The following is a 116,672-nucleotide window of genomic DNA, read 5'->3' on the forward strand; positions in this document are numbered from 1 at the left end:
GTATTTCTATAAGTGGAAGTTAGTAACCCTACACGCACATTATCCAGGAAATAGGCCATCAGCGAGTCGTTGTGTGTGTGGACAGGAGAGGCTGCTCCGAAATCTGATGGGGACAGGAAGAGCTGGAGGGTCTGCTGCAGTGACGGAAAGCAACCCTGTGTCCCCTCATGGCTCCTGGCAGCACACTGTAGCAGGGCTTTAATGTTGAAGCTAGGAGGATGTTGGTATTACCTCATTCCTTCACCTAATGACTCACTGATGGACACGAGAAGTAGCAAACAGCCATCGATGGGGGAGGGGCAGAACCTAAAAGGCTACGGCGAGTGTCATCTCTTGCTCCAGCCATGTGCACTTGGATTATTTTTTTGTCCAAAACTGGGAGGACAGCTGAGATGGCAGGACCTTTACTCTTCACTGGCAGATTTGCCCCTGGAGACACACAAACCAGTTTGGCAGATTATCTAGAAAAATGCTTTAGATGTTATTGTTTTTTGTAACTACGTGGCTCCGAGGTCAAGAATGAGCTTCATCGTGGCTGTCTGATCTTTATTGTTGTTTTCATGTCTTTCTATCTTTCTTTTAACACGTTTGTTTTTGACAAGTTGATCATTGGCCCTGATTCACATCTGTACTGAGAGATCCAAGTGCACAGCCTCAACTCTTAGTCTTTACACCTGGTGTTAAAAATGTGGCTCCTGTGACCACTTGTGTTCAGATCTCACTTCCTCGCTCTATATGCAAAGATCAAATTGTGTTGTTTTCAGCCACAATGTGTGAGTGTGCGTCTGTGTCTTTGTGTCTGAGAGAGAGAAAGAAAACGAGCAGGCGGAGTCAGGAGGGACTGAATGAATGAATGAGCAAAGTTCTGAAGAAATATTGGACCAATTTAAGAAAACTATCAATGATCATATCTATATTGATGTTGTTGCTCCAAACACATCAAAGTATGGAAACTGAGAAGTGCAAAAAATACATTTGATTCAATGTGAAACTGCAAGTTGGCAGAGACGTCTCCTAAGTAACGTGGCAACACAGACCACCTCAGAATGTGGTTTGAGAGATACAATCTTTAAATGCCTCTGGGTGCATTCAGACCTGAACTGAGAGCTGACCACATTCGATCGATTCACAGAGCTGTATTCATTCACAGCTTCTCAAACCTCCATGTCCTTCAAATACCCCACACAGCTGTGAGGAGTTGTTTCACTTCACAGCTTCAGTGCTCCTTCGCGTGGCCTTAGGAAGGAGTCTAACACAAAATTATATCTCATTACTTTTAGCTTTCATCTAGCTTGGTTTGTTAGAATAACACAAAAATACTGGACCGATTACCACAACATTTAGAAGAAGGATGTGGATAGATCAGGGAAGAACTCATAAAATGTTGGTGTGGATTCAGATCAGGAGGCAGAAATGAGAATTTCTTTTTACTTTCTTTAACATAGGGCATTTTGTGTCATTGATTTCCCAGAGAATAATTAATGGATCTTGACTGATATTTGTGAGCAATGTGGTGCGGATCCAAATAAAAAGTCAAATGGATGGATAGATGGATGGATGGATATGTAGGATGAAGCAATGTTGGTGTCACTAAAAGCCAGGATATCTCAGCTTCTGCTGCTCCAGTTTGGATCATTCTTTAAAAAAAGCTGTTCCTAAACTTTATGTAAGAACAAACCAAATCACTGTATTACACGCCGTTGATGGATGATGAGCATAATAAACAAAGACATGAATTGATGTGGCAGGATGTGTCACTGTCAGTGTTTACAGCACCTTTGTGACATTTCCTCTGCACATAAGCACATTAGCTACAGCAATATGAGCTTCTTGAAGTGCCAGGTGTGTGTGTGTGTGTGTGTGTGTGTGTGTGTGTGTGTGTGTGTGTGTGTGTGTGTGTGTGTGTGTGTGTGTGTGTGTGTGTGTGTGTGTGTGTAAAATGCTCTAATTTAAAATATTTTTCTGTGTACAGACCACAGCTCATATATAAGACCACGGTGTTTTGCCTGATATATTCTGTCCAGTTTATTTTGATAGCATCCGTAGCGGCACATCTCTGATCACTGGCTTGGTGTTATTATATTGACTAAAGAGACCCACTATGATGCCCACCATGAGTCTGACCTGTGGCCCAATTGTGGGTCTTGAGCAGTGGTTTGAGTTGAAAATATGTAGTGGTTGAAATATAATGTTCCAAAATTTATTTTAAGAGCATCTTTAGTGGAAATAAGAGTCCAGTACCATAGTGTCTGTATTGAGGTACAATTCATAACACACACACACACACGCAAGAATGCCCACACACACGTACGAGGGCAAGCAGACAAGTATCTGTGCAACACACACACAATACAACAGGACCGTCTACCACTGCGCACACTAGCAAACAGACTGGTGGGGAAAATGTGCAATAACACATACATGACCAGGACAAACATGAGTGAATGTACACAGTTTATTTAGACCCAAACACACACGTTTCCTCTGTGTGACGGCTGTCAGTACGTGGTGCTGTGGGACTATTTAGCTGAGGGAACGGCTCACTGAGGGAGTCGTCAAAACAGGAAGTGTTTTATGTAGCTGAAACATTCCATTTTTAACTCTGGCACAGGCCAGCGAAAATAAATAACACACTCAGCACCCGACATGAGAGGTGACAGGCCAGAGTGAATGTATTTACAGAACCTATACGCGTGTTCCTGCAATGTGTGCATGTGTGTGTCTGCTTGTGGCTATGTGTGCATTAGCATAAGGCAGCAGACGGTTTACATTCATCCGTGCTTGCATGCACTTTAAGCTTGCAGGTGTGTGTGTGTGTGTGTGTACTCATTTTGTAACCTCTTTAGGAACTTTTTCAGTATAAACAATGACCTTGTCAAGACCAGTGGACCATATGGGGACCAAAGCCTGGCTCTAATGAGGCAGGACATAATTTCTGAGGTGCTGGTTAAGATTCAGTTTACAGGTAAGATGCAGATTTCAGTGATGTTAAGGTTAGAGTTAGACATGAATAGGTTTGTGTTCAGATGTCCAAAATGAAGTGAGTGCGAAGTCCTAAGAAATATAGCTGCGCAAACCTGTGTGTGTGTGTGTGTGTGTGTGTGTGTGTACCAGCCTTCCCTTCGGGCGCTGCAGAGGCCCCTGAGTCTCGTGAAGTCATTTCCTCTCTGATGGGGGACGTTCAGTCTGTGGCTGCACATTACAGTCCTCCATAGACCAGAACTCACTGTGAGACCTGGGTCATTTTAGACTCATATAGACCAGTTGATCCCAAAGTCACGTTTGTTTCAATCTGTGTCTTCGCCCCTGTAACGATGCATATGATGCGGTTACATCAACAATAAACTGAATGACAATCCTCTCTCGCTCTAACAAGAACTGTTAACTATACTATAAGTAAGATATCCTGCCTTAAGAAAGAGAAACCATTAAATCTGTCCAGCCATTGTTCTGACCAGAACACTCGGTATCTGAGGTGACGAGACTCTTCTAGAAACACATTAATCTTCTGACCAGGTCAGAGGGCAGAGACCTCGTCCTGACCTACAGAGAAGGAACTCCAAGAATGCACTCTGCTCTGTTGTGGGGACTAGAAGGTAAAAGCCAGTTACAGATGATCACATCAGCTAAACAAATAGTTACCTTACCAAGGACGTTATGTTTTCACCCCTGTCCGTTTGTTTGTTTGTTGGTTTGTATGTTTGTTCGGAAGCAAGATTATGCAAAAACGACTGGACGTATTTCCACTAATCTTAGTGAAAGGAAGTGATATGAGTCTGGAAGGAATCCATTACATTTTGGTGTGGATACAGAATTTCTTTCCCCACCTTCTTTAATAGACATGACATGACTTAATTACTACGCTGCCTCATACTTATTTCTTGCATCATAAAAAACTACATATGGACATTTTTGTGGAGGTCTATAAAACACTAAGTGAGATGATCTCATTTGATTCAGGCATCAAGTTTTGTCTTTGATTAAAAGTCACAAATGAGTTGTAAGACGTGTGGGTGTTAAAAAACATTTTTTTCTTAATATTATAGCACTCAAGCCATCCAAACATCATGAAATGGGAAAAGGTCTTAATCCCATGTGCACAGCAGAACTTCTTCACCGCAGACACTTTGACATGTCATAGTCAGACAAACACAGGTGTCACATTAACATGAACAATGAGTCCCAGTCTGTCATGACAGTGCTGGTTTATGAACAATATCAGGACCCTCGAAATGAAGCCACCAGTAGGGTTGGGAACCAAAATCTGGAGCCAATCAGGCACCTGTTCCTACACGGGTGCTACCTACCAGATCGAATCATTTTAACCTTGGTAGTAACACACTCACTACACAGCGTCAGCAGCATCAAACATTAGGCTACAGTTAGCTATAGCAGCTAGCTCAAACTCGAGTTGACACAACAAAACACCTGAAGACAACGGACCAAAGTGTGGCTGTATTTTACGAGAACATTTTAAAACACCAGAACGAGCAGCAAATATTTGAAAATGATTACATCTAAACGGAGGAACACAAAAAAAACGTATTGAAACACCTGGCGATGCACTGGCGACATATGAAATCAAAGCGCTGCTCAGTGTTTCCTTGTGTGACGAGCACATCAGCTGACAGTGTGGGTGTCCCTGGCCCCAGCGGAGGGGACGAGTTTGGACACTAGCCCTACTAGTCCATTCATGTGGAAGATGTGATGTCATTGATGGAAGTCCTTGGTATGATCTCATACCTGCATGTAGGTTGACTGCAGGTTAAAATCGCAGCAGCATAAAAAATATATTCATCAAGTTGAAATGTACAAAAACAATCACAAACCTAAATTAGAACAGAGACACAAGAAATGACTCCCGACTTTTAACGTCAGACTGAGAACCTACTGGAAATCACCTCAAGGGGAGGGAGAGTTTATTTTACCAAATAAATACATCACAACTTCTATCTCTTCATTTTAATGTAAAATGTAAAATGATCACGCAGAGAGAACGTCTCTGTTGACCCGGGAATCAGGTCCAGACATTTTTGGGAGTTGCTCTTTCACACATGATGTCAGGAAGCGGAGACTGTCAGAGTGACAGAGGTTCCACCGGCTTCATGAACAGCACTTCAAGACTTTAAATGTGCTCTGTTAGTTTTGTGTCTTTATCCTGGGTGTTTTGATTCTGTGGGTTCTGTGGGTTTCTGGTTCCAATCACCGCCACAGCCTTCACACAACCACTTTGTATAACAAACACAATCCAAGCTATGTTTTGAATATGAATTTCTGCAGCAAACACTGTGCAGCCTCCCCTCTAAGGAGTTGCACACCAGCACGAGTGAAATGCACTATAAAATAGTCGTGTACATGTGTTTACATGTGTTTATGTACGTGCACATGATTCTTATTAGTCAGTGACAGCAGCCTGCTGAGTCCCAGACACACCCAGATGACCGGCTGGTTGGTCAGTGCTGACGTGGACATAAAGCTGCTCACTGACAACTTACTGCACAGAAGTATAAGCTGGAGCAGTGATGATAGATTGCTGGGGTTTGAACATTTAAAGTGAACATAACATTACTCACACTTCTCTCTTAGCTCTGCATCATAATAATATCCAGTGTACCGCAGACATCCCCTTTTTGTTTCCAGCTAAACTTCTCTTCACAGTAACTTATCCGCCCACGCAATTATGAGCAGAAACTCCAGGATGAGTAAATGTCCCCAAGTCCTCCACAGACATTACAACGCTAGTATATAGAGTACTCACACTACTCCGCATCTTCAGCTCCCTTCACTGGTTACCAGCGGCTGCCCGTATCCGCTTCAAGACACTACTTGCGGACCGTGCTGTGAACGGATCGGGTCCAGTCTACATCCAAGACATGGTCAAACCTTACACCCCAGCCTGTCCACTCTGCATCGGCCAATCGGCTTGCTGCTCCATCACGAGTCTACACATCTTCCGCCGGAGACTAAAAACACATCTCTTCCGACTACACCTTGGATAAAATAAAATACAAAATTTAGTTGCAGTTATATGGCACTTACATGTAGCACTTTGTAATTTGGCTATTTTGAAGCAAATTGTACTGACTTGATTCTTGTTGTTCTGGGTTTGTACCTTCATGGTTGAATGCACCTATTGTAAGTCGCTTTGGATAAAAGCATCAGCTAAATGAAATGTAATATAATGTAATACACCTCCACCTTTAATATAAAACCATATTAAATGAGTGAAAGGCTGCAGTTTCTCCTAACAGCCCCCAGTAAAAACTCTGGAGAATGTCAGAATGAGCCCACATGGAAACATAGCAGGAGATCATCCGGAGGATTCACCGGGAGCGAGTGAGTGTGTTGATGACGTTTCTAACACACGACACAAATAAAATGAAGTACATTAAGAATACAAATATCTCAGGATGACAAAGCGTTTTTGGTGATAAGAGCTGACGCCTGATTCAATATGGTGTAAACAAAACCTCTCTGCAGCGAACTTTATTCATTGCATCCTCTGCCTGCAGCATCACTCCTAATCTGAAGAATTTCTTTGTTGTTGTGAATGTGTCAGAACCTATCAACCCAGGAATATAGAATCATGTTTCCTGGTAAACAAATATATACATTGCTCAAAACAATGACGGGAACACTTAATGGTCACAGTATAACAACAACTGACTTAAACTTAAAGTGGCAGTGTGTAGAATTTAGTGACATAAGATGGTGAAGTGTCATGTTGCAGCCCTTTGAGTTTCATAAAAAACAGTCTGGGCTACTACAAGAAACATCGCGGCCTCCATGGAGCAGCAGCAGCAGGACAGGTATCTGCTCCTTTGTGCCATTGACTGGCCCTCACGTTCCCCTGACCTAAATCCAATTGAGGGCATCACTGGACAGTGATCCAGGTCTGGGAGGAGATCCCCCAGGACACCATCCAGCAACTCCTCAGGAGCAGGCCCAGAGGCTGTCGGGAGTGCATACAGGCAGGCGGAGGCCATACACACTACTGACTCACATTATGAGTTGCCATGAGGAAAGTCACACAAGTTGGATCAGCCAGTGATTTACATGTTTTACTTTGATTTTCTGTGTGGTTTTGAATCCAACTTTCGATGGGTTGATGATTTTGGTTTCCGTTGACCGTTGTTACGTCTTTTTGCTCTCAACAAATTATACAATGTACATCAGTCATGATTTTCAACTTGAAGAAGTGATTTAAGTGTTCTCTCAATTCTTTGGAGCAGTGGGTATGTGTGTGTGTGTGTGTGTGTGTGTGTGTGTGTGTGTGTGTGTGTGTGTGTGTGTGTGTGTGTGTAAAAGATGAGGATGTAATTTGAGGATTTTCATGTTGAAAAATGTTCAGTGTTTAGCTGCAGGATTTAACAGACACTAAAACTCTCCAGCAATAAAATTATTCTATTTGGTGTGTTGACAGCTTCCTGACCAGAAGGCGAGTGTCCCTCCTTTTCGCCTGGTTGGAAACCTCACATCACGGTCTTTAAATAAATAATGAATTATCAAATGTAAAATGTTTTGCAGGGAGGAACCTGCACCATGGAGGCCACATCAGCAGAGTAAGATATCATAAAGGCTTCTGCAGTAAAAATCTGGGGGAACTCAGCGATTTATTCGCCCATCTTCTCCCTTGATGCAATCGGAGCAGGTCGCCCACCCCGCACATGAATGATTTCCATGACTGCAGCAGCAGCAGCAGTAGTAGTAGTAGATTACCAAAGCAGACAGCGTGTTAAACACAGGTCAAACTGAGAAGTCAGAGCGGAGGAGGTTTTTTCCGATCCCAGAATTCCTCTCAACCCACACACACGTCCGACAATGACAGCCATCGAGTTCAGCTGGAGGAAAAAATAAAAGGCAGAGAGAGAAAGTTCAGGAGGGTTATTGAGAGGGATGACAGAGATTGATTCTCCGCTCCAAGTCGATTTGCATACAGATGCAGAAGAAAAGAGGAGAAGAGACGTTTGTTTCACCCGTTGAAGTAATCATGTGTAAAGTTATTATGTGTAAAGTAATTATGTGGGGTTTTTGGAGCTAATTGTTCTTGCAAATTATAGTGATATTAAAAATGGTGAACAACTGTTGTGGTGATTTTCTATTGTGTCTGAAACACAACCCAAATAGTTGTTTTCACATGCTCTGCAGACTGGAAGGAGAGGACTAAAGCACAGACACACACAGACAAATAAACAAAGGGAAAATGAGTGATGATCTCTCTTTGCGAGAGCGGGACCCTCGGGAGGCGCTCACCAATCCTTAATTCCATATCCCGAAAAAGACCTTCCTATTTTTACCCTGAGCCGAGATGATCCCCAGAGGGAAAGCACCCGCTCCGGGCTGTTTGGTTTTCCCGCAGATATGTCGTCCCTCAAGAAAACCCAAAATAAACATGCGGAAAACCACAAGGATAAATTTGGCTGCTTGTGCGGAAAAGCTTGGAGTCGCCGTGATTGTGCTCTCACATAGTTCTTAAAAAACAGAAGAGAGCTGCGAGAGAGGCATCGAGTCGGAAACGAGGGGAACAAACAGAGGAATGGGGGAAAGTTGGGAACAGATGGAATTGGGGGACATGAAAAGGAAAACTGGGGCTGATGGGGGAATGTGAGAAGGTTTAAAACATGTAAACAAACGGTCGAACACTGGAAAGTACATTTAGGACTGCAATATAAAATGATTGGGTCAATGGGAGGGCAGTCAATGATAAATACTTCGATTTTTCTAAGGTTGAAAGTCATCCTGAACATCACATTAAAAGATGCTTTAAATGTCTATAATGTTAAAAATATGTAAAAACAAATAAGCTTAAAGAGTTTAAAATGTGCCAGGAGAAGAAAAGTTTTTGAAAGAGTTCAATTACCTATATGTCTAGAAAACAGGAAAAAAAATCATATTATAGTAAAAATAGGCCGCCCTGCTGTATATTTCTGGATTCCTGTTTATACGATCTGATCTGCTGTTTATCATATCTGCCCTGGCCACAGATAAACCACGGGACTGAACTTGTGATTCAAACTGAAGATGCGAGTACAGCGACAGAACATTTCTGGAAACTTCGACGGTGTGAGAGGTCGAGGATGGAACTGCTCCACAGAGGGAAAGAGAAATATCGAGTTCTGCATTTGGTTTAAAAAAAAAAAAGAAACTAAACAAAAAGAGGTTTACTGTATGGTATGAATCGCTCCATCTGTCAGCTCCACCCAAAACTTGAACTTCTCTCCCGTGACAACAGAGCGTAGTGCAGCTCCATGCCAGACGAGTCAGGCTGCACTCAAAGGAATGAAGCGAGGCAGCAGGGTAAAAAAAAAAGTGAGGATGAATTGGCTCTGTGGTTTACAAAGCCTCTCAAAATTCTGCAGCCCTTAAATATGGTCTGTAAATAAGCCAAAGTCAATAAGATGTTGACTCTAACGAGGACGATTTCTTGTGTGTGGTGAGATTTGATACCCGTCTGCAGACATACTGTTAAAATCAATGGGGTGAAAAGAACTAAATTACTAGTCGTCATTTTCAGGCAAAGAATATCTCTTATCTCTAATATTGAACTGAAGTGAACTTCTGGGAAACTGCTAAAGACCCCTCTGGTTCTCTGAGCTCATGTTTGGGACACGGAGACGGGGACAAAGCGGGAAGATGACGATCCTCTCAGCTGGAGAGACACGAGCTCATTTAACAAATTGGTTGGTTATCTGATGATCAACAGTGGAGACCAGGGAGGATCAGATAAACACTCAAGCTGCTTACTTTGGTCAGCGCTGTGAAAACTGCCCTCGCTCTTCTCTCTCTACTCCCGTTTCTGTATTTATGACTGGACCGACACATCATTACACCATCTGGCATCCTCAGCTCACTCACACCCACTGTGATTCACAGGACCCCAGGTACGGGAGCATCATGTGATAAGAATTAGGGAGGAAAAGATTAAGGTAAGTTTAAAAAATCCATTAAAATCAATATGAAGCTTCTCAAATATAACCCTAATGAAACATATTTAACCTCACGTAACTATATGGCTCAATGTTTATAGGTCAGTTATTTACTTTTTGTGCTTAAAAATAAATGGTAGCCTGAATAAAAACAAGACTAAGTGTAAACTCATATTAAGAACTTAGTTTCATTATACTCCAGGAAATAAAACTGCTGGATCATTAAAAAAAAAGAATAATAGATAAATACCGTTGCTATTTTTAGAGGTGACTTAAGAGAAAAAGACAAAGGCTGCGTATTTGGGAAACAGAGATAGCTGGACGACCAGAACTGCACAACACTGTTCCAGCCAATCAGCAACAGGGGATGTGGGAGCAAGACAGAGGTGAATATGAAAGCTCAGTGAATCTTAACAGTTTCCTCCATCTTTGAGCAATTTTTAATGAACCATGGGAAATGGAAACATCACCTGTTACATCTCAAATGAGATAATATGATCATTCCTCTGCTTTCTACTATCGAGGAATGGGAGGACGACCTCACATAACGTACGTCGCCACTTGTGTTTCAGAGCAACTGTTGTTGGCAACTAAAAAATGGCAACACGGCTATCTCACATGACGTTATACCCACAATCATATCGCTGAAAAATGAAGCACCACAGACGACAGCTCACAAAAAGAAGATAAGGAAATAATGAAACGGCGAAGACCTGCCTGAACATCGATGTGGTGCTTCAACAGTGTAGAGATTACCAGGAGTTGCCTCTCGACTGCGGTGACCCCACACGTATGTAACGCCATCCGTGTGGGAAGCACCCAGTCACTGACACAAGTGGTACAGGGTAACATACATAGTATGTGTAGGTTGTGTAACTACAGAGGTTGTAGTTTGTCTACAGTTAATGCTAATGTTTGTGGTGGCTAGTTCCACTTTGTTGAGATGAGTGGTTCACCTTGGCGATGCATGAAGGTGAGGGAGGAGCCTGTGGGGGAGCAGTGAAGAGAGGGGTGTGTTTGTTTTCAAACATCAACAGTCGTTCCCCAGAATCATTAACTCCATCTTTAACTGTATTTATAGTTCAAAGTCGAATAAGACTTTGCTCCAGGGATAGTTTTTCTTGTAGGTTTGGGGTCTCACAGTCACCGAAGATGAAAACATTTAAACAATCACTTTGCATTTTTACACTCATACCCATGTTGAAAGGTTTTGTGTTTTAGTTTCACAACACACATTATCTCAAGGCACTTTCCATAGTAAGATCGAGACCATACAATATCATAGAGCAATCCAACTGTTCCCACAACGAGCAAACACTGGGGACTGTGGTTAGATGCCTGAAATAAGGTTGGTGGTAAAAACAAGCTCAAGATATTTTATCCTACAAAATAAAATACCTCAGTAAATACGCCTACGCCACACATGATTGTTTAAGCATATGTGTTTATAAAAATGGTGGTTGCTAAAAAAGTGGCAAAAGTAGACTATGTGGTTGTTAAGGACATTAAGAGATTAACACAATAAAAACCTGATCTGCTCTCTGGTCCACGTTAACAGCCTCACGCTCGTGCTCTTACAAACTATCACTATAGACTTTTGCAGAACAGGTAATTGCCCCAAATTAGATTACAAGTTAGAAGCATAATGAGCGTGACATTGAAATGTTGATTTGTTTAGAGCCTAACTTTAGCTTCTTACCTCTGGGGATTTTAACGAGTTAAAGTGTCATAAAGCTTGTTGCAGAATTTATTTTGTAAAATAATCCAAAAGCCAATTTAATTTAAATCCAATTGACTTTTTGTCAAGGGAACAGTTGACTTCTGCAGTGGTCTACAGAAATACACCATTCCTGCAGCGCTCCGTGGAAACACATCAGTTCTGTGAAAGAGGTTAGTCACAGTCCTCCAAAACCACCTGGGAACTGAGGAGAGAACCTGTGCAACGAAATGTTCATCACCTTTGAAGTTTTGAGTTAAATTTTGTTAGGAAAATTGTCATTCATTTGGAGTCATGCTTCTTGGGACCTGGCTTAGTTCAACAGCTACCTCCTAACTCCACAAACATCTGTCTGTCTACTGTATAAGTAGAGTGCACATCTGGTATGTGTATTCTTAATGACCCAGAGCAGTGCAGCGTAGAATTTGGTACCATTTGGACATGTAATACATTCAATATTAATACAAATTGAATAAGCAGGGGACCTGCGCTCTGTAGCCGTCAGTCAAATGACGCGGGGCTTAGCGGTCAGTGTGCGGATCGAGTTGAACATCTTACTTCTACGTCCTCGGATAATCTGCAGCAGTGGTCTGCAACTGGTTCAAACCACAGGTCAAAAATCACAGATCATGTTGATAATTTGTTTTTTCTTTATTTATCCATATCGGACTGACAAACATTCACAGGTGCCGTCATGGCAGCAACATTCATAGAATCACTTTCTCTTTTGCAATTAGTCTACAAAGTAAAAGCACAACATACATTTTAATGCTGCAATGCTTTATATATATCGAGCTGAATTATACAAATATATATACAAATTATACAACATATACAAGCTACACAGGTGAACAGAAATAAAGCAAATTAATTTTCTTTTAATGAAAATATTGATTATAAAATCTTCCCTGCAGATAAACCAGGGAGGATGAACACAAAGTTTGGTAACTTCACTCTGCACCATAGAAGGTTTATGAAAAGCTCTACACTCAAACAATAAAAGTAGAACTGTTTGAGGAGGACTCACTAACGACAAGGAATAATTCTGAAGTAGCTCAGGAGCATTAACACAGGACAAGAGAACAGAACATTACAAACAGAAACTGCAGCAGTTCAATTAGAGCATGTGAGTCTCCTGCCATGTCTTTCCCTGTGAGTGACTTTACCTGCTGTTCATCATTCTCATTCCAGTGTCTCCACCTGCTGCTGCGTGTGTGTCACACAGCATTCTTTTTTGTTTCTGACTTCTGAGTTGCTCCACATTCTTGTGCTGCCCTGGTTATTTTAACTTTTTACCCCTGCCAGAGTTTGGTTCTGACTTTGTTTGTTTGGCCTATTCCTTAAGTGTCAGATTTATTTAAACCAACTGCCGAGCCTTTTTTCTTTCATTGTTATTTGAGGGGGAGGGCTCGGGGGTGAGAAAGAGACGGAGAGAGAAGGACGACGAGGAGGAGCAGAGGGGGAGTGTCTGGGGTTTGGTCGTGGTCCCTTGTGGTAATATTTAATAACAAACATTAAAAATACCACAGAAATCCTTCACCACATTCCCACGCTCTGACTGGCCAGAACACACATGCTCACATGAGCATGCAACCACACACACATACTGAACATACATCCACTGTTTACATATCCATGGGATCTCACGTGCAAACACACACTCACACACACACACAAGCATTTAATCACACATGCAAATACTCGTAATCACGCACTCATACAAACATACATATGAGCCTCACAAATGTGTGTGTGCATGTTATTGGAGAATTCACATTCAACATAAAACAGTCTCTGTGGTGTGTGTGTGTGTGTGTGTTACATTTTTACATTTCATTTAGCTGACGCTTTTATCCAAAGCGACTTCCAATAAGTGCATCAACCAGGAGGGTACAAACCCAGAACAACAAGACTCAAGCAAAGAACATTAGCTTCAAACAAGCCAAACTACAAAGTGCTACATGTAAGTGAAACGAACTTTGTTTGTTTTAATAGACCAGAGTTGACGATGGTTATTAGACCATCATCTCCTTAACCTGGGGCGGAAGATATGTAGACTTTCTGCCTGTGTGTTTTATTAAAAGTAAAAGCTGCACAATAGAAGTGCTCAGCAAAACTGTTAAACTACATCCAAAACAAACCATCCAACACAAAATATATGTACACACACAAACACAAACACATGCACGCACACACACACAAACTTTTCCTATTCAAAGAAGTTCAAAAAGTAGTGTGTTGAATTCTTTTTCTGGGACATCCCTCCGACACCACTACTGTGTGTGTGTGTGTGTGTGTGTGTAAGAAAGAGAGAGAGATAGGGAGAGAGGGGAGTGGGGATACGGTTTATCCTCTCCTTGTGGTTTTCACAATCCTTACCCAATAGATGATTATCACCTATTAAACTACTATTATTACTGTTATTATTACTACCCCTACTTCAGTGTGTTTGTGTGTGTGTGTGTGTTCGTCATGTCGCCAGTGGCTTTCTGACCTCGTCTCGAGGTTTGGTCATCCCTGCCAGAGATTCCTTTCCATCCCTCCCTCCCCTCCCGTGTTTCACATGTGCGTCAGCAGTGTTACCGCAACCTCTCTTGTCCTCTCACTCTCTCTCTGTAATCCCATGATCCTCCTTGTTCTATGCGCCCCACCCTTCCCTCCCTCTCTCTTTTTCTCTCCCTTGATGATCCCCCTATCCTTTATTCCATCCATCTTGTTCTCTTTCTCTTCCTCTCCTCCTGTTAGTGTGCAATCCCTTATTCTCCTCTTCAGTTCCAAATAAAGTCAGCTGGGTCTAAAATGATGTCCACCCTCAGACTTTCAGTTTCAGATTTGGAACATGCAGCTGTGGCTTCTATTCGGAGTCGGTTCAGAAGTGGAGGGATTCTCTAAAAGAATGTAAAAACAAGGAACAAATATAGAACATGAATATGCATGAAAACATATTTATAAACTATATGTGTGAATAGAAGGAAAATTGTAAGAGTTATGCAAAGAGACAAAGGCAACAAGCTACAATTCACAATAAATGCAATTGTACAAATATTGGGAAAATACGGTAGTAACATTATTTGTGTAATACGGTTAAATCACCACACGCATTTGCAAATCTGCCACGACAGAAGTGTCATAAAAATCACAAATCACTGTGCGGCCCATCAGGGTTGTAACTGATAACTTGTCTGTGTTTACAGCACTTGAAGCAAAACACTAAAAACTTTCAGCCGCTCGTATCTATGTCAGCATGTCAAGATTTTTCTACATATTCACAGATCTATTGTCGTATGTCCACACATGTACAAATCTTCATAACACGTTTACAGATTTTTAACACGTTTACAAATCTGATTACGCACACATTTACAGATCCCTGTACACATCGCAAAAATCGTAGCCCTATATAAAAAAAACACGTGTCTAATAATGGTAAATCATTACAGATCCATGAGAGGGTCCTCCAGTTCCAGCACATGCTGCACAGTCTGGGGCTGTTTGCTTTCAGTTTATTAGACATTTATCTGATGGTGAAATCTATCTATAATCTATATCTATAATATATTCAAGAATTGAAAACATTGAATGCCGTGAATCCCACCATTATCCTTTATTTCAATAAACTGTTAAACTGCATCCTCGAGTCTGTCCTGCATTCTGGGTCCGAACCTCCATTGAACGTAACAGAAAGTTCTTCACTTTTTCACCTCTTAAGGATTTTCTTTTATAATTTTTGATCAGAGCAAAGTTTGAATGCCATAATAAAAATGTTGCTGACTGTCACTAGAGCATTATAATAATTATGCAGTTTCAAAGTGACATTTTCAGGGGAAATCAACGTTGAACAGTTAACATTTTATTTCACTTCCCCTGTTCCTCACAGAGCTAAAGTGAGCTCCTCTCACATCTTGTTGTTGGGACCTGGTTAGACGTGTGTGTGTGTGTGTGTGTGTGTGTGTGTGTGTGTGTGGGGGGGGGGGGGGGGGGGGGGGGGTTCTGTGTGTGAGGAGCAGGGTGTATATTACTCTATGTTACATCTACAGTGTGAAGATGGCAGGCCATTTGAGCATGTGGCTGATTAACTGTGAGAAACAGGAGAAATAAATATAAATGCTGCGCTGAAGAACCAACTCCTTCTCCATTTGTCTGCCGCAGCAGTTGTGGATGTCGGACTCTTGGCCGGAGGAACCAGAGTCTGTTCTACTGAAACATTTCTCCTGACGGGGAAGTGCTGAAGTGAAAATGAAACAGTAAGAAATACTGGAAGTGACTCCCCTCTCAGGAGAGAACCCAAACATGGGGCCAATATTGTCTTTTTATCTTATTTATTCCTTTGCTTTTAAGTGTACTGTAACATACAAAAATAAAGCGGGTCTGTTTTTCAGTTTATTAGCTTGTCTTGATTTTAAACAAAAAACACATCTATGATTCAGTTTATATTAATGCTACATTAGAAGCCGGCTAAAAAGTAACATGGTGCGAATTCAACTGATGATAATCTATATCTTTCACATTTTAAACCACATCCACAAAGTATTGTCTGTGTATCCCAACTCTTTTATTTACTATAATAATGAATATTAAATATATTTTGATGAAGTTATATAAGTATATCGTATTCCTCTGTGCCACAGAGCTCAGATACATTGACCAAAACAAACCAATGAGCTACACTGTGTCACTCAGCCACATCATCTTTAAGTTTTATCACTTCCCAAATGTGTAACAATCCGCAACAGAAAACAGTCCCCAATAAATGCACTATTTACTCATGCTGGCGAGATGCTGGTCGTCATGGTTGTATAGAAAATTACTGAGCCTACATTTGAGACTTTTTAACATTCATGTCTTGATTTGGATTGAATGTGGGGCAGAGTGGGACAGACAGGGTTGGGAGGTTTAAAAGTAATGAAGACTAACACGCTGTTGGCTGTGCTCTCTATGAGGACTTGTTGAATAGGAAAAGTAAAGATGAACTCCAGCCTCATCCTTCATATAATATGTATAATCATATAATAACTGAAGGAATATTTTGTATTTAACGAGGTCAGGATGAGATTCTCAGAAACAAAAAACATGTTTTTGGCCTAAAACTGTCAAATAAAGATCCTAGATAAGATATCAGTGACTTTATTCTGTTGGTACCTGCATCCAAAAAGCAGCCGGTGTCCCTCCCTCGTCCAGGAGCAGGCGAAAGCTGAACCTGGGATTGATTCAAGAACCTCACGATCCTAACTTTTTAAATCTCCAGTTGTGATCAGCATTTGTCGTGTTGCGACATACTGAGCATGTCACCATGAGCAGGATGTGACTGCACAGGGCTGTTGGGGATATTTATCACGTTTTATTCATGTAGGTGTGTCTGTGTGTCAGAGCTGTTTCCCAACATGGCTGCTCCGAATTATCCAGCGATGTGACTGTAGAAACACTTGAGACGCCTGGTGCTCGCTGCTCATCTCCAGCTGGAACTACCTTCATATGAGCCGTGAAAGCCACTGATAAAATAGTCAATCAACACAGTGCAGCACGAGCCACTAGTGTCTGGTTGGCGGTCGGAGGCAAACTTAATGTGGGAGAAGCAGTTTTTATGAAAACCACAATGATTGCAACATAGTGGAAGTTCTATTTCAAGCCTGAGAGCTCAGTCGCCCGACCACAAGGAGATGTGTCATTAGCACAAAGGACGGTACAAAAACCTGTTGTAGGGTTTGTCATGTGACTGATTTAGTCAGTAATCACTAAATTATCCACTTTCCCAAACTCCCATTAGCCAATCAAAACTGCTCTGCTCTATCTCTCTTTCTCCCTCCCTCCACCCCCTGCCCTCGCTCCCCATTCTTCCTTGTTTGTCACTCTTTCCAGGAAGTCCTCGGACCTGCATGCAAGGCGTCTCCTGCGGGGGTCACATGGAGGAGATTGTCCTAATGACGTTTGGATGACTCCCATCACAGACAGGCCCGGCTCTCTGTCACCCCCCCTGCCTCCCTCCCAGACCTGGGTCATGTCAGGGTCTGCAGATAACTCTCTGTGCGTTTGTTTCGTTCTGCGCAGAGTCGGCGGTTGGGTGGGGTTAGTCATCACACAGACAAATTGGAAAATCTTCGGAGGAGGATTGATCTGCAATCAAAGAGAGGTTTAAAGTGATAATGACTCGCTTGTTGAAACGCTCCATCTCTCTTTGCACTGCACATGGTGTCAAACGAACTGTTCTCTCACCTTTCATCATGTCACATTGACACAGTGAGAGGAGACAAATGTCACAGCCTTCACTAACAAAGAACCAGTTTGTCTGTTGTTTCAAACAATAACTTGTATTGTCCCGGGTCGGTGCCATTTTAAATAAAGAAATTAAATCTGAAATTGTGTGAAAGAAGAATTTTTATTTATTTAATGTTAATTCAATCAAACGATCTCACTGAGATTTTCTGTCTCTTTTTCAAGAAGAAACCTCAGAACGGGAGACATTCACAATCAGCAACAAAAAGATCAAACACAACAAAGAGTTAATAAACAAAAGCGAAACAATAAGGACTTTACTAAAACAAGAATCATGAAAATATGATACTTCACCAGTTCAGCCGACATTAGTGCAAGTGTAGGGGATATTTATGGGATGTCGTTACTGGATCATGTTCGGTAGTGACGAGTTTGAAGTGAGAGAAGATCAGTAGAACTTTATTAATGAATAACATGACACGACTGTGAGGACCGACACAGATACAGAGGACAATGATGAGGGTGGAAATTGTTATTTGTGATAAAACATAACACCCTGTGATACAGAGTTTAACTGCTGAAGTGTTGATGAGGCAATATGACAATTCAAAATGTCTCTGTACTCAAAGGACAAACATGAAGGTGGACAGCACAATGATTTTACAGTTTGCAGAAGACAAACATCCTTTAAATCTGCTCAATTCAAATAACAGAACTTAAGTAGATCATCACAGAAACATTGATGCCAAGAGAACAGTAAGTTTAAAGAGAGCAAGATAGTTGTATTTGACTTGAACGAAATTGCTCATTAACGTCTTAATAATACTTTAAACCTGAAGTTATGGGATGTTTATGTGAAAAACAAAGTAATCATAGTTCAAACTATTTAAACGAAACAAAAGCAGTGGAAGACTTCCCAGTTAGGGTCTGTAATAACAACACAACGAGCCATTCAATGTTTACTAACGTGATGCTTGACAAAACGTTCAGTGCAGTTGTATCATTTAGTTACAGGCAGTTCAACCAATTATATTTAATTTGATATATTTCAGACGCCTGACGGGGTTAAACATGTTCAGATTTTTCACAAGAAAATTTGCTAAAATTTAAAAAAAAGATTAATAATAATAAAATGTACTTTGTGTAGCATTAGCTGTAAATTTGTTATGTTTTCTCATCCCCTTAATCAGCTTTTGACCTCTCAGGATCCATGGGTGGTCCCGATCCATACGTTAGACACCACTGCTGCAATATGCTCATACAGTATTTGATGTAAAGCTTGAAATGTATTTCAGTAGCTGCTGGTCAACTGCTGGTGAGATTCAACAGCGAAGAGGTTCCTTTACATTTCATCATGTTCTGCTAAACACTGTGTTAATGAACAATTCTGTTCTGAAGTATGACTGAAGCATTTCCAGAAATCTAACATTTCATCAGCTTCTACTTTTTAATGAAATTTAATCTGGACTAAACAATTCAAAATTGTGACTGAAGCCATGAAATAAGCAGTTAAACAGAAAAATATGGGTCGAGCTTTTCCGTATGTACATTCATATTCAAACACAGAGACCCTCTAAAAGTCTATCAGCGGTTCATGGCTACCTCATGTATCATAGTGCCCTCTAGTGGCCACAGGCATGCATGTGCAGCATGTTTAACCACTTCAAACTGCACATCTGAGTGTGAATGACTACTATCAGCTGTATGGTAAGAAGCATGAGCCTCTGGGATGAAAACACACAGGTCTTCTACACACCTAGTTAGAAGCGTTTGTTGAATCTGTGTTAAATTCTGAGTGTGAGGGTTAAAACATATAAAGTATTGAAAGTCATGTACCAGTTGATCTATGAAACTGAAGGTTCAGGCAGAGGAGGCTCATGTGTCTCAGGTATTGGCTTTAGTGCAGGTCTTTGGCTCACTCAAAGGAAATCCATTCATATTATTTTCAATTTTCTCATCAAAATGACAACAATTAATACAATTAAAAAACAAGATTGAAAGAAAATATAAACAATAAAAAAAATTATACTAAATAAAATTTAATAAAAATTAATAATGAATGAAAATTTGTAAAATAATTAAATGAGTAATGAAAGTAAATTAGTATAATAAAAATGATTAATAAATGAAAATAAATAAAATAAGGGGGGGAAATAGGAAGCCAGTGTCCTGAAGCTAATACAGGAGACATGTGATCTCTTCTCCGTGTTCATGTCATGTGAGTGTGAGTCTCATGTTGACACATAAACTTTTACTAACGGGTAAATCCCTGCACATGTTGCACTTAACCACTAATTGATAAAAGTATATATTTCTATAGCCTCTATGTTATTTAGCCTCCTTCACAGTGACCAGGAAGTCATTACAATAGTCCTTGTTAATGTTCACATAAAACACTCCAAACACAAACAGTAAATCATAAAACCTCCTTTAATTACAAAGACCTCCATGTTTCCACCTTCACATACATCAGTAACATGTCCGTCCCTCTCACACCCATGTATCCTCTCTCTCTCTCTCTCTCTCTCTGGCTCTGCTGTGTGTCGTCTACAGGTCGGTCGGCCAGTTGTTGTAGACGGACTCACACATGAACTGTTGGAGCAGGAGGTTCACTCTCTCCACGTCTCCTCCGCTGTGGACAAAAACAAATATGTGAGAGCTATTTCCTGCAAGGACATATTAAAATGGGGTTGGACTAGGGGCTATGGAAATTAATAGCAGAGTGATCTTTACTTTGATTTATGTATTTTTTGCTCCTTTACTACAAAACTGTCCTTTGATGCATTATATTTTCAGGAGAATACTGACTATAAATAATGATAAATATAATAACATGATAAGTTAACTATTTAATGTCTGCAGGTAGAAACTCCACCAATGCTCACAATGCTGCTTGTGAATTGTAGCTGCTGAAATCAGCCCAGATATTTGATCAACATCTGTGTCAACATCTCCTCTATTGATTATCTGCAGCTCGACAAAATGAAAATGTACTTTAGAGAGATAAGTAAGTCAAACCAAAACGCTGAGAGTGAGATGAGGACATAGGGCCGGCTGGTCATCAATCAGTCAATATTGATAACTGTAGTGATAAATATAAAGTTATTTAAAAGACAAATTTTTGCTCCTGAGTGAAGTTTCTGGTTTTAAACTCTCTTCTTCGCTAAACAGCAAAACATTTTACAAATGTTAGGTCAATCATTAAAACCAATTATGTGTTCAACCTGCTCACTGTGCTTGTACAATACATCAGCAATACATCGATATATATATTGAATTTTTGTTACATTGTTATTGATGGTAATTATATTCTGATAATTAAAGTTATGGTTTTATCGCCCAGCCCTTAAGGGAGCCATGTTTGTGTCTCTGGTGTCTGGAGTGTCACACCTCTTCTTCACGCGGCGCAGGAAGGAGCAGATGGAGGTGTGTTTGGCTTTAGATCGCAGAAACTCTGCGTATCTGTTGGAGAACTCAATGTCTCCCAGCTGCCTCCTGCGGTCCAGACCTGCAGACAGCAGGTGCCTGAAACACAGTCAAGTCGACAATCAGATCAATGGCAATTAGAATTTTTGAATTTTAAAGTATATATCTTAAATTTTTCCCTCATTACGAGTTGGATTTGTGGTTTATTGTCTTTCTTAAAGGATATTTGACCAACTTTGCATGGCTGTCTTAAAACAACTGTCAGGTTTTTTTTACAGATTCACATTGTTTGTTCAGATTCTTCAAAGTGAAAAATAAAGTGAGAGAAAAGGAGAAAAGTCAAAAAGGTAAAGAGCTGATTCGCTTAAATTAAACACAAAAAAACTAAAGCAAGCCGCTGTTTTAATCTGCATGCAATGTGTGTCGGTGGAGCGAGGAAGCCATGAAGAAACATGTTACAATGTCTGTTACAATGTTTCACTCAAAACATTGGAAACTTCATAGCTTCCTGTGTAGAGCTGCAGCAACATGATTCAGTGTGTTTGTAGTTCCGAAAGAAAAGTTGAGTTTTCCCCGAGTTGTTAATAAAGTTAATCATGCAAGTCTATTTGACATTTAATATAAATTTGGACAACAGAGTAATATGATTGATTGTTTTGTGTCTTGTTTGTGTCCAACTGATGAATTCTCCTTTAATATTTGCTACTTTCTCGCTCTGTTTTTGGTCTCCACCATCTCCTCAGGGGAACATGTTGCTGTTTAGCAGCTTAATGCAGCACTATATTCACCCGCTGGCCTCTTAACTGTGTCCGACTGCTGTTTGCTGCTGAGCAGTACACATTATTTTAATAAAAATATTGACTATAGCAGCGTTAAGGGACATGTTAAACTCAGACTGTAGCAATTGTGCCTAATACCTCTGCAGGACGATTTATTCCTTTACAAAGAAAGTGTGAAAGTTTATTTATTGATTTCTTTGTGTGTGTGTGTGTGTGTGTGTGTGTGTGTGTGTGTGTGTGTGTGTGTGTGTGTGTGTGTGTGTGTGTGTGTGTAAATTTACGTGAGTCTAGCCTCGAGCAGTGTGTCGGCAGAATTCATCCCTGTCAGAGACCACGGTGTGTTCAGGTGTCTGATCTCGGTCAGGAAACTCTCCACTTCGTCTTCATTCCTGACGTCACACAACAAGAAGATGAACAGCAGGTTTTTTTGTTTAGCACATTAAATTTACCAAAGCAATTCAAAGTGATTTACATTAAGTTGCATCAAAAACTTGTTGCTATTTGATCAAATGTGTGAGCAGAGTGTGTTATGGTATATTGAAGAATCATGAGGGGATTTCTTTGGCTGAAGTTTGCAGTTCTTCCAGATATATATTTGTACTAGATTTTGGACTTCTCAGCAGTGTGTGTGAGATTGAAGAGATGTTTTACCTGACAGGAAGTGACGTGGTGAGATGGAGCAGGGCCGACAGCAGGAACACCTGAGTCAGACTGACGGAAGACATCATGAAGGTGGTGCAGATCCGAGGATTTCCTGAAGAGACAAGTACATTTTTGAAAGGAATTTTGATCTCTCCGTGTTTAATTAAGTCCTCTTAAATTCACTAAAGATAAATCACAAAGCAACAGCATGAATATGGTATTTTAGAAAACAGTGTTCTTCCAACTTTGTGTTGAAAGGTGATCTTAAATAAATGCTCCAGAAAAATTATATAAAAAGAAATAAAGACTGTCTCCCCCATGCCTGTATAACCACTCTCCACTGAACAAGCTGTCTGCCTGTCTTAGATCAATAAAACACCAAATCAAAATGTTCTCGGCTTAAACAAAGGTTCAAATGAAAAACCAGACTCCAGACTCACCTGGACAGATGTTGCTAAGAGATCAAACTGCAGACTGAGTGTTAGGTACCACGTCGTCTCCTTTTCTACTCCCTCAGGTATCGACCCTCCGACAGACCTTGTGATTTTATTGCTTTGAGTATTTACAGTGTCAACATGCCCAGTTTGGAATCAGACTTTCCAGCCGCTCCGTCGGTTTGCTCACTTCCTGAAATCTTAATAAAGTTACTGCGTGTGATGTCCCTAATGAGCTCTAATCACCTGTGAGGACGTCGGGCTGTTTGTGCTCCAGGAATCATCCTCACATCAGTGCAGAGTATCGATCTGATAATCACATTTATATTGTTTTGTGACTCTGATTCTGTTTGCTCCATCATTGATCTCACACATTTATTACAAGCTTCTGTCTTGGGTTCATGAACAGGGTGGTGGTCCTTGACACCTGCACCAGATTTGTGTGGAGCCATCAGGAAACTAGTTTTTCTTTTAAATTAAATCAAATCAACACATGAAACAAACAGAAATGTCATATTTTCATCATGGTTTTCACATGTTTTGGGGATTTGACTGGAGCTCTCTAAATGTTCTTCTTCTAGAATGGTTTAAAGGAACAGACAACTCCAACCACTGTGTATCTAAATGACCAAACTCTAAAGCCTTTTCACAGAGGAAGTTTGAGCATTTAATTTCATATTCTTTGGCAGATCTTTCGGAAATTCAGATACAATTTGCTAATTTTTTCCTGGTTTGATATTTAGCTGTTTTGGATCAAATGTTTGAAAGAACTATAGAATTAAATGAACTAAAAATCTCCTTCGCATATTTATTTTTGCATTTTCTGTGAATGAGACCATGAAGATTCAAGGTCAATTAAAGGGAAACACATTTCATAAGAAGGGCTTGGGTTGTAAATCATCAGGAACCCGACACACCCGGGACAAACCCGTCACCCTGACCACTGAAACGTAATCAGTTATTCATTCAGTCCTAAATCAGTCAAAACTTGAGGAAATTCCCTGAAGGTGGACTTTAGATATCATGTTCAAGTGGAGAAAAACATGTTTTGTGAGGCCACAGTGACCGTGAACTTTGTCATCCAAAAATCGAATCAGTTTTTTAAAATTCTACTGAATGTTTGTGCTACATGTAATGAAATTTGCTTTGTGTGTTTCTGAAATATCACAATCACAATGAACATGAGGTCACTGTGAACTTGACCTTTGCCCTACGACCAGACGAATCTTATCAGTTCAATTTTGAGTACGAGTTAACATTTGCATCAAATTTGAAGAGAATCCCTGGAGACGTTCCTGAGATATTGTGTTCACAAAGCACAGAATGTGTTTGAGATAATTAGTCTGAAGGGAACTTGTTACCAAAGAAATAGTCCCCATGCTTTGTAGCATACCCAGTGGGTTAACATGGATACATTGTTTTACATCCGCTCTGTTGACACGTGTACAACTGAGACTGAAAACTAGCTTTCATCATTAGGGTGAACCAGGCTTTTAACCTTATACTTTGCAACCCAGGCGTGTCCTTCAGTCACAAAACCAGAGCTGTAGACGAAGCACAAACAAAGCAGGGAGGCCGGGGGCGTTTTGCATCATTATGTACAGCTGTTTTATTTGTGATTTCCCCAAAACATCATCAGTATTTTACTACATACAATGCATGTAATCAAAGTACAATGGATCAACTTCAAAGAGAAGAGCAAAAAAGAAAAAAAGAGCAACACAAAAAACAGGCGGTGATTTTTAACCACAAAGAGAGACATTGGTTAAGGTACTGTATGTATAACACTATTTATTATGGTATGGGGCTATTGATGATGCCATCAACAGCGATGCCATGGCAACTGTATATGTTTAAAAGACGAGTTTCTGCTAGAAGCACTGAGGTCTGGTGGGTTTTACTGCAATGTGGTGTGCATGGGTGAGGGTAAAGGTATCTTATCTTGGGACTCTACTGAGATAAACTCTGATTTGAAGCATTTCTGATTTTGTTCTCCTAATGATGAGTAGGCCGTGCTGTGGGAGGCCAGAGGTCTGCTGCTGGATGTTCTATAATTAATCAAAATCTTTCATTTTAAACTGTTGCATCAGCACGAATCAAAACGAGTATATTTTTAGAAACCAGATAGGGTTTATATGTTTCTGGGGAAAAAAAGGGAAAACAATCAAGGGGAATAAATAAAAGAACAACCAGCAGAGAAACACACAGACAACACCTCCCACGAGCACGCTACTGCTGACTCCTACAACTGATACAACAATTTAAGAAATTAACAAATGTGTGGATATGAAGAGAGGAAAAACAGCTACTAAAACTCAATGAAACTGTCACCAGTAATACGAGGGCGGATCGTCCTGTATTCTGCTTTAAAACCCCTGATATTGTCCCAAAATAAGGCTGTGGGTTCTAGGCACACCAAGGTACAACTGAGCTGAGCAATATGTGCATTTATGTTTTTTTTTTTTTTCTTTTTTAAAGACATGAAACTTTCTGTATGAACTGAACTAATTAATGTTCAATTCATTTCTAACCACCTGGCTAGTCCAGGTCTTACTATAGAGATCAGAGTTAAAAAAAAGATGACAACAGATAATTTTTTTTGACATCACACGCTTTGCAGAGCATTTAGAGACAAATACACAAGTGCATCATTGGCAATAACTGCTGGTGAGGGAGAAAGAAGTGCACACAAGTGTGCGCCGTGTGTGGGTTGATCAGCGAGTGTGTGCTGTGTTCACTGTCCGACCTTTTCAGTCAGTCAGCAGAAGTGTATGTTCATGTGTGAGTGCAGCTGTTTAAGTGCATGCGTGTATGAGCAAGCGCATATTTAAAGAGGTAGCAGAGAAATGCAACCAGAGCGACAGATGATGACGTATCCTCGACAGTATCTGCTCATCTGCTCTGGCAGAAGAGAAACTTTCTATCCCCCTGCTCTCGCTGGGTTCAACCAATCAGCAGGAGCCAAAGACCTTAAAGTGCCCACATTGTATCATTTACAGATTCAGGTTCATCATTTGTATTTGGGGTCTCCTAGATTATCTTTACATGCTGTAATATTCTAAATACAGTCACTTGTTTCAGACCCTACGCTGCTGCAGCCCTGTCTGAAACAACTCTTTTGTGATCGGTCAACTGCTTAATGTTCCGTCTCTTACACAGATGCTTCCTAATCAGCTCTGTTGCTACAGTAACGATCGGGTGATACACCTGAACCACCACTGCAAACAAGTTTTACATGTTACTTGGTGACGTAGTTGCAAAGTAACTACCAAGGGGTTTTCTTTAACTTTATACAATACAAAAAAAAAAAGACATAATATGGGCACTTTAACTACGGCCACTATCACTCAAAAATCTGTCAAACCATCTAAGATTCAATTTTCAGTCTGTTTTCATTCAGTCATTTTTCAGGATACAGCTAATTTCATTATCAACATTAAACAACAAATAATCTTTCTTCTATATTGGCAGATTGGGTGTCACATCATATTATTTCATCTTTTTCCCCAAAGTGCCATATCTTTCCAATGACTACCTTGATTCCCCAAAAACATTTATCATTACATTATGAAATATTTCTACGCACTGAATGAACTCTGTGATATTTGCATATCTGTCCGTCAACAGCAGCTGATCGTGTTAAATGAACCTTAGAGGAGCCGTGACGTCGTCATGCTGTGAGCTGAGAGGTGATATCATCATTATACAAAGAGTGATCGCTGAAGGCTCCGCGTGTCATTCACAGCATATGTGTTGAAGGCCTGGTGATGTGGAAGCTGAGTGAGAGGTTAGAAGAAGGCAGAGTGCTGAGAAACGGGGGGAGAGTGGGTGGGTGACACTTATCTGGCTGCTGAGCAGAACAAAACTACATTACACACTATTTGTATCTAGAACATCTAAAACAGGATCCCAATGTTACAAAGCCTTTCAGACCTTTAAAGGAAAACAGCTACAGAGAAACGCACAGGAAGCCTGTGAGACAAGACCGACTGAAGGACATCGGGTTCAGTACTTTTTACATTTCAGATGTTAGGACAGAGCAGCTACCGAAGTTTAACTACCACTCCCTTTATTTAGTTTGAATCAGTACGTATCGATGCCTCCGTTTTTCATCAAGCCGAGCGTTTCGAACACTCCTGATGGAGGGTGTTGAACTGTGTGACATCGATTTAGCTCTTAACAGAAAAAACCCAGAGAAACAAATGGCGGCTCTGCGGAGTCCCATCAGACCAACAACAAATGAGTCCTCTGCCAATCAGGTGGCATTTTACTGCGACATAACATGTTAGTATAGTAGCCTCAAAGTATTTTTGAAGGCTCTGCTTTGCTGAGGCAGGACCACCTGCCTCCCGTTTCCTTCAAATTCTTTCAGTGCATCGTTGGTCTGGACACACGTCTCGTGACATCCACTGAGGTTTCATGCTGCGTTCACATAACAGCTTTCATCTCTGTCCCAGCGGGATCTGAATTAGGCAAAGACTTTCTCAACCCATCGTCTCTTTTAATTGTAATTTAATCTAAATTTGGGGTTAAATCACTCTGCAGTAGACACAGGTTTTAATCGGCTCTAATTTGACAAGACAGCGAGGCGAGAGAGCTTCTCCGTTTTCGGTGCGTTTGTGATGACGATTAAGACGCACCAGGGGAAAGATAAGAAAGAAAGATGGACTTCTATGTTGGCAATGACAAATGAGTCACTCGCCCTTTTGAGCAGGTTTACTTGTGTCTAAATAAGTTGCTTGGACCTGCTTGTTTTGGTGTAAAAGAGGTATCATTAATCTATATTTTATCTGTAACTGAGCTAACCGTGTCCTGGATGTAATTAAATATTTAACCTTAGCTGCTCTTCTCTCTGACTTGTTCACGTCATTGTCTCACTACAAACTCAAGTTTATAAGTCAAATGTAAAGACTATTACAATAGTATTAGTAATAATAGTATTACAGTATTGGAGTATACTGATATCTAGTTAACTTCTCTATTTAAGGTCGCATCATCTTGTTTTAATTGAGGCTGAATTCCTTGAGCTAGAAAATATCACATCTGTGTCACAAAATCTGGGCCCTGTTAGCTGCTATGTGAACACAGTCATGCAGAGACTCTAAAATGTATTTATGCCAGTCCAGTTGGATGGTGATGCCCAAGAGGCCTCCGATGTACTGACTTTAAGATTTTTAGGCTTGTAGTGAGATCTGAGGTAAAAATGATCCAGCATTTGAAAAGAGAAAAGATATAAAAAGGAATAAACTGTACATATACACAAAAAATCCTCTCTAAATTAGTGTTAAAATTCAAACGGATGCCTCATAATGAAAAAAAAAAAAGTCATGCTTCGACAAAAAAAACAAAACATATGCTTGTATGTATGTGCAGGAGGGAGAGGTAGTATGTTTGGTTATACGCAGAGCCGAAGCTTAGCGGCACGTCGCCTGTTTGTAGAGACGACAAAGACTGAAAGTACAGAATGAGGCAGAGACGAGGATCACGCGAGTAAAGCAGAAAAACTGGAGAGTGATCGTTAACATTTAGAAACATTGGGATCCAACTTATAAACTGACTGGTCTACTGGCAATAGGATTCTGCTGGACAATCTTCTACTTCATAAAACAACTGGCAACTGGTTTACTGTTTGTGTGTTTGAGAGAGAGACGTCATAACACTGCAAAGGCTGAGGAGAGAGTTGTAGTGTGTCTGTGTGTGTGTGTGTGTGTGTGAGTTTATGTTTGGTTCCCTTAAAAGCTATGGTAAAAAGTCATTCTGTAAATTACTGAGGTATCTGTTCAATGTTTCCAGCTGAGTGAGGTTTCAGTTAGTAAGGCTACTGAGGTGGAGCTGCTGACCTGGGTTGAGGGGAGGACGGGTGAGAGGGGGGAGAGACGTCCACATTGCTCAGGTCCATTTTAACATCTCCTAACATCGTCTACTGTCCTCGTGTTACCGTTTAGTGTCAAAACGCAAGAGCCAGACATGTCATGCAGACGCAGCGTTCTCCATGAACAAGCTAAAAATGACAGAAATTTAAGAAATGACCCACAGAGGAGAATCAGCGACGTGTTCACAAGCAGCATAGCAAAGTTAGATCGGTGAGGTTTCACTCTCGGAACCCTTGCAACAGAGCAGACTCTCCCCGCCATCACCCCATCCTGCATTCCTTTTTGAAACAGATGATGTAGGTGTTGATGTTATATGTAAAAAGTCCACTTTTTTTGTCATTCAACAACTATTTTGTAAAAATTTCAAGAGCTGCAATGCGAGAGAAACACACAAAGTAGTGAGAAAAGTAATGTCACACTTTGGGTTTTAGGAGGCGACATCTCATCAGTCACTGCGCCCTCTGCCTGTACACCGGGTCACTACGTCTGCCTGTGGCGAAAAAAATACTTGTATCTCTTATGATCTTCTATGCAAATTTTATACACAGTTCTTCTGGATGTCCATTTTTTCTGGGAGGGACAGAAGAAGCCATTTCTGTGTCGTCATGCGTGTCTTCAAAAACGTTGAATTCCCAAAGCAGCGGTCTCGCCAAACTCCCATCAGCCCTTGGTGCGCCACGGTTTCCCAGAAAAAGCAGAGCCTGAATGGCTGTCAAGTTAAAGCTATGAAGAGTAATCCTGCTGTAATTGGCTATTGCAGAAGAAGAGGCGGTTAGATGGTTGGGTGATGAATGAAGAGGCACGCCCATGCTGTTGCGATAGTGTCCATTGGCTAAATCCTGTGTCAGTCAGTTGAGGCAGTGTTAGTTCATGATCACTTGATTGTGTTTGACACCGTGCTTCTGGAAAAGCAGATGTAGCTTTTTTTTTTCATTTTAAATACAGAGCTGGGGACCGCTTTTCCATTAACAGAGACTCAGCTCTGCCGTGTTCCTTCCCCTCAGGTGACGGATCCAGGTGAAACATGGCCGCACTGACAAGTTATTCCAGTAGGAAAAAAGAAAGAACGGTTGCCAGTGTCCCGTCCCTGTCTGTACATGAAGTTAAAGCCACGTCGTTAGTTTGAAAATGGCTATTATGTTTTCACTCAGTTGAAATCATGGGAACAAGGGGAGCTTGTTCATTTGCACTTGGAAAAGTCTCCAGGAGTCCACTTTGCTCATTCCTGCTTCATTTAAATGACGTCCCAGTGCAGCGAGCCAAGCACAAGCTAGAAAGCAAACTCTGAAACACATTGATCGACAATCTTGAACAGAACAAAACAGAGGAAGAAAAAAAAAAAGAAGAGAGATTTTCACCAAAATAAAAACATTATGGATATACTGTATAATTGTCAAAAGCTTATCGATTGACTTTAGAAGAGAGAGAGAGAATAGAACGTACATCCATAAGCTTGGAACGGACAGAGAGGGCACACATCCTGTGGCGACGGACTGAGTTGTCAGGTTCCGGAGCGTTAAGATTGAACACACTAATGTTGTGTGTGTTTGTGGAGCATGCATGAGACTCAGCCAGTTGGAATGGACAACACAACCACCACTGGGAATGTTCGGTCACATGGGGCCTTTGCAGGTAGAAATCTTTAGGTTTCTGAGTCCGAGCATGGCACTAATGTTAATGTTATGCATCAAACCAAAGAGTTGGACTAAAATCTGCATCTTTTTGGATATGACATTGATCTTATTTGAATGTGTGACTTTGTTGTGAAAGGGTCAAACCTAATTCTGACAGTTTTCTTCAGTGCTCCTTGAAACAACTTAGCCACGTCACCAGGATTGCCACCTCTGCACGTCCTAGTTAAATACAACCTAAGAGTCCTTCTCCTAATTGCATATAGTGCTGTATCTCCAGAGCATCTTTCCATCAAACAATTGAATTCTCTTAGTATTTTGCCTACATTAATCTCTAACTATGTACAGACTTAGCAAGTGGTATTTACAAGGTTTATCCACAAGGGGGCGATCCAGGCCTGCATGAGGGGAGAGCATGCACCGTGTCAACAGAAAAGGTGATATGATATGTAGTGATGTTGAAAAGTAACATCCTAAAACCCTTGCTTATGCGGCTGGTGTTGAAATGATAGGTTGTGACAAAACGGTACGAGGCTTGGTTTTTATAGTGAATACAAAAAGCATCTTTCTCATGTCTTTACATTTCTGTCCTGCTATTATGGCCATCTGAAGGATTTCATTCAAAAACACTTGACTATACATTATTCTCCTACTGTATATTGCTACCATCTGTAGAATATTGAATTAGCCCTGAAGAAAGAAAAAAACCAAACTACACTTGAGGTTCATATTAATCAAGCAATGTTTTAACACCGATGACTATTATTTAAATGTAGCCATTTAATGGGTATGTACTTTTTAAGATCTCTAATGCATTGAACGATAATGCAAACCATTTCATAAGAGGAGTTTATATTTTTAATGAACATAAGCTAGGGAATGAAAATCTTAGGGTAATCGTTTTAAAAAGTTTGACTTTTAGCTTACTTATGCTGTTTTTTAGTATGATTAGAAATCACAGTGAATCCTAGAGCTTCAAAAACAATCTCCGTCTCATGATTGTAAGCTTACGCCACACACACGCCTAAACACCACATACACAATATCATCAGACAAACTTTTCCCTGAGGCAACAGCCGATAGTTGTAACTATCTAGCTCTAACTGTCGTAGCAGCAATCTAACCAGCCGGACAAAGATTTATTTATTTTCTTATTTTTTGGGATAATCACTATCCACGAAACATGACGTTGTGTCGGTCGACAAACTTCACAGGTCCAATAACGAGTAAAATCCAACAGAAAAGTGCTTCCCTGCACTGAACCCCCAGTCAGAGCCTGTACGCACACCCCCTTGTGGTCCATCAATATTCTCATACACTGTACACGCATCACAAAAATAGAAGGACTCCTCACACACTTCTCAGTGCTTTCTTGTGTGTGTGTACGTCTGTCTTTCCATAGAGAAGACACACACACAACTGAGGAGGGGCCTTCAAATCCTCTACATTATACAACAGTCAGAACAATTAGCTTCATGAAAGCAAACTCGTTTTGCTCTCATAAATATATCTATATATATATATTTATATAGATATATATATAAGCTTATACGTATCATTTATATTTATATAGCATTATACATACATTCTTTTTGTGATAATTTCCCTTTAGTCTGGTGAGCAGGAAATTTCAACTGTAGCATCTCCATCCTCCATCTCTCCCATCTCCTTCACTCAATCCTCCAAATCTCACCCAAACCCTCCGACTTAAGACTTCCTTCCACCATCTGAGATGTCTCCTACACACAGACACGGGGCTGAGCAGGAGAACACACCTGCTGGACTCTCATCCTCACCAAGTACTTTTCAAACAGCGAACCAAGTATTTCCATTACGCCAAGGGATGCACTGATATTGACCAACTGGATCGGGATCTGATGACAATAGGGCCAATATATGGGAGCAATATATTCTGTTCAATTCGTCGTGCGTCAGCAGCACGCCAGTAGAACAGTCGATTTTGCTAACTAACATAGCATGGAGGGAGGCAAAATCAAAGGGTCAGTTTGGAGGTATTTTATGCTTCCTACACTAACAGGTTCTTCAGCTGATAATTAGATTGGTCACTTATTAATTTAACACTGATATTTGATTGATACTCGTTATCAGCCGATAACCAAGGCCCGGGTATCAATATCTGTACCAGGAGTGGCAAAGTCAGATCGGTGCATCCCTAATTACATTATTATAAGATCCCCCATCGCTCATCATGTTGATGTTCAATATATTTGGATGTATTTGCTGTAGACAAACTCTAGATCAATGATGGCTTGGAACTAAGTAACACAAGTGTAGTCACACTGCTAGAAATTTATCTGGCCCTCACAAGTGCCAGCATGGGTAATTGATGGAGCTGTTGATGTGAACCTGAAGTGATGTTAAAAAGATGATGGTTAAATAAAAGGATGTGACAGTCACATCCATCAAGCTGTCTCCACTGTAAAAACATGGCAGAGATCTAGAAGTGATAGGTGGAGAAAGGTGGTGATGAGAGAAGGCAAATCTGGAGTTTGTGGATGTGGAGAGGATCTGGATGTCGAATCTGTTCCAGACATCACAACAGCTGCATGACGTGATGAAATGTGAGGCTGTACTGTGTTTTCAAAGCCTGTCAAAGTGCTGCAGAGATCCACAGCCTCATCAGGTGTCATAAATCCAAAAATCCAGAGGTCCAGGCATTTGAGTATCGCTCCTAGAGGTCAGGAGGAAGAGGAGGAGAATGGGCCAATGATGAAGAGGTGAATGTTACCATCTGTCTGATTATCCGTCTTTCTCCCACATGTCCAGAGATGTATCAATGCCAGGTTTTCTTGGGGGAAACGGTGGAAAGGGTTGGTTAATCATCCTGTGTGTTATGAGGGAGTACAGGTGTACGTGCTGGGCTCCTTCTCTGCTATGACACCTCGCTGCCGAACACCTCCAGCACCAGCGGGGTCAGCTGCATGCTGTGCTCAGGCTGAAAGGAGAGCGAGCGGTACTGCTTGGAGTGCTCCTCGTTCAGGCTGCGCAGGTCGGCCAGTTTCTGGATCATCTTGGCGTAGAGGAGGCGTCCGCCCGGGTGGTTGATGCGGATGTAGGCCTGCAACGCCTCCGACAGACGGTCTTGGAGCTGCTCGACGCGGGCATGGTCTTGGACACCTGGACGATCTGCAATGGGAGAATGGAGAGGGTGGCAAATAGGAGAACGTACATCAGGAGAGAAGGTCAAAGAGAAAGAGGAGGTTGAGGTGGGGGGGTTGATGGATGGAAAGAGAAAGAAAGTGTCACACAAAAGTTAAGCTATTGCTGCAAACAAAATGTTAAAAGTTAATGAATAGTGATCATGGTCTATCGTAATGGTCACTGTTAAACTGAATGTAGCTGTAGCTGCTCCCTTAACTACACTTTAATAATGAAAACAGATCCAACCCAAATGTTAAACAATAAACAGTATTTAGTTTGTAGAGTTTCAGCACAAACTATAACATATTACAACCACTTTCTTTCTGTTGTGCTCCTTTATAAAATGTTCTATTCTGCCATTACTCTTTGAACATAAATACTGCTTTTACTGGGTTTTACTATTCCTGTATTTACAGGCTTTCACTTGGTCATTACTTACATAGTGTTTATTGCAGGATAAATAAGATAACACCTGAACTCACATGTTAGTGGCACTCTGCATGTACTAACACATCGTCTTAAGCAAAAACTGGCACAATTTGATGCTGATTGAGATACACAATTCTTGAGTTCACATCTGTTCACACAATGATGTAACAGATGTGTTTCTCTAAAAGGGGTAAATATATGGAATAATTATGATGAAATAAAAGTGTGTCGCTCACTTTTAATGTTTACATTTTTTTTAAAACAAGATGATTAACAAATACACAACAGAGTTGTCATCATGATTATGTTTTAGGTCCCATTTGGGTTGCTAGTTGGATTATTCTGGGTATGAAGGGTAGGCATGATAAGCTAATGCTTCAGCTCCACACTGAAGGAACTACTTCAACAAGTCAGAAACCAGACTGAGAGACGACAAAGAGAAGGTTGAGAACACAAGAGCACTAGAATGCCCCTGAACAGAAGCTGAAACACAGTTGCAGCTGTGGTTGGAAGGTGTAGGAAGAACAATAATTGTAGAAAGCAAACGTCCTTGAATTCAATGTTCAATCAACCTTACATAGAAAGGCCGACAGTTGAGTGCTACAGACTTGCATTAAGGATTTATCTGTGGTTTTCTGACTAATCAGACAGAGTGAAGGACGTTACATGAAGCCAACCTCTACAGACACTCTCCAAGGAGAAATCCATCACTCACAAAGCAGCACAAAGCTGCAAGAACGAATTTCACCGAAGAGAATTAAAAGAAGTCCAATGAATGTTGGCAGCACATTCTTAAGTTGGAAGAAACCAAAATAAATGTGTTTGGATCAGATGGGATCCGTTCTGTTTAGTGTGGAGCTGGTGCTGTGCTACATTATTGAAATATTTAAATATCAGTGTTATTAATTATGGAATTATTAAAACTTGGTAATTAAAAGAGCAATGCAGGCCAGAAAAATAATGCAATGATAATGCCACTGTAAAATGAGAGGACCCGACGAGTATAAAACATTTATTTTGTGGGCATATGTGTGGTGTAGTTATTGTTAATGATGCTGCAAAGGAACTTGTGTGGCCGAAAGCATCAATATGCAGCTTCTAACCCCTGTGTGCTCAACCGAGGGGAGCCGCTAATTTAACATAAATCAAATTAGTGAGCAGCAATGAGCTGGTTTCAGGCCAAATCTATTTCATCATGCATTTCATTCACTGAGCACGCAAAGTTCCATTATTTGTCTCCACTTGATCACATGTGACGTAAACTCTGTGTCTATGTTCAGGAGACAGGACATGATGTCACCAGTGAGTTTAATCAGAGCTGCTGAAAGGCATCTGGAGTTATCAAAGAGGTGATAGGCCACGCCCACTTACACCAATCAACAGGGCACATCAGATTTTAGCTAATACTTGACCCCAGAGCATATGCACCACATTTGCTAAACCCTGGCTTAGGCAGCCATGTTTTCGTTTGATCAGTCTTGCTCATTTTTCAAAGTAATAGTCAAGTAATTTTCCCTCCTGGTAATACACCTGTGAAACCTCTGACTATTTTACTAATTGCAATAGGTTAAGACGTTGATCCCTTACTGTGACCTTTGACGTGTTTGAAAACAAATCATTAACCCAGGACCAGACCCTACCCCCAACCACATTACTAAGTTTAATCAAAATTGGATTACAGCTAAGATGTTTGTGACAGAGAGACAGAACATAAAGGAACCTCTGCTTCAGAACCACATTTTACAATTAACGCACGCGCGCGCGCGCGCACGCACGCACGCACAACGCTGTCGGAGTTGTTTATCATCTGTGAAGAACGGCAGAACATATGTTCTCTCCACAGTTTTATGTCACACAAATTTGTTTGAGGATTAAACTGTCATGAAAAGTAGAGGCAAAGTATTTAAAAATATAAATGAATAGAGTCTCACTAATGGAGACTGTGCTGACAATTGTTGTGGTTGGTTCATATATATGGACCTTTCATTGTAGTTTAATGTCTGTTGTTCAAGTTAATTGAGTTATTTCTTTTTTGCCTTTGGCTAAAGACGAATATAACAAATGTATTTAATAATTTAGTGATGTTGACCAGTATGTACTTGTATATACACTGAAATAATGCAATTACTGTAAGAGCCTGCAAGCTGTGTATTCATCACTATCTATATTATTAATTTAGAAAGGATTGGTGCTTGAGCCGCTGTGGAATAATGTTCGACAAGCCTTGAGGCAGAAGGAGGCTCTCACTCGATGACTCACCTTAGCGTTAGACGGTGAAAACAAACAGTCAGATAACTGCTGCTTGATGGCCTCATTAGGCAATTACGTTCATTCACTTGTCATTAAAGGTTAACCCAATATTCATTTCTGATGCCATGTTATATATCTCTGTACTGTAAATCTGAACATGTTGTCTTTCAGGAAAAGCTTTTCATGTGTAAATGGACACACACAGACACACACACACACACAAAAGCAGTACCTGGGGAGAGCAGGCAGATGGCCATGAGCAGCACGTGTTCCTCTTCGTGCATGTTGAGTTTCTTCAAACCGACCTGGAACTTCACCAGCGGCTCTAAGAGCTCCAGAGTGTGGCCCGCTGGAGAGGACAACACGGAGAGAGTGTGTTACATCAGGGAAACATATTGTGCTTTCCTACTGACGTATGAATGAAAACACACATACAGCACAGGGGCTCCAGAGGAGAATCACTGTTCTCTCTTGCTCTGTTTATACATCCCTGACAGAGAACATTACTTCCTGTCCTGCATGTGTGAGTGAACAAGCACCGAGTGTGTGTATTTGTGGCTGCTTTATTGCTTCTATGACAATACCTGAAGTCGAAAAACCTCACAGTAATGTGCAAGTGTGCATAGAAAAGCAGCGTGTGGGTGATCCTTGTAAGAGTCGGTTATATAGAGTGGGGGAAAAAGAGATCACAGCTGTGTCATCAGCTGCAACAATGAACACTTTACATTTTATCAACGCGTGGTTGATGTTGCAGCCAACATGGACACTTGGAAAACAGGGTGTGTGTGTGTGTGGAGAGATGTGTGTTCAATAGGCAAAGTCTCTGTCACATATCTATCAGTCTGAACATGCTGCTCATTGTGTGTGATTCATGTATTGCAGTGAGAACACATGAAACAAAGCCACTAATCCCGTTTCACTACTATGACGGTGAGATGTAACCAACCCTTTGTGACATCATTGACGCAGTATTTGAAGTCGGGCCCTCCGCAGCTCCAGGACATGTCCTCCAGACTGAACGACTGGTTGGACCGCAGCATGATGATCTCAATGGCACTTGACTTCAACAGAGCGATCTGGTCCTCGGCTGTCAGATCTCTGGAATAAACACACAGACACAGTATGAGCAGAGGTGGCTAAAGTACACACATTCTTTACTCAAGAAGAAGTACAAATACTTGTATTAAAGAAGAGTCAAGTAAAATAACTTATTTCACCTTTACCTTTTTAAAAGTATAAAAGTACAGGCTGTGAAATGTACTTTATAAAAATAAAAAGTTTCGCTCCCTCTACCGGCTGTATCTATGCGAAGCAAAGTGCGATTCATTTTACATTAATATAATTTGACAACTATTTAACTTAAACCACTCTGACTTCAAATAAAATATAAACACAATAAGATAAATACAGGGGTTAAAGCAAAAAATATATGCGAATATGAAACATTGTCCAGGATGAAATGTCCACACTGTTTTGAAATAAGTATTCTTATAATCTAAATAAGGTTGCCTTCACTTGTAAATGTGTGTGCAAGTGGAAGACTAACAATGACAGCATGCATACAGAATTTATGAGTTACTGTAGTAACAGCGCTTTCAACCCAAGGCTTTGGCAAACCCCTGCCTGAGGTCGTACATATTCACTGTATATATGCGGTATGTGTCTCCACATGCTGACAGATGCAAATACAGCTTTAGGACCAAACACTCCATGATGGGTAAAAGGTTTTTATATATATATATATATATATATAGCAGAAAAAACTTGAAAGTGGTGGTGTTAACTGTTAAATGTGCTTAATGCAGAGGTTGCTACAGGGAACACCACCACCTTGATTGATAGTAGTGTGCTTAAAATAATTTACTGCTTTTTTTGTTGGATTTATCTGAAGCAGATGAACCTGAGTAGGCTGTAGTTTGAATTACTGTAGTGTTGCTGTATGTGAAGCGTGGATAGATATAGGTGGTAAAATAGGTGGCAAAATAATTTTCAAATACTAATGCCTATCAAATGCAAACAATTAAAGACTTGATTAGAAAACCGAAAGGGATAGTTAGGTATGAATTGTATATCCCTAACGTTTATGAAATGAGAAAATAAGGGCAGAAACAGTGAGTGAAGAACAACTTCTTCTCAAATTAGGGCCCAGGGACAACATAAGGGCTGAGGTCTAATCGGAGTTCATCTACTGCTCAAGGGTAAGAAAACAATCTGAAAACACTTGGTGGGTTCAAGAGCTGAAAACAGCTACTTGTCGTCATACATCTGCAGTACCCTCGAGGTACTTTATATTTCTACCCCTACCTACCGCCCAATAACACACACCTGAGACCTGGCTTCAAATATATACTGTATACCAATGATGCACAGCAGCAATGTCAGCAGTGGGATAGTACATGGATATTCATACAAAGCCACGTGAACACCAACAATTATTGATCCATTTCCATTTCTTTCACTCGTGTATTCATCATGTGTACCCATGTGGCAGACATGTCTTCCCCGTTCTTTTGTTACATGGTCTTCTGTACGTGCACATCTCTCCGCTCAGCATGTTTATAAAGCTACAGCCTGTTCCAGCCTCTTTTCTTGGAAGAGCTTGTTTGTTTGGGAGCGATAATAACATCTCGTCTTACCCTGGTAATAAGCTGCACACATGTGGGCAGTGAGTCAGTGTGCTCCGCGTGTGGGTGGGGGGGCTCATTCAGGCTGCCAGCCTTTGTGTCTGTGCGTGCTACTGGTTGGATGCAGCAGAATTTTACCAGTCAACAAATTATTCAGAGGAGTGGTACAAACAAGATAGCAGCGGGGGTAGTAATGCTTAATTTTCTATGTGGCTACAATATGACCAAAGAAATATAAAATATTCAGTGTATCAGTATCAGAGATTTCACTTTCACTCGCCATTAAAACAATTAGTTGAATTAGGGCTACAATAATTTTATTATTGATCAGCTAAGATTGTATTATATGAATCCTTTTGTCTATAAACAATGATATATATATATATATATATATATATATATATATATATATATATATATATATATATATATATATATATATATATATATATAGTCTGTTTTAATTGGTACCTGAAGCCTGGAATCATCTTGGCAAAACCAATGACCTTCTGGATACTGTAGGAGACCAGGTCGGCCAGATGGGGGAGCATGGAGAGCTTAGTATCCTCCTCGCTGGAGTCTGGACTGCTGGCGCCATCCTGGTACATCATTAACAAGTTGCTGAAGTTCATCTTGGTGTCCACGGACTCTGTTTTAGGCAGGAGATAAGGAGACAAGACAAGGGCAGAGGAAGGGAAGGAGGGGAGGGATGGGGAGAGTAAGGAAGTGATTAAAAGGAAACATTGTGAACACATTGAAATTTCAGATTCACCTCTCACTTCTGACTGACTAATGGGGACTCCCATGTTGTCTGTGGGATTGCTGCTGAGGCCAACGATGTTACTTGGTTAATGAGCCCAAGAGTCACCTGAGGACCAAGGTACCTGGGAACACCCACCAAGCTGTAAAAACTAAAATGAACCTCTTGGATGAGAGATGAAACAACAGATCTACATCCATGTCCAGTTGTCCTTCATTTCATTTCTCTTAGATAACCACAATCTTTGCTATGTATCTGTGTAACCAGATACATAGCAAAGAACCAGCGAGAGAAAAACAGGTATGTTTTAAAAACACCCACAATAAACTTAATTGGATAAAAAGACATATCAAAATAACAAGCTGTAATTCTGAAAGCCTAAGATAAGCGATAACGAAAAGGAAATTAAATCTACATTAGAATAAAACTTAAAATAAATTTAACATGGATCAAATATGAATCTTTAACATGAGGTCACTGTGACCTTGACCTTTGAACTTCAGGCACTAAAATCTTATCAGTTCATGTATAAGTCCAAGTGAACGTTTGCACCAAATTTGAAGACATTCTCTCAAGCTGATTTTAAGATATCATGTTCAAGAAAAACATAAACATACTTTGTGAGTTCACCTTGACCTTTGACCTTTGGCTACCAAGACGAAATCCACGCTCAACTGAATATTTGTTTGAATAAAAAAAAAATCCCTTAAGGGGGTTTCAGAAATATTGCATTCACAAGGCAATAATTTTGCTTTGTGAGGTCACAGTGACCTCGACCTTTGACCTTGGGCCACCAAATTCTATTGAGGTCATCCTTGAGTCTAAGTGAATGTTTGTGCCAGATGTGATGAAATTCCCTATGAGTTCAAAACAACGCAAGGCCATGTGACCTTTTACCTTTTGACCTTTGACCCCCAAAATCAGTTCATCTTCTCGTCAAAGTGAACGCTTGTTCAAAATTGGATGACATTCCCTCAAGGTGATCTTAAGATATCACTTTCAGGAAAAACAAACATAATTTTTGAGGCCAACGTGACCTTGACCTTGACCTTTGACCACCAAAATCGAATCAGTTCATCCTTGAGTCCAGGTCAATATTTGTACCAAATTTGAGGAAATATCCTCAAGGCATTCTTGAGATATTGCGTTCACAGGAATGGGAGGGACGGACGGGTTTTCGAGTTCTGCTCTGGACACGATTACAGACAGTCTGACCTACAGACACACGGATTACTATATTAGTCCTGGAGGAATAAAAACCAAAGGATATACGGCTATATCCACAATAAGCAACATTTAATAGAAATAAAACATGATCAGATGATCTAGGCAGCAGAGTCACTTCCTGCCTCTGCCTGCTGCTCCCGGCTGCTCCACCTCTCGCCTGAATAATGCAGAGGATTTGATGCTGTTGTGAACGCGTGCGTCTGTGCAAAGAAACTCCCGTTGTGTTGTGCATGTGTGGTAGGCAAACTCCGTAGCCAAGTCTCCGGATTTTACCCGTAGGTCATGTCTGAAAACGGCTTTAGAAATGCACTGATTAATCTCCATTATGGCATTTGGGTGCAAACAAATGCACAAAGTTAGATAATAAAATCTTCCTGTGAAATGTTTAATTAAACTGGAATAAGGACACAAGGTCATTACTGTACATTTATAAATGTGCATAGGTCTTATCGATGAATAGAGCTTGAAACACAGTGTAACCTTGCTGAGAAAATGAGTAGAGGTTGTTCCAACATACGTAGATGTTGAATGGCTTTTTACTGGAACAGTAAAACCCAGCATGAGGCACAGAAAGACCGCCGCGGTAGAGTTACTGCCATATTTGTGTTTTGAAAATCGACAGATCTCCTAGGGGACCTTGGTTAAGTTAACCCTGAATCACCAAGGTAATCGAACATAAGAGGAGAATGACGTGTCTTACCAGGAGAGTGGTTGAATGAGTCAGAGGAGGCATCGGACAGAGAGTGAAGGGAGGCCGCTCTGCTGGCACTGCGTGTTACTGGGCCTTCACGCACTGGAGGCTGCAAACAAACACAGAGACACACAGATATTAATATCCTCACTGTAATACAGTCACAACTCAACGCACTACTGGGCTCCTCATCCGTGCCACCTGGAGCGAAGAATCAAATACAAATACTAACTCCATTATTCTAATTCAGGCTGTAGGAATCAGAACCTGACTAAGTCTTTGGAAGGTTACATTAAAACCAATGTTTGTCAGGTTTGTATAAAACCAGATGATAAACTCAAAAAGATTGTTTTACAGGTTTGTATAATGTTTGTCAGGTCTGTATAAAACCAGATGATAAACTCAAACACGCTGTTTGATTATTTGTCTAAATTGAAGAAAGTAAGTTCTGTAATCAAAATGTGTGTTGTCTTTATGTTTACTCCTCAAAAAGCTACAACATGGTGTGTGTGTCTTTCAGCAAATGATGTGAGTAAATAACGCTCTTCTAGTCTTGAAGACCACTCAAAGCGCTTTACAGTGCAGTTTATTGCCCATTCACACACAGTGCATCTATGGGCAGCACTTTTTCTATGAGGGGAAATTCAGGATGTCTTGACCTTGAACAAGGACACTTTGGCATGCAGATGAGGAAGACTGGGATCGAACTGCAGACTTTCTGGTTAGTGGATAACCGATCTATCCCCTCAGCCACAGCCTTTTTAATAGAAATCTGATTAATATCAGTGTAGTAGAGAGTGTGTTCCCATATACAAATACCTACTTCTTCCACAAATGTCTGTCTGTCCAGTTGCCTTTATTTGGAACGCATATTCAGAGAACTATTCAGGTTATCTGCTACACATCTGCTAACATCTGACCCACCAGATCATTCTGATGATTTGATTATTCTTATTTCACTATATCAGACTGACTAAAAATCCACTGTTCTGTGGCCGCAGGCACTGATCCCTGCCATGGCAACAACATTCATAGAATCACTACTTCTTTTGCAATTTATCTACAAAGTAAAAGCACAATTTTGTTTTGTTGCTACGATGCTTTAAACCGAGAGGATTACAGAGCTTTTATTTTAAAAATTGTGATCTTGGGTATGAAGATTGTGTTGATTGCTTAATTTACTATGCAATGTATGAAAAGATAATAACTCTAATGTATATATAACTCACACACGCTCCAGTTGATCATTGATCTCTTTTACAGTTTCCGAAAGAACCACAGGCCAAACAAACAGCCCATTCCAAACAGGCAGGTTTAGAACGGACACTACACCAGTTTCAATCATCAATTTCAAAGCACACTTTAGTTTTTATAGTCTTATCAGAGATTAATTTAGGTTTTAGTCTGGTTTATTTGTAGGATTAACATCTTGTAGAGGGTCACATGCAGTTCAAAGAGACAATCACAATGCAATAGCTGAAAAACTCTGGTCAGTGTGGTTGTCTGCTACAGTGTGTGACACAATCACACATGACACTAATAGATCACAGAAGTGTTCTGAGACTCTCTTTCCATCCAATCTCATTTACTAGGGCGACCCAGTTGCTGTGGTCCACTGAGAGAATGTCACCTAACAATCGAGACGTGGAGACAGAGAATGCGATGCCAGTGTCAGGCGGTTAAAAGCCTTTAGTAACAGTAGTGTGACAGAATCTGAACCAGCAAGTGAAGCTGAACTGTAGATCAGTTAAAAACACTTAGGTCATTAAAAACCTGTGTTAATTCACAATAGTCAGTGACTATACTTTTAGAATATCAATTGGTTCAGGAAGTGGGGGTAATATCCAGTGTTCAGTTGTGTTTCAGTTTAGTGAGTGGGACTCACAGTCCGAGCTCCGTTCAACACATAGAGCAATGAATCGCCCAACAGAATGGTTCACTATGTCTGGCTGCAGAGGGCGCTGTTGCTTAGTAAAAGTTATATAGTGTAGCTTTAAAGAAACATTTTCCCACCGGCCAAACTTTTAAAGGGTACAAATGCCACGGTCTGAAGAGTAAACAAGGTCAATTATACCCATAACCAATTCTGACAGTTCTTTACCATTTAGCCTTAAAAATCTTCTGGTCTCAAATGTATATGGTGACAAGATAACAGTACACTGAACTGTATGTAACTGCTTATCATTTTTTAAATGTAGTATTGTGTCAAGATGCTGTACTGCAGGGAACCCTCTTTTTGTCACATTACATTCTGACCTGCTCACCCCACATTTAACGCTGGAGAACAGAGCATCTCGGGCTGCATCGATGATAATGTTAGTGTAGTTTTGGTAAAGTAAGAAACTTAGTAGTGGACTCACCCTGAAGCGGGAGAAGTCAGAATAGGAGGCATCATAGGTCTTGTGGTGAGCTTCCACCAGAGAGGAAATCATCCGAGCTTGCTCCTCGTTCAGCCGCGGCCTCATCGCCTCCCGGGCCGCCTCCTCCTCCTTCCTCTTCAATATCATTTCTTTCTTCCTCTGAACCTCCTCATCTGTCAGGATGACTGAAGATGGGGGAGAAGACATATTAAACATTTTTGTAATCAAGTAAAAAATAAATCAACAGCCCACACATGCAGCAAAAAAAGACAAAATGAAGGAAATAAACAAATAAAGTTCAACGTTCCACAGAATTAATCACATATTCCAATAACAAATAACAAATGTATCTGAAATTAAGAGGTAACTGATCACATTGCAACTAACTGACTCGTATCACTCCTACTTCAGTGAAAACAAACGGGTCTATTGTTTAATGATACCTCACTCTCCTTACACTGTTACAATGTCGTTAAGCATACGGACATGCTAAAGGTATAATTATAGACAAAGCATAGAATCCCACTGGAGGAGCTTTAACAGTGTAAATAGGTTGTTTGACCCCAAAATAAATCAAAGATGGTGACAAGGTGTTTGTGAATAAAAATATGGACATTTATGAATCAAATCCTGTAGTTACATAGTGTCTCAGGCTGATGTCATGTTCCAGTTCAGTTTGTGCTTGTGGTTATATGTAGAAAACTTTGCATGGAATCTCTAGGTCACTTTACATACTTTTTACCACAGCCAAGGAGTTTCCATCTGTATTTGTTTGTCTGACTGTCAGCAGGATTACACAAAAACTGCTGAACCAATGTCCATGAAATTTTGTTGAGAAGACCTTACCCAACAACAAAACTATTCGATTTTGTGGCGAATCATATAAATGGGCAGATGCAGGATTTTTTTTCCACCTTTGTTATATAGCGAGATAGGGTATGGGCTCTCAAAGCACCTTGCTAGTTTTCATTTAAATTTGCCATTTTTTCCAATTGATCCAGGTACTTGAACATTTTGCCACTTTCTGGATTTGAGTTTAACTAGATTTCTTTTCCTAGAATTACCTGTTGTACGATGAGTTTAAAGACACAGAGAGAGAAAGGGGAAGTTATCACCCACATTGAAAGGAAAGCAGTTCTCATAGTGTTCCTTAGCAACACTTTAGATGAAGTAAAGACATTACAGTGTTATAATTGAGTGTTCCCTCACAGCATGTTATGGTAGATATGTGCAACCATTGAGAAGTAAAACTAAGTAAGATTTCTATAATAGGTGAGGGAGATCTAATGGATATTGCAAATATTTCCATCTCAGGTTACATGGACCATACATCTCTGTTCAGCACGCAGAAAAGGTCTGTCATGTCCACTGCCTCTTAATGCAGCTGCTGTTGTGGGTGTTGGACAATAAAGTGCTTCTTGCCTTATTCATGTTGCAGGAGTAAAGACCACAGGGTGAATGGCACAGTGGTGCAGAATGGTTTAGACACACTGTTCATAGGGTCCGTTCTAAGTCTGACAAGAGAATCTGTTATTTTTATTTCTAGGTTTGCACGCCACTTCCTCTTGTCTTCAACCACAATATTATTTTGTAATATTACTTTCAAAAGACTCATTTATTACAGACTGCAACAGATTTACATCACTTTCTGCAGGATTTAAAATACAATTCACGCAGAAATACAAAAAATGAGAGCTGTGCATTTACTTTATTTTTGAATAAGTGGGAGGAGGAAGCTGAGCTCTTTGGCCGTAATAAAACATATTTCGAGAAATGTCAGCACCATCATAAAAATCTTTTTTGTCCTTGCTATGTTATAAATCTACTCACAGACAAACAATAAAAATCCTGCTCTAGCTTTACACACTGAAATGTATTATGTATTAAAACATATTGCAGCAAATAAAATAAGGCAAAACGGAAAACAAAGACACCACTCGACACATGTTTGTCATTTTTACTTTGACTAAGTACAGGTGGAGTCTATGAAAGAGGGCTTTAAACCAACCTCAAACCAGGCGGCTGCCCTCGCTCTGAGCGGCCTATTAGAAGCTTATCCTTGTAAATTATTTTGATAACACACACGCACGCGCACGCACTTCCTGCAGTGCAATATTTGTCTTCTAAAGACGACTACATCTGGATGTGTGCTGCAAAGTGGCCACTGATGGTGTGAAACAGGAAACCTTGAATTACAAGCTGTGCCTGAAGATATTCTGCAAAATGAAAAACAGGTGGCTCGAACGCTCAGTGTGTGAATGCGACATTTGTAATGAGGGGGTTTGAAAGAAATTCCTTCTGTGTTACATTTCTTGTTTGACTATTACTGCAAACAGGGCCTATTCATTACTTGTATTGAAACACATTTTAACAGTATATTTCTGTCACTGCTTTAATTGAGTTACGAGATCATATATATCATGTCATGTGCAGATGGGGCCTCCATACTGTATTCTGCCAGGTGTAGATCCATTGTGTGTTCTAGAACATGTCATTTCAGTAGAGCCTTGAGAGAGTGTTGCATCATCAGTGTTTTAAGCTGCTGATGACAATGAGAACACATTTCAAGGTTCCCAGAGCACACAGGAAACTGAACAGAACATTCAGGGCTAAGACCACTCAAGGATAAACTATTGGAGAGATATATATATATATTTTATATATTATATTCATGCTATAATTTTCTCTATTCTGGATTACTGTTACTCTCTTTTCACCTGCCTGATCCAACAAAGTCTACAGAAATTACAGCTCGTCCAAGATGCAGCAGCCATAGTTCTCACTAAATCTGCTCAAAGAGAGCGCATTACTTCTCTTCATTGGATTCCAGTAAATTTTATATTTGATTTCAGCATTTTATTGCTGACTTTAAAGGCCCGTTCTGGAGTTCAACATAATCACATTTCAGATCATTAGACACCATATGTGCACAGTCCTATCCTGAGGTCCTCAGTGAAGGCCCTGCTCTCCATTCCACAGTCCCGGCTGAGGACCCGAGGTGACTGGGCTCCAACTCTTTGGAAAGATCTCCCTGAGGAATTCCATCTGACAAACTCCTTAATCAATTTTAAATATCTCTTAAAGACAAATTCTTATAATTGTGCTTTCTCCTATTTTTATTTTTGCATTTGTGCTCCAACACTGTGTGATCTTCAAATTGCTTTTGACTGTTTAAGTTGTCCAGCACCTAATAAGTGTTTTGAAAGGTGATATATATATATAGTAGTAGTAGAAAAATGCTGTTAAATAACTAAACAGAAAATTAATTCCTTCTTGCACCCTCTTATACTTTTGCCATCCATCTGAGGCCTGGCTCTGTTGATAGTCGCTGCAGTCACTGGTGGAGTAATGCGCTGACCCCTGAATGCCTCTGCCTGTATTATTCTTTTGACTCTCTGCCACAGTGACCTACGATTACCCATGAAGAGCTCAACTGTACGGACAGACAGACAGATGGACAGCATTACTGCCAGACATACCACGCCTGCCAAAGGGTCACAGGCACAGAGTCATAAGGTCAAAATACACAGATACGACTGTGAGTCGCACAATCTGGCAGCTACAAAGACTGTCTCGCCTATCATACTTTGAAGGCATCTAATTCAGCACCATTACCTTATGTAATTTGTTTAGGTTTACACTGACCTGCATAGCAACCTTATTCATGTAGGAATAAAGCTCCTTACACCATTTTTCATGTGCTATTCTGAATAAAGTGTAATCTACTGGCTCAACAGTTTTTTTGAATCTGTTAATGCAGCAATTTCTGTAATGTACTTTTAAAATGTTATTTTAGCCTTTACAATTTTAGGTGCATATTTGGCTAAAAGCAATAAATACACCAACTAAATAAATGCTTCACAGTAACCACAAATTTAAGAGATCTATGGGATGGCATGGATGACTCAAAATGTTATGGTTTTCAGATCATGCACTTCATACTAGATGCTGGTTGTTTTCCTGGAAGCTGTAAACAACTATATTTGAAGTGGACTTCCAGTGATTGCACCCTGGATTGCAACCACAGACACGGCGTTACGTAAGCGCATGATGTGCGTTGTGGCGATGCAAACAACAACAACAGTTTGGCAACACAGACTTAATAAAGGCAACTGAATGAGTCGGACTGCTTAACTAACCAAAGGGTTTACTTGGCTTTCATCTCTTTTAAACCACCATCATTAATTAGGCTTTGGCTCGTCTCCAGTGTCTGTCCAAGCCCAAGCCAGAACCACTCCTTGTGGTGAGGATATCCAAGCATGCAGCCTGAACATGAATAGGCGCAGTTTGGTCGGAGTTTGGCACAGGTTGTCAAAGTAGCTATTCTAAGGCTGGAACATGATTGAACCAGCCAGGTTTTCAGCCAAGTTTGAGCCCTGGATGGCATCGTCAAGGCAGGAGTCCACAAAAAACAACCGACCATCAAAAGAACATTTGACCACCCCACAGTTCTTGGCAGACACACAGCACTTTACCAAAGAAAGTTTGCTGTTTGGGCAGGGACTGATTGGATGTGGTGAAGCGGTGCCCTGAATGGCAGAGAGGAGCAAAGAAAGAAGGCCAGAAAGAAAAGGCAAACAGTGAGGCTGGTTAAGAAAAAAGAAAAGAGAAAAGTTTGGTAAACACCAGTACTGCCACACTCACGACGAGGGGGAAAAGGGTTGAGGAGCGCCGTGGAGGCCTGAGGTTCACAGCGGGCTTACTCATTAACCAGCCAGCGGACCAGTTAAAGTACAATGGAGGCTGCAAACACTCAGATCTGGTGTGATATATGTCAAGCCGGATTTGGTGTGTGGCCAAGATTTTTCCACTACTGCTTTCGACCTGTGACGCTGAAGGGGTAAATTCAGGTCAGTCAGGCATCAGTGCACTCACACATGCAGAGTGTGACGCAAAATGGCTTATCGGTAGATCACAATGAAAGTGTGGAGTGTAGGGCGGAGTGGGGCACAAAGACATTAGGTGACAGTTGATTACGTCTACTTTGTAAGTTCTTGCATGATGATGCGATGTTACAACAGAAATAACTGACGACAAATTTTCAACAGTGGTTTATTTATCTACTATCTAATAATTCCAGAAATCTCTGTCTGTCAAATATCTTGAGAACCGTTAATCTTATTGACTTCACATATGACAAGTGCACTCTTAAGGCCCCAAAGAAGTGCAGCGTTGATGTGGTGCAATTTGGACATGTGACACAATCAAACGAGTCAGTTAGCCCCAGCTCTCTGTAGCCGCTGGGGCATTCTGTGACATTGGTCAATAGGACAACAGCAGGTCACTTTTATATTTCATCAAGAAAGTTGTAACCAGCATTACCAAAGGCCAAGAAAAGGGCCCATTCGAAAAGGGCAGGGTGCTGCACTAGTGTCATATACAGCGTTTCTGCTATGTTCACCGCCACTGCAAAATTATTCCCGCCGCTGCTTCGGGTTCAGGGCAGACACACATGATAGAAGTCATAGCCACTGCAGACAAACAGGTTCGCCACCACAAACACACCGAAAATTAGAGAAGCTCTCACACCTCACTGTCTTGCCAAACTAGAATGTTCATCCGGGTGTCAAGTTTCCATCAGTGCCATAGGGGCCGATTAAAATCTGTATCTACTGCAGAGTCATTTGACACGGGAGTGAATGCGGATTAAATCAATTCTCATTGCAGACAAAAGCCATATGTAAGTGGGTTTTTGATCAGTGGAAAAAGGGGCTCTACGAATCAGAAATCCAAGGGGTTCAAAACATGTGTGCTTCAACCATCTTTGGAGTTCACATTACACAATGCTTTGAGACAATTTATAAATAGTCTATGGGCTTTAAATTTTTGGTTGTTTGGATTTATTCATACGTACATTGACAAGTTTTTGTGTATCCCACTATAAATGGAGCATCTGGCACTTATTATAATGCAGATGTCAAAGACTTTGACCACCTGACAGAAAGGCTGTAGCAGGGACAGAATACAAAAGAGTCCGAGAGAGGATGAAGAATGTGAATTAGGAAGGACAGAAACCTCAGGAGAAGCTGTGCTACTGAAAGACACTGACGACGTTTCAGAATCGCTGGTGTGATTCTAATCCTGTTACAAATACACACCCGCGCAAACACACAAACCCTGCAAGAATGCAAATACATACACTCACCCAATTGGGAAGGTTTTTTCTTGGCATCTCTTTAACCTCTGTCAAACAACGACAGCGTAGGGGTGTTTACTATACGCAGTCAGATGGCACAGCTCAAAGAGTGCACACACACACACACAATTAAATACGCACAAACAAATACGCACACACAAAGTTCTAATCTGAATAATGGTGACGCTTGGACCATGCTGCCAATTTTAAGAAAGGATGGCGTAAAATCAGACAAACACATACAAACAGATCGTAACCGTACTTCAATTAAACCTCAAAAGATGCATTCATGAACATAATGTAGAATCTTCCATTCAAAATGAAGGGTTACACTTGGGAAAACATTATAACCTAGTCCTAACGTCAGTAGAATTTGAATTCAGCCTCATTAACTTAACATTTGAAAAGATATAATTTTTTTTAAAGTAATTTTAAAAAAAGTTACCTTTACAAAGACAGATTTTGTAGTATATGAGTAAACACAAACGACAGTGCTGCAACATACTGTGTGAGGTAGTGAACATATCAGTATATCCAGGATACAGGAGAAAGTATGTTCCCAAGCTCATCATGTTCATCAGTGCTGTCCCGAGATTCATGGTGAGACAGATTGATGAGACACAGCAGGAAACAGTGGTCACTCATATGAATAACATGAGACATGCACACAACATTTACATCCCAGCCTCAGCCAGTAGTACACACGCACACACACACACTAAGTGTAAAGAATACAGACACATAAAGTAGTCACAGTCACATGGATACACAGGCTTTTTCCTGGCTCAAAGATGGTACCTCAACCATGACCTAATGACCCTGGATTTATTTATTCTCAATAGGAAATTAAACTGAGTGACTTTGGCTCAATGAGTGTATGGACTGTGGCTTAAACTTCCGGTCAGAAAATGTCCCAGTTATCCACACCACAACTGTTCCTCATCTGTTTTTTCCACTTTGTTTAGTTCATAGGGATGATCTCAATTGCAGCTAGAAATGCAAATGCATTGAGACATTGGGTATCATTTGTTTTTTTTCCAATTTTGGTGCTAAATCAATTCTGGTGCCCAAACGGTACCAGATATTTTTTTCTTTAAAAAAAAAAAAGATCACAAAATGATGGTCGACGTAGACAATGGATTTTTATGCCAAGGCAAATTGGAAGCTAAAATGAACATATTAACTGTTAACAGTTTAAAGTTTACTTAACTTACACATGTAAATGTCGAGCACTAATTAGCTAGCCTATTGTCCTGCTTCATTTGTATTATTAGCAACACCGTGGACTGATTCTGCCTGACTGGTGTAACACTGCTGTGTTGTTGTGTACAGACAGTACACAACAACACAGCAGCCTTTAGGGTTCTTCATGCAAAAAGAAAAAGCCTGAGCTATACATGCACAGACCATATAGAGACAAGCAGAGCCGCTGTAACACTCAGCAGCGAATACAGTAGGCTTCCTTCAATGCGTGGACTGTTTAGTAGCTATGAGAGACGTGGACATATCATACATGACACAACTTAACTCATCTTAACCCTCAAAAAACAGTCTCTACCCATTGGGACTTCAATTTCTGTCCCCAAGGTAACGAGAGTCGCCTTGGGTTAGAATTCATTCATTTTTAAGTCCCCACCGGAATATACAAACGAGCTCACATACAAACACACACACCCACACATACAGCCTGTTTGTGAATGAAATGTGGGAAAGACCATTGTGCATCCCTTTGAAGAAAAAGCCATTGTTGAGCAGGATTTGAACCCCCCCCCACCCGGCTGCCCTTCCTCCATGTGCTCTCCCTTATTCTCCTCTTGCTGCGTTAGTATTCACATACACACTGACTTCCTCACTCGTTTACATTTAAATAAGCGAAACGCAGCGAAGACGCTGAAATGATTAGCGGCTGTAATGTGCTAATTTGTCAACATGCAGATTAAAGATACGCTTCTATGTTGGTCATTATGAATGTGTTGAGACAAGGTGTCATCTTGTGTTAACGTGGGGTGAACTGATGTCTCATTCTCCTTTCACAGCACGTTCTGCTTGTGTTACACGCTGCTACTGTATGCATAACCAGCATGGCGACGAGCGCAGCTGTGTCCCACAGCCTTTTAAACATAAAAGGTAATTTAGTTGAGATATATATTACTGTGCTTTGATTAACACAATCGCGGCTGCGGTAATGATAGTAAGTCTATCTGGAAGGAAAAAAGCAGGATTAAATGTATTATTATTATTATTACTATATTCAGCTACTATCTGACCCCAGCCAGAGTTAACCATATGGCACAGCACAGCCTTATGCATAGACAGTACATCTTGTAGCAAATCAGATCAGTTTACATTGACCGTAGATTCAATTGGTTGCTCTTCCTCCTGAATGTTTTTAAATATCAATTTAAGCCAGAGCAGCTAAACTTTTACTGAGCATTTAATGGACTCTTCCATACACAGAGAGCACTAGATAAATCAAAACACTATTAGTTACAACTTTGATAACAATGATGATAGCATTTTAAATAGATAATGCACACTTAAATGTATATTTTGAGCTGTAATCTAAATTATATGACATTAATGAAGCACATTAATGCTGGTGTTAAGACTACATTTATCACCAAATCTATTTGAAATTTAGGGGTCGAACATAACCCAGTATTTCAAACCATCTTGGACCTTGCAGGGCCAAAGCTTCAGGTTCAGATGTGCACAAAAAACAAGACACACCGTTAGTCATCATGTCACATAAACAGCTTTTCTCCCCCTTGATGCAGCAGCCACTGAATAATGAAATGGAGTTTACCATTTAGCCCCGCCTCTCAGCAATGTGTTCTCAAGGCATTTCTTGAACTTCCTATGATAGACTTCACCTCTATTTAGGAGTGAAGTTATAATTCAAAAACAAATACTTGATCAATTTAATAATAAAAGTAAAAAATGGCCTAGTCAATAATTCCCTGCAACGCAGTACTTAGATTAAGATTAATACAGAATTTACTTTGAGCTGATTTTTATGTTGATATCAAATATTGATTTTAATACTGAATTGATGTGAATACTGTATTTTAGTGGAAGGCCAAACCAACATGCCAAAAATTAAGGAGGCAGATACAACACAATAATTAAATAGGCAACAGATAAATTAAAATACATCTCTGCCTCAACTGTAAGCTGGCATTCTCTAACTGGCTTCATGTGCAACAAGCTGGGGAATGTGTTAAAATGTGGCACTGGCTACAACACCATCTGGTCAACTGCAAAAAATAAAATTTATAAAAAAAAAAAACAGAGTTAACTGTATTTCATGGTTGTGGTTCTCAAGCTATGCACTGATCCTGGTGCAGCATCAGAGTCAGCTGCTCTACAGATGTTTACACCTCAGCTAGATAAATGAATATTACATTTGTCGAACAGAGGTAAAGATGCCTTAATATCATCATATCATGTGTTGTTTTAACTCCCTTATTCCTTTCATCTTACTTTTATTGCAACCACATTTTCTGTAGTTTCTTAAATAGGACAGCTTTTGACTCTGCTGCCTATGAGAGTAGGTATTTAGTTTAGTTTTAAAAAAGGCATAGAGGTAATGACGTCTGTTCTACTGAGCCGGCCACATGGCTCTCATAGCACTGCCATACAAGCCAGTAGCCAGGCAGATTACCTTTAGCCTCAGTTTACCCTCAAATTCAGCTTTTAATGATATTACGATTAAAAGGCTGAACCACCTGATGGTACAAGGTACAACTGAAGATTATTATTATAATTTCCATTATAACAACCAGTCAGACATACCTCAAATGTGATGGTTACACAACTCTCCCTGGCCTCTCTTCCCATAGAGGACCTCTAGAGGTCATATCTGTGGGGCAATTTTAATACATAATACCTATTTGATCCATTTTATCATGAGGCTTAATTCTACTACTGTTTAATGCTCGTGTACCACAAAACCCTGCTGCTCACAACCAGTAGAAGAAACATTTAGCTTTATCACATGTTGATTATTAGCTGAGACAGCAATGATTTTCAATTAATGCCAAACGTTAAAGCTATCAATTTTTTTTTTTAATGCGTCTATCTGCTTCAGAGAGTGGCAAATTGAATTTTATGTAAACGTGCAATTCTATCAGTTCCTCAGAAAACCCCCTGTACAATGCTTAGATTTTAGAGTGTGTTTTTATTTGTCCCTTTAAGTCTTAATGGGTTAATCATGTGTCATCAGTCAATGTTTTAGTTAATTTTGTGTTTACAAGAACATACGGCTAAAAGCACATCACAGCATAAAATCAAGCTCTCTGTTTATGTTTAAATTTAAATATTTGCAGCTTAAGTTGTAATTGCATCTCAATATTTGACTCAATCATATCAGCATAACTGGTCAAATGCCAGCCATCGCAAAAAAGGGTAACTCACACTCTTTCATCATGCCGATGTCGATGCAGCGTTTGAGTCGACAGGCCTGGCAGTGGCGCCGGTTGTCCTTGGTGATGGTGCAGCTTCCGTTGAATGGACAAGTGAAGGAGGCCTTGCGCTTCATACTGCGCCTACAAGAGTTCAAAATGAACAAATTGTTCATTTGGACGCATTTATTCCCTGTGGTGGCTCAAAAATATTATGAGGGGAAGAAAGATTCAAGGTTTCACGCAGCATGAAAACATAAGAAGAAATGGAAAATATTATCATTGGTGATTCATGGAAGTTTCATTTTATAAAGTGCATATATTTCTTCCTTTTTAAGATGTAACTTATTTAAAATAATTAAGCAATCAGGTTGATACCCTACAAACTATAAAGAAATAAGTTGCACTGGACTTAACATTACACACATTTTACATACATTTTATATAAACAGTTTGTAGCAATTCCTAATTAAACTACCTGAACCAGCTTATTCCACTAATGATTTAAATTCCTATTTGAAGGGATGATGTCTTTCTTTTCTTCCTTCTGTTGCTGGGATTAAAATGTATTATATACTTCATCACTAAATCCTATCAGGCATCCTTGATGGAGGGGAAACACAGTATATGTGTGTTGTGTATATATCTTTGTGTGTCCTTGAGTGAGTGTGGGAGAGCGGGTGATAGAGAGGGGGGGGATAATCATCAAACACAGTGTGTATACTGACTTCAGACAATCACATGCACATACTCCTCTTTAAATGTTGATGTACTATTGTTAAAGGCAACATTTACATATACAGCTCCAGAAAAAAGAGACCAGTCCAAATGTGTCTTAAATCTCCATCTCTCCGTGTATGGCAGACTTTTCATTCCTGATAAATGTCAGACACATTTTGAATTTGGGAGATGTGTCAGTAATTTCAAAGATAGAAAAAAAACGTTCATTTTAACTTAACACATACCGATAAATAGTGCAGTGGTCAGTAAATGTTTTATAAAGAAAAACAACATAAATGTCTGATTAATCAATGAATGCAACTAACAACAGTAAGAAAATTAGAGATGCACTGACACACACACACACACACACACACACACACAAATGCACACGCACACACTTTCTCTTCATGCCATCATCCCACATACTAACAAACAAAACAGACATTGTGTTAATACACACACATCATTAAGGGGTGACACCCACCTGAAGAACCCCTTGCAGCCCTCGCAGGTCATGGCATTGAAGTGGAAGCCGGTGGCCTTGTCGCCGCACACGCCACAGATCCGCGGGGCGTTGCGGTCGAACTCGTCCGGCCCGACCATCGACGTTGTTACCGTCATGGGCTCCATCACTGAAGAGAAAAGGTGAGATGAGGTTAGAGCTTGTTTGACACTGCAAACCTAGCTCCTTGTTGGAGTGAGACTCATGAACACAAAACGATAGCAGAGACCGAAATGTGTTTTAAATCAAATATTCTGTTCCCCCTGCTCTAATGTTGTGTGGGAGTGTTTGAGTGTGTGTGTGTGTGTGCTTGATGGGGAGGTGTGTGTGTTTCCCTCTTCTTATACAAACAGGTGTCGGGCTATTAGCATATTTAGTAAAAGTCATTGACAGCCACACTCTGCAACTCGCAGCCATTGGCTAAATGACTCAGCAGACACAGGTACAAACACACACACACACACACACAGAAACATAGAAAATCTGAGGAATCATGAAAGTACAATGTTAATGGGAAAGAAAATTAATGACGTAAAGACGGCCATTCCCCAAAGGCTAAGAAATGATGGCTATATATTATACTGCAAAGCTGAAATATTGTCTACAGTGATCTTTTTTTTTTAACCGCACACGCACGCACGCGCACGCACGCACACACACGCACACACACACGCACACACACCATCTGGCCATCCCCTATGAAATAATCATCAGTAAAGTAACAAACACCGACAGGGCTGCAAACTAATACATATCAATCTTTCCCTGAAAGCGCCTCAGTCAAAGTCTAATCGAAGCAATGAAACGTAAAGTCAGGAAGAAGACAAATAGCTTGAAATATGTTTTAATTGTTTCGATGTGATGACTTAATGTTTTGTTTCGCTCTATTAGCATCATTGTAATCATTATTTATTATTTCTAAAAGGAATAAAGCTAATGCAACAATGGGGAAGCATGAAACAAAGGAGACAGAGGAATAGATTACAGGATGTAATGCCTGCTACATTGTGTTACACAATGCAGAAAGGACAAACACAACGTGCATAGGTCTACACTTTTCAACAGTGTTCAAAGTACATTAGATTACATAGATTTAATATTAATTTAGTGGCTTCGTTATTTCCATAATATTATGTCAGATCTGGTGAAAGTTTAATTTTGCAACAGACACAAAAATATGACAGTAGGAGTGAAGATATTTGTTTTGATGTTTCTAGACAAGTGAAACTGTTCATTTCACTGTCTCCATTTTATTTAGAACCAATATTCAGATTTCACTCCCTTTTAAAACCTGGAACTTTTCTGACTCAAACCACTGAGCAGCAAACGCCATGTGATAATACAACACATATATATATATATATACACACATATATATACATATGTACATATATACACATATATATATACATATGTACATATATACACATATATATATACATATGTACATATATACACATATATATATACATATATATATACACATACATACATATATATACATATACATACATATATACATATATAATGCTCATGTATCTTCTAAGCACTGTAAATAGATGCAACATCTATCTATCTAGATTTCTAAAATGTTTTGCTGTTTATCAAGTGTTAGTCACTCTTTGTCAAAAAGACGAGTTAAAAACAGAAACTTCACTGAGAAGCAACAATCTGACAAAAATATATATTAGAAGTTAAAAAATGTAATTAATAATATTGTGAGTGACATTTATTGAAATAATTATCGATATTGACTGATATGAAAAACTATAACTACAGTAGATATAACTTTTGGCCATATAATGCAGCCTTATCTTCATGTCACACTAATAAATAGAAATGTCCATGGGTGAAAGAAAAAGAAAAAGTCAAAAGAGAAAAATTGTTAGAAATATATGTCAAGATATTTTTAAAAGGGGTCCAGTGCAAAAAATATGTTTTCAGTATTATCACGCTTAAAAAAGGCGATCTGGATCAGGCCTCTCCCTCCCCCACACATAGGATTTCTATGTGTGGGGGAGGGAGAGGTCAGGTGAGGGGAAGACGACCAAATGAGGACAGTAAGTGGTGGTGGTGGGGGGGGGGGAGGGGGGGTTTGTACATGCAATGAACTTAGGCACAGCAGGGAAAACAGTCACATGGCTGCAGAATATAGCCTGTGGGGAGCTGACGTGCATAGAAGTAGGACTCGGGTAATGTCAAACGAGGACAAAGAGATACGAGTAATTGGTGCGGTGGAGCGATGGATAGCGAAACAGAAATAATGAAAGAGGGGAGAGTGTGTGTGGACAGACAGGTGAGAGCATAAGTGAAAGACAGAGACAAACATAGTCAGACTCCATTAGCTCTCATTACATCTTGCTGGAAGATTCATCATCGGTTCCCAGGAAAATACAAACACATATACGCACGTAGGAAGGAGCTTCTGGCTGTGAAGCATCATTACTCAGAACACGCCGCACCGGGAAAGCAGGACAAGCGCAAACATACACAATGCTGGTGGTGTATTACTTAGTGTGTCTCAGAGGTTTGTGTGTACCTGTGGATGTTTGTGTGTGATTCACATGTACGCACAGGGGGAGGTTCTCTCATTCACAAACATCTACTTACTAATTCCTCAAACATCTGTCTTTCTGTCTTCTCGCAAACCGTTTATCTTAACGTCTTCAAACTTGGCATGTGTATTCTTAATGGTCCAGGGAAGTACAGTGTCAAATGTGTTGTGCGATTTGTACACACAATAATAAACAGGAGACCAGCGCTCTGTAATGGTTATTGGGGGCGGGACAATGTGGTAACAGCCTGTGGACTGGGTTGATGTCTTCTTCTACATCATGGCAATAACATTTATAGACTCACTTCCTTTTTGGCGATGTGTTTTCACAAAGCACAAGGTCATTTTGTAGCCTAAATTCTTTATATCGAGCTCAATTACAGAGCTTTCATATCGTTTTATTTTATTCTTTAGATTGTGTCACACGTGAACAGCAATAGAGAATTTATTTCATGAAAAACACAGAATATAAAATATTCATTTCAAATAAACCAGGTAGGATGAACACTAAGTTTTCTAACTTCTGTCTGCACCATAGACTTTAGTTCTCTGCAAAAAACAATATAATACAACACAAACAATAAAAAGTGACAGCATATTGTAGAACTGTTTGAGGAGTGAGGACTCACTAATTCGGAGGTAGCTCTGGAGCTTTAACACAGGCCAAACAAACAGGCAGGGTTAGAACGGGCACTGCACTAGTATTGGTACTTTCAGGTTACATGTGTGTGTTCAGGTGGGCGAGGGAACGTTGACAGGACAGATGTGCACAAAAAACAAGACACACCGTTAGTCATCATGTCACATAAACAGCTTTTCTCCCCCTTGATGCAGCAGCCACTGAATAATGAAATGGTTTGTGAGGTCAAACTGGAGAGACGGCAGTGTGTCAAACATCTCAGCACATTTACACAAACAACATAACAACCTGCAGTTTCATTAGTGGGGCTGATTAACAACACTGCCAGCGGGCTCCATGTCCGTTATTAACAACTCTGCTGGTATTTCTCTTTTAATCACTTCTGTTACTCTTTCCTGCTCTTTTTTCTATGTTTTTTTTTCCCTTATTTGTTTCTCATTTGTAACCCTGCTTAATAAATATCATTTTTACTTATTCATGGTCAACATGATTAATTGGTAGACAAGAGGGCAGACTTGTTAGCGGCCACACTGACAGGTAGTTCCATCTTTCTCTTTAGGCTCCATTTTTTCCCATGCATTCAGTTTTACTATGTATATTTTCATTGACTTTATTCATTATCATCTACTACTGTCATTCTTTTTGTTTTTTTCTCAATAGTTAACAGTCAGGTTTAGTTACTGATCCATGTCACATAACTTTGTTTTTCTGCTTTGGTGAAAATTTGCTGCAGAAAGAAAAGAAAATAAGTTGTGAAAGATAAATAGATTAGTTCATCCTAGTTTTAAACTAATTCCATCTCACTAAACCAGTGTTGTTTGTTTGTATGAATTGAAACGTTTGTATGTGTTCATTAAACTTTCATATCCCTCTGTATGTTTGACATTCATGCCGACGCAACAAAATAAATTGAGCTCAGTGTCATTAGACAAAACAGGCCTTAGCTGTGGATGATGGATTTTTCGCGGATCCATTCTCATGAAATAAAGTGTGTGACTGCACTGGTGAACTGATTTATTAAGCGTGACACAGCTGAGGTCACATTTACATGAGGAGGAGGACATCATATAGTGTAAACACATACACATGTTTACAGAGCTGATATAGCTTGTTTCATGTGGCAAAAAAATAAAAATATGTAAAAAGTGACTAATATATAAATAATGTATGACATATGGAAACTGTGCAAAGCTATTGAAAATCTATTATTTATGGCTATGTAATCATGCATGCTCTTTAACATCTCAGCCAACTTTTGATTCAACAAAAAGAAAAAATGAAGATGTCAGCTGGAATTGGCTTTAGCCCCCCATGATGTTCAATAATTATAATATTATTTGAGTTGAACAAAAATCACAACTCGCGTGTTAAGCCTTTGAATATACACTGTCCCACCTGTTGAGTGCTTTGGCCTTGGTAGCACTATTGGTGAGTTTAGGTCTGTACCAGACAATTCTTCACCCAAACTTGAGAAATGTTGTGAATAAATAGTTTGATAGTTGTTGGATCCTTAATTATTTTGTTGATATCACTTTAAAGGCTGTTGACACAGAATTGGTACGGATTTGTGGCGAAAGGCTCCACAGGGTTTTCCACTTACTAAAGGTCCTAATGTGGTCCCATCGTCCCTTTATATGCTTAAAAAGAAAATGGAATCCATTTAAATCCTACCATGTTTTTGATTATCTAACCCTCTTAGTCCTTGTGACTCATTAGTTGTGAAATGTGAAGAGTTAGGACAGTAAACACAAGGTTTGATCAACAGTACTTTTGATTTTGCATACATTATTTTCAGGCTTGTGCCTAAAGTACAGTGTCGGGTTATGCTTCTCAAATGTGAAAATGTGCCGTTTGATTATATCATCCTCGACTCTAAGAAGTTTTGATGTTGAAAAGGCCAAATAATCAAGAAAACTATCAGCAGATTAAGTGACAATGGAAATTATCATTAGCCGCAGTCTTAGACTCTACATAAAACAGAAGCATTTTTTATACAGTATCTTACTAAGGCCTTTTTCAGATATGACCTCCGGGTAAAATCCGGAGAATTGGCTAGGGAGTTTACCCAGAGTCTGCCTTTCACACATGCACAGCACAGCAGGACGTTGTCTGCACAGACGTGTTCAAAACAGCAACATATCCTCCGCATTATTCAGGAGAGAGGTGGAGCAGCCGGGTGCTAGCAGGCAGAGGCAGGAAGTGTCATATTAACTCTGCTGCGTAGATCATGTGATTTTGTTTACAGCACCCCGACGCCGTCGTCAGCTCTTCTCACCACAAACTCTCTAGACATCTTGTCGGTGTCTTCAACGTGTATGTCACTGCTTTTTCACCAGGAGATATTGTGTTGTGTGTTTTCTTACAGACTTTACACTAGAAGGAGTAGAAACTGCAGAGCAGAGCATGTCTGAAAGTCACTGGGGTCATTAGCGAGCCGACTGCCCTAAGAGGGCCTGTTTACACAGCCCACCCCTGTTCACCTCGTCTCCCCTGTTATCCTTGTGACACCTTTCACTTACTGTGTCTAGAGCCCTTGCTCTTGTTGACACAATAACAAGATTCAATGCTATGTCAATGGCATTGCAAAATAACAAAACCTGATTTTTGCTTTCAGTTCTGCAAGCAACCCATGAGATAATTTACCACTTTGAAGTCGACACTAGTCCTTGTCAGTTTTTTGTTGTTATTAGGACACCAGTCCAGACATTAACCACTGTTTAGCAATCAAAGCTCTGAAACACAGTTACTCAAATATCATAGCTTGCGAGAGAGTTGTTGCATGTTGGCCTTTAATCCCACCCCACATCTCTCTTTTACATCCTTCCTTTCTCGCTCACCGTTTTGGGCTGTGCTTTCCTATTCATCTCTCACTCCTTTTTCCCTAATGTCACTCTCCATCCTCAGCTGTAAACACATTTGTCCATGTTGCTTCGGAGAGCTATGCAGACTGACATCTAATGTCAACAGATGAAACATTTAGTGAGAGGGATAAACAGGCCGAATTAATGTTCTGTCTGATTTTACTGATGCGGAGAGCTGCAACCGAGGGACCATCTAGTTGTGTTAAAATTCATAAACCCAACCCACCCCACCCACCCACCATAGCATGGTCCCATGAGCCCGGCCATTAGGACCCCATCACCATGCAGTGTGTGCGAGGAACATTTATTACTGAATCACAACAAAGAACAGTTTGTGTGATTTCCACAGAAATTACCAAAGCATTCACTTCAGATATGCATGCATTTAATTCGTGCATCACAATATGTCCAGGCCTGTTTTGAAGCAGCACAGCCACTCAAGCTCTCAAACATAATGACAGTTATTTCAGGACCAGGCTTTGACCAGTGTGGTCTCTTTCTGTGGCTTTTCCACAGAGGCAACTAAAGAGGGGGAAAAAATCCCACACATTAGTGCCGACAGATGCTGTTTAAAATTGCAAAAATGCATAGTTATCCATCAGTATTATTACCAATAACTGCCATATTGATGACCAATAAACACAACATAAACACAGCCCACCCAGGCCCCTTTCCAACATTGTGGAAATTGCTGTACCTCCTTCAAACACTGCATGTAGTCATCTTGTGACTTTCTGTCTGCTTCTCTTCTCTCTTTTACTGCAGCCCCCTCTGTGCCCCTTGGAGGCCGGTCAAAGTACTGTGCTGTGTTTGTCTTCATACTTCCCATCATAAATCTGATGTTCCAGTGTGCAAAACCTGCACAGCCTTGAGCTGCTAAAACAATAAGACCACCCGCCGGGAAGAGCAATGTGTCACATGCTCAATAATGACGATGAGTATGTACTGTCAGTTTGTGAGGCTTTCCATTAAATGGAGCATGAGGAGGGTTTGTCAATGTATTGATTAATCTGTGCCAGTGCCATCACATATCATCACCATGATTGAACATTTTGTCACTACAACACTGAGACCAAAGGCTGGTGATTAATGAGGATCTGGTGGCGTTTGCCTGTTTTCAGCATCTCGGAAACTGCAGCCCGACAAAGCTGATCATCATCCATTTTGTTGAGGAGAAAAGGGTTGGAAGCCGCTGGATAACAAATTGGATCAAATCAGCAGGGTGTGGGCCTCACTGCAGTGTATGAAGACCTTCTGACCATTTCTCCTTTGTTTCAGTAAAGGCTCCAATCAAGACATCTCTCAAAACTTGGCCATCGTGTAGAAGGGAGGTTTGGGCACAGAAACATTATACCTTATGTCCCTTTTAAGAGATTCTACTGCTGATTTAGTGTGATATCTATTCCAGTGCTGCGAATATAATGTGTGAAACCAGTAGAGAAACCGCTGGCAAATATCATTTACAGTCCAAAGGGGACTTATTTCAGTCAATTGTGGCTGCTGTAGTCTTCAAGCACTAAAATATGATTTTTAACTAAAACATATGCTTGGTTAGGTTAGGTGTCACAGTTTCCGTTTTGAATTCAAAATCTATCAAAATGACCAAAAGTATCATTCAGTCTGGCAGACATGACCAAGGGGCAAAAGTTACCAGGTACCTGTATTATTTGAGACATAATGGTTACTGGCAGAGGCAGAGATAATCAACAACCAAACAGGAAAATCCTTCTGCTAACTGTAAGTCACGGGTGTGGAAATATGTTGTTGCCCCTATGAGGTATGTCAACAATGACAGCAGTTTAAATGGCACTTGCTGTTGTTTGATATGAGCAGTGGACACTGCAGTTCGAAGAAGGAGTCACAACACTGCAAACGGATGACCTCTGGGACTTCTTTTTGATTTTGTGAGATACAAGTCATTGGTGCATCTTGAAATTACTTAAATTTGACATATATGGCCTTGGTGTGGTACATTTCAAACTAAATTGGTGGTGTTATCTTTTAAGACAGACTGTGAATGACAGTTGATGGAATATAACCAATAATCTGTCGATCTTAGCATATTAATACTTGATAGTCTAACAACAGCACAGCTGCCAGTGCTGAAAAACTGCTTAAATAGAAAATGTAATCAAATCATGGACTTAAAGAATCATGATAACCCGAATGCATAGCATAGTGTAAAGAGTGACATGTGGAAGATTTCTTGAAAATCATGTATCCTAGTAGTAAAAGAAAGGTTTGGCAGCCTTGTTTTGCTGGTGTCACATGTTTACAGAGTGGCCACATGCTACTGAAGTGGTTTGAACTTGGCAACAAGGAAGCATAAAGGTTAAAGTGATTGTCCCTAAACCAAGGACCCAAGTGTCCCAGAACTAATGCACCCGAACCCCTCCCAGCCACGAGGCTGCTGCTCTGTGGCTGACCCCAATGTCTGACCCCCCACCCTCTGACCTCCCAGCCGAGGTGGCAAGAGCAGAGACAATTTCCCCTCAGGGATCAATAGAGGAGTACAATTGTTTGAAAGAGGGACATCTTTGAGTCAATTGGTGAAGAGAAAATAAGTTGTTGACTTTAGTCAGACCCTGACAATGGGAATTTAGAGTTTGGAGTTTTGCTGATGCACAACACATAGAAAAGCTAAGCATGAATACATGTCAGGAGCAACTATACTTCTGTTGAAGATATGGTGCAAATGCAACTAATGTAGCTGCAGTAGGAATCACCAGGATCGTCATGTTGATGAATCACCACCCACATCTATTGAGGACAGATTGTCCTTATGCAAGTTCAAACTAGTAATAATAGTCTAACTCAACATCTCTTTATTCATTCATATCTTCAGACAAAATACAGCTGCACACTACTGTACAGATATGTTAATATTATTAGACAATTTAGTCTTAACAACTGAAATGTTCTATCCATTCGATTTTACAGTTGTTTTTTATCTATACTTAAATTTGGGATAAGTATGTTCTGTCTCTGTTCTTAATACAAATGTCAGGCTGAGGAGCTGAATAAAATATTTTCCACCAATAACTCCTTCTAGTATCCTAAAAAGTAAAAAAAAAAAATTGAGACTTGAAAAGGGGCCTCACTCTCTCCTTTCACGTAGTTTCTCTTCAAAGCTCCGCAGTAATCCAGTACTGGCCGGTCCTGTATAAGGCTCCGTATAGGACAAGTCCATAGGAAATGGAATCTCTTGCACTATGGGGTTCACTCTATAGGCGGCACAACAGGGAACATGGCCTACTTTTACCACCAGCTGCCTCACAGTGGGCCTCACTAACAGCTAACTGCCATAAACTCCAGTCCAGTACAATACAGAAAAGCGGGAGCCGAGCTAGAGCTTCACAAGCACATTCACACACTCGAAATCTCACCACTCAAAAAAACGAAACGGACGCTCCTCATGTTTCCTGACGCGATGGCACACAGAGACTTATGCCTCTGTCGTCTTTAGATTTGACTAAATTTGTTTGCCGAGCTGGACGACAAAAGTCACGAGTGAAATTCCGTCTGAATAGGGTGGGCTTTCTCTTTAAGAGGGTGAGCCCCAGGTATCTGATTCCTATTTGGCTCCATAAATCCTCTACATCAAAAGGTAAGTTAAGAGGAGAGGCGGCACATGAACCCCAAAAACCCTTCTCTGGCTCCAAGCCTCAATGTGGGACACAATGATCAAAGCAAGTTGATGCCCAAATAAAACACGAGTTGGTGTACCATGGAGGGTCATAGTCCCCAGGTATGCTCCCCAACTGTCCCATATCCCTTTAATAACAGGTTTTTTAATTAGTGTTATAATTGTTTTGCAATTTTCAGCAAAAAAGACACTGTGAACCATATAGTGAAAACAATTTACTGTAAATATGGCCAAATTTATCATAAGGCAAACATCAATATAAGGACTGCCTTAAAATGAATAGAAGCTGAAATTGTGAAATAAGCAAACAGATACTTAATGCATAATACAAAATCCATTATGTAATCCAGGAGACCTCAAAAAAGGACATGGAATGTCAGTATCCATTGGTCAAACTGGACCCCAGTACAGTTACACACAATACAGCAGGATCAAAAAACATCAAGCATGAGGACAGAAGAAAGCGCTCAAATGTTATCCAACCAGATGCCTGCACAAAGAACAAATGAGCCTGAGACCATTAAAAATAAGTAGGGGGAGCTCTGAGCATGCATGTGCGTGTGTGTGTGTGTGTGTGTGTGTGTGTGTGTGTGTGTGTGTACCAGATCTGTTTGAAAGATACTGTCCCAATTGGCTGCAGAAGTAAGCTACACAGAGGGACTGGTGCTATTGGCTGATATGTGGCGCACCCCTCCATTCATGCCCAAATACAGTGAGCACGCTCACAATGGAGCGGCCATTGCTTGGACCAGTTTGGATAAATCCAGACAATTGTCCATGAACCAAAGAGATTTTTTTACTTTTCTCTTAAAAAAACAGAAAATGATCTCAGTATCAGTTATCCCGAAAATCAAGCACTGACTTGAAGATCCATGTTTGATAACAGCTTTCAGATTCAGCCTGTTCTGGAGTCCACGCTGCAAATGCACCTTTTAAACAATTTTCTCGATTTGTCACCCTTTTTTTTTTAACTCTTGTAGAAACTGTAACCACAAGGTCACACACCTTAGCAGATCAAGTTTCTGTTGCATATCAACACACTAACAGCGTTGGTTGTACAATTCAGACAAATCATTTAAAAAATGCTCCAATAAAGTTAACCGTTGCAGCACCACTGCCAGATTAACATAGTTTTGAATCACATTTTGCAAATGTGATTGAAAAGTCACAATCTTAATCTTAATCAAAGAGTAAAAAATGTACTTCCCAAATGCACCCTTATGTGCATGTTATACAATGTTCCATGTTCATTAGCTATAAATACAGGCTCTACTGTAAGATGCTGAGCTTACATTTTCCCCCACATCATATAACCACATTTCACAGCAAAACCAGAGCAGACGTTTATCTCCTTTATACATGACCACTCACCGGCAGGAAAAGTGCTGAAGATGCTGCTAATTGCTTGGACGGTGTTCAAGTGAGTGTGCAAGTTAGTGGGAGGGGGTTATACAGACACTGTAATAACAGGGGCTGAAGGAAGCTCAGCTGCGATAAATACAGGTGAGTAACCTGGCACACACACATACACACATACACGCGCGCGCCCCCCTTTGTCTCAAACGAACACACGCAGATTCTAACATGGGAACAGCTTGGAACAGTCAGCTGTGCAAATAAATAAGAGATTAATGAAATTAAATCACACACACATGCAAGTCCTGTGGTAGGTAAGCACTGGCAGGAGGTGTTAACATAAATGACAACTGTCAAAATATATTTCCTTCATTCATCATCTGAAGAGCACTTAGAAAAACAATACAGACACACCCACCCACACCCACACATCAAATTAATTTGTATAGCACTTTATATCAGCAACCCCAGAGTGCAAGCACTAAAACAGTCACAGGACACAGAATAAAAGCAAAACTTCAAATGAAAATAATACCATCATAATAATTAGTTAAATGTGACTGCACAAAGATGAGTATTGAGTTTAAATTGAAAGCTACTCTGCAAGTTCTTTTTGCAAATTTTAATTCCCTCATCTGACAAGTCCCCACTTTGTTGAGGAACAAAGTTCCTCATTATCAGCCTGCAGTTATTTTAGGATTGGACCAACACACTCTTTGGCAATATACCTGGCCGATAATCCTCAGCATCCTTCAATGGTCTCTACAGGCCGTTTGCGGTGAATTTCCACACTTACTTAAACAACATTCCACATTTTAATCTCTTCTGTCATGAAACCCGTGAATTTATGAGTAATGAATTCCCGTTTTATTCATCTAATTCACATATGATTAAATGGACTGAAAATCAAAAACATGAGACGATATTCAAATGTTTTCTGACCCCGGCCTGGCCTCCTCCCGAGTTCCCTCTCCTGCCGCCGATCCGCAACAGCAGCTTTGAACTTTAGACCTTGTTTTCTAGGCAGAGGATGAAAACGTACAGGCCGTCGGTCTGTTGGCAGACTGACAAGGAGACAGAGAGGGAGGAGCGTGAGAGGAGAGAGGGGGAGACAGAGAGGAGCTTGTAAAGAAAGGAATGAAGTAATGAAAAAAAATTACGGCGGGAACTGGGGGACTGAAAGGGGAGAGGGAAAGAGAGGGAGAGAAAGAGGGGCTGCAGGGGTAACGGAGAAAAGAAAAGGAGGCAGAGAGCGAACAAGACTGGTGAAGAAATGTAATGAAGGAATACAGGTATTAGAAAATAAAAGGCAAAAGCACGTGAGGATGAAGGAAATAAAATGATAAATTCTTTCCACCGAGCGTTTCTTCTAGTGCCTACCTTGGGGCAAAATGTCAGGTTTTGCACTCAACTTATAGGTTTTGAAATCAGAAAAATGTCCTCACAGTTTACCCCCCTATGTGATGGATGTGAACGGCAAAAAAAAAAGTCTCTCTGGGGCCGGAGGGTGTCACATGATCTGCCTAGCGCTGTTCCTGGCAGCTTAATTGTGATGGCTTAGTGAGAACAGAGGCTGTAATGTACTAAGTGCAAAGTATACACACTGAGAGGCAGTATATTTCTGGCAGAGAGTACTTTATCTTCTAAAAGTATCTCGTTTTGTTATTTTCCAGTGTTAAAAGAACATAGACAGATGTGTGGTGTACACATGCCGAGTTAGCTTACAATTTATTTGTACCTCATATCCTCAGTGCACTTTAAATTATGCTTAATGACGAATTTCTAAATAAAATAAAAATCAATATCCTTGACAAGGATTGTGCTTTATATAAAGAGACAGAGAGACAAACCTCTCCCACTATAAGCATGCACAGATGAGCTGAAGCTCACTCATAGCTGATCAATACGTTCTTATCAATTACCGACCTAGGAGTATGTAAATAAGGGCAAAGGGACACCAGTTGATTGACTGTACATCATGTCGTGCAGTATCAACGGAGAAATCCTGCAGCCACATCGTGTGCAAGTGAGCTTCACGCAAACAGCCTGACAATGATGCGAGGCAGGAATCCAAAGCTAAATGAAAATATTAAAGCTTCAAAGTCATGCTTTTTGTAATACTGTAGTGCTTAAGGGAGCATTTTCACAATTGTTGCAAAGCATAACTGTGACTCGCATTATTTAAAAGACTAGAAATAACATGAATGACAATATATTAAATTCTGCACGTTTTTATCAGTTTTTAGTTTTCAGCTGCCTCGTGTTCTCTACCAAGGCTTCATTCATTCAGATCTGACCCCTTTTTGTCAAAATGCCCTGACTGACACCCCTACTACTAATGGCTGATTGAGTTTCTCTGGCGTAACACGTATGACCTTGTAGTTCATTCACAAACCTAATATTCTAGATGTTCACTGTTTTCTTCTTATAAACCACACAAAGAAGCCATTGTCCAGTGCTTTAGTGGGCCTGAATATCTAGTACCAACACAGACATTATGCCATTCAAATTTAGTTATAAGTTTTACTCCCTCACGCCATGTATTACAACACTGTTTCTATGTTGAGGTTTTACAATAGAATCAATGAGCGCCTGATTTTGAATATGCCTCTGGCTTCTCTCAAAGGTGGTCCAAGTTAAACAGATAACAAACGAGCACAGGCCGTAATTCGGACCAGATCTGAGATGACGTAAACTGTGATCTGGTGACAGTGAGCATTGGACACGCAAAGCAGAAAAAAATAATACAAATAATGATCAAATATGACGTTGTCTTATGCAATCCACTAATTCCACTGAAAAACATCACATACAATATAGCATAAGCACACCTTCACACAAAGACGTGGCTGCCTCATTCAGGTAAGAGAAGCAGTCTGAGCATGCATCCCATTAAGCTGTCAGTACAGTTTGTCCATGTTCGCTCACTTGGCAAAAGCAGCTGGATCTATATTTCCAGCAGGGACAACCAATACTGCTGTTACTACAACTCTCTTACTCTAATTACATTAAATGAAAATTAAATGAGGAAAACAGAAAAGCTTGTTTTATATCATCTGTGAGCCAAACACGCTAAACAGCAGAGAATACGCTGCACATTACCATTAGATCAGGGCCTGATAAAAACATCACATATCATGCAACATACCGAAACACTGCACACACACCACAAAACATAGCACAATGGTAAGCAGCTTATTTTCCTCTTTCACATGTAGTGTTACTGTAGCTCAGTTGGCAGACATAGCAGACAGTGACAGAGTCCAAACCAATAATGATTTGGGAGAAGGTCAGTCTCCAACCCACCAGCTCTGCAGAGGCCCCCGCTGACATGATGACTGGAGAAGGATGCAGTACTTTAAATCTAACCAGAACAGCTAATATAGAGAAAGCCGTGGACCCCAATGGTTTTATCACACTGGGTTTTCTGTCTCAAGCTGAGTGGCATAAATACAACTTTTTACAAAATCTCATTCCCCAAACAAGGGGGCACCTCCGTTGGCTCCATTTTAAATCATCCCACACAGAGCAAACTGCAGTATTATGCTCTTCTGTCTGAGCCCGTCCAAGCCCGACCCTCAAGGTTGGCTTTTCATTTTTTGTTTCCCGAGCCGGACTCAAGCCTGATGATGCACTGAGTTTGTGTTACTCTGTCTATCACATGAATGGTTATTTCTTGTATTCACTGATTACACACATGCACAGTGTAAAATAATTAAGTAGATAGCCCAACAAACATGACAGAACCCGACCCAAAACGTCATGTCCGTGAATATGAGGGAAACCTGCACCCAAGCGAAAACCAGTGTGTGTACAACCAGCACCAGTGGAGCACGTCCCAAACCAACACCAGTGTCAATCCAGGCATTATTTAACCCTGCCACATCGTATTCAACAAGACTAGCGAGAGAGGGAAAAATGGAACGCCACCGGGCATACTTCTCCTCCCAGAATTTGAACATAAATAATACAGCTTCTTTACCATAGCCAGCAATAGAGTTTTCCTTTGTGTTTTTTTTGTCCTGTCATGTCCTATGTCACAAACACGCTACAAACAGGGTAAGTAAAGAGTAGAAAGCAGCATGCCTGTAGCCTCTTCAAACTCAACGTTAGAGCGATGCTTGGCGGAAGACATTGGAATCTGTGACTGAGATGGCAGAAGTTACAAACAGACTTATCATAGCATTGTGCTGGAGAAGGGACAAGAACTAGGGTACCCATCTGGGTGTGAGGTTTCCATCGGAGCAAGAGTGAATAAATACCTGTGGCCTGAGTGAATGCCGATTGCACGCTTTCCTACTGAAGACTAAACCTAGATATTAATGGTCAGTAGTTGTTGAAAGGTGCTTTCTTCATCAGTTCTTTCAATCAATGTATAGGCTGCTCCATTGCAAATATAAAAAATATTGCCACTTTACAGCTGTGAGGGCTTTACTTTACTACAAAATCCATACTGCTGACAACAGGAGGTCCAAGGTACAAAAACATGTTTTCCGTTTGTTTCATAGTTTCAATCCAGCCCTTTTTACTTTGATTTTATCATCTGGTTTAGTTCTGGTGAATTATCTTTTGTTTCTCCAAAATACATGCTGATTTAATTGCAAAACAGTAAGAACAACAGAGCATGCCTGTTAGACTAAATTGAATTTGCGGCCATATCCTGTGATGAGTCATACATTACTCAAAAAACAAAACAATAATAAAATCTGAAAATATATTCAATTTATAGATCATTGCCTCTTTATTTGGACTTTTATCTATATTTATTTATTGCAGGTAAAATTCTAATGACTTCCTAGAAAGAAAACATTGCGGTATGCATGCAAGCATATAATTAACATTAACAAACAATGAATTATAACACTGACATGACGCACAATAACACTGATTGACTGGAATCCCAGAGGAAAAAACGGACTTGCGTGAATATATAAAAATCTAATTATATCCAATATAAAGGAAACAATATAACTTCTAATCCAACCCAGTAGCACTGGCAGCTAACGACTGACCTTTCACAGTGTCCTCACAGCAGCCTAAAACTGCAGCTTACCTTCAACTCACAAGATTCCACTGGGTCCAGAGGCATAAATCCCACTTCATGCTTCTCCTCTGCCTTCCTTTCTCCGGGTTTACCTCTCAAGCTGCTTCAATGATTCAGATATTCATTGATACACACTTGCACGCCTGGCCTCTTCCTTAACACCTTGATCGTTTCCTCTCACTACCCCATCACAAAGTACTTCCGTTTATGCCTCTTCCCCTCTCCTGCAGAAGAAGCTTGCATATTACAGACTGTAGAAATGTCAGTAATAACAGGGGGTGAGGGCAAAGGGCCAGCAAGGTGAAACCTGAAGGTTAATGGTTAACCTGATAATTGGGATCAGCGGGGCGAGGGAAAACTCCACAAATACAGAACAAGCCATGACTAACATGGAGAAAGAGTTTAGGGAAGGGAATGAAAGAGGGGAAAAGGGGGGATAAAAAAGTGCATGTAGAATAAAAGATTCCAAAAAGCAATGTAGTGTTGTATTAAAGAAGAGAAAAATAGGGAATCAAAGAGAGGTGAGAACGAAGTTCAAGAAAGAAGAGAAGCAAAACAAAGAAGGATTCCCTGAACTCAAAGGGAACCTCTGAGCAAACATTTTTTCACATCGACTTGAAAAATACTCAGTGAATATACAACAATACGAGATGTCATTAAATCAAGGGAGTGTGATAAAAGGTTATAAAAGTTCAATAAGGCTGTTTTATAACCCGCCATTCCGTTTATTTACCAAGATTGTAAAATTGTGATGCACATCAAAAAAATAGCTGGAGTAAAATTGCAAATTAAAGGCTTTGATGGGATATTTATTGGAGCCAGACTGAATTCTTGAGAGAAATAAGCTTGTCGCATCTTGGCAACATCACATCCCTGTTATAAGCCAGGATAAAGTAGAAGACAGAACAGCAGTTAATGAGACAGGTGCGTAGAATAGAGAGAAACGGAGTCTCACTCTGATGAAGTGAAGGGAAGTGCACAAGATTTTGGGTTTGTCCCTATAAAGCAAGGTCATACATCATCATTGATGGAATCGACGTCATCGATTATGTTAATACATCGATTTGCGAAACGTGCGTCGCAAGGAAGGTGGCTGCGCACAGTCAAAGAATGGACTCACCTGAAGAGCCACATGAAGCGGAAAAAATTGCCCACGATCATCTAGCGTAGGTCACCAATAGTTGGACCGCGGTCTGGACCAGACCCAGAAGCCGCTCTATACGGACCTAGACCTGTTATTAGATTTTGACGGAGCGTTTCTATTTTAACCTGCGCTGCTTTTTCCGTCTTTACGGTAGTGATTCCTGGCAGCACGCGGTAGAGTTTACTTCTCTCACTGAACAAGAGAAAAGTTGAAGCTGTTTAGTTGTTAATGTTTTTTGAGATTGTGTATATGTCAAATGTAGGTTAATATTAAGAAAAAAGGGGAAACTCAAACTACATCTTTTTATTTATTTTTTCTAAAATTAAGCACTTATTTTAAAATGCCTTTTTCAAAAGCTCTTTGGTTTTCTTTATTTTGTTGTTGGACAGCCTAATGTAGATTGCTTTTACTTGAATGGAAAAACCTCTTGAACTAATTTTATTTTGGAGAGATATATGGAACTGTAAAAGGCAGATTAGCAGTTCAGACTGGGCTATTTTTTGTTGTGTTTTTTTGTGGTAAATGTATTATTATATTAATCGAGTAATACAAAATAATCGTAAGATTAACAGGATTTTTTTTTTTTTTAGATTAATCAAAAATAATTGTTAAATTAATCGATAAAAAAATTATCGATAGGTGCAGCCCTATCAGTTAGATATTGAGCTATAGCCTGAAATCAAACAAAAAATGATTACTGACAAGTTGAGTCTTCTTTGAAGCCATATGACTTCAATAATATGGGTGGGTGACGGGTCTGGTGACTCTCTTATGTTAGTGAAATTGGCCTTATGAACTAATGATGTGAGCCACATGACACTGGAATGCTGTGTGATGGTGAACCTCTGGTACCGGGAATTTCCTAAGCCTCAAATAGCCTAAGGAAGTCCATACCAAGATAAGCCATTTTAAATGAAAACATACTGAAAATATGAGGGCATATAGAGGACGACATAGCAGAGAGCTACACCTTTTGATATAAAGTACATATTGTACCTCTGACAGCAACTGACAGATTCGTCTAGAATGCTCGGGTGCATCTTTCTCTACCATTGAACAACATAGGAACTGAATAATTCAGTGACTACCACAACTGACTCTGGTTCGGTCAAATTTGGTTATTTTAGTTAGTGAACAGTTTAATGTATAAGTAATGTGTTGCCTCTGTATCATTGTATGCTATTGTGAAATGACAAATGTGACATGACTTCCATACATGGCTTATAGACATTATGAAGGCTTATGAAAGCTTTTGTTTGTAATATTACAGGGAGGGTGGGGGACGGAAAGCTGGATCATTTTTATTTACTTGTTTTTTTGCTCATCTGTCTGTGTTGTATTGTTGGGATTTATGATGCCATAATTCATAGATGATGCATTGATACACTAAGATATTGGTCAATAATAAAATACATAATATGGCATTATGTTACATTACAGTATGCCGGCTACTGGACTAGATATTGTAGAGTTTTTCCAAGGCAAGTTGTACAGTTAATCAAATAAGTTATCAAAGAAATGCTGACACCTAAAATCTTGATATAAATGATCCTCATTGGTTAACATTTAATAAAGTTGTTACATGTATTTTAGTCTAAAACTAAATACATTTAATGAAACGGAGTCCTTATGATTCACAACATTAGAGCCCCAACAAAGTTGTAAAAAAAAGGAAAGAGTCTGGCTTTCTCTGCCAAAACCTCCATGCATGTCAAAGTGGAAAAAAAACTGAAGGCAACAGTCCAAAACTAACATATTAGCTCAGTGAAATGTAAGGTGCATAATGCGGCCAGGCAACACACTGAGGGAGCTCTTTTCATTCACTTAATCTTTGTAGGATCCAAAACAAACTCATCCGAAAATAGTTTCCTTTCACTAATATCAAATTGTTATTAGAAAATTGTTCCATTAGCTGTACTTTCTGTCACACACAAATATATATATATATACACTGAAGCTGTAGTTTGCTGCTTCTCTAAGACAAAGGCCTATAACCTGCATCAAATAGAGACCACCTCCTCCTATGAGCAAATTTTGACTTAAATTTCTACCTAGGAACAAAACTGGAAATGTTTTGCTAATTAGCCCTAAAGTAAACAAAAATCATTACTTTTGTTGGTATTTGGTCACAAAACAAAGTACCAGTAGGGTCGGGGGTAAGCATGTGATGTTAAACTTTAAATAATGTGGTTGAATTGAATGGTAAAGGCCACCTAAGAGCCACGGTGAAGAAACAGTCACCCTGCTGGAAAAAAAAAAAAACTTTCACAATCCCCTTGGAATCAAAACAATGAAATCTCTTTTGTGCACTATTAGATTACATCTTGTATTAGGAATTACAAGACGGCTCCTTTAACTTTCTGTTTTTAACTTGGACTTTGGAGGGAAATCCAACCCTGTTCATTCCTAACTAGAAGCTGTGTCTGCTGTGCTTTGTGTGTGGGGAGACCATTTGTGTAGGAACCAATAGGAGCCAAAAGTAGAGGATAAGCCCGGCCGGTATGCAACTCTAGTCCATAGCTCCCTTCATCCTCTCTGAAGACAGACAGGTGAATCCCTTTGTGTATTATTTCCATGTGTTAATGGTGGTGGGGGGTGAATTGAGGTAAAATAGATGGATACAAACGGTTAAAACACCCACACTATTTAATTTATAATTATTTAAAATATAATTTATACCACTAAGAGCTGGTGTACACAATATATATATATAAATACAGGCCGATTTTAACCCTTCCGACTATTGTGGGGGCGTTCCCAATTCGAGGCCAGCTGGAGCAGATTATCTGCCCAAATAAAAAACAAAAAAAAGGGAACACAAACAAGTTCAGTCTGTGTCAATCCTCCTCCATGTTTGTTTTTCCTCTGAAGTCACGTTTGATCACACAACTCTGGAATCGCCATTGAGATTCAGCGTTTTCCTACATACGGCAAGTGTGTGGTCTGACGTTCTGACGATTAGGATATTAAAAATCGGTTTAATCTGTCATTATGTCTGTGGTCTCTCACGTTTTTACAATTGGTTAAGAGCTGAAAATCCTCTAGTGTGCACCCGACCTAATGCTCTGATTCAATGCCAAGAACTCAGTATACTTTGACCACAACATGTTAAGACCACACTCGAAAGTGCATTAATTCACTTCAGCATGCCCCAAAAATGTCTTCAGTGACGGCCTCTGTGCACAGCTGCCAGTATTGTTATTGAGCAGGTAATAATAGTTACAATGGCAACATTATACCACTTTATCTTCCACGGCGGTATTGTGTGAAGGGGCTCGTCCCAGCTCATGTAGACTGCCAAGTATGCAGGTGTAAATCAATAACATCCCCCTCCTCCTCATCCACCAACAGCACACACTCACTCAGAGGTTTTACACAAACATTGAGTTCAACAGGAAAATAAACAAATAGATAACAAAGAACAGACTGAAACTTCTGAGATGTGAGAGTACCGCCACATTAAAAAAACGGTGATAGTGGACGTGGTTCAGGGTCAGTGCACGGGTTAGGATATAATAAACTGAAGTGATGGATCTTCAGTCTGTGCTTGAGAACAGACTCTTTCACATTCCCTGATGTGGCTTGGCAAGCTGTTAAAGGGAGAGGAGCTCTGAAGGAGAAGGGCCTGGCACTCAGTGAAGCAGAAGGGCCTCTTACTGAAGGAGAAGGGTCTGACTTTTTCAAGATAAAAGGGTGTGTTAAAAATCCAGACACTTCCTCATAATTTCAGTTCAAACTGCAGAAACAAACTAGATTCTTTGCTGACATCGATGATGTCATGTGGTGGGTGTTGAGTCCCTGTTACCAAAAAATGTAGGCTCCAGAGTATTTGTTGCAGGGTTAAAGAAAAACTGAACTCAAACTGTCAACTCTGAGTAGTTCAAATCACTCAATATAAAATAATATGTTAGTCTGTCGATAAAATGACACATATTTTGAATAGTTTCAAAACTATTATTAATTTCCTTCAACTTCACAGGGTATATGAAGGTTAATATTAAACTATATATCAACACACATTGAAGTGAGTATAAGACATAAATTAAGCTTAAACCCAAAATTTGGACATGGACAATAGATCCATGATGGACAACAATTGAATGTGGGATTGAAGAGATAAGTGTTTATTTGGTTAATGAATACTAGCGTAAAAAACTGAACTAGTATTGCTTTTTCAGTCACATGTGGCTATTTGTTGCTTCATGTATTATAGGATAACCGGCTTCTCGGAGCGTAAATACAGATGATTTAAATAAGTCCCCAACTAGATTAATATATTTAGTTTTTTAATTTAAAATAGTCAAAACTCCTGTGTCCTCATCGCTAAAGAAGTGAGACGCTTTTGTTGCCGCCATTGATTGTGTTCATACAAAGTCTTGGATGAAGCCATGCCTGTGTATGGTAGCCGGCAGTAGTCAGAAACTGATACTTGATATTTCAAAACCAGATAACAGCCAGGACATACAGACCATGTAAAAAATCTTAATTAAGATATAAAAATGCATGACTCATGTATTACACTATATTTTGTAAACAAATAAAAACTAAACAACAATGAGAAAGTCAAATAGTTTTGATGCCAATTCAATAACTTGTATCTTTGGGTGCGCACACTTCATCTCCTGAGTACATGTTGCACTACTTTTAATAAGAAACACCCTCCAAAGTTGACGTTGTCTCTTCTCGAATGAAACAGATTTATGGACTGAATTAATCTACAATCTACTAAGAACTACACCAGAGAAGGCAACAAAATATCTGAGATAAACTACAAGAACATGTAGGCAGCACACTGATATTTATAAAAGGTAAACTATAGAGTGCAGTGGATGTGCAAGTAACAACATTTTCAGTCAGCTAGTTCCAGAACTGATATTTGATGGTCCTAGATGTTCGCAGAACAAAGAAGTTTCCTGATGTTATCAGCTGAAATAGTGTCACTTCTAAACATCTTCTAACAAAACGAACCAGACCAGTATTTAAGTCAGCAAGTGAGTGAATATAGAGGCAGCTTCAGTCACACAAGGGCAACAACAACTGTACTGGATTAGATTAGGGAGCACGGTTCTGTTCAAACAGACATTGTTTGGAAACGCTAACCGGATTTACTGAGGTAAGTCAGTCTGTACTACTGCACAGTGACACAGACATTTTGTGAGAGGCACCTGTAACTATGGTGACTGTACACAAATCCAGCAACTCCAAATGTATTGAAATACATTTTTTAAATGTTGTGATGGAAATGAGAAAGGCACTGACAAAAACAAAACTAAGAGTCTGTAGCATTTGTTGACAAAAAACTAATTCACATTTCATTCAAAATCAAAAGCAGCTGCAAAGATGAAAACTGCAAGATGCAATACAGATGTTATGTAGTTCAGATAGAGGTACATTTCACATGGGCTATCTACTACAGGGTCATCTTCTACAATGAAATGCACTCTACTATAGAATAAAATACAAAATGATAGTGAAACTTGTTCATAAGTGTCTTATTTCAGCGTTGCATTCAGGGACGGCCGGATCAAGTATCACTTTCCTAATTCCCACATCAACCTTAAGGAGTAATCACATAGTACTTAATTTTTAATGACTAATCCAAGCAAGGTATCACAGTTAAGAACATGGACACCTGATCAGTGACACACACAGACACAGAGACACACGTCCTGTGGGGACTGATTATCAGCCAGCCGCCCTTTAAATCTCTGGTCCCTAGGCAAGTCGATGGAAAACAAGAGAAACAAGTTGTCTGGGTTTTCCTTACATGAGGGTGTCCATCTATAACATTGAAAGAATGAGTGCTTTGATTGTGTTATCTCAGTGTTGGTAGTTTTTATCTATCCAAAATAAAAAGTTTAATTTTACTAAGTTGTTCTGCCGTTCTGCCTTTTTTATGTTTTACAATATATTTCTTTCAGTCGGATTTGACAGAAAGTAACGTACAGAGTAAATGCAACATGAAACTAATTTAGAAAATATTCTCTCTCTCAAGTTTTTTGCTTCAGCTGGGAGCGTCCTCCCAGTGGACATGAGGTTCTCCACAGGCAGGCGGACCACTGGCCCTCTGTGATTACACTACCTGTCATTTGTGACCCGCATGAGAGCATGCTGCTTGTGACCCGTGAGTACCCCTGCCCCCCGCCACCAGCTGCTATTCTGTGGAAAATGCTGTTATGGTAAACTTATCCCGAACAATAGAGTGGGACGTGAAAAAAGAAAAACAATAATGTCTCTTTTAAAAAAGAAAAAAGAAAAGAAATGAGGTGATTGTAAACGTAAAAAGACAAACAGAAGGAGCAGTGGTGTGGTGGATTGAGGTCACTTGTTTACATCAACCTCTATTCAGAGGTAGCCAACACGGTCGCCCGCAGGGACCCCGTGAGTCGCCCGCAAGGCATGCTCTAAATTAAAAAAAAGAAAATGAAAAAAAAAATTCAAAAATGAAGAAAAAAAAGAAAAACTGAAATTTGAAATTAAAAAAAAAGTCAAACCGCCATCTCACTCTATGCTGAGACAAGCTAGCGGGAGCAGCAACGATGGCGAGCTAGATGTGGTTTTTACCCCCCAAACTAAAGAAAACATGGCAGAAAAGCGAAAGAAAACATACTATTTTCATAATGATTGGGAGGAAGAGTTATTTTTTACGACAGTGAAAGAAAAATGTGTGTGTCTCATTTGCGGGGCAACTGTTGCGACGGCAAAGCGGCACAATGTGGAGCAGTGGTCGCCAACCCGTCGATCGCGATCTACCGGTCGATCTCGCAGTCTTCACTGTCGGTCCCCCAACTCTCTGGACTCACTGGCTGTCGTCGCGCCAGATCAGCTGTGTGTCGGTTGTCTGTGTGTCGGTTGTCTGTTTTTCACACGCGCTGTGAGTCCGCTGCTGGCGTCTGAGCTGCTGGTTTATCTCCTGCAATTCCTTCAATACAAGTCGGATTATGTACGAGACTAGATGTCAGGACTCTACGGTATGAAGATGCGCATCTTTCGGTCTGTCGATAACAATCAAAGCCCCGTTGGAACAAATGAGTGGATTCAGAAAGTGAAACGCTGCAGTGCTTTTACTTTGAAACGTGTTCGGAAAGTGTTGTAAATACATTTGTGTCATAGACAGATACACATTTTGGTTCACAGCAGTATACACAGAGAAAATTATCTTTCACCTGAGTTTTAATGTTTATCTGATGAATTTATGTCACAAACAAATGGTTGCAACACTTTCTGTAAGCCTTTTCAAAATAAAAGCACTCCAGAGTTTGTTAATGATATCCATACCCTTGTTTAAAAAGGTTTTTTTATTGTGAAATATTTGCAGGAGCGGAAAGATGCACGGCTTCATACTGTGTAGTACTGGAAAAAGTTGCACAACTGCCTCTCTTTGTGTATATTTATTTCTTGTACATTCAGCCTTAAACAGAAATTGCAAAAAATAATAAATATGACCCTCCTAAGTGGGTTTTTTGGAAGATATCAGGGTGGTAGCTCTCGGCTTACGTTTGGAATTAAAAAGTGCTCTTGGGCTCGAAAAGGTTGGTGACCACTCTATATCCTCAGCTAACTTGTAACAGCAGAAATATTAAACACAGTTATATAATATAAACTGTTAGGGATAGGTGTATTTGGAGATCCTGTCAAATAAAGGTGTGTGTGTGTGTGTGTGTGTGTGTGTGTGTGTGTGTGTGTGCGTGTCTCATTGGCTCCATAGATTTTACAGAGGGGCTAAAGTCACAAAATAGGCTGTTGGGAAATTTGAAATCAAGTAATAAAGGCTACAAAGTTTGCAAACAGTAATATACAGACAGTTGGTCAGTTATAATGACTGTCAGCCTGATCATAATCTGAGAGGAATCATTGGGGGAAAGAAGTGGGGACAGTGTTGCAGCCAGGGAAGAGATTAGCCACCTTGATAGAAGAAGAAACTCTCAGAAGTAGCTTAGGAGTGAAGGAGGCCTCTTGCATGACATCATTCAGATGCAAATATAGAAACAAGTTCCCAATCAAACTTCTATTGTCTAATTCAATCCCATTCTATCTATATTTAATTCATTAAATTTAATTTGGTTCATTAAAATCAAGCATTCACTGCTTCCATGAGATCATAAAGGTTCTGAACTCAGTTTTAAGTCATTACTCATAGATTTCATGACATCATAACCACAGCTGATGATTTTACTGGCCACATCCTGTGAGGAGACATGTCGCACAATGTCATTACTAAAACTGGTAGCTACCAAATATCAATCTTGGCTCCATGGAAAATGTGCTAACCATTAGCATAATGTCTTTCAGCTCTTTGGTTTAATGGCCCACAACTCCACTCTCTCTTTCACTCACCATTCACTTTGAAAAACCATGAAAGATGGAAAAGCAAGCAAAGAAACCAACATGTTCTGTCTGTCGTCTACAGAACACAGAGTGCAGTCAGAGCGGTTTGGTGTGGTGGTGTATTGGTTATATGCAGGAGATGCATACATGAAACGATAGGAGGGGCAATTGAAAAATTATGAATTCATTTGGCCATGACATTCATGCAGTGACAATCTGTTATTAGGACATCCTTAGTTCATGCTGAACGCTCCGGTGGTGACATTTTCTTTATAACCTACCGCACATGATCTGTCCAGAAATAAACGTCCATAACTAAATAGAGCGACTGGCTGAGATAGTGGTGCATTTAGGAGCCAGGCATTTCCCTCAGTTGGCCAAAAACATAACTAAAAAGGAATGTTAATGTAGCTCTGTACCTGCCGCATGTATAAGCAGACAACTCTTCAGCATCCATCCATCCATCCGCTGTTAAGGATCTCCAGAGAATCGGGTCTGGACTTTCTCCGCAGTTTGCCTTTCACGCATGCAAAACGCAGCAAGGGGTTCTCTGCTTAGACGCGTTCACAACAGCGACAAATCCTCCTCAGGATTCAGGTGAGGGGTGGTGCAGCAGGCAGAGTTTGTTTAAAGCACGTTGACAATGGCATCAGCTCTCACCACCACAAACTCTCCTGACATCTTTGTTGGTGTCTCATTCTTTTTCAGCCTGAAATATTCGTTTTATTTTTGCGTTCACACACAGACCTCCTCCGGAGAAACTGTGGAGGTTCTCTGGAGTTCAGTGGATGTCTCAAAGCAGCTATACAGAAACAAACAACCTTTCACACTCAAATTCACACCTATGGTCAACTTAGAGACTTCAATCAAACTAACCCCAATCTGCATCTGAAGCTGAAGTATTGGAGAAAACCCACACAGACAGGAGGAGAACATGCAAATGCCACCATATAAACTTTAAAATGGTAGAAATAGCTCACTGCTGTGTTGGAGCAGCCATCAAGAGGCCATTCAAAACCAGAAAAGAGACAGACCTGTAGGAACTCACAACATATTGAAGCCTTATAACAATTATGTATTTTAATCTTATGCCAAGCGATTTCACATTAAGTTTTGGTCTATATAAAGAAGGAGATGAGGGTTAAACAGGGACAAGTCCATGTAAATGTTTCAAGTTTAACCACAGTCTGTCCCCATTATAAAATTACACCAAATGTGAAAACAAAAAAGGGAGTCTTTTTCCACCCACTACCTGGCATCGATTTTTATAAGCGAAAATAACAGGGCTTAGTGGAAAACAACAGAGTCTGACAGAGAAAATGACTCATCTCTCGCTCCATCCCTCCATCTCTCGCTCTCCCTTCCTCTTTTCTAGTTACCAGCTCCAGCACATCCTGTACATAAAAACAACTGAACAGGACACAGACACCAATACGCTGCACACAATACATTTGTGCCCTGTTCCAAGAGCAGATGGGGCAGACTGACAAAAAGTTAAATAAATAAACAGTGTCCAGTGAGACATAATAGGCATACATGTACAAGTGCTTTTGCATTGTTGTTTTTCCAATTAGAAAATGAACAGACAGGGAAAAGAGGATCACAGATGTAACATAGAGGTGGGATGCATATAATGGCCACAAGATTTGCAGATGACATCCATGTGGCTGTACCAGCTAAGTTTGCTTAGACTGATCTATTCTGACATCAACAATGGATGAAGGAGGAACTATAAGGAGAGTTTGACTAAGAGAATAGAGATTTCCCCTCTCTTATTGGAACCATGTGATCAGCATTCTTATACCCGGGGTGCTACCAAGGTTCAAATCATCAAAAATATGCAGAATGTGCAGAGAACATATACATTTCACAGCATGTTGTAAGGAATTGCAGCAAAGACAGGCTCGGGCTGCTCTGGTTGGCCTCGACAGGCTGAATAAAGCATGGAGCACCAATTCTAAGCTAAAGTGAATTTCACACTGGAGATTTAGTAGGTTTTGTTGTCTTGTTTTGCGGAGTCAGAGTGCGTAACAGTAAGAGGTTTGAATGAACAAATTTGTGAGAGAAAAGAGAGTGACTGGCAAAAAAGTGGAGTATTATGTTCCGCTGTGTTAATACGAGGCCAGCAAAGTCATTCAACTGTTTATATATAATCAGGTAGAGGGTTAGAAGCACTATTATGGAGACTTACATCCACACTACTATGGGTTTGTTTGACAAGGCACCAACTTTGCTAAGGATCTCTTCAGAAGTTCTGTACGTAAGCAACTGGACTTGTTTGTGTTTTAGTTTGAAATCCAAGGGTTAGTCTGAACCGGCAGAAAAGGAGATGTTTGGAAACTATGACGTAGACACTCAAAACCGCTTGTTGATTGGGTCTTTTTGGTTGTAACGTAGCCTTTGCAGATTCGTCAGGCTCCTATCACATGACCCCTTTCTGGAAGAAAACAACCAGCATTAGCCCTGGCTACCAGCTGAGAACACAACATGGATAATTAATAACAAGCTTTGCTGACCCTATTGGCTTTGCTAACAGCTGTTGTGCAGTTACATTCTGCATTTTACAATGATACAACTGCTTACATGTGTAGGAGATGATTTGTTAGTCACCATTGCTGCTTCTCATCTGAGGCCTCGCTCTTTCTGCAGCTAACAACCAAATGCTTCCTGTTAACACGGGCGTGCATGCCCAGTGTATGTGAGTGATAACATTAAAACACTGTCAATGTAGCCTTTAACTGTTCCATCTGACTATTATCACAAAAGATTATGCTTTGTAGCATAATATACATTAGATATGTACTTTATTAAGATGCCTCCTTAGAGTAGGTAAGATAAGAGCTCAGGCCATATGGCTAAACATGCTGTGCTCATCAGTAGGATTTGCATGAAACATTTGCACAATGCATACAAGCGTCACGGTGAAGTCATGTGGGGAAAGAGTTCTGGAGAAAACGTATGTTTCCTTTTATGTAAATGGGAGGGGGACGATCAGCCTGGAAATTGATATCATTCAGATCAAACTTCCTGTTAAACTGCTAAACTTGTGGCTAATTGAAAGTTTCCCTGTGAGCTACTTCTACCACAATCAGAAGATATATAGGTTTTATTTACATAAATTTAAATAAAGGAAACCATTTCAAAATAAAATTGATCAATATAATGAGTATTATATTACAATCAAAATAATAATTCAAATTCCTTTGCTCTCTACCCAAAATGTCAGATCTCATAGCGCTATTTTCAGAGAACAGATCAAAAGTATATTTTCAAATCAGATGTAGTATAATAGACAGAATGAAGCATATACGTGTGTGTGTGTGTGTGTGTGTGTGTACATATATAGATGCATGTAAATAACACTTGTTTCTCTTGATACATCACTTAGGTTAGAGCAGCCCCTGTAAAATGCAAACAGCAGGGCATCATTGAGTAAGTGAGTAAGTGTGTGTGCGTTGCAAATCCATGCACAGTGTGTGTGCATGGCTCCTGCAGCAACACGACTCCAGCCTCATTTGGCTTGATATCCCCTGCTTTGCTCTTGTCAGCACCTTTGCCTGTTGCCCAACTAACAGACAGTTGTTTGGTCTGAAAACTAAAGACAGAATTGTCTTCATTGTGTGAAGAAGAAAAAGCTGTTTAACAGCCAGGATGATGCACGTTTAGGGTTGCAAAATTCCGGGAATATTCAAAGTTGGAAACTTTCCATGGGAATATACGGGAATATACGGGAATTAACGGGAATTAACGGGAATAAACTGGAAATTTTGTGGGTAATTTATACTAACTGTATTTACCTTGTCATATACAGACATAAATATAAACATTTTGTTTTGTCATAAGCTGATTTGAGCCCTGAGGAAACTTTGGGCACTTGACTATATGCTTCTGCATCTTTGTGGCATTCTTAGCATAGGTCTTTGCACAGTATTTGCAAATGTACACAGCCTTTCCTTCTACATTGGCTGGGGTGAAATGTCTCCACACATGAGATAGTGCACGTGGCATTGTTCTGTTGAATAAGATGAGAAAAAAGCTTGTAAAAAACACTAATGCAATGCCAGAGATATAAATAGTTAGCTAAACAATTGGAATCGTCTTTAAAAATATTTTACAATTGATGGATAAATGAATAGAAATAGGTTAGATGAACAATCCTCAATCAGCATGCTAATATATTTTCCCCAGTAATATCATCAAAACTTCCCTGACTAGTTCTTGGGCTAATGCAGTAGTGTGGCCTCAATAGCCCTGCTGTAGTGTGCAGGATACTGGGAATTATCTGTGCATGTGATGGAGAAATGCACAGTGCAGAGTTGAAATTCAACGTGCAGCGTGTGCTGCATTCCATACATCTTTAAAATAGAGTTTTTAATTATTTTTTTATTGCTCAGCGTTTAATTTGCGGTAAAGTTTTTTTCCAAAATTCCCAAAATTCCCGAGCTTAACTTCCCATGGAAAGTTTCCGGAAAGTTTCCGGAAATTTACCGGAAATTTTCCGCCCCTTTGCAACCCTATGCACGTTACATGGATTTTTAGACACAGTTCTTGGACCACGTCTAAAATCAAATAATAGGAGCCAGGCAGGACCAACAATAACAGAAAATGTGTTGTTTTATATATAAAATTGATATATTGGTTTGCCTAAAGAAGGTAGCATAATAAATCACCGAGTGCAAGTTGGACAGTGTGCAAGAGCTCTTTTCGCAGTTCGTTGTTTTGTTGATATTAAATCACTGAGTATTACAATCAAATTATAACTTCTTGGGCTGTATTCGATTTAGAAATCAATTGTATCCGATTTGGCTTTTCAATCCAAATATTCGATTTTTCATAATTGCAAGTTGCTGTTAGCTGTAACTTCACCACTTTTAAGCAGAAGACAGAAGATAACCTTTTTGACAGAGCAAGTGCCTTCATCTCACTCAGACTCACCCTCAGCTATACCTATCACAGACATTTTCTTTAAGCAAAGAAGAGAGGAGCAATAAAGCAACAGCGCTCAGTTTGCAGCTACTTCTAAGGAATGAAATGGCCCCTGAAGAACACTGCTCAGTGACAGACAAAAGAAAAATACTTCTGCTCGACTTGAACTGTTGACTGATGGGTGTGCAACTGATGGTTTGAATCATTGACAAAACAAACCAGACAGTACAATGATGATTATATAAGTGAGTTTTAGTCCTGACAAGTTTTAAATCCAGGAAAAAGACATTTAACCATTCGCAGCCAATCTCAAGAACAGAGAATAACAATTTGTCCTAAAACACTTTATTAAAACTGTCTGTCCAGAAGAGATAATATTACATTAGCTCTCTCTCTCTCTCTCTCTCATATTGCACAGCCTGCCTCTCTCTTTCCTCTCTCTGTCATGATATCGCTCTCTCTCTGTCCCTCACTCTTACCCATAACTTAACATCACTTGGTTTTCTATGCAGTTTCATTTACATTTCCTCATCCAGTCCCCTCTCCTCCCCCAGCAGCTGTCCCTCGGACTCAAGCTACCACTTCCACCAGAGCTAATGCTATATAAGTCCTCTTTCTTCTTCATATCGTTTGTTGATCTGGACTTCCAGATTTATGCTAACATGATACCGATTTAAAATTACATTTGCACGGTTCTCATCGAGAATCTTCTCACACCCTTTTTTCTCTTTAGTTGAGGCGCAGCTGTTCCTGTCTTTACCTACAGTTTAATCAAACACCCACGTCATAGGTGTCCAGTTAAACTATCTGATTTCTACAAGTTAACAGAAACCATCCAATCAGAATCCAGCACTTTCACAAGGCAACGTACTGTATGAGCACACGGGCTCCTAAGTTCCCTAAGAGCTTCTTTATCCAAATACTTAAGGTCCTGGTTCAAAGATTTAAAGTTGTTTTGAAGTGTAAGTTGCTGATATGATGTGAATGAAAGGTCAGTTAAGTGATCACCACACCTGACAGTGATGTGGCGTGATTCTTCTAAAAGGAAGACGTCTCACTCTGTTGGAATTGTTGGAACCTATGAAATACTTGTTTGTACAGTGTTGTTAGAGAGTGGAGGTTATTCTCTCACAAACACCGACAGGAGACACTTTTAAGTGGTGACAGCGGATAGGATGAACCGCTGACATTGTTTGTCATTATAATCAACGACAGCGACATGGAAGCAGGTACAAAGAAACTGTAGCTCAATATTTTCTGCACTGATTTAATAATAATTATTAACACTGTGTGCGTCCTTCCAACCTCAGAGCTTGAAGATAGTTCATTCACTGATGAGACCAAATAACATCTCACATTTTTCCTGGCTGATGCAGCAGGACTGATGCAACACATTCTATAGTTCACACAAATTTATTTGTAGTCGCAAATTCAAGCGAAACACTCACCTGTTGAGCTCTGTTTCATTCTTGCATTTCAGGTAATACATAGTTATTATCTGCTCTCAGTAGATATACTTGATATTTATTAAGTTGTGGAAGTCAGAAAGAATAGAAACTGGAAAATATTTTTTTATTCAGCATGGGTAGATGATGCTTCAAGAAGGCAAGAAAGGGAGTAAAATGTGATTAACAAACCTGCATCATTACACCAATTAACCCTAGTGTCCTACACCGCATTGTCTGAAGGATGTCTCCAGAAAAATGGCAGTAAGGATGTGAAGTTTAAACATTTGGACGTCAACTCGACACGACCCAACAGTTCGAACATCCAACATTTGAAGATGTTGGATGTTAGGTGTCAATGCCACTTAACCGGATTTTAAACTTGGCTTTATTTTCCAACTATTCCTGTGTTACGTATATGTTCTATTGAGGTGTTTGTGTCTCTTAATCGGATTTCAATGCTTGGTTTTACTTTAATTACTCATCCGTTGACACATTGGACGGTGCCAAAGGGTGTCAAGAAAGGCGCCGTGAAACTAAATTTAGTTGTTCATTAAATTGGTTGCCACTGTTTTTCTCTAATTCTCTAAATGTATTTTTATCTGGTCAAATGAAAAGTTTTTCATATCCAGACTTCCTGTGTATGAAAATAGAATGTCATAATTTTTTTGAAAAATACTAAGTTCTCTTCAAGACATGTCATTGAAGCTGTCCTCTCTGCCGCTGCTTTTATGGATTATTTTCCTTGGCAAATCTGCTGTCCTTGAAATACGACCAAGGAGAGAAAAACAAAAAAGGAGAGAAGGAAAATTGAGGCATTACAGACAATGACACACCCTGAAAGTCATGCAAGAACCCCACCAACCAAACTTTCACATTTGTATGATTAGAACACAAACGCATAATCACCAGTACAAGCAACTGTCAAAACAGGATTTGTGGATCAAGTCTTTGGTGAAGCCATAACATACACGTCTGTCAATGATGGCTGTCTTTTCTTTTTTAAACAGGCGGTCTGAATCACCACATGTGAAAGTAGTAACTGATTCTGAGTGACAGCTTCAACTCTGCGGTGACCAGCACAACTGTAAACAAGTGGAACAAGGGAGGGATCACACAGAGCAAAGTGTGTGTGCAGACGTCAAGTGATGCTTTCATCCGTTTCCTTCTGCCAACGTGCCTGAATTAATGGATTTACGTGTGTAATCACTTGCATTTGTGTAGTGCATGTTCCGAAGAGGCTGAGTGACTGGTATTTCCAAACCAGGCATGAGGTCCTCACCAGATCACTGCAATCACAGAGCTGCAGAAAACAAAAACCACAATCGAAGAGAGAGAGACTGGGGAGGAGTACAAATCATCACCCCATGTTGAGACTTGTTGTGGCTGTTGTTTGTTGCGTGTTTTTTCCTCTCTGGGTAAACTAGCATACATCCTTGGAAAACAAAACTACTCTCTCGGTTTCTGTGGCTGTGTACACACACACACATTTACAGGAACGCACGCACATTTACAGGAACGCACACACACACACACACACACACACACACACACACACACACACACACACACACACACACACACACACACACACACACACACACACACACACACACACACACACACACACACACACACACACACACACACACACACACCTTAATTCAGTCAGTTGATTCAGGCTACCACATTATTATTGTGATTACTACATTGTTTCCCATCATCTAAACTTATAATGAACCAAAACCTGTTTTACATTCTCTTAATAACATAAGAGATCTCTAACTTAACTGGGTCTTTCCCTGTGGAGTTTGCATGTAAACGGTTGTTTCCCTCTGTATGTGGTGGGCTGCCAATCTGGTGGTGTACCCCACCTCTCGCCCAATATCAGCTGGGATTGGCTCCAGCCCCCTGGGACCCATAAAGGATAAGCAGTATATATGATGGATGGATATAAACTACTGCTAGCACGAATTATATGAAAGTGTATTTTTGTTATCACACTGTGCAGCATTACCCAATCTACCTTACACTATACTTAACAAATTTTGCATCAAGACTGTGAATTTCAGAGGTCTTGGTAATTGATTTCTGGTATTGTGACATTCCTAGCCGTCATGAATAAACATATCACATTATGTTATTGGGGTTAGGGTTAGTACGGCATTGTCAGCATAGTTGCTTCTGTTCATTCTGTTTGAGCACTGCACAACAATGCTGAGGTTCTGTGCATAGGTCTTATAATGGCAGGGAAAACCATGAAAGATGATTCAACAGGTCATCTTTAATGCCTACACTGGCTCTTAAAGGACGAACAGTTCGATTCAAAGACGAATGGTTAAAGAAAAACAGTTTTGTTGCAAGGCATCCATGGAATGACAGCGTTATGTAAGTGATGCAGAGTCTAGTCACAGCTGCCAGAAGGGAGGCTGGGTAGAAAAGAAATGTGCGGCTGAGCGAGATCTGAGTTCTTCATACCTTTTTTAAATAAATAAATAAATAAATAAATAAATAAATAAATAAATCCCTTTCTTTTTTAATTAGGAACTCAGGGTAGATATAAAAAGAAATAACTGCTATCACCAACATCATGCACATACATACAGTATGACACATGTTGACAATAAAAGCCCCCCCAAAAGTTTTGTTTCTTCTGCTCTTTTCATACCTAAACCACATTTATCCAACACAGTTAGCCTTCACATTCTTTCTGCACATGTCAGCATATAACGTAACACATTGTTGATATGAATATTACACAATGTTGTTTCTAAAACATGTCTGACCTCACTGTTTACTTTAAGAGCCTCTCAACTAAAGTACAACTCAGGAAATACTTATTTTATAGACTCATTTTGTCATTGTATCGGATGTCAGCACCGCGTGATGGCCATAAATCCTACAGCGCTACAGCTGTTGCAAAACAGCACCGCAGTGAAAAATATAACCAATTCATCTGCATACAATCAGTGATTAATTATGAGAAAAACACAACCTGTTTTACATTTAACGGCTCAGACAACAAGACATTACTGGCATAAGTTCTGTAAAACTTCAGTTTTAGGGGCGGGGGGGGGGACGACTTACCTAACAACTCAAGAGTCGACATCTAAAACTTGTTTTTGGCTACAGGCCTAAAATTATATATGTTCACCAGTAATGTGAGCATTTCTAGACACTTACCAGGTTTACACACAGAATGCAAAGGTGCAACATTGATAATATAATAATGTCAGAGAGGATATTATGAGGATTGTTTACATTTAGATAGTCCTTTGAGTCAAATGTTTTGTCAATATATATGGGAGTGGGGAGTTTTTTCTTCCCCACTTCAAGCAATGGAAACACATCTGCCATAACTTTACAATTACAAACATGTCAATATTAGACACTTCATTCTTTTCTTAAAATCTGTTACTTCAAATCTGTTTGCACGAGTTGTCGAGGCCCACAGCTTTTATGAGACAACGCAGACTGTTTTCGTTATTCGCTCTGTCAGTCTTGTCACAAAAGTTGTTTCCACTGTTTGATTCACTCTGGTGTAAACACTTTCCTTTCCTGGCTAAGGTGAATTAAAGCACCTCACCTCCCTGCTGCCACTGGCTCGCGGCCAGCTGAGGGGCCCCTCAGGCTGGATGACAGGGCTGAAAGCATCTATTTTACCATGACTGAGTATCGCTGGGTTTCCTTCTAAGGATCTTTGTGCAATTTCATTAAGAAAAAACAGCAGTGACATTGAATTTACATTTATTTTGTGACAACTAAAATCGTTTTTTGCTGATAAATAGTTTATCAAATAAGTACAGTATAGTGTGATGAGTCCTCTGAGAAATGTGTTAATCCTTCCAGGTAATGCTTAAGCCAAGCATCTGTTCTCCCTGCTTCCTTTAGGAGGTTGTGTCTTCAGTTGGATTTCTACTTTGTGAAAAATATTTTCACTTGGAAAGAAGTCAGACGACCTAACTTGACCAGTCTAAAATATTCCACTATTTGGCCACAATAGCGAAAAACACGCTCAGCGTTTGTTTTTGCAGTGTGTTGAATATCATTGTCCTGCTCCAATGTTAAAGAAAACAAACAGAAATATGTCACATGTCCAACACGATTCACCCAATATGGATGTAAACAGCCTCGGAAAGTGTTAAAGCTGAAACCTCTGAGGGACATTCGCACAGTTGGGTCCGGACTTTCTTCAGAGTTTGCTTTTCACACATGAACAACGCAGCAGGAGATTCTCTGCTCAGACGCGTTCACAACAACACAGAAATATCCGGAGCATTAAAAGGTGGCACAGGAGGAAGCAGAACGTAAAATATTTATTCCACTGAGGAGATCAAATTTCTTTGTTTATAGTCGGTCAACACCTTATCACCAAAAGCTCTTTTGACATCTTCATTGGTTTCCTTTACATGTATGGCTCCACTTTTCCCTCCTGAGAGAATGGTATCCTTTTTTTAATTTTTCCATCTGTTTCGTGTTACAGAAGTGTATGCTATTCCAAATTTGCATCAGATTGAAACAAACTGATTCATATTTCTATTTTCATATTGATAACATTGTAAAGAGCGTCACTGTAGTACAAACATTTGACATTAACATTTGTGAGGAGAGACTGTGGGCATGACAATGAAATGGAAGGAAACAAAGTAATCAAGGTCCAGTCATTGTCACAATTACCAGTTCAACCCACTTAATTACAATGTTGCTTCAATTCTAAATGGTTAAAAATGTGGGTCTGTTAATTTCACATTTTCTATTGAAATGGTTTCTGTTCTTGACAGTAAAATACCATGATGAGCTCCATATGCTTTTCTCCTGATCCTTTCAGCACTATCAAAACCAGACAATCTATGAATAAAGTAAAAGAAACTGTGGCACTATGCTTGATATTAATTGGGGTCACAGTCATGTGTTCTCTGTAGCGTAGGTTCCTGAATTAACAGACACTACTGACAGCAAGGGGTCTGAAAGAGGTGATAGTTAATCGTGAGACTATAATGCACAATAAAATGAATTTGACACTGACCAGCATTTTAAAAAGAGTGATTAAATTCTGTTTATCCAGGTTAGACAATGTTCACTGTGCACTTTTTTTTTTTAAACGATAAACGTTCCAGTGCTCTGAATGCATTTTGCAAAAGTGAGCTTTACAGGCTACAGGACACCATAATGGCCATGTGTAAACACATCAAGAGACGCTCCAAACGCATTGGTACAATGAATCTGCACAAGTGGTGTAGTGGAACGACACACAGTGAGAAAATCTGAGATGGAGGGAGAGGGAGGGAAAAACTGTGATAGAGGGAAGTGGCAGGAGTCGACTGGAGAAGAGCCAGAGAGTGAAACTGTAGATAGTGTTGAGAAACAGTGCAGTTACTGTGAAACAGCTGTGTCAGCTTTCAGCATACACACTGGATACCGACAAACACACACAGAGCATGGGCGAAAATCAAACATTTTTGCCCATACAAAATACACACACACACACACACACACACACACACACACACACACACACACACACACACACACACACACACACACACACACACACACACACACACACACACACACACACACACACACACACATATATATATACACATATACACACACACACACACACACACCATACAGTATGTCGCTTTTATTGACATCCTGTATGGTGACAGACACACACATGTTTATGCCATGACCAACATGCCAGATCCAAACATGCAATGACTCACACATTCCTACAGCCACCAACGCGGACACAATTCTCATCCACATATACATCAACGTGTCAGACGCAACTATATTTTGACAGGTCCAAAAGCATGTCACACACACACTAGAAGAGGGAACATTGAGCAAAGACACAGAATCACTGCACAATATTTTCATCCATCCTTCCCAATCTGAACTAAAATGGAACTCAGTAGATCGCATTCCGCCAATATGGCCCAACAGTCCATTGCACACACTCATAAATATTGGTCCCCATAACATGTCCTGATATGTTTCTTCAAGATCCATTAATTATTCTCTGAGAAATCAATGAAAATGTTGGAAAACACCCTATCTCACAATGTTAAAGAAAGTGAGAAAATAATTATTGGATCTGCACCAAAATTAAATGGCTTCATTCTTGGGTCATATCCCAGCCCTCCACAAGGTTCCATGAAAATCGGTCAGATAGTTTTTGTGTAATCCTGCAAAAACAAATACAAAATAAAGTACATAAAGCAGACGAAAACGTAACCTCCTTGACGGAGCTAATAAATACTGTGAATGTGTAAACAAAGGATGGATGGTGGATAAGTGAAAGTGAGAGTGCAGTGAGAGCCAGCCTGGTAAACACACCACCTGCCGGAGAACCAGCTGCTGTGAGACGGGTGCACTATATTAAAAACAGACACAAAATGACACTGTAAACACGCTGCTATATATATCAACACAACAATTGTCTAAACACCTATTCAAATTTTTGCAGATTTTACTGCCTTGGGGCCTGAAAGGTAAACCAGTAATGCCACTTATTTGCCAAACAAAGTAGTAGGATCACTTCAAAGTGTGCTTTGGTTTAAGTTGTCTGGCTTCCACGGGTAGAAGATAAAAATATACTGTAATCTTCTCTGTGTGGCAGTAGAAAGATTTTATATTAAAGTATAAAAACAGTGTATTTCCTTTTGGTGTGGCTGCAGTCACTATGCTGCCAACTACACAGCCCAGCAGGCTCATCTGCAAACAGAACATCTCATAGAGTGCTCAGTTTTAAGGTAATGGTCAGTGAGGGTTAGGGTTAGTTTATGAGATCAGCCTTGGTGGCCTTCGCTTTCTCTTCATGTTTTTAACACTGGTGCGCACCGCTCCCTGTTTGTGTGTGTGCACACAGACACACACTTGTGTGCGGCTGTGTTCTCTCTCCAACCTTGTTTAACAGCCCAAACAGCTTAATAAATAAAGCTTTGCTCCTCTTGCTTCTCATATGCCGATGATTCATTTTATTAAACCTTCATGCTCTGAGCTACGGCTGTAGCCTAAGATTGTTTTCATTATTTTCGATAAATCTGCAGATTAATTACTATATTATCCCTTTGTCATGCTGAAAAATGATCAATTGATTTACTTAAATAATTTGATGATTAAATGAAAAATGCCTGTTAAAATTCCCTGCAGCCCAAGGAGCCCAAACCCCAGTTTTCAGACCAAGACATTTAAGAGGCCTAAGTAAATAGCTGGCATTTCTGCTTCAAGCATTACCATAATAATTTATCAAAAAGGCTGCACTTAAGCAATTAATACCTACCTTAAAACACATGAGATCATGGTATAAGCCACCTTTTATGTAAACGGTTTCATTACTTCTTTTAAAAACAGGAGCACACAAAATATGTTTTTTAAGCTACTCACTCTGTAAGATTTAAATCATTTCAATCCCCTTTGGCTCACTGAGCCTTTCATCAAAATAAAATCCATTATACTGTTGCATGTGATTATCAAAATATAATTTCATTAGATTATAAACTAAAGCCACTCTTCACTGATGAAACAGAGCCTTCCAATCAGCCCATCAAACCATGTCACAGCAGTTCAAAATAATTTAAACAGCAAAAAACAGTCATAGCCACAACAAACTCAAAAGAAATGTTCAGTCAGAGTAGAGGGCCACAGCAGAACGTAGAATATTATAGAAAGAGAGACTACGTGTGTGTGTGTGTGTGTGTGTGTGTGTGTGTGTGTGTGTGTGTGTGTGTGTGTGTGTGTGTGTGTGTGTGTGTGTGTGTGTGTGTGTGTGTGTGTGTGTGTGTGTGTGTGTGTGTGTGTGTGTACTAATGTTTTTCTTCTGCTGCATTCTTTAGGGCATATACTACAAGCTACGTTCAGCGCAGCACTAAAACAAATCTGTCCCAAGCAGACTACAGCTCCTGCCAAAAGCAAATAGAGTCTTAAATGCTACATAATACAGCACACAGCAGGAGAGAAAACAGGGAACGGAACAGAGGCAAAAGAAAGAAAGAAACCCCATAACAAGGGGAAAAAATGCAGTATGCAAAAGTAAGGACACAGAGAGGGAGACAGTGGTTCAGAGAGAAGACAATAACAAGCGTAAAATGCTGGCGGTGCAGGGAAGGGAGGAGAGAAAACGACAACAGATAGAAATGAGGCAGAGACGGACTGTAAGAGGAACGAGTTTAAAGGCAAATTAAGACTTTACTGCTACCAGGAATTTGATTTAAGACCAATTTTGTAACCAAAGCAAAAAAACAGAGAAATCTGTGTTGCATTAAACCCATCCGGTTTTCATTTGACAGTGAACAAGTATGCAAATAAAAACGTACTTTGACCACCTGAGGTGAAGCAATAAAGACAAACATTTCTGCGTGTCTACTTCTCTCTGTTTGTATTCTTTAAAATCTTAAAATTAATATCCACACATTAAGTTCTTATATATTTCTATCGAGATGACCCCAAAACAATTATTTAACTTATTTTAACACGGATACATTGAATCGAATTAATAATTTAAGCTGCTGTTATAAATAACATTAAATTGTTTTTTTAATGTGACGAAATAGTTTACTCAATAATATTGACTTAATCTAGAATAACTTTGTGGATTTAGATAAATATGAGATGTATTTTTGAGATCCGTCTTTATGTAAAACTACTACACATACTATGCACAGCAGGTACAGACTGTTTTCCATTCCAACTCATCCTGGATATGAGGAGCAGCCCTCTGACTCAACCGGGAAATAAAACTTTTAGCAGGAATATCTGATATGAAAAGCTTTATGGGACCTCATAATAAAACATGAAGGGGGTCATTGACACGCCTGAGGAGGACATGACACATTAAAAGAAAGACGAGCAGCATGCTGCACTAAGCGTACAAGAGCTGGATGAACAGAAGAGAAAGGAGGTGAAGTAAAGAGAAGGGAAATAGAACAAAAAGGATTGTTGAGGTGCAAATGAATAAAGCAGTTTAAGAAGTTAAAAACAGATGTGAGACAAAGAAAGTTGTAAAATGATCATGAAATTAATCCATTGGGTCTTTTACCTCAATAATGACATACCCATTTAAATTCCACGAAGTCACTTCAGTAACAATTATCTGACATTAACGCTAGTTCGGTATTTTAATTATATTATGCTCACACTGACTGGAAATTCAATCCCTCTTTTATGGTTTCATCGTGACACTGAATGTTCTTGGTGTTTTAGTGCCACTGATTAATTAATTCAAACTTTGATGCATTAAGCATTATTTTATTTACAGGACACACATTTGTCTTTTCTGGAAAGCTCTGATATAGCCTTTCATAAATGAGAAATAAAACATGAAAACAAGTTGAGATGGAGAGTCAGAATTTCTTTAAAAGCAGATTTACAGAGAGGACAAACCCAGATTTCATGAAGCCAATGTTTAGCCCTTATAAAACATTGGTAATTCTACAGACTAGTCACTTTAAAACCAATTAGAAATGTAACACCAGATGTCAAATCTTGTTTGTCAAAAAGATGGGAGGTACAAAATCCAACTCTAATCACATTCTAACAATTCAAACATCAGAAACTCGATGGGAGTGAGAGTTTAAGTGTTATAGCTGTGAGCTACAACATGCTTTGTCCTGTCGGATTCGCCCTGCTGTTCAAGAACCGCACTGGATTCATGGTGTGTGTGTGTGTGTGTGTGCGCGCGTATAAATGTACACGTGTCAAAAAGATGCAGGCAAAATGATAGAGAAACAGTGAGGCGTGAAATATTTATATAGTAAGAACATATTGACATGAACCGTGTGTGTGTGTGTGTGTGTGTGTGTGTGTGTGTGTGTGTGTGTGTGTGTGTGTGTATAGCCTCGTGCCTGGTCATCCACAACACTTTTAGATTCAACATGTCCCACAAACAGGATGAGAGGGGAGGAGCCTTCTGTGGGGGGCCTGTTGAGCTACAACCAATCACCCTCGGGGGAGGTCTCTCCCTTTCTGTGCTACAGTAACATCAGGAAAGACAAAATGAGGAACGGAGGGGGAAAAAAAAGGTTGAGAATGAGGGTTAGCAGCTCGCTGAAAGCCCCTTACACTGGGGCCTCAACAGACAGACACAGAAAGAGCAAGCAACAAGGAGACAAATGTTTCCTCGTCACTCCGTGGCAATTCCCTTAAAAAATATCCAGAAATGTCAGGGCCCCCTTTTAGGAGAATGATATTAAAAGATAACCGTCACAAGAAGATTTGATTTCCGATTGTTAAGTGTGAGAGCAGCTGCTGGTTCTCTGACAACAAAGCTCCCAAATTAAAAAGATGTATCATGTTCAATCCATGGAATAACCCCCCACATTACGTGTTTGTAGAGATGAAACGGTATGAAATTTTGTATCATCATTATAGTGACCAAATTATCACAATTATCCGTACTATCGCGGTATGTTAAAAATGTTTTTCCTCTAGGATTTTTTTTTTTAGGAGCAAGAGCAGCCCTCCAAAAAATATATAATAAATGTATTAATTAATAATAAATGATCAAATCAATAGTGTAATTATTTTGACACTGTCCACATATATGCACCAAGGCTTGTGTGGTGAAAAACATTGATTGTAGGCGTAGCCTATCAGGTTGGCTCCCGTGGGCCAGCCTTGGCAGCGCCACTGCGCCGGTCAACAAGAGACTCTGCTCCTCTCCCTTTCTTATCTATATAATAATCTGCTGAATTCATATTAGCTTCTGCAACAATGAATTCAGAACACTGCGTTGCGTCATAATCTGCTGGAATAACTTCTCTCCCATCTGCAGGAGTGTGTGTGTCTCTGTCTCAAACTGACGATCACATGTATTAAGTTATTAATTGATGATGTTGGATCATGAATCTGGAATTCAAATCAATCAAACACAAAGTGAACCTCACACTTGCATATAACAAACGCATGTCGCATGCTGCGCCTCCGTGTCGGACACCTTTGCTAACTGTGGTTAATGCTGGACAGTTTTTACCAGTTTTACCAGCTTTAAAACCTTGGTAAATGATGATTTAAATTTGACACAGTTATACTTACCGTCAGGAATTTTATCATGGTTAATCAAAAAAACAGTAACCGTTTCATCCCATCGTGTTTGTACCTTTAATACAGAATGACGTAGTGGAATTAAAGCACAACATCACCACCTTGAACAGACCATTTCAAAAGGGGCTAGTCACTCTCCACTCCAAGTCTCAGGCAACTTCATACGTGTCCAAACACACACTTCCAGGTTTAATGAGTGGCTGCACTAATGAGCAAGCTGTGCTTTTAGTGTGGCAGTAAAACACATGCAACCCGAGTCTCACATCAGTCTAATTAAAAAGCCTCCATTTAAATCAATGGAAACAGAGTCCATTTATCCACACAGAAGGCAGTGATGGTTATAAGGGAAATATCTTTAGCCTGGAGTTTGCTAGTCTGATTCCAATTAAGCTAAATCAAAATGCAGGGAGACTTTGATTGCTTCTTGTTCAAAGACGTGCTCTTTGTGTGACATAAGAAAATGCAAGCATTTGTGCATATTTTTCAACAGAAAAATGTAAGGTTTTCCCATCATGTCATACAAGTTGCATGAATAAACTCTGACCAACCTGTGGCCAAATTTCTCACATTACCCTCACTGGGAGACAAAGCTGAAAAACCAACTTTTCCTGACATTTACAGAACCTATAAAGTAAAACTATGTGTCAATAAGTCTGACCTTTGTTGGGCCACATCAATTTATGAATTTCAGACTAGAGGTTCAATAAGTAGCTTGAACACCAACTCAGATTTGTTATCGGAGTCACCTCTGCAAAGTCAGACTGATGGTGATTTTAGTCTCTTGTTAAGCATTTAAGCTGCGTGTTCTCTGGCCACGTTAAGCCCCACATGACCCTGCTAAAGGAAAACTGGGCCTATGCTTTATCTTTAGTCAGTCTGACAAGTACTTGCAGCCAATTTGATAGAATTCAGGAGTAGGAAAATAAGACATCCATGTATTTCAAAGTTTCACTATCTCTAGGCACATCAATGCAATCCTTGAATTGATGTATTGTTCAATGCCAAGTTGCACAGTACTACACAGAAGCATATCCCACATTCAACCCATCCTATCATGCATCTTGAAAACTGCATGAAATAAAAATGGCTCTTGGAGAAACACTCCACAATCAGGCGATGTATTTCAACAAGAATCAAACTGCCTGAAACGCCCTGTCTCTGTACGCAACAATACAAGAGCAATGCACTGCATCCTGATGGGGACACGATTATCTAAATAGCCTTTCATTTCCAATGGTGAATACATTTTTGTTTCATGGTAAACTGAACCCTGTCAGTGTTCATGTTGCGTTTAGCTACCATAGACCACAACATGCTGCACAAACCCTGTGATATCTATGGTCTATGCCTAGGTTTACCACCACCATGATTTTCAGTTGTTAAGGCCTGAGAACTTCCAAGTCCGTGAGCACAACTCTTATGGTGTCTTGTGACCTTAAACAGTGAGGTGAGCCGCTATTGACGTTTATCTGGCCAAGCCCCTTAGGGACTTCAAACAAGACCTAATCACCCCAGCCACAACACCAGAGCCTCTGCATCTATGTTGCAGCTACACAACTACCTCCCATAAGGAATCCATTAGCCCCCGTTTAGCACATTCACATTAAAGAGGGAGGAGGCGAGAAGGAGACTGTGGCTGTAGGAATAAAGGAATAACCAAAAAGGAATAATGTGTTACATGTGAATGTCATAAAGAACACAAACCAAACGTCCTTTTTATCTCCTCTCTACTGCTGAGTTATTCCACAATAATGATTCAACCTTTGACCAGTTCAGGAAAGCTTTTACATTTTGCTATTGCAGGCACCTGGTGTCTGGTAGGTCTTTCCTGGGGGAAAAAAGACTGTACCATGCAGGGGGTGGGTGATGCGTCACGTTTGGCAGAGGAGAAACTGGTCAGTGTGAACACCATGGTTGAACAGACAAAGGGGAAAATTCAAGAGAAAAGACAACACCATACAGAGCTAGTTGAATGACAACTTAAAATCTGTATGTGTAATTATATGGGTCATAACCTCTGTTGCGAGGGCAAAAAGTCAAAAATGTATGGCCCCATCATTGTCCCGATGAGCTTTATTTACAATTTTACCAAACAAATAAACATGCACAAAACATACAAATAATAAGAGAAACAGATGAGTTCCACAGCTTATAGCAAGTAGAAATGTGAAAAAGAAGGTCTGTCAGATTTAGTAGCCACAGCTGTTATTTCAATGTGTCAAGATTAATCAACAGTTGGGTGAATAGAGGTATTGGATCGGACTCAGAATTGGATATGCCCAATAATAAATAATTTAGAGGGGGATTTAGGCCAAAACAAAAAAAACTTGGTTAGAACATCCCTACACATCACCAGTTGCTTTAAAACATCCCGAGCTGAGCCTGAGCTTCTATCTGTGACAACGTATTGCTACAGGGGATTATCTAAATCTGAGATGATCAGTGCAGATTAAACTGGAATCAGTATACAAATATTTGCCTGAACTTTGAAGACCCATAACCACAGTGTTGACTCTGGACAAGACCAAGACAAACAACCATCACAGCTTTCCAAAGATAAATAAAATCACTGAGAGCCACATAACCCCAAGCAATCACCAACTGATTAAACACAGTTGTCAAAAAACAGTATCTGCATGAATCCAGCATGTGACCACCAATACGTATGGTCAGAACTGTCTTCTATAATTCATGGAAAGGTTTTACACACAAGTGACAGATTGAACAGTAGCTATTGCAAACAATGAAAACCAGCATATTTTGTGTTGGGGTGGCCAATATTACAATAATGTGAGACAATACAACATATTGTATTCTGCCATACTATGTTAAATCACAGTAGCTCTCGTAAATTATAAAGACTGCTTTGAGGGTATTTTTGATTGTTATAAGATATTTGCATGAATGTTAATAAGAATTTTATAATAAAGAAAAATAATTGTCTTATCTTCTATCTATATTTGTTTATCTGGATTAATTGACATTGTTGCTTAATTTTATGTTTTGTAACAGTAACCAGATTGTTTGGACTGCAAGTTATTTTTATAGACCAAAAAAAACTAACTGGTAGCCCTCTTATTTCTCCATCACACTTACGTAAAGAGCGTATCCATACAGTGTTTCCCATTAATTATTGCATCAAAGGGCAAGGGTTAGAAATTGGCAGCTCACCCCAGTGCAATTTGTCTGCTACAGTTTCTTAATGCACCGTAAAGATGTTTCCACTTCTCATAAAAGCATAAAAAGGTGTCTAATTTAGCTTCATTGTAGAGCTGTGTGCAGCGCATCCCTTTGCTCCGTCCTTTGTTGTCCTGCTGTCTCTCTTTAACAACTGCATTGATAACGAACCTGTCTCTTATAGTTGGACTAGTCATTGGGAGTGCTGGGAGAAATCCTGCCACATCAATGGCCCACTTGACCACCAATAGACACATTTTTATTGGCAGGCAGAACTCAACATTACACCAAGAGATTCTGCTTTAGCTGTACATGTTCCTGCGACGGGCATGCAGTTCTCAACAGGCAGACAGAACTCATCATAACCTTGCCCCGCAGCTACCTCAGTTAGATTCAAACTGTGTGAAACGCTGCCATATCAGGATAAAACTCACCTTGCGCATATCAACACAACTTATTTTAAATGTCTGTTTCTAAGATCCCTTTCAACAAACAGAATAAACAGTCTTAACTGTCAAACAATTGTTCTATTTGCATTGCATTTACAAGTCACTTAAAAAAAAAGACTTTAAAAGCAAATAAGAAGCAGCAACGTCTTTAAACCCCATGAACCGAACAAAGACACTGGAAACTTTTAACTCACGGCAACAAAGTGTGTAAGTGTGCGGACCTGTTGGTGCAAATGTGTGAATGTATGTGTGTGTTCATAAACGACTGCACTCAAGAATTCCATATTGTCGGGAATTCGCTTATGTTTAAAAAAAGTATGCTGCACCTTGAGGCCCTGTGCATCTGAGGCCCCTATGCATCTGTTATCATTTTACAACCCGCCTGTAACTCAGCAGAATACAAACCTCCCGAGCATAATGTGCTCCAATGAGCACCTCATTACAGAAAAAGGCCCTTTATACTGGAGGGAAGCTTAATATGAAGGAATCAACACAGTGACAGATATTATTACACCCTTATTACACCAAATTTAGCATGTACGTGTGGGTTCTTTAAACAGGGAAAACCTGCTAAAACATGATTGCCTACTTTAAGTATGCAAGCTTGACTTTCTTTTTTGTTGCGTCACATTCAAATCACAAATGTGCAAGAAAACTGTTTCTTACTCCTTTATCTTTTACCTTAGCTTCAAAACACTCAACACCCACTGAATGATATTGTAGCTTTGCTTGAATGGAGACAGATGGAACGTGTACCAGAGACAAAGAAGTTACCAACGGTGGTGACTGAAAAAGCAAAGAGTAATGTGTCCACCTGGGTTCCATGCTTTAATCACGATGGAAACTATAGAGCCGATAAAAACCTGTGGCTACAAAAGGAGTAATTTGACATGGAAATGAATGCCGATTGTACCCTTTACCACTGAAGACAAAAGCAAGACTTTGGTGAGGTTTTTCTGTCCTGTGTGACAGTGTGATTGTCCCTTTCCAGCTATTTCCAGACTCATGGAACTGTGATCAACATGTTGACTCCAAAGATCCAGTGCATGTTGCACTGTATGTCCTTTAGCTGGCAACATGAAACCATCCAGTCTTTGAAATAGAAGCTTTTGGCCTGGCAGCAGAGGGAGGTAAGTGGTCAGTGAATCATGTTATTGCAGGTTGTAGTGTTTTTGTGTGTTTACTCAATGTAGGAGGGCAGCTACCACGTAATATCACAAAGTGCTAAACCAAGCAAACATACAAATAAACAAACAATATACAAACAAAACCACAATGAGGAAAAACAACATGTCCCTCAAACAACAAAACATAAACTTTATAATCTCATGGTTGTGTCAAATCTAACAAAGGTGCATTGTCTTTCATCAAAGTCAGAGGAGTTAACACTACAAAAAAGAAGGCTGGAACCGTCCCTTTAAGTCACCACAAACAAAACAGTGTTTTCACATACTATGCTGGGGAAAAAAAGGGGGAAACCCCCTTTTCACATAATCCCCATTATTATTTTAAAATAGTTATACCCCTGCAAAAGGATTTAACTAAATATTATTTCTCATTCAAAGCAAAACTGATGGTTTTGTTTAAATTCAAGCCTCAACGTGAAAGACAATTTCACTTTGAAAATAATTTGATCATGGGCATTAGCCACTGAGATCATGATTTGGGATCATAGCATATCCACTTAAACTCTACAAACTGTAATATATAGAAAGTATGAACAATAAAAAAGAAAAACTAATCCTGACTGATAGTTGCTTTTATCTGGTAGACATGTAGGATATGAGTCATACGATGCAGAATAGAATAAAATAAGTTGAACTTGTCAACACACAGTACTGTCCACGGTTCCTAAGATTCCTACAAACTTTGCACGTATATTGTTGAGGACTCAAGGAGGAGCAAAATTGACTGAAGTTTTTTAGATAAGCAGTTCATGAGATGTATTTTTAACAGTTAGTGCAGAGGCAACGCAATCCACAAAACTGATGTCATTGATTGCGAAAACAGCATGTTGCAACGATGGCTGCCCACGATCAAAGCAAGATGCAGCTACAAAACCTTGCACTGGATCCTCTGTTGTTTTGGAGTATTTTAGACAAAAGCCAATAATCTGCAACTCGGAAATGGCTCATCACTGCGGCACAACATCTAGAGCAAGCAAGAGGGCACAGTTTTGTTTACATGTCCTACCCACCGAAGCATTATATATTAGAATTATTATCAACAGTTCTTTTTGCCCGACTGCTGTTATGGTAATGTAGCATGGCACTGTGCGTCATCCAACGCTTCTATTCAGCCATTATATATTTGCGGTTTCTCTTAACGTCCATGTGCGAGTTAGGAAAAAAAAAATATATAGATAATACAACATTTTCCTTCTGCATACTCAGTGAGGAAATCCACCCATGTCATACCAATCTTAAATTTCAAGTCCTTCAGTATAAACACAGATAATCCAGTTAATGAAAAGTACTATGCTATGACACACCGTGAATAAATTAATCTACACTCATTAGCTAATTTAGTAGGCACACTTAAATTAAAAATAATGCAGCATAATACAACAGCCCTGCCACAAATCCTCCTGTGTGTGGTCTAATGTTTTCTGATCAAATACGACAGATGATTGTTATTTTCTATCAACAACTCAGCAGTATTAGAGGGGGATGATTTGAGACGTTATTGGACTGTTGAGGAACTAAGTAGCAAGTGACTGGAGTCCACCCCGTGTCCATTCTGCTCCACTCAGCTCCATGCTAATCGCTCCCTTTGTCCTCCCCGCCTAAAGAGGAGCAGCCTCCCTCCTCATCAGCTGCTGACCACCTCCAGGGGGAATGACAGGCAGCACCGCCGTACTCCCCAAATGAACACATCACACACACACACACACACACACACACACACCCATCTGCACGAACACAGCTTCATGTAAACCACGATAACACCGTCGATTTCGATGGGCGCTTTCGGGCTTGGCAGGGATTTGCGCACTGGCCCTGCAGCAGGCAGACATACACGTGTGGAATGTGGAGGGAAGCACCCGCCTATAACAATAACACCACTCACACAAAACACAGCCGCGCCGCAGTGGAAGTTTGCTGATATGCGAGATGAATATGCAACGTGAAATGCCATGAGGCCTCCACGCACGTAAACACGAGTGCAGCGTGGAAACAAAGAGGAAAGATGCATGCTTTTTGAGGGGGCTAGTGTGCAGCAGCTAGCCCGGGACTTGCTAACCGGTTGCTTTTTCTGTCACAATAACATCGCCGGTGGACGGTCTTACCTGATGTGGCATATCAACCGTCACTTCGTGCAGCAGCAGAGGGGAGGGGGCCCCGAGTGTTGTCGCAGCCAGGGTCGCCGAACGCTTCCCCCTCGAGCCGGTGGAGTTGAAGGCGGGTTTTTAAAAACAATCTCTCCCCACGCTGAAAAAACTTTTCCCCTACGAAACAAAACTGTCAAGAGAGGAGAGGGAGGGGAGAGGGGAGTGGGTGATTAGGCAGGGCCATGTAACGGTCGGTCTGGGAGCTGGGTAACGACAAGAGCCCCGGTGACGTCCCGTTACCCCCTCGCAGCTGCCCGGGCGAACACTGTCACGCCAAACGCCAGTCAAGCAATCGGGCTTTTCAGAAGTGGCCCCGCTCGGGCTCAGATAAACACCTCCGGGAGTGGGACTTTAGACCCCCGACCAACCACTCCGGGTCTTGCGAGGCATTCGGCGCACGAGTTGCACATGATGCAACACTTGACACAGCGCAACCTTAAAAGTTCAAATGTTCGGACAATGTGCGGAGCCGAAGTGCAGCGGTAAAAGTTCGCGTGTGCTCGCTTGTGGGCGTCATTTGGAAACAAAGGCTGCTGAATACCTGCGAAACGTCTCAAGTCCTGTCACTTTACTTTGCTCGTATGCCAACACAACACGGCCATATTCAATTGCCACATTTTCGAACGGAGTTCCGCCGTCCCACAGCTTCCCCCCCCCTACGCACATGAGCGGACGCAACGTAGACGGAAAAAGGGGAAAAAACGCCACGAAAACGTCCTTTAATATTCACACACGGTGAATTACTGTAATTATTGTGTGGCAGGAGCTGCAGTGAAATGGCCTCTCCACAGTGACACCGGGGGCCGGGCTGACTGGCTACATTGTTCCAGTCATGTCAAAATAACTGCAGCACCACGAGACAGCGTTAACAACAGCTAGCGCTACGTTACCAGCGGCTCACTTTGCTAGCCTAAAACAGCGTGTGTGTGGGGGTGTCTGCGTGTGTGCGTGTGTGCGCGTGTGCGTGTGTGTGTGTCGGCCTGGAAAAGCACTTCTCAGCAGGAACCACACGAGAAAGAGCCCACGAAGACATAAAGTAGACACGTCCCCACGCCCGACCCCCCCACGGACACAGCAAAGTGCAGATTCACTCACATTAATCCACGCGAGCAGCGACCGACGCGACTCCCTGTTAGTCCAGTTTTTTTAGATCTGAATCAACACAGCAGCAGGACCGCACTTCTCCCTAATCCCCGCCCCCCTCGCTTCAGCACTCAGTCATATCTATACATATATATATAATCCAGCCCCGCCGACCAATCGCAGCGCCCGGGCGCCGGGCTCCAGTCCGCGCCCATTGGCCGAGCAGCTGATCAGTCTCCAGCTGCCTGCCTACCATATAGGGGTGTGTCGTGACGTAGCAGGCGGCCTGGGTAGGTAGTAAACAATTTGATTAGAGTTGTCACAGTAATAAATGTCATAAAAAAATTATAATAAAATGTGGACAAAGAAAAAATCATGCGGGCTATAATCGGCAGCGTGTGATTTGTTTGTCTGCATTTATATAGAGTGAGCTGTTGGGAAATGTCACTATTATTACGATTTTGCAATATTGAGTTTGGATGTTACAAAGTTATTTCTCCTCTTTTAATTTCGATGATTAACTTATACATGATGTATAAAATTACTAATTCTGCAACACTTTTGCATTTATAAAGAGACAGTGACATGTTGAGAAATGTCACTAATATCACTTTATTACCAACATTATTGTGTACCCATTTGTGTTTAAGCAATGCTGCAACACTGTGTTTGAGTTATATGTCGTTCTGAATTTGTGATTATTTACCTTTACATGATGTCTTGAATATCATTGTGAGAAATTGTATTTATTACTTTTTATTTTACAACATTAAGTGTAAACATTTTGGTTTTAGGAATTCTGCAAAACTTTTAAATGCTAAACATTGTTCTCATCATCATCATTGATGATTTACACATACAAGACATGTGAAATGTCACAGTGATAAATGTCAGTATTATTATGTATAAAAGTTGTGCTTTAGGAATGCTGTAATACTTTTGAATGTCAAAGTTATCTTTCATTATTAATTTGTTGCTTATTTACCTCGTCACTGGTGAGACATTTCACAATTATTGCTTTTTTTTTTACAACATCTATGTGTATTAATATGTGTTCTAGGAATGCTGCGATACTTTTGAATGTTGAAAGTTATTTCTTGACATGAATTATTGATGATTTACCTATACATAATATATGAAAGTTCCACCATCCTCTTCTCCCCTTAGATCTCTCTGTCCTGGAAACTGGTGGTAACTGATAGTTTGCACATACCAAGAACATGTGTGTCCACAGTGTATATATGGAGACACAGCAGAGATCATTTGTCTGCTCGGTGGAAGAATTCAGAGGCAATGAAATAGGGCCGTGTGTCACTGTTGCTATAGTGTGTCCTCCCCCTGGGAGTTTTTTTTTATCACCACATTATCCAGTCTTTAATTAGAAGTTATTCTCTTCTAAAAAAAAACATCTCTTGTCATCTCTAAGGATGGTCCTGCCTGGAAGAGCTGGATTTGGTGTCTCTTTTTTTTTTGTTATCAAGGAAACTGGACATGGCGGTTACAAATATTCAGTACAAGAATGGCCATGCTGGCTACATGCCAATGAATTATCCCAAACTTTCCTACATTTCAGACAACACAAATTAGACCGGCAACATTACCCCCTTTTCTTGACAGATGGAAAAAAGGCAACTTGAAGCCTATTTATTGGAGGCTTTGAGTTCTCTGTGAAAGGATTAGGGTTTTTCTTTAAAGCTTACTTTCTGTGCTGTGTGAAAGAAGGCTTTAAAAAGACAAACAGCCTCCTCATTCATTATGTGATATGTGGCGTGCTGTTATTAAATGTTAAAAACAACTGTGTCATCATGTTAGGACTAGCTCCTGCCTTTCTAAAAGCAGCGTGAATGAGTTCCACATGCAACTTATACTGCTGCGTGTCTAAGAATACGTTTTGCTGACTTCTCTGACGGAGCTGTTGTAAAGCAGTGGAGATGTATCCATCACACATGGAGTTTGATGTTGTTACAGTTACATCAACAAAATGATCACAGTTGAATGCATGGAATGTCCGCTCCGCTAACAGCTGCTGTTATCCTGTGTGTATCAATAGTATAAAATAAAATACCATGCTATAGTTTATACCTATGTTATACGATACTGTGCTACACTATATACACCAATGCACCATACTATACCCTTCTATTCTATAGTATATACTCTACTGCGCTGTAATATACTATAACATACTGTATTATATTGTATATACCCTACTATACTATAGGATACACCCTACTATATTATGCTATACTGTGCTATACGCCCCACTACACTATAGTTGACTATATGCTACTATACTATAGTGTATATCAGACTACACTATACTATATTACAGTGTAGTGTATTATAATATACAATACTATGCTATTCTATACTATACAACAGTTCGGTATATTACAGTGTATTATATTACAATACACTATACAGGAGTATATACCCTACTATACTATACTAAACAAAACTATACCATAATATAATATACCTTATTATAGCCTCCCCAGTATATGCACTACTTACTATGATCTTGTATAAATCTGTTTACTCAAATGATAAAAACACATTTTTATCATTTATTTTATTTATCTCAACTATATTGTGATTGCAAAAATGTGGACAAGGCTGGTAACCCCGGGCAACTAAAACTAATACAGTCTGCAGTGCTAGATACCAGAGGAAAAGTGGGAACAAAAAATGTGTGTATGAGAGATTTGAGTGAAATAACATGTTTTCTTCCTTTTTGTTTTGTTTTTATTCTTGTACTTCCATTACAGGGACTGTGTCAGAGCTCTTTATCTCTCATGTAAACTTCCCTTCGGCTATTTGAACCGCTGCCATAATTATGACGTTAATCTTTTAGGACTATCCGCTAGATGCCTACATGTAAATGTCACACCCTAAACTGATAATGCACCAATAATCATACAGTGGTGAGTAAATTCTTTGACAAAGAGCCATGAGAGATTCAAAAACTTTTTTGCTTCAATAAATGGATTGAATCCATTTAAAAACAGTGTGGGTCTGCACAGCTCACACCAGCCTGTCCTCTCTGAATTCTGCAACTATTTATAGAAAAACACTGGCTCCCGTGTTGATGAACATCAATCACAAACAAACAAATTAAAACTGTAGATTAATCAGTTGACTCTCTGGGTTACTATAGACTGAATATACTGAAGTAAACTAACAGGGTGTGTACATATACAATCTATATGCCTGACATTCATGTGTCTAAGTGTGCATGATATTCTTCCTTCAGCCTGCCTGTGTGTGCATGTGCTGGAATCTAGGCCATCCCTTGTGGCTTTGTGTCTGAGAGGCGGATCAGTCTATATGAGGGGCAGCCAGGCATATGGGCGTGTTTGTGTGAGCACATGCGCACACAGGATCTCATCCACCAACTGTGTGTATATGTGTGTGTGTGTGTGTGTGTGTGTGAGAGCGAGAGAGAGAGAGAGAGAGAGAGAGAGAGAGAGAGAGAGAGAGAGAGAGAGAGAGAGAGAGAGAGAGAGAGAAAGAGAGAACATTCACTGTATGGTGCTTGAGTTATCTGGGGTGTTTCCACTGTGTAGACGCACTACGGCATAACAGGAAGAGGAGACACTCTCACTTAAACTGTACAAACACAGACACACACTCTCTCTGTAGCTCTCTCTTCCTCATATCTTCCTTCCTAACTAGGAATCTCTCCATCGCCCCCATCCCCATCTCCTAACCAACACACACACACACACACACACACACACACACACACACACACACACACACACACACACACACACACACACACACACACACACACACGCATACACACACCAGACTTTCTCTCCCACTCGCAGGGCGAGCCTAGGAAACAGCTGGAAAAGCAAATAGTCACAAGCAGGCCTAGCCCTGGCCCGCTGGCTCTCACAAATGACTGGACCTTTACTTGGATGAATGCAGTCCTCACACTGGCTTCTCAGCTGCAGTCAAAAACGCACAAGGAACAGTGCAATTGCACAAACCTAAAGGAATGCTGCAGCAGTTGGCAAACACACTGTTTGATCCACTTTGGAGTGTGCGTCAAGGAGATTGGTAGCAGTGTCATCCTCATGCCACAAGTCTCGCAGTGGCATTTTGGGCAGCTACGTCCACACAGAGGATCACACAGTCCAGGGAGGCCGCTGCCTCGGTAACAACCAGGCCTTTCCTCTGTCCCCATTTCAAATGTGTAGTACGCTCCTCAGCTCTGCCTTGTCCTCCGACTCCCTGACAATGTCACTGTCAGCTTCCAACATTAATAAACTCGACCCATATTCACAACAAAGTCGCTGCATTCTTTCCGATCAGACAGGGAATTTGATAGCTGAGCAAAACTGGAACATGGAGTTAGTAAGTCATGAAATACTATATGTTGTTTTCAGCTGACATCGTGCCTTTTGATCAAAACTCACATGAAGCACTTGGTGCATGTACCTTCTCTACTGTGAAGCATTTTGAGCTGCTTTTCCTCGATTAAAGGTGCTGTAGAAAATACCTTTGTTATCATTATCAATATTGTCATGAGCTAATAATGATAACTGAAGCGATCCAGTAGAAACATGTAAATTTTGAAATAACCTTTATACTTGAGCAGTGCCTGTTAATTCTGTTCTCTTGTCCTGTGTTAAAGCTCCTGAGCCTCTTCAGAATTGTATCTCGTCATTAGTGAGTCCTCCTCAAACAGTTCTACAATATACTGTCACTTTTTATTGTTTGTGTTCTGGACGTTGTGTGCAGAGATTTTTATAAACAGTCTATGGTGCAGATTGAAGTTAGAAAACTTTGTGTTCATCCTACCTGGTTTATCTGCAAGATTGTATAGTCAATGTTTTTTATAAAAGGAACTGAATTTTTTGTATTACAGTGTGTGTTTTATATATAGTTTGAATTATTTGATCTGCTGTTATTTTTTCATACATTGCATGTCAGTTATATCAGAGGTTTGTTAAGCAATCAACATAATCCTCAGACCAAAGTTTATATTTTTTCAAAATAAAAGCTTTGTAATTCTGCCTGATATAAAACATTGCAATAACAAAACAAATGTTGTACCCTTACTTTGAAGAAAAATTGCTAAACAGAAAATGATTCTTTGAATGTTGTTGCCATGACGGAGATCACTGCCTAGTGCCTACACTGTGTTGCTGTGTCTCAGTCCGATACAGTGAAATAAAAATAATAAAATTATCAAAATGATCTGGTGGTCACCACTTCTATAGTTTATACAAGGTCGTAGAAGAAGATACTTTCAACACAGTCAACAGCTGTCGTATCCCCACTGACTGCTACAGAGTGTTGGTAGTTTATTATATTGTATTAATATTAAACGTATCATGTGTCCAGATTGCACCAAAATCAACACTGCACTTCCCTGGGCCATTAATACACATGCCAAGTGTGAAGCTGATAAGATGGTGAAACAGGTAGATGAAACTGAATGCAATAAAACATTTGCCAGTGTGGCAAAAAACAGCTTTTCTGCCCGATATATGTTCCTGGTGGAGAGAATACATCAAAAAGTCTGAACATTTTTTTGGGCAGGAGTCAAGAATGCAATTTAGACGACATACAAGAGCACCTCACAAAAACCCACGCTACAACCTGTCATTCCATCCTTCAGACACTGATATAGCTGCACAGCCCCATCGTGGCACTTAATGTATTATAGACCCGGAGCCTGTGTGCTGCAGACATCACCTGGTCAACACAAACCACCTCCAGCCACAGCCTGCTCTGTTTGAATCCTTACAGGCCATACAAAGGAAATTCTCCTCTCAAGACCAATGGTTCAATAAAACGAAAGCCTTTGACCACCACAATCCTACTGACTCTGCAGTCCACTGTCTGGAACATAATCATAAATCTTAAGACCTCAGCCACAGAAAATACAAAAATGTCCAGGGGACTTGGCCTTTTATACAGGATGTTATCACGGTTTTATTTCATTTTTTCCTATGCTTGTTTTGTACCCACTTCTATTTTAGTTATTCAGTGGGTCGATGTGATTGTTGTAATGTGATTGGTGGGCTGCTCTTTGCATAAAGTTTCTGGTTATTCTTGTTAATGTTAGTTATTTTTTCCATTATGTTTTGTTGGGGCAAAATTCAGAGTGCTGATGTAATTGTTATGCGTCTCCTTTTATTGAGAACGCAAAGTACATGTCTGACATTTTCAGAGGAAGTGAATCATCTTCAAATGCATCACCTGTTCTAGAAAACAAACTAAACCTCAAAAGCCAATTTTACTCCTGCTCCCTCTGAGCAAATGTAAATGCTTGCTGTCACATTATAAGTGCATTCCACTTCTTTTCCCTAACTAAAATAAAAACATTTAATGAAACATTAAATCAGTGTAAATACCAAACAATGTTTTGTTTTTATATCCACTTGGCCGAGGGGGCAAGTACATTTGACGGATTGTTTCCACTCATTTCAGCTCTTCAGGAAGCATTTAATGAGAAGTGTCTGAGTTGGAGAGAGGATACACGCCCAGCTGTGACACTTTGAGCCAGACTGAACGCAGCCCACTGCACACAGCTACGCAGCCATAAATCAGCTCTATCATAACACCACCTGTTCATAACAAGTGGCAGCCAAAATAGTTTCAGACGGTATCCCTAAAAACTGAAAAGGAAAAAAGAAGATATACATTTTCTGAAAATAAAGAATATATATATATATATTCTTTATTTGTAGAAAAAGGACATCCTTCACTGCTGACACTACACCACTGTACTTCACAGTTTGTCTGTGGATCCCATTTCTTCTTCAATATACAACCTTTCAGTGTTGGACGGTGTATTCAGATCCTGTCCTTGAGTAAAAGCAATAACACAGCAATGTCCCAATATGCCATTGCAAGTAAAATCCTTTTGTTCAAAATCCTCTTTCAGTAAAATCACAGGTGTTATTAGTAAAATGCACTTCTAAGTATCCCAAGCATTTTTTTTAGGTCACCTACCTTAAATTCCTTATATGAGTTCCCTGACAGTTTCTGTATTGGTTTTCAAAATTCCTTTACCTGCCTTTAAAGCACTTTGTGGTCTTGCATGAATCTACTTGTCTGACATGTTTTCAATTGTGTCCCATTATATATAATTTTAGCGTATCAATTTATTATATTCTTTATGTATCATTTATGTTGTTTATGATTTTCTAATAGATTTTACTAACACTATTTCCACCATTATCATTTATCATGTCAAGTTATTTCACTGTTTTCATTTTAACTGTCAAATTATTAGCTTGTATGTCATCCGCACTTTAAATTGCACTAATTTGCACAACAAATTAAAATACATTTTCTGCAGAAGAACATGTCACCCATGACTGATGTATTTTTACATGTTGAGATTTATGCAGTGTACTGTTGTGGGTAGTTTCGATGTACCTTGTTTGAAGTGGTCAAATCAAAGGGTCGGTCCCCTGCAAGTGGTTACATGATAAAACCTGCTGGGTCATGATGATTAATGGGAGGGAGAAAGAAGAGAGTAAAAAAATCAGCAACACAACATTTCGAACATTTCTTATTTGTCTTTTTGCAAAAATCATTTTACCTCTCTGTGTCTTGTGCAGAGACACAAAATGAAACCACATGAGAAGTTTAAGGGAAATCATTCTCTGGTGTAATTGACACATGAATTACAAGGAGCCTGAAATAGATTTAACTTCTAAGTAAATAGTCACATGCAAAAAGACTTGAAACCAGCAGCATGAAGATGCATTGTATTGTGTAAACTTACCTTCTAATAAAACTACTTTGAATTTAAAGTCTAAATCTGAAAACAAAGTAACTGAAGCTGTCAGATACATGTGGTGGTTGAGTGCATTAAGCACAGTATTTCCTCTAGAGTGTAGTAGAGTTGAAGTAAAGATTATTAAGTTGCATAAAAAGGAAATGGTAAAATTTAAATGGTAAAATGTAAAGGGACTGGACCTTTAAATTGTGCTTAAGTTAAATATCAACAAGTCTTGAAGTTAACATCTCTGTTATTCTTCAAATTTCAATTCAAAATTTGAATTGTTTAAAAACTACAAAATCATCATCATTGTTCTCCATACAATGACCTGATAGGTTTATTAGATTCCTCTAAATGAAGAGCCGTCATGACAGATTAATACCAGTCCAGTTGCAACAGTAACACAGACTGCTGACATCTGTTTCTCCTCTGCCCATCACAATCATCACGATCTTTATTGATCCTGCCTCTGAAATGTGGAGACAATTGTCCACGAAATGATTCCGTGTGGGGAGAGTTGACAGGGAGTGCAAAAGAAGATGACAGAATGGGTGGGAGAAGCTGCACGCTGGAGACGGACGCAACAATAGACTGCCATGTCATCGTTGATCAACCCTGATCAATGTCAAACTGTTGCACAACACCAGACCCCCTCTGCTTTTGTCCTCTCTTCTTGCTTCACATCTTGCTGCCCCTGCTGGTTTTCTCATTTTCTCCCTCACTCCTAGCAAACGTAATTCCTGAATTTTCAAATGTCGATAGCGTGTCTCATGTCTGATCCTGCAAGCAGAATATTTTGCTTGGCTTTCTGATTTGAGTAAGTCTTCAAAGAGACATGACAATGTAGGGACTCCCTCGACTTGCTGTTTTCATTCCTGCCACCCCTCCCTCCCCCTCCAGGGTCCTCCTGACCTCTGCCCTAGTGGGATTCATCGCAAGTGGCGAGGAGGAAGCCCGGGTCAGAGCTTCTAAATGAGTCTCTCTGTGTTTGGAAACAGTGGACATCCCCTCCCACAACAAACATCTGACATCTGCGCTGTAATTCCAGTCTAATCAACAAGCCTTCTGCACATACGCAGATATTTAAAATCCTTCTTTTTATTAGTTGCATATGCTGTTCCAAACAGCAGTGTAATGTAATGCTCCCCCCAGCGTTGCGTCAGAGCCCCAAAATGGACCCTCACATGACAGGAGTGCCAGCGTGAGAAGCCCCGGTCCACAGACGACACGCTTCCTCACGAGGATCCGCAGCCAGAACAAGCTCAGCAACTGCTGCTATAATATAAACTTCATATATAAAAGATGAGGATTGGCTTTTTATAACACACAGCGAGCAGAGCTGCCCACAGCAGGGGAAGAGTTTTTTTTCCCCTCTGAGTGCATTTCTTGGCCCTTATTTTGGATGTTTTGTGGCATTTTTGTCCCTTTTTTATTCACTTTCACTGAACTATGAAATCATATACTTTCAGTACATACTTTGTCTCCACAAAGATGTCTCCTTTTATGTAGCACACCACACGTCCCACACTTGTTCCCCCATAGCTGCAAACTGGCAGCAGGTTTTCGAGGAGGAGCGCAGCGTCCGATCTCCCTCCAGCCCGTCCGTCTTCAGCTTACCATTGTTGGTAATTACATTTTTTTGTTGACACAGAGGTTGAGGCTGGTTGGCATTTCCTTCCACACTGCAGGCTGATGTTTTAAATCCTAATTCTGAGCTCTTCTCATTTTCTCTTTGCACTGAGAAGTCTCACTGTTCACTTTCACACATTACATGTTGCCATATTAAATGCTTTTCCCTTTTCATTTTCTCACCTTGACATCAAATTTCCATTTTTACTTGGTATCGTCAGAGAAGCCCATGAGTAAATAAGTCATCCCATAGATCGCAGTCACACATATGCTTTACTTTTTAAAATTTTTAATTTAAAAGGGTCAGTGTACATTCATTATTATGACCACATATAAATGTACCAGAGTTAAG

The 116,672-nt window shown here is 40.0% G+C and overlaps 1 protein-coding gene and 1 long non-coding RNA gene across 4 annotated transcripts; one reads left to right on the forward strand and one right to left on the reverse strand.

The window, feature by feature from the left end:
• Positions 1-6,162: 6,162 nt before the first annotated feature.
• LOC117765311 lies at positions 6,163-27,333 on the forward strand. Of its 2 annotated transcripts, none has more exons than XR_004614548.1 (3): positions 6,163-6,173; positions 11,645-11,649; positions 27,212-27,333. It is a non-coding gene; the product is annotated as an uncharacterized LOC117765311 (long non-coding RNA). The 2 variants fall into 2 exon arrangements; XR_004614547.1 differs by lacking the exons at positions 6,163-6,173; positions 11,645-11,649 and adding exons at positions 17,986-17,999; positions 22,227-22,229.
• Positions 27,334-29,545: 2,212 nt separating this feature from the next.
• On the reverse strand, positions 29,546-107,045 carry LOC117765304 (vitamin D3 receptor A). Of its 2 annotated transcripts, XM_034591761.1 has the most exons (10): positions 106,951-107,045; positions 105,814-105,985; positions 55,888-56,035; positions 54,694-54,824; positions 44,142-44,326; positions 41,791-41,890; positions 39,575-39,752; positions 37,426-37,577; positions 36,712-36,828; positions 29,546-33,785 (listed from the first exon to the last, which is right to left on the reverse strand). In XM_034591761.1, exons 3-10 carry the CDS (start codon positions 56,031-56,033, stop codon positions 33,532-33,534), a joined length of 1,263 nt encoding a protein of 420 aa, XP_034447652.1. In that variant the 5' UTR covers positions 56,034-56,035; positions 105,814-105,985; positions 106,951-107,045; the 3' UTR covers positions 29,546-33,531. The 2 variants fall into 2 exon arrangements, with proteins under 2 accessions (XP_034447652.1, XP_034447653.1); XM_034591762.1 differs by lacking the exon at positions 106,951-107,045 and having other exon boundaries at positions 105,814-106,823.
• Positions 107,046-116,672: the final 9,627 nt, after the last annotated feature.

Source organism: Hippoglossus hippoglossus, chromosome 7 (genome assembly GCF_009819705.1).
Source record: "Hippoglossus hippoglossus isolate fHipHip1 chromosome 7, fHipHip1.pri, whole genome shotgun sequence".
NCBI lineage: Eukaryota > Metazoa > Chordata > Actinopteri > Pleuronectiformes > Pleuronectidae > Hippoglossus > Hippoglossus hippoglossus.

Coding starts and splice junctions, on each gene's coding strand:
- LOC117765304 (XM_034591761.1), bottom strand. CDS start 56,033: ATGGAGCCCATGACGGTAACAACGTCGATGGTCGGGCCGGACGAGTTC. Junction 36,829..37,425: donor CGTCAATGATGTCACAAAGG/GTTGGTTACATC, acceptor TGTCCTCTCCAG/CGGGCCACACTCTGGAGCTC. Junction 33,786..36,711: donor CATCTGCCTGCTCTCCCCAG/GTACTGCTTTTG, acceptor CTCCCATTGCAG/ATCGTCCAGGTGTCCAAGAC.